The sequence below is a fragment of the Ornithorhynchus anatinus genome, chromosome 7, assembly GCF_004115215.2.
Source record: "Ornithorhynchus anatinus isolate Pmale09 chromosome 7, mOrnAna1.pri.v4, whole genome shotgun sequence".
Classification (NCBI taxonomy): domain Eukaryota; kingdom Metazoa; phylum Chordata; class Mammalia; order Monotremata; family Ornithorhynchidae; genus Ornithorhynchus; species Ornithorhynchus anatinus.
This window is the reverse complement of record NC_041734.1, coordinates 28,440,633-28,584,811: the sequence shown is the minus strand read 5'-3', so window position 1 is coordinate 28,584,811 and position 144,179 is coordinate 28,440,633. Positions and strand designations below refer to the sequence as shown.

The following is a 144,179-nucleotide window of genomic DNA, read 5'->3' as shown; positions in this document are numbered from 1 at the left end:
GAATGACCTATAGCCTGTGAAATAATTTGCATTAATAGCTTGGCAGCCCATTTCATGTTTATGTTCACTGACGGGGAATAGTGAACATCAATTATTCAGGACACCACCTGTCACAGAAATTGATCACTTTTACCTTTTAACACAGGTGCCCTTTAATTAACCCTCTGGGTGTTTAATGTTTAAGATGCATGATATAGTCAAATATTTTCCTAGAGATAACATTAAAATGACTGGAACCTGCATATGGGTATCAAGTAGAGAATATACTCTTTATCAAAAACTCATTAATTTCCTCCAGATGTGATATTCATTTCCTACTTCCACAAGAGGTTGTTCCTTATTATTATTTAAAAGTAAAAAGACCAAAAAGTTGAAAACACATTAACTGAAAAAGAAAATTGTTCTTCTCTCTCTTAAATACTGCTCAACTTCTGTTAGGTTCAGCTGTTGTTGTGTGACTTTGGGCAAGTCACTTAGCTTTTTTGTGTCTCAGTTTCCTCATCTACAAAATGGGGATTTAGTACCTAGCTCTCCTATTTAGACTGTGAGCTCTGATTATCCTCCATCTACCACAATACTTATTACAGTGCTTGTCACATAGTAAGCACTTAACAAATACTACATCTACAGCAGCAACTGATGAAGATGTTGATGATGTGATTTTTTGAAGCCCTGAACAGCCTAACAGACTATCTCCTCCAGGAATCATCAGTCATAACAACCCTTCAACCAACCCTCTTATCTACTTATTATGTTGGAACTGATTCATTTATTCCCAGTTTATTATTCTTATCTTCCCTCTCAATCAATCAGTTGTGTTTACTGAGGGTTTATTGTGTGCAGAGCACTGTACTAAAGGCTTAGGAGAGTACAATATTGATTAGTCATTTTATGTTTTCTGAACTACCCCATTCTCTTGTCAACTCCTCAAAGGCAGGAATCACATATGTTTGTCCTCAAGCACCTCTTGAAGTATAAGTCACCGTTTGGTTCAAAGACGAGGCTGCTGACATAGGGATTCTATCAATGCTCTGCACACAGTAGACTCATTATCAACCCTTCTCTCTGATCTCCCTTTCTCTCTGATCTCCCTTTCTCTCTGATCTCCCTTCCTCCTCTCTCACCCTGCTCCAGTCTATTCTTCACTCCGCTGCCCGGCTCATCTTCCTGCAGAAACGATCTGGGCATGTCACTCCCCTCCTTAAACACCTCCAGTGGTTGCCTATCAACCTCCGCTCCAAACAAAACTCCTCACTCTAGGCTTCAAGGCTCTACATCACCTTGACCCTTCCTACCTCTCCTCCCTTCTCTCTTTCTACTGCCCACCCCGCACGCTCTGCTCCTCTGCCGCCCACCTCCTCACCATCCCTCGGTCTCACCTATCCCGCCGTCGACCCCTGGGCCATGTCCTCCCGCGGTCCTGGAATGCCCTCCCTCCTCACCTCCGCCAAACTGATTCTCTTCCCCTCTTCACAACCCTACTTAAAACTCACCTCCTCCAAGAGGCCTTCCCAGACTGAGCTCCCCTTCTCCCTCTACTCCCTCTACCGCCCACCCTTCACCTTTCCGCAGCTTAACCCTCTTTTCCCCCCCATCTCCCTCTGCTTCTCCCCCCCCTTCCCATCCCCTCAGCACTGTACTCGTCTTCTCAACTGTATATATTTACATTGCCCTATTTATTTTGTTAATGAAATGTACATCATCTTGATTCTATTTAGTTGCCATTGTTTTTACGAGATGTTCTTCCCCTTGACTCTATTTATTGCCATTGTTCTTGTCTGTCTGTCTTCCCCGATTAGACTATAAGCCCATCAAACGGCAGGGATTGTCTCTATCTGTTGCCGACTTGTTCATTCCAAGCGCTTAGTACAGTGCTCTGCACATAGTAAGCGCTCAATAAATACTATTGAATGAATGAATGAACCCTGTGAGTAGATCAGGATGTTCAAACCATGTGGTAAAGCAACACTGAAAATCACATCCAGTTTTCAAAGGAAAAGCCAAATATGAAAGAATAAGACAAAGAGCAAACAGCACTTTTCTTTTCAAACATAATTACTGAGAACTTTCTGTGTGTAGAACACTGTTCTAAATGCTTGGGAGAGTACAGTGTAACAGTGAACAGTCACATTCTCTACCCGCAAACCAGCTTACATTTCTCTGTTCCTACTCTGATTTTCTATATCCCTTTTCCATCCGGTTTGAGGGTCTTCCTTACTCTCTTTATCTCTACCGCACTTCAGGCATATGCTTTCCTGTCTTTGGTATTCAGAGGAAGGTTTTGTATATTGCAGGGAACAACAGTATAAAAAACCCACCTGTGGCCAAAAATGAAGAATTTTCAGCACAGATAATCAATTAATCAGTCAGTGGTATTTATTGAGCACTAACTGTGTGCAGCACAGTACTAAGTGCTTGGAAGAGTGCACTAGAACAGGGTTGGTAGACACATTCCCTGCCCACAATGAGCTTATGATTCTAGAGGGGGCCCATTATTGGAGAAGAGAGGGTAGAAATGGGGTTTCAGATGGGAATTTTAGAATATAGGTGGATAATCTGGTGGCAACTTACTTAGCAACCATTCCAGGGAATTTCCCAGTGAGGACCCCCCAACCCCTCATCCATGGCAGCTCCAGCTCACTTCCCTTCATCAGGCAGGCGAGCAACGGCAACTAGTGTCAGCAGGTTTTTCTTTTGATATAAAGCATCTCTTATGGAGTGTGGTGTTTGTTAAGCACCTATTGTGTGACAGGCACTTTTCTACGCACTGGGGTAGATACAGAGTAATCATATTGGACACAGTCCATGTTCCAAATGAGGCTCACAGTTTTAATCTCATTTTACAGATGAAGTAACTGTGGCACAGGGAAGTTTAGTGGCTTACCCAAGGTCACACAGCAGGCAAGTGGCAGAGCTGGGATTAGAACCCAGGTCCTTCTCAGGCTGAGGCCCATGGTATAGCCACTAAGCCATGCTGCTTTTCATCTTGCTAAGTGGAGACATAGCCAGCCCATATTGTCTGCAGGGCCTAAAACCCAGGATCATTGTCATTCACCTCTCCTGGTGAGAATAACTTGGAACTGGCTACTGAGAGACCTCCTCAGTGGCAGGACAGGGCATCTCCATCATCACCATCAGCATCGTAGATCAACTATCTACTGTGTGCAGAGGACTGAGCTAGGTACTTAAGTGCAGACAATGGAAAGACTTGCAGCATTCCCTAGAGGGGCTCACCATCTCACAAGAGTCCTGTGTTTTATCAGTAATTAGAGGGTATCTCAGAAGCTTCTAGACTTTAAACTCATTGTGGGCAGGGAATGTGTCTAACAACTCTGTTATACTGTACTCACCCAAGCAATTAGTACAGTATTTATCCACTCTCCTTTCCCAGGACACTCCAGCTCCTCTCTTTTTTTTCTCTCCAGATCACCTGGGCACTGGTCCTTGTTCTTGACTCTATTACCTCCAATCCCTGGCTCATGCCATTTTTCCTGCCCAGTACTTTTGCCCATTTCCAATTTTCCAGAACTCAGCTCATTTCATTGTTTTGTTCTTTTTTCTTTATGGTATTTTTAAGCACTTACTCTCTGCCAGGCACTGTACGAGGTGCTGGGGTAGATATGGACTAGTCAGGTTGGACACTGTCCATGTCCCACATGGGACTCACAGTCTGTAGCTCAGGAGAAGCAGCGTGGCTCAGTGGAAAGAGCACGGGCTTGGGAGTCAGAGGTCATGGGTTCAAATCCAGGCTCAGCCACTAATCAGCTGTATGACTTTGGGCAAGTCACTTCACTTCTCTGTGCCTCAGTTACCTCATCTGTAAAATGGGGATTAAGATTGTGAGGCCCATGTGGGACAACCTGATCACTTGAATCCTCTCCAGTGCTTAGAACAGTGCTTAATAAATGCCATAATTATTATTATTATTATTAATAATCCCCATTTTACAGATGAGGTAACTGAAGTACAGAGCAGTTAAGTGACTTGCCCAAGGTCACACAGCAGACACGTGGCAGAACCAGGATCAGAACCCAGGTCTTCCTGACAGTCAGGCTCATGCTCTATCCACTAGGCCACACTGGCCCTTCTGATATTCCACGCCCTCTAGTTAGCCTCCCCTGATTAATTTTTCATCTTCTCAGCTCATATCCTCCCACCTACCACCTCAGTACTTTGGCCCCTTTTCACACTTATGTCCTTACAAATACCCATAGCAATTAGTACGTAGTCAATAAATACCACTGATTGGTTGAAAGTGAATCAGTAAAAGACCTCCCTTCAAGGAAAGCTGTGTTTTTGCCACTTGAAAATGAAAAACAGCTTGTATTTTTATTCAAGGAGACTAAGTGGATATTTAAGTGGAAGCAGCTTGGCCTAGTGGATAAAGCATGGGTCTGGGAGTCAAAAGGACTTGGGTTCTAATCCCATCTCCACAACTTGCCTGCTATGTGATCTTGGGCTAGTCACTTCACTTCTCCGTGCCTCAGTTACCTCACCTGGAAAATGTGGATTTATTGTGAGCCCCATAAGGGACAGGGACTGCATCCAACCTGATAACTTTATATCTACCCCTGTGCTTAGAACAGTGCCTAACACATTGTAAGCACTTATCGATTACCATCATCATTATTATTACATTCGGATATTGTTTATAGTTTTGTCTTTTTGTGTGTGTGCTTTCACTTTTGCCCTGGTCTTGACAAGAAAGTGGACAAGAGTCCTTCAGTCATTCTAAGCCACTCTGAGTATCTCAGTCAGGGATGGCTCACTAAATCGTCTCAGAGAATATTGTATTTGACCACCACAGACTGCACCTGCTCTCCCTACCAGTAGTCTCATAGTGAATACCTCTGTCTATAAGGAAAATGTGGAAGAGAGTGTGGATGGCTCAGTGCACATCATCAGCACTACTGCCAAAGTAACTCATGATCATGTTCTCCTCATGATAGGACATAGCTGTTGCCTCTTAACCATCGGCACCTGAGTGGTGCTCACCCACATGCCAGAGGGCATACTACATTTTCATGGTCATGGTATTCAAGTGCGCAAGGGGTTCTCAGAGTGACATTCCCATCCCCAGATACAATCTCATCACAACTGTGGGGAACTAGGAGAAGCAACATGGTCTAGTGGATAGAGCATGGGCCTAGAAGTCAGAGAACCAGATCCTAATGCCGGCTCTGCCACTTGTCTGCTGCGTAACCTTGGGCAAGTCACTTTACTTCCCCATGCCTCAGTTGCTTCATCTGCAAAATGAAGAATAAGACTGTGAACCCCATGTAGGATAGGGATGGTGTCCAACATGATCATCTTGTATATACCCCAGGGCTTAGTACAGTGTCCAGCACTTAATAAATGTTTAACAAATACCATTAAAAAATACCATAAAAATGTCTCCTTTTTCAATTAAAGGACAGATATGCTTTCCATCTCTTTGTGTCCCCACCCAAATATCTGTCTCCATTTATCCCATGGCAAGAAAAGGATGGAACTCTTATGTGTCAGGGGCAAAATGAAAAAAAAAAAATCAGAATGCTTCCCAACCTTTGAAAACCTATATGTCCATCCCTATCCTAGCTTGTTCACTGAGAAAACACCACTTGGAATTAGGATCTGAGCTTTTGAAATCAGGGAGGCAGAGGCAGGCGCAGCACACTGTTATTCTCAGTACCATGGTGACATGCTTTTGCCATACAATCAGTCCCTTCCTTTTTGTTCCTTTTATTTCCCTCAGAGGAGAGGTTTTTTTAATTTATCCCTCTGTTTCCTAAAAAAAAGTACCTCGTTCTTCAGTGAAGTAGCGTGGCTTAGTGCAAAGAAGTGGAGAAGATGATGATGATAATGATGGAATTTGTTAAACACTATATGCCAAGCACTGTTCTAAGTGCTGGGGTAGATATAAGGTAATTAGCTTGTCCCTCGTGGGGCTCACAGTCTTAATCCCCATTTTACAGATGAGGAAACTGAGGCACAGAGAAGTTAAATGACTTGCCCAAAGTCACATAGCTGATAAGTGACAGAGCTGGGATTAGAACCCACAACTTCTGACTCCCAAACCTGGGTTCTTTCCACTAAGCCACACTTCTTCCTGAAACAGAGTGCCTAAATGAATAGAGTACGGGCCTGGGAGTCAGAAAAACCTGGGTTCTAATTCCAGTTCTGTCACTTGTCTGCTTTGTGACACTTAACTTCTCTCTGCCTCAATTCCCTTATCTAGAAAATTGGAATTAAGACTGTGAGCCCTGTGTGGAACAGGGACTGTGCCCAACTCAATGACCTTGTATTTCCCGCAGCACTTACTACAGTGCCTGGCACATAGTAAGCACTTAACAATTACCACAATTATTATTCAGCCAGCAAGAGACACAACCCCAACCAGATTGTCAGAGTCCCACTCAGCGGCCCGAGAAACAGGCTTCATTCAACACGTTCCCACCCTCATTTTCTTTACCTCTGCAAGGATCATCTCTCATTTGTGACTGTAAATAAGTCCACATGCCCACACTCTAATGGAGCTTCTCCCATAGTGGCTTAGGGGAGGAGTTGATAAAGAGCTGACCTGAAAGAAATAGAAGAAAATGCTTAGCGATAAACTGTTAAGCTAGATAAGAGCTTCTAAGAGTTCCGGAAGACTAAGAATTTGGTTGGATGCTTGAAGATGACTAAAGCAAAGTGTTATTAGGAAATTTGATTGAGGGAAGATCTCTACCCTGAACATGTTTGAGCAACTGAAGTTTGCTGAGAAGCAGTGAAGTAGCCTCTTCAGTGAAGCCCCTGGGACTGTCTGGAAGACCTTTACGAGGAAACTGTAGTCTCTTTAGGCTTTAGAGGCTACCAAAATCCCTGCTAACAATAATAATGATAATAATTGTGGTATTTGTTAAGCACTTATTATGTGCCAAGTACTGTTCCAAGCCCTGGGGTAGTTACAAGGTAATCAGGTTGGACACAGTCCCTGTCCCATGTGGGGCTCACAGTCTTAATCCCCATTTTACAGATGAGGTAGCTGAGGCCCAAAAATGCTAAGTGACTTGCCCAAGGTCACACAGCAGACACGGCAGAGCAGGGATTAGAACCTACGTCTTCTGATTCCCAGGCCCGGGCTCTTTCAACTAGACCATGCTGCTTCCCTGTCTAAAAGGCACCCAGGATACTATGGAATGTGAATGCATTGGACTGGAAGGGTAAAGCAGTAGCAGGAGGAGGAGGAGGAGGAGGAGCATGACATAGTGGATAGAGCACGGGCTTGGGTGTCAGAAAATCATGGGTTCTAATTCCGGGTCCACCACTTGTCTGCTGTGTGACTTTGGGCAATTAACTTCACTTCTCCATGCCTTAGTTACCTCATCTGTAAAATGGAGATTGAGACTGTGAGAGCTCTATGTGGGACAGGGGCTCTTTCTAACCCAATTTACTTGTATCCACCCCAGGCCTTAGTACAGTGCCTGGTTTATATTAAGCGCTTAACAAATACCATTAGTTTTTGTTACATTTTAATTTTTCGAGTGCCTTCTGGGTGAAATGCATTATTCTAAACATTTGGGAAGCACAAAACAAGTAAGTGGCATTTCCCCTGCACACAGGAGCCAACATTGTAATGGGGGAGAAATATTTCCAAATATTTACAAATAGAATAATCAAAATCGGTAGCTGAGTGTACGAGAAAATATTCTGGATGAAAAAATGCTCAGGATGGGTATCAGTAAGGGCTTAAGTGCTGGAGATGGCTGATGGGCTTGTATGCCTTGGGAAGCTGGGAAGGAATCAGGGAAAGTGTTGTAGGAGGTGGATTTTAGCAAGGCTATGAATGTGGGGACTGAAAGCTTGCTGTGGGTAAGGAACATGTTCACCAACTCTGTTGTACTGTACTCTCCCGAGTGCTTAATATAGTGTTCTCCACTCAGTAAGTACTCAATAAATACCATTAATTGATTTTTTAAGGTATTAGTTAAGCATGTACTGTGTATCAGGCACTAAACTAAGTGCTGAAGCACTGTATTAAGCATTGATTGATCGATTGATTGGGGGCCACTGTGGCCTGCTGGATTTGTGGAGAGGGGGTTCCAGACAGGGGAGCAGCATGGGAGAGGACAAAGGTAGATAATAATAATAATTTGTTTTATAATGGTATTTGTTAAGCGCTTACTAGGTGCCAAGCACTGTTCTAAGCACTGAAGCGCTTACTGTGTGCCAGGCACTGTACTACACTGGAGTGGATACAAGATAATCGGGTTGGACACAGTCCCTGTCCTGCATAGGGCTCTCACAGTCTTAACCTCATTTTACAGATGAGGTAACTGAAGCCCAGAGAATTGATTTAACCAAAGCCACACAGCAGAGAAGTGGCAGGGTCAGGATTAGAACCCATGACCTTCTGACTCCCAGGCCCATGCCCCATCCACTAAGCCATGCTGCTTCCCCATGATTCTAGAGTGAGCAGTGTGACCTAAGAAAAGCAGCATGGCTTAATGGATAAATCACGGGCCTGGAAGTCAGGAGGATCTGGGTTCTAATCCTGACTCCACTACATGTCTGTTGTGTGATCTTGGGCAAGTCATTTCACTTTTCTATGCCTCTGTTGCCTCATCTGTACAATGGAGATTAAGATTATGAGCCCTATATGGGACAGGGAATGTGTCCAATCCAATTTGCTTGATCCTCCAGAGCTGAGACCAGTGCCTGGCACACAGTAAGCAGTTAACAAATTCCACAATTATTGTTATTATTATTATTATTATCAGACTATGAACTTGACAAGGGCAAAGAAAGTGAGCTGGAGAGTAATGGGTAAAGATGGACATCTAAATTGGGGCAAGAGACTCTCAAATCTGAGCAGGAGGAGTTTGTGTTTGATATGGAAGGGCAAGGGATGCCAGGGGTGGTTTCGAGGAGTGGAAAGATGTGGGCTGAACAAGATGCAGCAGCGGGCAGTATAGATTGGAGGGGGGGAAGCTGGAGGCAGGGAGACCAACAAGGAGGCTGATGCTAGCCATAATCTGACTAGTGTTTTGTCCAGGATGGTGGCTCTTTGGTGGTGAGGAAGGAGTGAATCTGAGAGATATAATGTAGGAAGAACTCTCTATCTGTGAGATTTTCTCTCTGTCTCTGGCTGTGTCTCTCTATTCTCCAGCTCTCCTGCCTTTCTGCCAGCCTTTCCTGACTTTTTGAGCCCTAGAGAGGCTCCATCCCTGTCTCCCCTTTGAGTTTCTCTGTAGATAGTAACCTCAGAGAAGTACCAATGCAGTCAGGTCACTTCCCCAAAACACCCTTGCACACCCTACTCCTGGGCTATTTTCCAGCCACTTTTCAGATTTGCTAAGGGAAAACTGAGTCAGTCGTGTAAAACATCGGCCAATAAATTGCTTCAGAAGCCCAGGAGCAAGTTATTGGCTTTGCTGAATATGTTCCCGTTTCTCTGTACTGTGATCCTGGGTGACTCACTCCAGCTCCCCACTCAGAATTTGTCAAACTCTAGATGACCTCACCATAATTTTTGAGAGGAAGGATTCCAGAGGTGCATACCCAAGCAATCACTATGCTGAGCCCATGAAAAGAAGGAATGTTTACCCTCTGACTATTTCTTTATGTTGATCCAACAGAAGTTTAGAAGATCTCCTCTTAAACACAAGTTAATTGAACTACTCCCTCTTGGTCATAGGATTCATTTCACCAACCCTGTTTCTGTGGTTCTATATTTCTGTCCTCAACTAGGTTGAACAGTGAAAACCTCAGTTAGGAGGGGCTGAAGGCTTTTGGAGGTAAGACCTCCAGAGAGGCTGTCCTGAGAAGCTGAGACAGAGCCTGCCGGAGCCTATGATATTTTCTTCCTTGATTCTGCTCTGCACTAGCCAAAGTCACCATTCACTGTGAAGAGCCAAAACTTGATTTCTCAGGAGCAAAGGTGATTCTTCTTCCTTTTCCTTGCCTGCTCACTTCCCTGCTTGCCTTACATTCTGCCTGCCTCCCTTCCTGTTTGCCTACCTGCCTGGTAGCTTCCCCACCCATCTGTTTGCCTTGTTTGCTTGAGCATGGCTTAGTGGACAGAGCACGGGCCTGGGAATCAGAAGGCCATGTATACTAATCCTGGCTCTGCCACTTGTCTGTTGGGTGACCTTGGTCAAGTCACTTAACTTCTCTGTGCCTCAATTCCCTCATCTCTAAAATGGGGATTAAGACTGTGAGCCCTGTGTGGACACAGAGACTTTGTCCAGCCCAAACTGCCTGTATCTACTCCAGCACATAGAAGTGTTTGGCACATGAGTAAGTGCTTAACAAATGTCATAATTATTATTATTATTATTCTTTCCTGCCTACTTCCCTGTATACCAGACAGTTTCCCTCCCTGTCTGCCTGCCCATGTGGCTATGTGCCTTTGATGCTGTCTGCCCACTTGCCTTGATGGAAATGTTGCTGCTCATCAGGGAAATTGACCAAAGAAATGGAAGGAGGAGGAGAATAAACGGGCTGGAAAATCCACATTCTGAACAATCTGTCCCATCCACAAGCCACAGACATGTGGGAGGGAGAAGATCATGGTTGAATTGGCACAACTGGGATTTGTAAATCACACCTACCAACTCCACCCACCACGTTGCAGTTAGTACAGTCATCTCTGGCAAGGTGATCTAGGTTGGAGGGCCTAGCTCAGAACTGAGGACTTTCTAAGTCATATTCAGCATCCATGTGGATCGGGGAACTCTTCCTTCCATGGTCCCGAGGTCTGGAAAAAAGTCTACATCCTTTTGAACTCATTTAAGCCATATGTCCCCCAACCCTGCTGTATTGCACTCTCTCAAGCAGTTGGTGCAGTGCACTGCACAGAGCAAGTGCCTAATAAATACTGTTGATTGATTTAAACCATCATTTGGCCATTCCTTCATAGGAACTAACTTATAGAGGAGACTCTATATCCTGTTTGTATATAATCATGCTAAATCCTACAGGCAAAATCAGGGACTACTCCAGGGAAATCCTTATCTTGGTCATTTTCAAGTGAGAAATAGTGGATATAAGTATCTCCCATCTCCCTCTGTTTTAATGAAGCAGCCTAGTGGTTAGAGCATAAGTTTGGGTGTCAGAAGAACCTGGTTCTAACCCCAGCTCTGTCGCTTGTTGGCTGTGTGGCCTTGGGCAAGTCCTTTTCCTTCTCTGTGCCTCATTCACCTCATCTGTAAAATGGAAACTGTCTGTGAGCCCCCTGTGGGTCAGGGACTGTGTCCAACCTGAATAGTTTGTATCTACCCTGCTATTTAGTACAGTGCCTGGCACATAGTAAGTGCTAAACAAATACCATTAAAAAATGGTAAATGAAACTATTTTCTCCAATTGGTTTATAAACTGGTTGGGACAATAAAAGTTAATTAAGGAAAACTGTTGTTGATTTCATTAGACCAGGCTTTGGGAATAAAAACCTAAACTGTGAATTAAGAGTAAGACACCTAGGAATTGAGATGTGTTCTGTCTCTGATGATGTTGGGGGTGGGGGTGGGGGTGAGGGGCAGTCAACCATTTTTGTTTTTCTGGATATTCTGGTTGATATCTGCCCTGTTCCCTCTCAGGGTCACACCTGGAGAGTTTCCAGTACTCTACCAGTCTCAGCTATGGGAGGGAGAGTCAAGCAGAGGCATACACATTCCATTCTTATATTGGCCAGTGGCTAGCGAGTGGAAGACAATCTGCTACAAGTCAAAACTCACCCGGGCTGGGCAATGGTAAACCACTTTGGTATTTTTACCAAGAAAACTGTATGGATACACTACCAGAACCATTGCTGATGGAGAGCAAGTCATTCTGGGACAGATGTGTCCACGTTGACGCTATGGGTTGGAAATGACTTGACGGCATAAGACAAAACAAGACAAGCTGCCCTGTCCCTGGTCTTTTCCAGTAAGGCACCAGGCACTCATAGGCCAATTTTGGGGGTGGGGGCTTTGGTGTTGAGCCTCCCTCCGCTGTGTCTTAATCCCCCAAGTTCCATAATGTGGCACTAGACTTCTCACTGGCCTGGGAGAGGAACACAACAGCTCTGGAGCAGTCTGATCTCCCTTTCTCCCCTCCCCAGGGAACATTCTAGCACTGTTCAAAAGCTGGACTCTACCAGAAAATGGCCCATTACATCATCATTAGAGAAGCAGCATGGTGGAGTGGTTACAGGTCGGGCCTGAGAGTCAGAAGGTCATGGGTTCTAATCCTGGCTCTGCCACTGGTCGACTGTGTGACCTGGGGCAAGTCACTTCACTCCTCTGAGGCTCACTCAACTTACCATAAAATGAGGATTGAAACTATGAGCCCCGCATGGGACAGGGGCTTTCTATACCCAGCGCTTAGTGCAGTGCCTGGCACATAGTAAGTGCTTAGCAAATTCCACAATCATTATTATTATCATCATAATTATTATATGTTGTATGATCAGCACAGCATATTCATTCATTCAATTGTATTTACTGAGCGCTTACTGTGTGCAGAGCACTGTACTAAGTGCTTGGAATGTACAATCCGGCAACAGATAGACAATCCATATCTGACATCATGTTTGCCTTCTGGTGTGGGACATAAGCAGACTGCCAGTAGTCACCCTACTGTCACTTGCAGCGTGGCTCAGTGGAAAGAACCTGGGCTTTGGAGTCAGAGGTCATTGGTTCGAATCCCCGTTCGGCCACTTGTCAGCTGTGTGACCGTGGGCAAGTCACTTAACTTCTCTGGGCCTCAATTACCTCATCTGTAAAATGGGGATGAAGACTGTGAGCCCCACGTGGGACAACCTGATTCCCCTGTGTCTACCCCAGTGCTTAGAACAGTGCTCTGCACATAGTAAGCGCTTAACAAATACCAACATTATTATTATTATTCTCTTTCCTGTATCTCGCCCATCCTCTAAATTGTAAATTCACTCTGGCCAGGGAACGTGTCTACCAACACTGTCATATTGGGCTCTCCCAAGTGCTAGATACAGTGCTCTGCACACAGTAAGCGCTCAATGAATACAAATGATTGATGCTGAGTAGTGCCAACTGTAAAGGTGGTTTCACCACTACTAAATGGGGAATGTCAGTAAACACTCGAAAGAGCTGCTGTTTGACAACCCTTTCTTTAAAGCATGATGTTCTGATTCCACAATCCATTTCAGTCAGGGGACCGCCACAGTTTTGTGTGGAAGAGCCAGACAAAATTGCATCACCCTCCAAAAGGAGCCACATGATGACATCATTCCATCACTCTATGCCCCCAAACCCCAACAACTCAGAGCAACAACTAATGCCTCCAGGGCAACTGGCTCTGTTATGTCCCCCTGCCCCTCCCCACCTCCCAGCCGGACCCCGATCTGTTCTGGTCTCCAGCAGCTGCAGACAGGAAAGAGATGGGGGCTTCAAGAAGAGATTGTGGGAACAGCATGACCACAGGGTCGGTCTGACATATTTACAGCCCTGAGTATATTTCCCAAACACCTACTGCCTCCACTTCAGCCTGCAGGAATGTTTGAGTGTTAAATGCTTGGGAAGCAGTGTGGCTTAGTGGATAGTGAAAGGGCCTGGGAGTCAGAAGGACCTGGGTTCTAATCCCAGGCCCACCACATGTCTGCTGGGTAACCTTGGGCAAGTCACTTCACTTCTCTGGGCCTCAGTTACCTCATCGGTAAAATGGGGATTAAGAGTGTGAGCCTCGTGTGGGACAACCTGATTATCTTGTATCTACAACAGTGCTTGGCTCATATGAACCACTTAACAATTACCATCATTATTATTATTATATTATACTCTGCTGTTCCCCGTCATATAATAATAATAATGATTCTGGTATTTTTTAAGCATTTACTATGTGCCAGGCACTGTATTAAGTGCTGGGATAGATACAAGGAAATTGGGTGGGACACAGTCTCTATCCCACGTGGTACTCACAGTCTCAATACTCATGTAACTGATGCACAGAGAAGTGAAGTCACTTGCCCAAAGCCACACAGCAGACAAACAGTGGAGCCAAAATTAGAACCCAGGTTTTTCTGACAACAGGTACTAAATAAATATGATAGACAGATAGATTGATTGATTAATCAAGACCCTGGAACCTGCAAGATCCTGCAAGTGTGCTCTATCCACTATACCATGCTGCTTCCACTTTAATGCCTCCCACATTAGAATGTTAGCTCTTTGAGGGTGGAAATTGTGTCGACCGACTCAATTCTATTCAACCATTCAATCAATAGTATTTCATTCATTCATTCAATAGTATTTATTGAGCGCTTACTATGTGCAGAGCACTGTACTAAGAGCTTGGAAAGTACAATTTGGCAACAGAATGAGACAATCCCTGCCCAATGACGGGTTCACAGTCTAAACGGGGGAGACAGATGGCAGAGCAAAGCAGTATTTATTGAGCACTTACTGTGTGCAGAGCACTGTACTAAGCACTTGGAAGAGTACAATGTAACAGAATTGGTAGACGCATTCCCGGCCCACCACGAGCTTTAACTTTCCCAAGCATTTAGTATAGTCCTCTGCACACATTAAGTACTCAATAAATGCCATTGATTGTGCCCAGCCTAATGTACGTATAGTCATATGCATCTCCAAATCCAGGATACAGGAAAGTCATCAGTGACTTCCTTACCTGTTTCAGAGCCAGGTGCTTAGAGGAGCTGAGGACCTTTCGAGGCTGGTAGTCATAGTAGTAATGGGACTTACTGAACACCCACTGGGGGCATCACACTGTAGTAAGCACTTTGGAAAGTTATAATGGTAGCGCAAGACGTCCCCTAACTACATGGAACTTGTCCTCTAATGGGCAAGGGCGACGGGAAAAAAGCACCGATCTCTGGGCATCACTGAGATAGTTTAATGTAAGATGATTAACTGTACCTTGGTCTCATCTTCCTCACCGCTGACTCCTCAACCTCGGCCTGTCTCTGGCCTGGAACTCCCTCCCCATTCACATCTGACAGACAATCACTCTCTCCACCCTAAAAGCCTTATTCAACTCCCGTCTCCTCCCAGAGGCTTTCCCCATCAAAGCCCTCATTTCTCCCTACTCTCTCTCCCTTCTACATCACCCTTGCCCTTAGATTTGTACCCTTCATTCATCCAACTCTCAACCTCACAGCTTTTAGGTACACATCTGTAATTCATTTTAATGTCTTTCTCCCACTCTAGATTCTAAATTCCTTGTGAGCAGGGAACATGTCTATCAACTCTGTTATATTGTACTCTTCCAAGCACTTAGTACAGTAAGCTCTCAATAATTATGATTGATTGATCAAAGACTATTGCTGCACTTCCATCCAATAACTAAATAGTCTTGTGCATACTCAACCTGACATGTGTCTTGTCCGGTTTGCAGCAGCCATAGGTCGAAGGAAAATTCTGGACCACAGCTAATTGGTCATCCCCCCAGAGCTTGTCTGTCCTATCTGCAGATTGGTCATCACTCTAAGATGACATTGTCTCAAGCCTTTGGAAAAATCCACAACTTTAGCAACAATGCACTTCAATATCATCATATTCCACCTAGTATTGAGATATACTCTCCCAAGAGCTTAATATAGTGCTCTGCACACAATAAGGGCTCAATAAATACTATTGATTGATTGATGAATGGAGGGAAGGCATTCTTTCTTTCCCTAAATTAATCAAATTAACTGATATGATCAAGGAGGAATAAAAATAATAATTGCGTCTATCCATTAAATACTTACTATGTGTCCAGCCCTGAGCTAGGCACTGGGGTAGACCTCAATGCAGTCGGATTAAACATTCTCCTATAAAATGTCATTCAGTATCTGACAAATGTTTCACAGATCAGAAAACACAAAGTGAGTGTCCCTGTGTAAGCTATACCAAAATTATGATTTTATATCCTGCCTTTGGCACCGTGGATAGCTTTGTCCACTGACACTGACTGGGTTGAAAACAGGTCAAATTCTAGAACAGGATTAAGTTTGACTATAAAGCAAAATGGTTTCTAAAGAAAACACAGTCTTAGAAATATTTATATTGTCATCCCTATGAGAAATCAGCTACAATTTGATGCTCTAAGCTCAAAAACCTGTTTTGACATAAACAGGTACAGAGGGAAACTATGACATGGAAGTATTGATTCTTTTGACTATTACAAAACTAGAAAAGCTGAATCCAAAGTGTCACAGTTATTATATCTATATACAGGAGGGTTCTTCTGTCAGGGGAACCCACTTTACAATGGAATGAAGGGGGGCAGGGGTGACAGTTGGGTTTGGGTTTAGGACGGAGGGGTACAGAGCAGGGCACCAGGAGGTGGGGTGGTACTGTGGTGTTATAATGAGGGGAAGGGGCTTAGAGGGGCCAAGTGTGGAGAAAAAGAGATTCTTCAATCAGAATAACCTTTGTTGGCAGATTGCATGTGTGGCCTAGTAGAAAGAGCATGGGCCTGGGAGTCAGAGTGCCTGGGTTCTAATCCCAACTCTGCAAGTTACCTGTCATGTGATGTTGGACAAATTACTTAACTGTTCTGTGCCTCAGTTTCCTCAACTGTAAAATGGGGATAAAATACCTGTTCTCCCTCCTAATTAGACTCTGAGCCCCTTGTGAGACAGGGGCTATGTTCAACCTGATTAACTTGTATCTACCCCAGCACTTAGAATAGTGTTTGACACATAACAATCACCTAACAAATACCATTTAAAAAGCCTCCTATGCTTGAGACAACCAATTTTTATTTTAATTCTGTCACTTTCTGTGGAAAATATTTCCTTCTTGGTATATAATTTTGCAGCCAAAGAGTCACAAGACACTCTCAAGTGTCTATAATTTATGTACATATCTGTAATTTTATTTATTTATAGTAATGTCTGTTTCCCCCGTAGACTGTAAGCCCAATGTGGGCAGGGAATGTGTCTATTATATTGTTATATTTTACTCTGCCAAGTGCTTAGTACAGTGCTATGCACACAATAAGTGCTCAATAAATATAAATGACTGAATCAGGTGAACCTTTTCAGATAAGTCACTTGGCCATGTAACTAATATATTTTGCTGAGTAATAAGGAAAATAGATTTATTTCCTAATCCGACACAAGAAATATTCTGAGATGCCTGAGTTTTTGATCTGTAATGTTATCCCCCTTCTTAAGTCTAAATGATTTATTTCTAAAAGTGGAAGGTAACTTCTAAAGGTTTTTATTCCAGGAGTAATTTCCCATGTGCAGTCCCTCCTGGTAAGCCATCCTCTGAAATGAGTCTCCAGAGATCAGGACTCCCAGCCTCTAGTCTAGACGATGAATTTGAGAAATTCCAGGAAGTCTGTTACTCAAACTCTCCAGTGAGGAATAAAAAAAAAAAACCTTCTTCAGGATACACAAATGTAACAAAGTCTTTGGAAGGGATCAAATAGATTGCATATTTAACCAGAATACCCAAGTCTATCATATGAATAAGGAATCCATTTCATCAGTCACTAGCAAAAGCCATTTGAGTCCCTCTTTCACTGATTTTTGTCCTGGATTGATTTTGTTCATCTCAGGCCATTGATGCTGGAAGTTCAATTAAAGGTTTTTCTTGGCCTTTTCTGCAGCAAAATCTCTCTCCAAAAACTTAATTTTAAGAAACTTCATCATTGTGCGGTCAGAGATAGTTGCTCTATTACACATCTGTAGGGAGTCATTATTAATCTAGAGCTTTTTAATATGCTTCCCACTCCCTACTATGGGTGTCTCTCAAAGCTCAGTTCTGGGTCTTCTATTATTCTCCATCCACACTCACTCCCCTGGAGAATCCATCCTCTACCGTTATTTCATCTACGATCTCTCCATGGAAGATCCCCAAATTTACATCTGTAGCCCTCACCTCTCTCCTCTGCAACCTTTCAACTCCTCCTGCCTCCAGGACATCTCTTCATGGATGTAAAGCTGATATCTCATGCTTATCATGTCCCAAACTGAGCTCTTCATCTTCACTCCCAAATTTCCTCCTCCATCTAACTTCCCTACCAGTGTTGATAACCTCACTATCCTCCCCATCTCTCAAGCTCACAACATTTGCAGTACTCTTGACTCCTCTCTCTCTTTCAATCATTGATCACCAAATCCTGCTGTTTCTTTCTTCATAACATCTCCAAAATCTTCCCCTTCCTCTCCATCCAATCTGCCGCCATGCTTGTCCAAGCATTTGTCATATCCTGACTCAACTACTGCATCAGCCTCCTCACAAACCTCCCTGCCTCCCATCTCTCCACTCTCTAGTCCAGACTTCATTCTGCTGCCTAGATTATTTTTTTAAAACAACATTTTGCACATATCTCCCCACTCTTCCAAAACCTCCACTATATCAAATAGAAACTAATGTCCACTAGTTGAAAGTACTAAATCAGCTCTCTCCCCACTAGATGACCTAAATCATCTCCCATTCCACCCCATCTAGGATGTTTCGTTACTCTCAAGTCTCTTGAGCTCCTTTTTCTCACCTCCTCACTTCTGCCTGGAATTCCTTTTCCCTTCTAATCCAGTACAGCACTGTTCACCTCATCTTCAACTCCCTTCTAAAATCATAGGGTCTCCAAGAGATCTTCTCTAATTAATGTCTCACAGAGGAGCAACATGGCATAGTATAGATCATGGGCCTGGAAGTCAGAAGGTTCTAATCCTGGCTCCACCACTTGTCTGCAGTGTGACCTTAGGCAAGTCACTTTACTTCTCTGTGCCTCAGTTATCTCATCTATAAAATGTGAGCCCCATGTGGGACAGGGACTGGGTCCAATTCGATTTGCTTGTATACACCCCAGCACTTAGTACAGTGTCTGGCATAATTATGATAGTATTTAAGTGCCTACTATGTGACAAGTACTGTTCTAAGCACTGGGCATATAGTAAGTGCTTAACAAATAGCACGATTAACTCCACACCATCCTCCTTCATCCTACTGCCACTTAAGCATTTCTGTGGCCTAAGCACTTGAAAACTCACCTCCACATCCCCCACCCTCATGTATATATCTTTAAAATCTGTAGCTCCCCCCCCTAATTTTTAGTGCCTGCGGTCACTGTTAGATTGTAAGCTTTTTGAGGGCAGAGATCAAGGAAACCAACTATATTCAACTCTCCCAAATGCTTAGCACACTGCACTGGACACAATAAGCACTTAATAAATACTGCTGATTGATTTATTGGTTGCTTTCTACAGCACACTTCATCGCATCATTTCATGAGGGAGATGACAGCTATTTCACCTGGGATGGATAAAATCCTTCTGACCAGTACAATATCTATTTCCCCAAAACATAAGACTCACTTTGCTTGATTTTGCTAGTACTCTGAAAAAAATACTTTCTAAAAGTAGAACAGATTAACTCTCAGAGAATAACAGCATGCTCATGAAACAGCGTGGCCTAGTGGAAAGAACACGGGCTTGGGAGTTAGAGGAGTTAGAGGTTCTAATCCCCGGTCCGCCACTTGTCTGCTGTGTGTGACCTTGGGCAAGTCACTACCCAGACTAAGACCCCCTGTTCCTCAGCTTCTCTTCCCCTCCCCATCACCCCAACTCCCTCCCTCTGTTCTACCCCCATCCCTGCCTCACAGTACTTGTGTATATATGCAAATCTATATTATTCTATTTATTTTATTAATAATGTGTATAAATCTATAATTCTATTTATTTATATAGATTCTACTGATGCCTGTCTACTTGTTTTGTTTTGTTGTCTGTCTCCTCCCTTCTAGACTGTGAGCCAGTTATTGGGTAGGGTTTGTCTCTATTTGTTGCTGAATTGTACTTTCCAAGCACTTAGTACAGTGCTCTGCACACATTAAGTGCTCATTAAATATGATTGAATGAATGAATGAAAGAACAGTACTTTACACATAGTAAGTGCTTAACAAATACCATTATTATTATTATCATTAATACAATTAGATTGTAAACTTGTTGAGGGCAGGGAGTGTCTCTTCAGGGTTATATCATACTTTCCCAAAGATCTTGTACAGTGCTCTGCACACAGTAAGCACTCAATAAATGCAACTGACTGACTTACTAGATTAGACACAGTCTCTGTCCCACATGGGGCTCACAATCTAAGTAAGAAAGAGAACACATATTGAATCCTCATTTGACAGAAGAGGAAACTGTGGCCCAGAGAAATCAAGATCATGTAACAGGCAAGTGGCAGAGCCCCGGATTAGAGCCCAGGTGTTCGGGCTTCCAGGCCTGTTCACTTTCCACTGTCACACTGCTTCTTCTCATCACCCTTCCCCACTCTCCCAGGGCTAAGACTTGAAGCCAGGACTCTTTTCCTTCAACCATTTGAAAGGCAGAAACAGGACTCCAGAATTGACCACCCATGTAGGTCTGTCTGAGTCAAAGCCAGGGTTAAATCATGTCATAGGAGGAGGCAGCTTTCCAACTGCAGCTCAAACTTGGCCATCAAACTGATCAATTACTTGGCGAGAATAGTGACTTGCAACTTACTTGATCCTGTAGTAAGCAGAGATGCTTGGAGAATAAAATGTTCTCTCCTATGGAAGAGAAATGACTGTTTACCAAGGAATTCCAAAAATCAACTCAATCTTTCCTCCACCCAGTAACCACAAACACTAGTGCTTTTATCTAATGTAAACAGTTCTTGATTTATTATTAGTTGTTCCCTTTGCCGAAGCATTTCTTCTCAGCAAATCGTCTTCCCATCACTGCTGGGCCAACATTACTGTCAGCTATCGCAGCTTCAGCATTAACTTAGGGGAAGACAAATAAGTCCTTCAGTCTGTGTATGCTTCATTTTCTCCATGTGTACTGCCCAAGAATAGTAATGAATAATATATCAGAATAATATACCAGGAAAACACTAATAATAATAATGGTATTTGTTAAACACTTACTTTGTGCCAAACGCTGTTCTAAGCACTACACAATCAAAGATCTTGACCGGTAATATGGAACTGAAGACTAGCACAGAAATTATGTTACCTTGGCAGAACACCGAGTAATGGCAGACCTACTAGAAAATTGGATCAAGAAAGTCAGCATATTTAGGAGGAATGATTAGGTAAAGGACAGTGGTAAGATGAACTGAAGCTTCAGACTAAACTACAGAGCCAATGGGCTGCCCTACGTCTATTAGGTGTGCTCCATGTTAAATGTTCCATCTGGATCCTTAACAGTTCCATCGGTGACATTAATGTGACAATCTCCAAATCAAGTGGCAAGCCAGATTTGAAAACAACTAAGTGCAGGAACATAATCAGACCACTACTGCCATATCTATGCTCACTTTAGCATAGCTTAACTGGGTCAGACATGTGAGGAGAATGGATGGTTTTGGCTGCCATTTGATGGTTGAGTTGTAATGGGACATCCAAAAGGGAAGGGGACAAGGATAATGCTTTAAGAATGCAGTAAATGCAAACTCAGAGCTGAATGTCAGGAGGCTACCAGAGCAAACTCTGGCTGTGGGTAAATTAGGGAGTGTTCTTCCAACAATACAAGTTTGTGGGGGAAAAGAGCTCCAGTAAACAGCTTGTATATGTGCACCCAGAGCCCGGCATGATGAAGAGCAGCATGACCTAGTGGAAAGAACATGGGTCTGGCAATCAAAGGACCTGAGTTGTAATCCCTGCTCTGCCATTACCTGCTGTGTGACCTTGGACAAGTCATTTAACTTCTTGGTGCCTCAATTTTCTCATCTGTTAAAATAAGGCTTCAGTGCCTGTTCTCCCTCCTTCTTAGACTGTGAGTCACAAATGCGACTGGGATTGTGCATGATCTGATTAACTTGTATCTACACCAGCCCTTTGAACAAGGCTTGACACATAATAAGTTATTAACAAACACAATAACAACAATATAGTGATAATAATGATACCCAAGATTTCCTAACATGGAGTTTTACAAGAAAGCAATGCCCACATTGTATGTGAATGAGGTGTATTATTTCCCTAAACTTCTCTTTGAAGAAGGAAGCATTGCATTTATTTTTAGAGAGAGATGATTGTTTCATCATTATAGCAACCCAAAGTTATAAATTAAGCACTTACTAACTGCAGAGCACATGAAAATTCATGTAAAAGTTATTCAATAGACTTGAAACAGTGTTGAATTAACCAACCTAAAGCATACTTCATTTCATTAGGCTAGGGTTTTTTTTTTTTTTTTACAAATTTGGGGTCACTCTTACTGGATTCAGGGAGACACCACAAGTCAAGAATAATTAATCAGTGACATTTACTGATAATCTACTGAGTGCTAGGCTAATGTTAGGTTAGGAAAGTATGTTTTAAGCAAGACACATGTTCCCTAAAGCTTACAGTCTAATGACCAACCAAAAGAACTAATCATAACAATAATAATAATGATGGTGATATTCATTAAGCATTTATTATGTTAGGAGGATTGGGGTAGATTCAAGAAATAGATCAATCAATGATATTTATTGAGAGCTTACTGCATGCAAAACACTGTACTAAGCACTTGGGAGAGTACAATACAATAGAGCAATCATAATCTGTGCCCTCAAGAAGCTTACAGTCTCTATTCCACAGAGTTCACCATCTAAGAAGGACTGGAAACTGGTATTTTCTCCCTATTTTATAAATGAGAAAACCAAGGCAGGGAGGTTAGGTGACTTGCCCAAGGGCACACAGCAGACAAGGTGCAGATCCAGAATTAGAACCCAAGGCTCCTGGATCCCAGCTCCTGGATCCCAGCACCCGTATTCCACTGGGGCCTTACTGTTGTCTTACAGTCTATGAAGGCCTCCACTTAATTAGTGCCAAGCAACCCGTCAAAGGGTTCTGTTACAGGTGAGCAAATAAGCACATATCAAGCCCTGGGGGTACAAGAGGCCTCTGGATGTGGTTAGGCAGGGCTGGCAGAGCAGAAAGCTGGCACTGGGCTTGCCATCACATCCTCTGATCCAGTTTGGCACAAGGTGGGTGCACCATGTGGTGGCTTGGGGCACCATTTGACTTTGGGTGTTAAATAACAAGTATGGATTCAGACAGACGGCAAATATTTGACCAGAGAGACGTGCAGGTGCAGTATCTATACCAGCAGGTAGCTGCCCAAAGTGGGTTTGGGGAGGTCCCAGGGCAGTCCACCCTTTAACTCAATGGGGCTTTTGACTCTTCCACAGCTTCAGCTTTTTTCCCTCATTAAACCCTGCAAGAGTAACAAAGTCCTGAACAAACGACAGGAAGCTTCTGTGGATAGTAAACCTTCTAAATGACCACTAAACGTGAGACAGGTGAGTTGAACCCAGAACAATTTGGGGGTTGATATTCTTAGCATCGGAAATGGCCAAGGGAACACAATTACCTATGCACCTTAGGGAATAGGGATGGGGTAAGGGATACTAAAGGTCAGAGCTTGAGTATACCACAAGCCCTTTAACAAAATTCCTTCAGTGTGCAATATTCAATCATGTTGCCTTGAAACACTCGGAAGGAATTATGCTTCCCTCAATAATAATAATCATAACTGAGGTATATGTTAAGTCCTTATTATTCATTCAATTGCATTTCTTAAGCATTTACTGTGTGCAGAGCACTCTACTAAGCGCTACGGGTGTCTCCTTGGCCAATAATAATAATAATGTTGGTATTTGTTAAGCACTTACTATGTGCAGAGCACTGTTCAATGCAATGGGGTAAATATGAGAGACGATCACTGGAAGTCACCTTACCAATCAGGGGTCAGATGCCAAGGTGGAACCAGATATACTCAGAGTTCAGGAGGCCTTCCCCCAGACTGAGCTCCCCCCTTTTCCCTATGCTCTCCCTCCACCCTCTGCTCCTCCGCCTTCACCCCCCCTCAGCTGAGCCCCCTTTCCCTCTGCTCCTTCCCCTCCCTCCTTCCCCTCCCCTCAGCTGAGCCCCCTTTCCCTCTGCTCCTCCCCCTCCCTCCTTCCCCTCCCCTCAGCTGAGCCCCCTTTCCCTCTGCTCCTCCCCCTCCCTCCTTCCCCTCTCCTTAGCACTGTGCTCATTTGTATATATTATTTAATACCCTATTTATTTTGTTAATGAGGTGTATATCCCCTTGATTCTATTTATCGTGATAATGTTGCCTTGTTTTTGTTTCGTTCTGTTTTGCTCTGCCGTCTGTCTCCCCCAATTAAACTGTGAGCCCGTCACTGGGCAGGGATTGTCTCTATCTGTTGTCAAATTGTACATTCCAAGTGCTTAGTCCAGTGTTCTGCACATAGTAAGTGCTCAATAAATACTAGTGAGTGAATGAATGAATCTGCCACTTGAGCAGTGCTGGTGTGGCATGGAGCAAAGACTCTTTTGTCCATCAGGGATCTGGAAAGCCAGGGATGGTTTCTGAAGGAGGAACAGCAAAACCTTCTGACCCTGGAGAAAATCAGAAATACCCGGGAACCAACTGAGGCCTGTCTGTTGAATCAATGGTATTTATTGAGCACTTATGACTGCAGAGCACTGTGCTAAGCCTTTGGGAGAGTACTATCCAGAAGAGTTGGTAGACATGTTCCCTGATCCCAAGGTGCTTACAGCCTGATCACCCTTCAGTCTGCCCCAGACGTGGCCTAGTGGATAGAGCATGGACCCGGGAATCAGAAGAACCTGGATTTTAAGTCAAGCTCCGCCACTTATCTCCTCTGTGACCTTGGGCAAATCACTTCAATTCTCTCTGCCTCCGTAAAATGTGGTTTAAGACTGTGAACCCCACATGGGACAGGGACTGTGCCCAACCCAAATTGTTTGTATCCACCCCAACGCTTAACAAGTACCACCAAAAAAAGTACCCTAGTGCTTAGAAACTTATAAAAGTGACTGCTACATAGTATGCACTTAACACCATAAAAAATTTTTTTAAAGGGGCTTACTACAGTACTTCACACACAATAAGCATTCACTAAATGGCACTAATTGATTGACAATTGACTGACTCCTATCACCCATATCTGGGAAGGGTTGGTATGTGTGGGGTGGGGGTGTCAGCCTGTTTATTCCCCAGCCTTTGGAAAATAGGAATGGGTTCCTGAGAATGGCCCAGAGGAGAAGAAGGCTTCTTAGCCCAGAAAGCAACTTCTTCTCCACCATCAACTCTGCTACTTAACCTCTTTGGAGTAACAGGAAACCCAGAGAGATCCTATTCACTCAGAAGATGGCCCATGGCCCGTGATCCTATGAACCGGATGTTTCTTGTCCAGTCATGCCCAGGATCCAGGGCCAATGACTTCATTTTGGCCCTCCAAAGGACCCAGCGCAACGTGCACCTGGTCAACAGACCCTGCTTTGGCCAGCTGCCTGCAGGATCCTGGGGAAGGCCACTGGCTCAAGACCGGGCCTCCACCCAGCTTGCTTCAAACGAGTCCTTGTTTGCCTGGAGCACAGAGACCCACTGAACAAATTTGTTTAAACCCTACAGGCCTGTTCCAAAGTCGAACAGCACCGTGCTTTCTGAGAAGTGCTGTCTGGAAACAAGAGGAAAACACTGGGGCACTGAAGCGGCAGCTTCAAGGAGCTGACTTGGTTGGGTGGCCTGTCCCCCACCTCCTGCCCCTTCCTCCCTTTCCTTATCCCTAGCCAGAGCAGGCGGCTGAAACTTACCACCTGGCTCTGAGCAAGCCACCGGAAGGCCCTGTTGGGCTGGCCGGTGATCTATCAGTCAGTCAGTCACTCACTCCTATTTATTGAGTGCTTACTGTGTGCAGAGTACTGTACTAAGCTCTTGGAGGAGTAGAATATAACAATAAACAGACACATTCCCTGCCCACAAAGATCTTACAGCCTAGAAGGTCAGGCTGTCTCAATCCAGATTGGAGGATGAGGGTCACACAGCTGTGCCCATGGAAAATTCCTTCCTTGCACCTGCCCTGGGGGTTGAGCCTGGAAGGAAGGGTTTGTCTGGACACTGGGGTTCAGAACCCCACAGGGAGATGTCCCGCAAACAGGGTCCTGCTCCTCTAACCGAAGCCCAGCCAGTCCTGGCCTGTGCCCCGGGTCCAGGGCTAGTCAGCCTGAGTGAGATGTCTGAGACCCGAAAGAGTACAAATCCTCTGGCCAGAATGAGGACTGTCCTGATCCCCCCTCCCCATCCCTGCCCCTGACGGGGCTGAGGCCCAGCACAGGATTGGACTGAGGGACTGAGGGGACCCTTCAGCCACCTCTGGAGGAGCTATGAGAAGGAGGGCTGGACTGTTAGGGCATTGGGGGGGCTGGGAGCTTTTCCACCCAAATTTTGGCCACCTTGGCCTTTGCTAGGTCTCCATCAAGCAAGGAGGTTAGGACTTTAGAGATCATATTTTCATGGCATAGAAGGGTCATGATTAAAGATGAAGGAAAGACCAAGATAGAGACAGAGACACAGATCGAAGGAAACACACAGAGACAGAGATATACATACAGAGAGAGGCTCACCAACAAGCATGCATGCACGCACACACACACACACACACACACATAGTTGGTTCTTTGAACTTTAAGATGCTAGTGATAGTGAAAATCAACCATGGGCATAAATAATAAATAATAATAAAGATGGCATTTGGTAAGCACTTACTATGTGCTGAGCACTGTTCTAAGCATTGGGGTAGATACAAGGTAATCAGGTTGTCCCAAGTGGGGCTCACAGTCTTAATCCCAATTTTCAGATGAGGCAACAGGCACAGAGAAGTCAGGTGACTTACTCAAAGTCACACAGCTGATCAGTGGTAAAGGCAGGATTAGAACCCACAACATCTGACTCTCAAGCCCATGCTTATGTGTTGTTGATTTAGGAAGCAGTATGGCATACTGGATAGTGCATAGGCCTGGAAATCAGAAGGACATGTGTTCTAATCCTGGCTCAGTGCCTGGCATATAGTAAGCAGTTAAAAAAAATGCCATCATCATCACTTATTTTTTGGTGTGGGGTTTGGTTATCTTATTTGTTAAGCATTATATGTCTAGCACTGTACTAAGTGCTGGGGTATATACAAGCTAATCAGGTTGAATACAGTCCATCTCCCACGTGGAGCTCACCATCTTAATCCCCATTTTACAAATGAGGAAACTGAGGCACCGAGAAGTGAAGTGATTTGCCCAAGGTCACACAGCACACATGTGGCAGAGCTGAGAAATGAACACACACACACACACACAGACACTTTCAGCCATGAACACATGCTGGTGATATGAGCCAGTCCTGGCAACAGTGGTCAGAGAGGCAGCTTGCTGGTCCCTCCCCCTGCTGCAGCCAGTAGGTATGTTACAGGTAGCAGGAGGAGCTGAACAGGAGAGGCATCTGCCAGGATTGCTGTGGTTGCTGCCATCACCACTGTCCCTGCTCTGCTCCCCTGACACTTTTCTCCAGAAGCCTCTGGCCAGCGCAGCTGCTTTGGAAGGCCCAGGAAGCAGTGTTGGGGCAGTGGCCACAGCATGAAGAGGGCAGAGTCAGCTCCATGCAGCTGTCTCTCATCCCTTTGCTGCTGCCCAGCTGCAAATACCTGGTACTAACCTGGCCCTAACCTTCTCCTTCTCCCCCTCACCTCCAATTCTCTTCACTAGCAGTGTCCCAGCCAAGTCTTTAAGTAAAGGATTTGGGCTGGAAAATGGTTAGTCTTCAGGGAATTCACCAAACAGGGGGATTTTTTTGTGTGTGTGGTATTTGTTAAGGATTTACTAAGTTCCTGGCACTGTACTAATATCTGGGGAAGAAACAAGATCATCAGTCCATGTCCCACGTGGGGCTCCCAGACTTAATTTCCATTTTATAGAGGATGGAACTGAAGCAATGAAAGGTGAAATGACTTGTTCAAGGTCATGACAGAAAAATTGTAGAGCTGAGATTAGAACTCAGGTCCTTTTGACTCCCAGGCCCTTGACTCTACCACTAAGCCACACTGCTTCTCTAAGAGAATCTGTCCTCAAATTTGGATCAACTTCATCATACTGTCAGAAAGTCATACACTGCATTGCCTCTTTCCTGCTACATTTTCATGCCACAGAAGGAGAGAACGGCAGGGCCGTGAGGAGTGGAAACAGCCAGCACCGATGCTGATCATCACTCAACCAAGCAACAATATGTAATGAGGGCTTACTACATTCAGTCCACTGTACTAAGTATTGGGGTGAGTACAATAGAGTTAGTAGCCACAATCCTCCCCATCAGGGAGTTTATAACTACTCCTCCCTCCAATTCCGCTGACCACACACCTCCCTAGCTTCCCATTAGACTCTTGTCTGTGATATGGTGGGGAGCATTTCCTTCCAGTTCTGTCTAGCTAAGACCCCTTTCAGATGAAGACCACCTTCAAACCCTGACCCCATCACCTTAGGTATTTGAGACTGACGCTGCTGCTGTAGATTTAAATCCACTCCACAAGGAAGGGAGCCTTCTGGTGCCAACTCATCCATCCATGGTAGATACTCCAGTTCCCAGCTACATGTGCAGGAGTGGGTCTTTTTGTGGTTCCAATCAAAAACATTACCCCTTCATCCTAAAGGATGGCCCAGGCCTTGGTCTTACATTGAGGGTCTGGCTGAGTGGCAGGGCTACTGCAGCTGATTGTCTGGACACCAGGTGGGTTTTGCTGATGCTCAAGTTAGGCCCAGGCTATCTCTCTGCCCCTGAAGAGCCTGAGTCCCTCACTCAGTCAATTATATTTATTGAGTGCTTACTATGTGTAGAGCACAGAACTAGGCACTGGGGAGAGTACAATACAACAATAAACAGACAAATTTCTCACCCACAACAAGCTTACAGTCTAGGGGGGAGACAGACATTAATGTAATTGAATAAATTACAGATATGTAAATAATAATAATGATAATGGCATTTGTTAAGTGCTTACTATGTGTCAAGCACTGTTCTAAGCACCGGAAGTGACTTGGGGCGAGAGGGATGAATAAAGGGAGCTAGTCAGGGCAACACAGAAGGGAGTGGGAGAAAAGGAAATGAGGGCTTAGTCACAGAAAGCCTCTTGGAGGAGATGTGCTTTCAATAAGGCTTTGAAGGTGGGGAGAGTCATTGTCGGTCAGATATGAGGAGGGAGGGTGTTCCAGGACAGAGGCAGAATGTGGGCAAGGGGTGAGCAGTGAGATAGAGGAGCTCAAGGTACAAGTGTGAAGGTTAGCTCTTAGATGAGCAAAGTGTGTGGGCTGGGTTGTAGTAGGAGAGTAGTGAGGTGAGGTAGGGCGGGACAAGATGGTGGAATGCTTTAAAGTCAATGGTGAGGAGTTTTTGCTTGATGTGGAGGTGGAAGGACAACCACTGGAGTTTTAGAACAGTGGGGAGAAATCTCCTGAATGTTTTTGTAGAAAAATGATCTGGGCAGCAGAATGAAGTATGGACTGGAGTGTGGAGAGACAGGAGTCTGGGAGGTCAGCAAGGAGGCTGATAATCAAGGGGGGATAGGATAAGTGATTGGATTAACATTCCTCCCACTCCTGAGTGAGATTAGAGAAGCAGCGTGGCTCGATGGAAAGAGCACAGGCTGGAGAGTCAGAAGATGTGGCTTCAAATGCCAGCACCACTGCTTGTCAGCTGTGTGACTTTGGGAAAGTCACTTCACTTCTCTGTGCCTCAATTACCTCATCTGTAAAATGGGCATTAAGACTATAAACCCCACGTGGGACAAGCTGATCACCTTGTATCCTCCCCAGTGCTTAGAACAGTGTTTTACACATAGTAAGCACTTAAATGCCATCATTATTATTATTATTATAGAGAAGCAGCATGGCTTAATGGAAAGAGCACAGACTTGGGAGTCAGAGGACATGAGTTCTAATCCTGGCTCTGCCACTTGTTAGCTGCTTGACCATGGGCATGCCACGTCACTTCTCTATGCCTCAGTTATCTCATCTGTAAAATGGGGATTAAGATTGTGAACACCACATGGGACAACCTGATTATCTTGTATCTACCCCAACACTTAGAACAGTGCTTGGCACATAGTAAGCACTTAACAAAAAGCATTATTTTTATTATTATAAGTGATTGGATTAACATTCCTCCCACCCCTGCATAAGATGTGATGATTGGAGATGCACAGCCAGGAAAGGAGTATCAATCAAGCACTCTGACAGGTGAGGACCCCAGAGGCAACAAGAAAGGACATTGAACTAACCCAAAACAGAACACATTCCCAGGCTAGGAATCTAGACCACATGGGGGGATTTGGGAAAGTCTCCTGGCACCTTTCTGCCTCTGGCCACTCCAGGTTTGTCGGTATAATTGGATGCAGGGATGCTTCTGAAGTCTATCTAGACTGCAAGCTTGTTGTGGGAAGGGTATGTGTCTGTTTATTGTTATATTGCACTCTCCTCAATGCTTAGTGCAGTGCTCTGCACACAGTAAGTGCTCAGTAAATACAATTTAATGAGTAAATGAGTGAATGAATAGATCCTCCCAGAAGCACTAAGGACTTGGAGGAAGGCATACACTTCAAACCTAGAGTTTGATGTAATTGATTCACCCCACAAAGTCCAGGAAACTATCAACACCAACTCCTATCACCCAGAGTAAGAGGCTGGGGCCTTCTAAGTAAGCCTCACAAAGGGCTTCTTTCCCACCACTATAGATGACACCACCATCCTTTGTTTCACAAACTGTAACAATGGCATTATCCTCGACTCATCCCTTATTCAACTAACATATTCATTCGGTCATCACAACCTATGCACATACCCATGATGTATTTTAATGTCTCCCTCATTAGACTCTAAGTTCCTTGTGGGCAAAGAACACATAATTGTACAACTACCTTGTTTTTGCAAGTGCTTATAACAGTGCTCCATACACAGTAAGCGCTCAGTAAATATGGATTGATTGATTAATATATACTGAGAGATAAATCTGTCATCAATAATCCTTCACAATCTCCCATTATTCAGATGGTCAGCCTAGGTGAGAGACAGTGCTAAGAGGTTCTATTTATAAAGTTAGGGGCACACTATTGGAGCCCAAATAAACTCTCAGAAAAAAATGAGATCTAAGCTAAATTACCCTTAGGCACTGATGGAGCTACAATGACCACCCATCACAGTAGATGCTGTTTTTCACAGCTACACAGTGCAGTAACAGGCATTTTCATGGTTCTGACACCTTGGGGAACTGAACTGCAAATGGAAAATGAATCAAGAGAACAGGCCTAGCATTCTTCCAGAAAATGGGGTTTGCACCTGGGTGCAGTCTGTCTGCCCCTCCTTCCTGCTTATAATCTTGTTCATCCAGGAAATCACCAGGGCCAGACTGACTGCTGCAGCAAAAACCCTCTTTCTTAAGGATAAAATGTCAAAAGTCAGCTCCATTGTTTCAAGTACCCTAGTGGTGTTTATTCAGTCAATCAATGTTATTTATTAAGTGCTTACTATGAGCAGAGCACTGTACTAAGTGCTTGGGAGAGTACAATACAACAGAATTAGGAGACTCATTTCCTGGCCATAAAGAGCTTAAAGTCTAGTGGAGGAGACAGACATTAATATAAACAAATAATTTAGAACAAATCATTTAAAGAAATGTATGTAAGTGCTGTGGGGGTCAGAGTAATGCAAATCTCAAATGCCCAAAGGTCACAGATCCAAGTGCATGAGTGATGCAGAAGGGAGAGAAAGCTGGGGCAAAAAGGGCTTAAATGGGAAAGGCTCTGGGTGGAAATGTGATCTTAGTAATACTTAGAAGTTGGGAAGAGTGGTGGTCTGGTGTAAATGGAGGGGGAATGACTTTCAGGATATGGAGAGGATGTGGGAAAGGGGATGGCGGCATGATAAGATTGGGGTACAGCCCTCCTCCCTTCCTTAACTTCTATTTTTAACCACTCAATCTCCAATGGCTCCTTCCCCTCTGCCTTCAAACATGCCCACATCTCCCCCTACCTAAAAAACCCCGCTCTTGACCCCACTTCCCCCTCCAGTTATCGCCCTATCTCCCTACTACCCTTCCTTTCCAAAATCCTAGAACGAGTCATCTACAATCGCTGCTTAGAATTCCTTAACTCCCATTCTCTCCTGGACCCCCTCCAATCTGGCTTCCGTCCCCTCCACTCTACCGAGACTGCTCTCTCTAAGGTCACCCTTGACCTCCTTCCTGCCAAATCCAATGGCTCCTACTCCATTCTAATCCTCCTTGACCTCTCTGCTGCCTTTGACACTGTCGACCATCCCCTCCTCCTCCATACCTTATCTCACCTTGGCTTCACGGACTCCGTCCTCTCTTAGTTCTCCTCTTACCTCTCTGGCCGGTCATTCTTGGTCTCCTTTGCTGGCGCCTCCTCCCCCTCCCATCCTTTAACTGTTGGAGTTCCTCAAGGGTCAGTTCTTGGCCCTCTTGTGTTCTCCCTTGGTGAACTCATTCGCTCTCACAGCTTTGACTACCATCTCTATGCAGATGACACGCAGATCTACATCTCCGCCCCTGTCCTCTCCCCCTCCCTTCAGGCTCGCATCTCCTCCTGCCTCCAGGATGTCTCTACCTAGATGTCGGCCCGCCACCTAAAACTCAACATGAGCAAGACTGAGCTCCTCATCTTCCCTCCCAAGCCCAGTCCTCTCCCAGACTTCCCTATCACCGTGAATGGCACGACCATCCTTCCCGTCTCTCAGGCCCGCAATCTCGGTGTCATCCTTGACTCGTCTCTCTCATTCACCCCACACATCCTATCCGTTACCAAGACCTGCCGGTTTCACCTTTACAATATCGCCAAGATCCGGCCTTTCCTCTCCACCCAAACGGCCTCTGCACCCAAACGGCTACCTTACTGCTACGGGCTCTCGTTATATCCCGTCTAGACTACTGTGTCAGCCTTCTCTCTGATCTCCTTTCCTGCTCTCTCGCCCTGCTCCAGTCTATTCTTCACTCCGCTGCCCGGCTCGTCTTCCTGCAGAAACGATCTGGGCATGTCACTCCCCTTCTTAAACAACTCCAGTGGTTGCCTATCAACCTCCGCTCCAAACAAAAACTCCTCAATCTAGGCTTCAAGGCTCTCCATCACCTTGCCCCTTCCTACCTCTCCTCCCTTCTCTCTTTCTACCGCCCACCCCGCACGCTCCGCTCCTCTGCCGCCCACCTCCTCACCGTCCCTCCCTATCCCGCCGTCGACCCCTGGGCCACGTCCTCCCGCGGTCCTGGAACGCCCTCCCTCCTCACCTCAGCCAAACTGATTCTCTTCCCCTCTTCAAAACCCTACTTAAAACTCACCTCCTCCAAGAAGCCTTCCCAGAATGAGCTCCTCTTCTCCCTCTATTCCCTCTACCACCTCCCCTTCACCTCTCCGCAGCTTAACCCTCTTTTCCCCCCATTTCCCTCTGCTCCTCCCCCTCTCCCTTCCCATCCCCTCAGCACTGTACTCGTCTGCTCAACTGTATATATTTTCATTACCCTATTTATTTTGTTAATGAAATGTACATCACCTTGATTCTATTTAGTTGCCATTGTTTTTACGAGATGTTCTTCCCCTTGACTCTATTTATTGCCATTGTTCTTGTCTGTCTGTCTCCCCCGATTAGACCGTAAGCCCGTCAAATGGCAGGGACTGTCTCTATCTGTTGCCGACTTGTTCATTCCAAGCGCTTAGTACAGTGCTCTGCACATAGTAAGCGCTCAATAAATACTATTGAATGAATGAATGAACAAACTGGAAATAGAGGAATGGTGTGTGCAGGCTGGGCTGTAATAGGAGATTAGGGACGTGAGGTAGGATGGGGAGAGGTGCTCTAGTGCTTTAAAGACAATGGTAAAGAGTACCTGTTTGATGCAGAGGTAGATGGACAGCCATTGGAGGTCCTTGAAGAGTGGGAGACAGGGACTGAATGCTTTTGCTGAAAAGCAGCAAAGTGAACTATGGTCTGGAGCGGGGAGAGACTGGAGGCCAGGAGGTCAGGGAGGAGGCAGATGCAGTAGTATAGGCGGGATAGAGTAAGTGTTTGGATCAACATGACAGCAGTTTGGATGGAGAGGAGAGGGTGGATTTCAGCAGTGATGTGAAGGTAGAACTGACTGGATTGGGTGACAGATTAAATAGGTTGGTGGAATGAGAGCAATGAGTTGAGGACAAGGTGAATGTTACAGGCTCGTGAGATAGGGAGGATAGTGGTATTGTCTTCAGTGATAGGAAAGACAGGCAGGGGATAGGGTTTGGATGGGAAGTTAAGGAGTTCAGTTTGGGACATGTTTAGTTTGTAATGTCAGTGGCACATCCAGGTAGAGATGTCCTACAGTCAGGAGGAAAAGTGAGATTGCAGAGAAGAAGAGAGGTCAAGACTGGAGATGTAGATTTGGAAATCATCTGCATAGAGATGGTAGTTGAAGCAGTAGGAGAGAATGAGTTCAAACCCTGTGGTGGTTTGCCCTAGTGGAGGTGATAATAATAATAATTATGGTATTTGAGGTGATCTTGTCTTTGCCTTCAAAATAAGCCTACATTTTCATTTCCATTATCCTATCACTCACCATGTTCTTGAGCAAAATAAAATAGCCAGAAAATGATTGCAAGACACGTAAATGTGTTTTGTCAGTCTGCTTATTCAGAGGGGAGAAAGAGTCTGCAGTTTAATTTGAATCCTGAAAATGACCACCAAGGAGACAGAAAAACACCCAATTCTCTAAACTGGGGCTAAAACATGGTCATCATCTTTGTCTTTCAGAATCTTTGCCTCTTCCCTTATGTAATTAAATTACCCATTAGGCTCAGAAAGGGCTTTCATGCCATATGAAGTAGTCTTAATGCAATCCAGAGGGGTCCTGGATTCCCAGAGCTGATGAATCATTCAAACCCAGAATTTAAATATACTGCTGGGTCCAACTGCTCTTACAAACAACCTGTTCTTGTCCAAAAGGAAGCAAAATAGGACTCCATCCATTTCTATGGAGTGAAGGAAAATCCATGGAGAAAACAGCTCTGGGCTAGGCACCTCTTTTCTGGAATAGGTTCCCCATCAATTTCAACAAACCTGTCTTCCCCACCCTCAAATTCTTCTTTAAAAAAATCTGTGTCCACAGGAGCTATTCTCAGATTAATCTGCCTCCTTCAGGATGATGCCACCCTTGCAGCCACCTCAACGTGGATGTATTTCACAGCTGATGTATTTGTTCTTTATTTGCTGGTCTGAATCATTGATACCTGTAGAAAACAAGACAGCCTGGTAGAGTAGTCAGGATTTTGGTAGTTCCCCACAAGCAAAGGTTCTGCAAATATTGGAATTACTATTATTTTTGACCAAGAGATGAGCTCAAAAGCAGAAAACAGGCTCTGTGTGGGACAGACCTATTGCTGCAGCAGTGATCTATCCTAGAGTTCAAATAATCACGGGTGCACAATTCTGGACACAATATCTCCACTCCTCACAAAACAGTGATGGTTGTCCATTCATCGCTGCATCAAGCAGAAACTTCTCACCATCCACATTTAGGCATTAGCTCTCAATCAGTCAATCAGTGGTATTTATTGAGTGCTTACTATATGCAGAGCACTATACTAAGTGCTTGGTAAAGTACATTACAACAGAGTTAGTAGACATGTTGTCTGCCCACAAGGGATTTATAGACCACAGACATTTGACAGACAATAAAATTTAAAATAATCAATGCTCACTCCTCTCCCACTACAACCAGGACGACAAGCTTTACTCCTTTAGCACCATTTTACTCGCTGTGCCTTGCTCTCATCTTTCTCACCCTCATCCCCTTGCTCAAGCCCTTCAAATCAATCTATCATATTTATTGTTTACTATGTACAGAGCAACGTACTAAGCACTTGGGAGAGTACAATCCAACAGAATTAGAAGGTATGTTCCCTGCCAGTAACAAGTTTACCCTTCATATCTGAAAAACCACCACAATCCCCAACTATTAGAAGCCTATCTCCTCCAGGAAGCCTTCCCTGACTAATCTCTCATTTCCCCACCCTATTCTCCCCCAATACTGCATTGCCTATGCACTTATTTCAACCCCTTAAGCATTTAAGTACCACCCAACTCCCACCCATGTAGCCTTCATGTACATATCCTGATAGTTGCTTCCCCTACACTTAATTTATTTTAATCTCTATCTCTCCCACTTGATTCTAAAATCCTTGCAGGTGGTAATCATGTTAGTCTATTCTTCTCTACCAAGCACTTGATACAGTACACAGTAAGCACTCAGTAAATATCCTTGATTGATGGATCGATAAATAATGTAGCAGGGTATGTCAGTCACATGCTGTTAATTTCAACCACCCTCATTTACAAATACAGAATCTTTCTATCAACAGGGACATCTTCAAAAATGAAGAGCAGCTACCTTGACATTATCCTTGACTCCACTCTCTCATTCAATCCACGTATTCAATCCATCACTAAATCTTGTCAGTCCCTTCTTTACAACATCACTAAAATCTACCCTTTCCTCTCCATCCAAACTGCTACCATGTTAATACAGTCACTCATCCTATTCCGCCTGGATTACTATATCCGCCTCCTTGCTGACCTCCCAGCCTCCTGTTTCTCCCCACTCCAGTCAAAACTTCATTCTGCTGCCTGGATCATTTTTCTACAAGAACATTCAGACCATGTTTTCCCACTCCTCAAGAACCTCCGGTGGTTATCCATCCACCTCCACATTGAACAAAAACTTCTTACCTTTGTCTTAAAAGCACTCAATCAACTTGCCCCCTCCTACCTCACTTCGCTACTCTCCTACTACAACCCAGCCGGCACACTTCGCTCCTCTAATGCTAACCTTCTCACTGTGCCTCGATCTCATCTGTCTCACCACTGACCCTTCGCCCACATCCTGCCTCTGATCTGGAATACTCTCCCTTCTCAAATCCAACAGAAAATTACTCTCTCCTCATTTAAAGCCTTACTGAAGGCATATCTACTCCAAGAGGCCTTCCCAGACTAAGGCCCCAGCCCCCTTTCCTCTTCTTCCACTCCCTTCTGAATTGCACTGACTTGCTCCTCTTGTTCATCTCCCTTCCCAGCCCCACAGCACTTATATGTTGTTGTTGTCTTATGCTGCCGAGTCGTTTCAGACCCATAGCAACGCCAAGGACACATATCTTCCAGAATGCCCAACTTCCATCCGCAATTGTTCTGGTAGTAGATCCATAGAGTTCTCCCGGTAAAAATACAGAAGTGGTTTACCATTGCCTCCTTCCATGCACTGAGCAAGTCCCTGCCCTCGACTCTCTCCATTCATTCATTCAATAGTATTTACTGAGCGCTTATTATGTGCAGAGCACTGTACTAAGCATTTGGAATGAACAAGTCGGCAACAGATAGAGACATTCCCTGTCGTTTGACGGGCTTACAGTCTAATCGGGGGAGACAGACAGACAAGAACAATGGCAATAAATAGAGTCAAGGGGAAGAACATCTCGTAAAAACAATGGCAACTAAATAGAATCAAGGCGATGTACATTTCATTAACAAAATAAATAGGGTAATGAAAATATATACAGTTGAGCGGACGAGTACAGTGCTGAGGGGATGGGAAAGTAGAGGGGGAGGAGCAGAGGGAAATGGGGGGAAAAGAGGGTTAAGCTGTGGAGAGGTGAAGGGGGGGCGGTAGAGGGAGTAGAGGGAGAAGGGGAGCTCAGTCTGGGAAGGCTTCTTGGAGGAGGTGAGTTTTAAGTAGGGTTTTGAAGAGGGGAAGAGAATCAGTTTGGCGGAGGTGAGCAGGGAGGTCATTCCAGGACCGCGGGAGGACGTGGCCCAGGGGTCAACGGCGGGATAGGCGAGACCGAGGGACGGTGAGGAGGTGGGCGGCAGAGCAGCGGAGCGTGCGGGGTGGGCAGTAGAAAGAGAGAAGGGAGGAGAGGTAGGAAGGGGCAAGGTGATGGAGAGCCTTGAAGCCTAGATTGAGGAGTTTTTGTTTGGAGCGGAGGTTGATAGGCAACCACTGGAGGTTTTTAAGAAGGGGAGTGACATGCCCAGAACGTTTCTACAGGAAGATGAGCTGGGCAGCGGAGTGAAGAATAGACTGGAGCGGGGCGAGAGAGGAGGAAGGGAGATCAGAGAGAAGGCTGACACAGCAGTCTAGCCGGGATATAACAAGAGCCTGTAGCAGTAAGGTAGCCGATGGGTGGAGAGGAAAGGGCAGATCTTGGCGATATTGTAAAGGTGAAACCGGCAGGTCTTGGTAACGGATAGGATGTGTGGGGTGAACGAGAGAGACAAGTCAAGGATGACACCGAGATTGCGGGTCTGAGAGACGGGAAGGATGGGCGTGCCATCCACGGTGAAAGGGAAGTCTGGGAGAGGACCGGGCTTGGGAGGGAAGATGAGGAGCTCAGTCTTGCTCATGTTGAGTTTTAGGTGGCAGGCTGACATCCAGGTGGAGACATCCTGGAGACAGGAGGAGATGCGAGCCTGAAGGGAGGGGGCGAGGACAGGGGCAGAGATGTAGATCTGCGTGTCATCTGTGTAGAGATGGTAGTCAAAGCCGTGAGAGCGAATGAGTTCACCAAGGGAGTGAGTGTAAATGGAGAACAGAAGAGGGCCAAGAACTGACCCTTGAGGAACTCCAACAGTTAAAGGATGGGAGGGGGAGGAAGTGCCTGCAAAGGAGACTGAGAATGACCAGCCAGAGAGATAAGAGGAGAACCAGGAGAGGACAGAGTCCATGAAGCCAAGGTGAGATAAGGTGTGGAGGAGGAGGGGATGGTCGACGGTGTCAAAGGCAGCAGAGGTCAAGGAGGATTAGAATGGAGTAGGAGCCATTGGATTTGGCAGGAAGGAGGTCATGGGTGACCTTAGAGAGAGCAGTCTCGGTAGAATGGAGGGGATGGAAGCCAGATTGGAGGGGGTCCAGGAGAGAATGGGAGTTAAGGAATTCTAAGCAGCGATTGTAGATGACCCGTTCTAGGATTTTGGAAAGGAAGGGTAGTAGGGAGATAGGGAGATAACTGGAAGGGGAAGTGGGGTCGAGAGCGGGTTTTTTTAGGATGGGGGAGACGTGGGCATGTTTGAAGGCAGAGGGGAAGGAGCCATTGGAGATTGAGTGGTTGAAAATATAAGTTAAGGAAGGGAGGAGGGCAGGGGCGATGTTTTTAATAAGGTGAGAGGGAATGGGGTCCAAGGCTCAGGTGGGGGGCATGGCACTTGCGAGGAGGGAGATCGCCTCTGAGGATACTGCAGGGAAGGATGGAAAAGTAGGGGAGAGGGTTGGTGGGGGGGAGGGAAGAGGCAAAGGGGTGACTTTGGGGAGCTCAGACCTGACTGTGTTGATTTTTGTGATGAAGTAGGTGGCCAGATGCCATACCCCTGCTGCCCAGCACAGGAAAGTTTTGACTTGTAGCAGATTGCCTTCCACTCATTAGCCACTGACCAAGCTAGGAATGGAATGGACAGGCTTCTGCTTATCTCTTCCTCCCGTAGTCAAAACTGGTAGAGTACTGGAAACTCTCCAGGTTTCACCCTAAGAGGTTATAGCACTTACATACACTTCTGTAATTAATTTATTTATATTAAAATGTCTGTCTCTCCCTTCTAGACTGGGGACAGGGAATCTGTCTATTTATTGTTGCATTGTACTCTCCCAAGTGTTTAGTACAATGCTCTGCACACAGTAAGTGCTTAATAAACACGATTCAGTGAATGAATGACTATACCCTCTCTCCCACTGTTGGCTAAGGTGTATTAACCAGTTTACATTTGCTGTCTCCACCATTGTATTATAAGTGCTTCAAGAGCAAGAATCATCTTTCAACTTCTCTTAAAATAATAATTATGGTATTTTCTAAGAACGTACTATATGCCAAGCACTGTACTAAGCGCTGGGGTAAATTCAGGATAATCTGGGGCTCGCAGTCTAAGTAGGAGGGAGCATAAACAGTGAATCCCTATTGTGCAAATGAGGGAACTGAGGCACAGAGAATTTAAGTGATTTGCCCAAGGTCACACAGCAGACAAGTGTTAGAGCTGGGATTAGAACTCAGGCCCTCTTATCCCTAGGCCTGTGTTCTTTCCACTAGGTCACGCAGCTTCCCTTACAAATTACCGGAGCTTTTATTAGAGCTCTATGCATCCAGTAGGCATACAGTAGAGCACTGTGCACCAGTACAGTGTTCTGTACACAATAAGCACTCAATAGAGTTCTGAACAGGCACTGAATACGGTACAGTAGAGTATATATATTTTTTGTGTGTGTGTGTGTGTGTGTATCTGTACTCTTGGGGAGCAGTGTGGCTCAGTTGAAAGAGCACGGGCTTGGGGGTCGGAGGTCCTGAGTTCGAATCCCAGCTCAGTCACTTATCAGCTGTGAGACTTTGGACAAGTCACTTAAATTATCTTTGCCTCACTTTCCTCATCTGTAAAATGGGGATTAAGACTGTGAGCCCCATATGGGACAACCTGATTACTATGGGACAATCTGATTACCTTGTATTTCCCCCAGCATTTAGAACAGTGTTTGGAACATACCATATCTCCCCCAGTGTTTAGAACAGTGCTTTGCGCATAGTAAGCGCTTAACACATACCATCATTATTATTCCCTCCCCATTCCCTCTGCTCTTCTCCCTTCCCCTCCCCACAGCACTTGTGCATATTTGTATATATTTATTACTCTATTTTTTTAATGATGTGTATATATCTATGATTCCATTTATCTTGAAGATATTGACGCTAGACTACTTGTTTTATTGTCTGTCTCCCCCATTTACACTATGAGACCGTTGCTGGGCACGGATTGTCTCTATCTGTTGCCAAATTGTACATTCCAAGCATTTAGTACAGAGCTCTGCACATAGTGAGCGCTCAATAAATATGATTGAATGAATGAATGAATGTGTATACGCTGAACTGTACTCTGTATACATATGTATATATATATACACATAGAAAGAGAGAGCAAGAGAGAGAGAATATGATGCCACAGGCAATGAAGCTCTAACCATGCATGTGAGGATGGCTGAAAAAATCCTTGTGTCATCAACCCACCCTCATGACATAAAAGGGCCAAAAATATAAATTAAGGACAAGGGAAACCAACTCATTCAACTCTCCACCCCACAGCCCTTAGAACTGCCTCATAGCCCACATTTCTGCCTCACAGAACATATGCACATGGCTATAAAATATATATTATAAATTATTCATTTATAGCAATGTCTGTCTCCCCCTCTAAGCTGTAAACTTACTATGGACAGGGAACGTGCCTACCAACTCTGTTGTTTTGCACTCTTCCAAGAGCTGAGTACAGTGCTCTGCACATGGTAAGTGCTCAATAAGTACCCTTGATGATGTGAACTCTCCACTTCGGAGGGGCTGGAGGGCTCAGGGTGGGGTAGGGAGGAGAAGGTGTGATTATAAACTCTCTCGAAAATCTCCCTTTTTCCCATCTTCAAAAGTTGCTATTCTTCCAAAAAAAAAGTTAAAAGCGCCCCATGAGGACTTTTAGCTTTACTTTCCTCCCCGTTTAAAATGTATATTTCATATTAGTGCAAATAACTAAATAAGGTTCCGTCTTTCCCTTCGGGCCAATTGAATTATTCAGACGCCAGGTCTGAAGAGGAATTGCCACATGGAGGATAAACAGACTGAGTCCATGAAAACCGAATTATTAACCCAAACAGCCCTCTGGCTAAAACTAGAAAAAGTTGTCCTGTTTTGATTGACTGTGGCAGGGTTGAAAAAGGTTCTAGTCAGTAGTTTGGGCCGGGTTTTCCAACGTCTCCTGGGGCGAGACCCTCTCAGAACTGTTTATTTATCCAGTGGCCGGAAGTTGTAGATATGGGCAGGCCAAGGAAGGCAACTGACAGAGATGCAACTATCTCTTACACAAGACAAAGTGTCATTCTCATGATCTGCTTAATGTAACTGTGGGTCCCGCTTTATGAGGAAAAGTCCTAAATTAGGCTACCTTGTCCCGTCCCCTGAAAAACAGCCACCAGGACCCCCAGAAACTCAGTTTCCAGGGGTAAGAAGGAGGAGCAGGGACAATAGGAGGAGCAGCGTAGCCTAGTGGAAAAAACATGGGCCTGGGAGTCAGTAGGACCTGGGTTCTAGTTCCAGCTCCACCACTTGTTTGCTGTCTGACCTTGGGCAAGTCACTTCACTTCTGTGGGCCTCAGTTACCTCATCTGTAAAATGGGAATTACGAAAAAGAGCCCCATGTGGGACATGGACTGTGTCCAACCTGATTACCCGTATACCCCAGCACTCAGAACAGTGCCTGGCACATAGTAAGAATAAATAAGAGTAAAGAATAAAAAAAAATAAGTAGCCAAGTCCAGGCTGCTGCAGGGGAGGGCATAGGAGACAGCTGCCCTTCCCTAGTACAATTCCATCATCAGTGCAGCTGCCATAACAGTGCTTTTGGGACAACAGATGCAGGCTGCTACAGGGATCAGAGCACTTAAGAGCCAAAGGAGATACCCATGATATAATGTAACACAAGCCTTCAGGGTGATGTTCAGAAGAGGGACAGCAGTGTTTTCAGAGGTACCGACTCTATTGTATTTTCCCAAGCGCTTAGTACCGTGATCTGCACACAGTATGCACTCAGTAAATACCACTGATTGGTGAAAACAGCAACCACATATTGACAAGGTGGGGACTCCATCAGTAAGTATAGCTGCCACATACCGACTATGTCTTCTCAGTCAATGCGGGGGGAGTGTTGTGTGTGTGTGTGCACCTGCACGCACGCATGCACTTTTGTTCTCTCTAAAGTAGTCAATCACCTTGCTACCTCCTACCTCAAGTCATTATTCTTCTATTACAACCAGCGAGCACACTTCACGCCTCTGGTGTCAACCCATACACCGTACCCTCCATCTCATCTACCTCACTCCCAACCTCTTTCCCACATGGTGCCTCTATCCTGGAACTGCCTGTCTCCTCAAATCCAACAGACAAGAACTCTCCCCACCTTCAAAGCCTTACTGAAGGTGCATCTCCTCCAAGAGGCCTTCCTGACTAAACCCTCATTTCCCTTGGTCCCATTCCCTTCTGCGTTGCCCTGATTAGCTCCCTTTCTTTACCATCCCTCCCCACCATATGACATTTATGTACCTATAAGTAATTTATTTATTTATATTAATGTCTGTCTTTCCCTCTAGACTGATAGCTTGTCGTGGGTAGGGAATATTATATTGTTATATATGCTATATTGTACTTTCCCAAGCACTTAGAACAGTGCTTTGCACACAGTAAGCATGCAATAAAAATGAATGATTGACTGAATCATATGTAAACTAGCCCCCACTGTCCCCTATGCCTGGGTTTTCACCTCTCTGCGTCTCTCTGTTTCTAGTTCTGTCGGTTAGTCTGTCTCTCTCCTGTCCCACCTTCCTGCCCCTCCTCATCATTCTTGGACCCTTGGTCCTTCTGCCAAAGAAATTCCACCTCTTAGAATCCCTTCCTCCTCCTCAGAGGCCTCACCCTTTAGCTCACAGAAAGTTCCCCCAAATTGGATCACTTTAATTTTCATTTTAACCCATTCAAAAAGGGTTGAATTTTCAGTCTCTACTCTCCTCTGGCTCACTCAGGCAAAAAGAGGCCACAGAAATCCTAATCACTGCACTTATCTTCCTGACTTTTAGAGTCAGACTTGAAGTTGTTAAAAGTTTCTGGCAACCCGCAACTTAATTCTGAGTCACTGAAAGATTAGCCTCTCACTCTGAATAATGGGTAATCAAACTTCAACTGAAGAAAACTAGATTTTAAACCCTCAAGTTGAGGGCATCCCATTCATTCTATTGTAACCGTCATTGTCATTACCAGGATTCTTTGAGCAGTTATTATGGGTTCGAAAATGAACTAGGCACTTAGGAGTCTAAAAGTCTTTTCATGGGTGTTTTGTTAAACCCCAAAATGCCTTTAATTTCTAATTAAAAGTCAGGTAAAGTCAGAATAATCCATTGATTTTACTCTTCAGCCTATGAGTGCTACTTTGTCTGGAAACTGGGTCATGAACAGAACAGATGAGTTCTCCAAAGCCACTTTTCCTTCTTTCCTCTTTAGACAGGGTGTGTCTTTGATTCCTTAATTCCATAAATAATGTTGGAATCACCCTCCAAGTTTATCCTTCACTCTTAGTTCATGTAATACTCTATAGCTTCTCCACATTATAATACCCCTAATTCACCCAGCCCTTTCTCTCTCTCTCTCTCTCTCTCTCACACACACACACACACACACACACACACACTCACTCTTGATCCTTGCTGCATGAATAAATATAAAACATAAGTTCATAAATGCCTACTGCCTTACCATAACTCTATCCAATGATTAACCCCATTTTCCCTTACCTTGAAGGCATAAAAATACACCAATGCTGCCATCTTCTGGATTACAGACATAATTCAGTTCATTCAATGAATGGGTTCTTCATTAGACAACTCAAAACTGTGCTGGGAGGTATTTATTGAACACTTGTGTGTACAACACTGGGAGAGTTCATAGACGTATTTCCTGCCCACGAGGAACTTAGAGTCTAGAATGAGACAGACATTGAAGTGAATATAGATAAGTATATAAGTGCTGTGGGGCTGAGGGGCCGGTGAATAAAGGGTGCAAGACCAAGTGAGAGGGTGACACAGAAGGGCGAGGGAGTAGGGGAAATGAGGACTTAGTTGGGGAAGGCCTCTTGGAGGTGATGTGATTAAGGCTTGATGGTGGGAAGAGTGGAGGTCTGTTGGATATGAAGGGGGAGGGACTTGTAGACCAAAGGCAGGATGTGAGCCGGGGTCAGTGGTGAGACAAACAAGATTGGGGTACACTGAGTCAGTTGGTGAGGATGAGCTGTTTCTGTTTTAGAATTTTCTGGTCCTTTTCAAGTGTAGGCCTAGCCCACCTCAGACTACAAAAGAGCTTAATGGGGACTACACAGTTACATGATTTCCATCAGCCTCCTAAGAACATGCTGGCCTTCTTGATTCAACTATTTCTTTGTCCATCACTGTATTGTTAGTCAGTAGGCTGTCTAGCTAACAAGACTGGGGCAAGTAAATATTGAAATTTCAGTAGTCGTTAGCTCTCCCAATGAAAACCAGGTCTTAAAGGCAGCCTTGCAAAGATGCAAAAATGTTTTATCAGCCATAAACCTGATCATAGTCTTCTGAGTTGACTATTGCCCATTGGTTAGTGAAACAACTAAAATCGGTTTGTGCTCATGAGTATAAACATTTTTTTTTCCTAGTAACATCGAAGTTCTCTATACAGTGGACATGCAGAATTATCCTCCATACTCTCCCGTGGAACTCCTACAGAACAGTGCCTCTGGACAGATGCCAGATCATCTCATTCAAGAAGAAAAATAATCAGTCAGTCAATAGAGCTTACAGCTTATCATACTAAGTATGTGGGAGAGTACAATACAATAGAATTGGTTGACATGTTTCCTGCCAAAATGATCTTGCAGTGTAGCAGGGGAGAGAGGTATTAATATGAATAAATAACAGATTTGTACATAAGTGCTGTGGGCTGAGGGTAGAGTGAATACCAAGTGCCTAAAGGATACTGATCCAGGTTTATAGATGACACAGAAGAGAGAAGGAGCTGGGAAATAGAGGGCTTAATTGTAAAAAGCCTCTTGGAGGAGATGTAACCTCAATAAGGCTCTGAAGGTGGGGAGTGTATTGGTGTGGTATATGTGGAGGAGGAGGGAGTTCCAGACCAGAGGGTGGTTGTAAGAAAAGGGGTCAGTGGCAAGATAGATGAGATTGAGGAATGGTGTGCAAGCTGGTACTAGAGGAGTGAAGTGTTTGTGGGATGGACTGTAGTTGATCAGTGAAGTAAGTTGGGAAGGGACAAGCTGATTGAGTGCTTTAAAGTTGATGGTAAGGAGTTTCTGTTTGATGCAGAGATGGATGGGCAACCACTGGATACACTTGAGGAGTGAGGAGATATGGAGTGATTTTTTTTTTTTTTTAGAAAAATGATAGGGCGGCAGAGCAAAATATGAACCTGAGTAGGAGGCAAGGAAATCAGTGAGGAGGCAGATGCAGTAGTCAAGGCCGGATAGGATCAGTTCTTGGATCAGCATACTAACAGCTTGGATGGAGAGGATAGGGCAAATTTTAGTGATGCTGTGAAGGATAACCAACAGGATTTGGTGATAGACTGAATTTGTGGGTTGTATGAGAGAGATAATGCCAAGATTACAGGCAAGTGAGGCAGGGAGGATGATGGCAAACTAAAAATCAAGAGAGAACAGAAAGTTAAAAGTAGCTAATACACAAGGATGCCAGTCTCTGCTCCACTAGACCCTAAGCTCCAGGAAGCAGAGATCACATCTACCAGCACTTCCGAGTGCTTAGACAGTAATCGCTCAATAAATACCATTGCTTTTTGTGACTTTGTCTCTGCCTCGGAAACAGACGGGTGGTAGCACCACCTAGTGCTCAGAGAGGATCTTCCTGACTTCCTGCCTACAGTCCAACAGAAAGGAAAACTGTCCTCCGGTGTTGGTGAGAAGCAAATCAGTCAAGCCCCATTGGGACATCTGCCCCCCAGTTAAGATGAACAAAGTCACGGAGGCTTTGTGACACAACATTGTGTAAGAGGTTGGAGGTCCCCACTGTTGCTACCCACTACCCAACTGTGTGGAATCTAAGTTGGGGCACTTATCCTGTATTTGCAGGTCTTGAAGCTCCTTAGTGGCTTATGGTGGATTCACAGTACCTTTCCAGACCTGTATTAGTAATAACAACAATAACACCAATTATAATAATAATTACTATTGTACCCATTAAGTGCTTAATTAATCAAATGTATTTTCTGAGCACCTAATATGTGCAGGGCCCTGTACTAAGTGCTTGGAAGAGAACAACATCACAATATAACAGACATTCCCTGCCCACAGTGAGCTAACGGTCTAGAGGGGGAAACAGATATTAATATGAATAAATTACAGATTTGTACATAAATGCTCTGGGACTTGGGGAGTGTGAATAAAGGGAGCAAGTCAGGGCGAAATGGAAGGGAGTGGGAAAAAGGGAAATTAGGGTTTAGTCGGAGAAGGCCTCTTGGAGGAGATGTGCCTTCAACAAGACTTTGAAGGTGGGGAGAATAATTGTCAGATAGGAAGAAGGAGGGTGTTCCAGGCCAGAGGCAGGACGTGGGCAAAAGGTCGGAGACAAGATAGATTAGATGTGACTAACCACTGTTTTAAACCAGAGATAAATATAAATTAATCAAATTGGACAGTCACCTACTCTACCTAATCCACATTTCTTCTCTCCTCTGTGACCCTTCCCCCCAACACCTCAAAACTCAGCAAGTCTAAAACTGAGCTCATCTTCCCTCCAAAATCCACCCCTCCTAACCCTCCTATTTATGTTGCTAACACCCCCATCCTCTTTGTCCCAGCAGCCCTGAACCTTCAGGTGACTCTCAGTGGAGCCTGCAGGGCTTCACCTTCCTCACGCCCGTCACTGGGGTGGGAAAGGGTGAAGGCTGAAAGCAAGTGGGAAGGGAAGGAGCCTAACTACTTATGATAACAGCCGAGGTGGTGATTCAGGAAGCCAGGGCCCACTAAGGAACCAGCAGTCCCCCAGAACCTGTAAATTATAGACCAGGTGGCCCTCAGTAGGGCCAGACCAACAAGACCTCACCATGGCAACCGGGAAGGTGCAGAAGCCAGTGTGACAATCGATTTTGACAACATTGAAGACTCATCTGCTTCATCATACTAATCGCATATAACATATGACCACATGCCAAGCCTGAACAGTAGCCAGGGAGCAGGAAGGGAGGTGCCTTGCATCCCTCCCTCTTCCAGACAACATTCAAGTGAACCACGGGTGACAGGAATGTGAGCTCACTCCCTGACTTGCTGCCTTTATTCACTTCCCCCACCCCAACCCCACAGCACTTATGTATCTGTAATTTATTTAGTTACATTAAGTACTACATTTATTTTTATTAATGGCTGTCACCCCCTCTAGATCGTAAGCTCATTATGGGCAGGGAATGTGCCTGTTATATTGCAGGATCATACTCCCCTGAGCACTTATGGTCCAGTGCTCTGCTCGCAGTAAGTATTCAATAAATAAGATTGATGGATTAGAGCAGTGGACTCGGACTTCATTTGCTTTCTCAGGGGAGGGTCCACTGGGGTTGGGGTAACAATTCTGGGAACGTGCCAGCAATGAGAACCAACGATTTTTTGTGTGTTTAATGGTATTTGTTAACCTATGTGGCAGGCACAGTACTAGGAGCTGGGGTAGATACAAGCCAATCAGGTCAGACACAGTCCATGCCTCACATAGGGATCACAGCTTTAATTCCCATGTTACAGATGAGGTAAGCAAGGCCCAGAAAAGTAAAGTGACTTTCCCAAGGTCATACAGCATGACAAGCCAATCAGGTTGAAAACAATCTATACCCCACATGGGGCTCAAAGTCTAAATCCCATTTTACAGCTGAGTGAGACCTAGAGAGAAGTGAAGTGATTTCCCAAGGTCACAGTTCAGACAATTTGGGGGAACCAGAATTGGAACCCATGTCTTCTGACTCCCAGGCCCCTGCTTTATCTGCTAGGCCAGGACGCTTCTCCAGTATTCACCAGGACCGCCCCCACCGCCACAAAACACAACTAGCCATCCACTCATAACCTCCTTGTCTGCCTCTCTTGCTGCCTCCCCATGCTGGTCACCCACAGCGACCCACCCAACAGCTTACTCCCATCCGACACCCTCCGACCATCCTCTCCCCCCAAAAACCCAGCTAATAACAAGAACACCTGTAGCATTTTTAAGCACTGACTTAGCGCCAAGCACCATACTAAGTGCTGAGGTAGCTACAAGTTAATCAGGTCCCACATGGTTCTCACAGTCCAAATGGAAGAGAGAACAGATACTGAATCCCCATTTTGCAGATGAGGGAACTGAGGCACAGAGAAGTCAACTGATTTGCCTAAGGTCATACAGCAGGTATGTGATGAAGCAGGGCTTAGAATCCAGGTCCTCTGACCCTCAGGCCCATATTCTTTCAACTTAGTCTTGCTGCTTCCAATGGCAGATGAAGTCTGTGGACCCCCTCCACACGGACAGCAGAATCCTTTTCACTTTCTTCTCACTCTTATTTTGGTTGAAATTGCTCAAAAAATTTATAATAACCTATTACCTTCATGTCTATTTTGACATTTTGCAATCTGTTTTCTGCCCCCTTTTTTCCACTGAAACCTTTATCTCCAGGGTCTCTGATGACCTCCTACTTGTCAAATCTAAGAAACCCTTCCCTATCCTAATACTCCTCAATCTCTTGGCTGCCTTTGACATTCTGGATCATGCCCTTCTCTTGGAAACATGATCTAACCTGGGTACCAGATGAACTTGCATCTAGCCCTGCATTTAATGCAGTGCTTGACACATATTAAGTGCTTAACAAATACCATGGTTTTCCTCCATTTTCTCTTGGTCTTCCTTTTCCTCTCACCCCTAAACTGCGGGAGTCCCTCAAGGCTCTGACTCCCCTTCTCATTTTACATTCTCTCCCTTGCATCTGGATTTGCACACTGAATTTACCCCTCCCTCAGTCCCACAGCACTTATGTACATATTCTTTATTTATATTGTATGCCTCCTCCTCTAGACTGTAAACTCCTTATGGGCAGAGAATGTGTCTACCAGCTCTGTTATACAGGACTCTCCCAAGTGCTTAGTACAGCACACCAGATTGATTGGAAAGCTCATCTACTTTCCACAGGTGCAACTACCAGATCTTTGTGTACATCTCCCAAATCTACCTCCCTTATCTCTCCTCCACCTCTACAATTTCACCTTTCCTCCTGCCTCCAGGACAGGAAGTCCTTCAGGCATCTCAAGCTAAATATATTCCAAAATGAACTCATCATCTCTTCAAAATCCTCTCCTCTATCTGCTTGGCCCCCAGAGTTAATAACACTACCTTCCTCTCCATTCCCCCCTTCAAGGCTATAAGCTCCTCATGGGCAGGGATCATGTCTACCAACTTAATTGTATTGTATTCTCCCAAGGGATTAGTATAGTGCTCTGCACACAGTAAGTGCTCAAAAAATACCATTGATTGTTCCATCAATTGACTGATTAACTGAATGCTCTCTGAAGCTTGCAACTTTGGCATTATCTTTGCCTCTTCTCTCTTATTCAACCTCATATTTACTCTGTCCTTAAAACCTGCAATTACTTCTGCACTGGCCTTCATTGTTGGTCTTCCTGCCTCCAGTCCTTCCTTCGGTTGACCGCCCAGATGATTTTTCTAAAACATCTTTCTGCCTATGTCTTCCAGATCCTCAAAAACTTCCAAGGATTACCCACTCGTCTAGCATCAAGTAGAAATTGCAAACAGAGGCTTGCTTAATGCCACATATACAGGCCTCCTGGCTCATTGAGAGAGCAGTTTGGAAAAGCAAACCTGCAAAACCTACCATAGTGGGGAGACTTCCATTTTGCACAATCTTTAAGATACTCCATCAGCTCTCTCCCTCCTACTCACCTCTCTCCCTCCTACTCATCCACTCTCTTCTCCTACCACAGCCCAGGTTCCAATCTTCATTATTCTCAAACTACCTTACTGGGCCTTGTTATCTCTCTTGCCACTGAACTCCTGTCACACTCTTTCCCCTGCCTGAAACTCCCTATACCACCCTCAAAACTCAAAAGATGACAGCTCTCCCAACTTCAAAGCCCTTCTTTAATCACATCTTCTTCAGGAGGTTCATTGTGAGCAGGGAATATGTTTACCAACTTGGTTATATTGTATTGTACTGTGTGCTCAGTATAGAGCTCTACACACAGTAAGCACTCAATAAATACCTACAGTGGATTGAGGAAGCTACCTACAGTAGATTGAAGAGGCTTTCCCCAGTGATTTGCATTAATTCCAGGTTCTGTCTCCCTCACAACATTTCCGCATTTCTATACCAGCACATTTTACTGCCACTATGTTCCAATACAAAGCTGCAAACTGAATCAACCAGAAATAAAGGCAGAGTTACAATTCTGTGTTTTCTACAAACTCAGTCTCATCTAATTGGTAGAATAAAGAAGTCAAAAGATATAAAACATGAAAGAACTTGACTTTCAGGCTTTTTATTGACAATATATAATGGACTTCTATCTTTCCTGATATTGCTAAACATCATATATTGATTTTTTCCACAATATATAAAGAAATATAGACTTATATTACATTTGCATACTAGCATCCATCATTTCAGTAGCTCTAAATAGCAGCAAATATGCTATATTCATAAATTGGGGACAAGAACTATGTCTTGAAACAATTCCTTAATAACAAAATAGCTAAAGAATATTAAAATGTTTCAGTCTGAACCATTGACAGTGCTTTCTAGATTGTATTCAACAGGTTATTTTGCCTATAAAAATGACAGACTTTAATGACTTCCATACCAAGTACAGAAAATCAAAATAGCAGAGCCTTCAACACAGAAAGCTTATAAATTAATGACACTTGGATCGAAAAATCTTCATGTCCAGACAAGACTCTTGCTGAAGCTTCAAGATTCCATCTTGAATGATTGTAGAAGAATTTCAGTCTTTGGAGGGGAGAGCTGCCTCTAAATTCCTACCACAACACTATGCACTGGAACGAATTTGGAACCAAGCACAGTAGAACTTTCTCAATCATGGGATGTTGGCTCATTTTCATCACTCTGATTCAGTCCTCGGCAACAGAGGGGAAGCCAAATTTGCATCTGATTTGTGTTACGGTCCTCCGCATGGATGACCAATTGCTTCCCAATTGCAAACAGAGGCTTGCTTAAAACCATATATACAGGCCTTCTGCCTCGCTGAGAGAGCAGTTTGGAAAAGCAAACCTGTTAAACCTACCATAGTAGGGAGCCTTCCATTTTGCACTTACCTGTTTAAGAAGGGACATACGGAAAATGGGTTGTCTTTAGAAGCTGGAAATTCAGACCGATAAACTGCAATTAAAGATATCCCAGCACAACCCAACTAAATTTAAGAAAACATAGGAGGAAACCACCACAATCATTCCAGATCAATGACTACCTTTCAAGTACCTACCCATCGGTAGGTCGAAGAATGTTTTTGGTATTTCCCCACCCCCAAACTCTTCCCTGTGGCCGGGGATGCAGCTGGATCATGGCAACACCCAACCCTGATTCACTGTTGGCCATATTCCTTGCTCATGCTGTGCTCGGGTTTTATAGAGAGGAGGCCCTGAGGAAGACACCCTTTGGGAAATTCCTCTAGGGCCCTGGAACGGAAAGGTGTTTGAGCTCTTTCTGGTGGCCATTTGTGGGGGGCACACAAGGTCTCCTTGGGTATGCATGGCTGGCTAGTCTCAAGAATTCTTCTGCGGCATCCAGAGCAATAAGGCGATCCTGCCAAAGAAGAGAAGGAGTCAAATGAGACATTGTAGTCACCTCCATTTCGAGGACAAGCCTGGGGTGTGCCAACCAGATTCCCTTTCACCAATTCTTTTCCCACAGGATCTTTCCAGAGATTCAATCAACCCATGGTATATATTAAGTGCTTATCCTGGGCAGAGCACTGTGTTATGTGCTTGGGAGGGCACAGTTCAACAGATGGGCAGAAACAATCCCTGCCCACAAGGAGCTTACAGTCTAGTGGAAACACATATTTAGTCTGTTTGCTACTTTCCCATTTGGTATTTCTCCTGAGAGTTATTTTAGAAAATAGAATCTTGGGATTTTGCCTTTTTCTCTAATTGATCCCTGAGTTTGTAAAGGGGATACATGCCCTGTGATTCTTTCCCTGAGTTTACACAAATAACTTAAAACCCAGCAAAAGATGCAGCCTATTTTAAGACTTAGAGAAAAAAATTAGAGGCAAACCCTTAAATTTACTATTCAAATCTTAATGCCTAAAACAAGCCATTAAAAATAAGCCATTTACCACCACAAAGAGATATCTCTCTGATAACCCCCAGCTGTTTGGGAAAATACTGGTTTCCTCAGCCAGCTTTAATAGCATCTCCCGGGCCTTTCTTGTATTCTGAGAATCGCTGATGGTGCTGAGATAAGTAACTGATAACAAGGAATCTGCTTCCTTCTGAAAGCCTAAAAGAGAAAACATTTGTCCCAAATTTAGATCTTCCAAACAAACAATTCTTTAGTGGTCTATACCAAACAGATTATCTGCACAACACACATCAAAATAACAAGATCTAATATGTATATAGATAATAAGATTTTAACAAATCTAACTAAGTGCCATTCACTGGGTTAAGCCTGGGGATAGATTTAGAATAATCGGAATGGACACATGGGGCTCACAATCAAAGCAGAAGGGAGAACAGGTATTCAATGCCTATTTTATGGATGAAGAAACTAAGGCACAGGGAAATCAAATAACTTGACCAAGGTCACACAGCTTGCAAGTGGTGAAGCCTAATTAGAATCCAGGTCTACTGATGCCCAATCTTATGCTCTTTCCATTTGGCAACACTGTTGACCACGATCTCCTTAATGGACAATGTTTTTTTTTTTCCTCGGGGCCAGTAAACATTAATTTATTCAATTGTTAACCCTAACTTACTTGTCCAGAGAATTGGATCTGTGAAGTGGCAACTCCAATGATTTATAGTTTGCCAAGTGCTGATTAATTTGTAACTACCCCAGCACATAGAACAGTGCTTGGCACATAGTAAGCACTTAACAAGTACCATAATTATTATTATTATGTACCAGGCACTGAACTAAGTGCTGGAGTAATTACAAGCTATTTATGGGGCTCATAATCTTAATCCCCCTTTTACAGATGAGGTAACTAAGGCCCAGAGAAGTCAAGTGACTTGCTCAAGGTAATTGAGCAGACAAGAGGCAGAGCCAGGATTAGAACTCAGGTCCTCTGACTCCCAGGCCCGTGATCTTTTCACTAGGGCACACTGTTTCAGCATGGCTCAGTGGAAAGAGCCCGGGCTTGGGAGTCAGAGATCATGGGTTCGAATCCCGGCTTTGCCACTTGTCAGCTGTATGACTGTGGGCAAGTCACTTAACTTCTCTGGGCCTCAGTTACCTCATCTGTAAAATGGGGATTAACTGCGAGCCTCACGTGGGACAACCTGATTACCCTGTATCTACCCCAGTGCTTAGAACAGTGCTCAGCACATAGTAAGCACTTAACAAATACCAACATTATTATTATTATTATATATATATATACATATATATATATATATATATATATATATATATACATATACATTCAGAATATCCTTACCAATAGTCAATAGTCAAAGAGAAGCAGTGTGCCCTAGTGGATAGAGCACAGTCCTGGAAGTCAGAAGGACCTGGGTTCTAATGCAGACTCGGTTAAGTGTCTGCTGAGTGCCCCTGCAGGCCAAATGGCTATTGAGTAAATAATTCAAAAACCAGATTACTGAGGCTGCCATGACCTGGGAAGCAGAGGCATCAACTTGGCCTCTAGTTCCAGAACCACCCAACTGTATACAAGGCAACAGTGCTGTTCAGTTGACTATTATAAAAGCTTTGTTACAAAGCATACTAGGGGAAAAGGAAGTGAGTGATGGTCCAGGAAACAGTACTCAATATGTACGATTTAATGAATGAATGAATGAATACCAAAGGGATGAGTCACTGCTGACTGGTAAGGAGGACTAAATAAATGTACAAATGCTTCAGGTAAAATCTCTCCAGGGAAGGATTCAAACAGCATGGACTAGTGGATAGAGCATGGGTTGGGGAGTCAGAGGATCTGGGTTCTAATTCCTGCTCTGCAACTTGTCTGCTGTATGACCTTGGGCAAGTGACATGGCCTAGTGGATACAGCGCCAATCTAGGAGTCAGAAAGACCTGGGTTCTAATCATAGCTCCCCCATTTGTCTGTTGCATGACCTTGGGCAAGCCACTTCACTTCTCTGCACCTCAATTACCTCAACTGGAAAATGGAGATTAAGAGTGTAAGCCCCATGTGGGACAGGGACTGTGTTTAACCTGATTACCCCAGAGCTTAGAACAGTGTTTGGCACACAGTAAGTACTTAACAAATAATATTACTATTAATGAAAATAGTTTCTTCACTTCTCCGTGCTTCAATTATCTCATCTGTAAATCATGGATTAAGAAAAGCAGTGTGGTTCAATGGAAAGAACACAGGCTTGGGAGTCAGAGGTCATGGGTTCTAATACCAGCTCTGCCATTTCTCAGCTGTGTGACTTTGGGCAAGTAACTTAACTTCTCTGTGCCTCATTTACTTCATCTGTAAAATGGGGATTAAGGCTGTGAGCCCCACATGGGACAACCTGATTATCTTGTATCTACCCCAGTGCTTAGAACGGTGCCTGGCACATAGTAAGTGCTTAACAAATGCCAATACTATGATTGAGACTGTGAGCCCCATGTGGGACAGGGACTGTGTCCAACCTGATCTGCTTGTATCCACCCCAGTGTTTAATTCACTGCATGGCACATAGTTAAGCACTTAACAAAAATAGAGAACCAGCGAGGCTTAGTGGAAAGATCACAGGGTTGGAAGTCAAAGGTCGTGGGTTTTAATCTCAGCTCTGCCACCTGTTGGCTGTGTGACTTTGGGCAAGTCACTTAACATCTCTGGGCTTCAGTTATCTCCTCTGTAAAATGGGGATTGAGACTGTAAGCCCCACCTAGGACAACCTGATAACCTTATATCTCCTCCAGCACTTAGAAAAGTGCTTGGCACATAGTAAGCGCTTTACAAATATCATCATAATAATAATTATGATTATTATTAAGACTGTGAGCCCCATGTGGGATGTGGACTGGGCCCAACCTCATTGCTTGTATCTATCTCAACAGTTAATATAGTGCCTGGCACATGGTAAATGCTTAAGAAATACCATTAAGAAACAAATAAAAAAAACTATAAACTTCTTCTCTACAAAGGTATCAGGCAACCAAGTTTGCCCACCTATAGGAATCCTACGAGATACCTGTGTCTATGACCTTCCAGTTATGATGCCAGATAGCAAACCCAACTCATCCTATATAGCTGTGCTCAAAGACATCTACAGGAACCTGGAAGTTTGGGTCAGAATGCATTTCTGATCTCTGGAAAACTCTTCCCACTCGAAAGTCAGGGAGCATCATCAAAAGTCCTTGAATTCAGTAGGGCACTGGCAAAATACATTAACCCAGGGCTCATCCACCTCCACTCAGAATATTTTCAAACTCACCTAAATCCTCCAAAATACGTTTCCATCGGTTTTGCACTTCCCTTCTAATTTGCCTCAAGGCGTAGATATCATAGTTGAGTTTTTGCCACTTCTGCCAAATTGGGAAAGTAAAAACAATCAACTTTGTTAGAATCTTCTTCACATTTTGTTCCCAGGAATTTTCACACCATTTATCACTGATTTATGAGGTCACAGACGTGATTCAGCTAAGAGTAGCAGCACACACCACAGCAATAGACTCACATCCCTGACACAATCTGTTGCCCAAATCAGCAGCTTTCTCACACACACACACACACACACACACACACACACACACACCTTTTTCTTCCTCCTCCCTCACCCCCCATTCCCTAATCAATCAATCATATTTATTGAACACATTGTACGCAGAGTACTGTTCTAAGAGCTTGGGGGAGTAGAATAGAACTACATAACAGACACATTCCTTGCCCATAATGAGCTTACAGTCTAGAAGGGGAGACAGACATTAATATAAACAAATAAATTGTGGATAGGTACATAAATGCTTTGGGGCTGGGAGAGGGCATGAGTAAAGGAAGCAAATCAGGGCAATGCAGAAGCATAGAAAGGAGTAGAACAAAAGGAAAAGAGGGTTTATTCAGGAAAAGGTCTCTTAGAGGAGATATGTTTTCAATAAGGCTTTGAAAGGGATGAGAGTAACTGTCTGTCAGATATAAAGAGAAAGGGACTTCCAGGCCAGAGGCTGGACTTGGGTGAGAGATTGGTGGTGAGGTGGTGAGGTAGACGAGACGGAGGTACAGTGAGCAGGTTGGCATTAGAGGAATGAAGTTTGAGGGCTGGGATATAGTAGGAAAGCAGCCAGGTGACGTAGGAGGGGGCAAGGCGTAAGGGCCAAGGAGCTGACCCCAATAAGTTCCTCATGAGGAACAGATCAAGGAAACACTTCCTGTGCCCTCAGCTGGTGATACTCTCTGGATGGTGAGCAATAGGTTGGAGGATCGCTCCATCAATGGTATTTATTGAGAATTTACTGTGTGCGGAGCACTATACTAAGCTCTTGGGAGAGTACAATTCAACCTTCCCTGCCCACAACGAGTTCACAGTCTAGAAGGTGCAGAATTACTTGATGTCAAGGAATAAAAACCACTGAGGGGATTTCTGGTCAATCAGTCAAGCATATTTATCAAACTCTTACCGTGTGCAGAACACTGTACTAAGTGCTTGGGAGAGTATAATTTATTAGAGTTGATAGACACATTCCAGACCACACAAGGTGGACTTGGGCTACTGCACAAGAGAGGTAGAAATGGGACTTGCCTAGGTCACACAGCAGACATGGCAGAGCCAGAATTAGAACACAGGTCTTTCTGACTCCCAGGCCCTTGCTCTATCCACAAAGCCATGCTGCTTCTCCGTACAGTGTTCTGCACTCAGTAAGTGCTCAATAAATACCACTGATTGATTACTGATGTAGGAAACTGTGGGTCTGATTGGGCAACTTCCCTCTGCTTAGGGCTTTGATTTACAGCTCAGAACACCATCTCAGGCCTCAAGGCCTCACACCTTGAACTGGAAATTCAATTAGCCACAAAGCAGGTCAAAAGTTTGAAACCCCTTGGTGCTTCAACAGGATTCGGGAAAAGGGCCCCTTAGAGTGTCTGGATCCTTTTAGAAGGCTTGACCAAACTGATATGGCCATGGCATAAATGATAAATTTCCCCTTTAACTGACCACACACAAAAGTGTACTCTTTGTCATTATCCCACTAATCTATAAGTTTCTGTTGGGCAGGGATTGTGATTGACAACTTTCAAGGCCTTAGTACTTTCTCTACACCCAGCAAGCGCTCAATAAATACCACTGACTGATTAAACCAAAAAAACCTCTTCCAAATGCTTGGCTTAAGCCATTTTATGATTTTCCATCTCCTCTGATTCAACAGAAACTGTTAATCAATTGTATACCCTGAGGACTTACTGAGTACTTTGGAAAGGACACTAATAGTAATTGCAAGTTCTGCCCTTGGAGGACTTACAATCTAATGGATTCTGATCATTCTGATGAAAGTAATTTTCTTCTGGCAGGTCTGGACTTAAGGAGAGTCCAGATTCCCCCCTCCTCCCTCTACCAAGCCCTGATGACATCCTCTGGGTCTTAAAACCTATCTTTTTTTTCTCTTCCAGGGATGAGGAAGATTGAGGCTCCATGCCAAGCAAACCCTTTGAATGTTACCCACATCATGTTTCTCAAATAAGCCCTTTCAGAACAGCAAAGAGATCATTCGGGGTCCAGCTAGTCAACCTCCCTCCCGAAGTTGGCTGCAAGAACTTCAGAGGGCAGTGGGGGGTGGGAGGGAAAGGAATGGTCTTTTCTCCCTCCCTCATCTTCCCAGACAAACATGTGTCCCTGTGGCTCCCCAGAGGTACCCAAGCCCATGATGCAGGCAGAAACAGAGGTTAGATGGCTCAGTGGGTTTCTAATGGACAAACCAAAAGGATTCTGAACAAGTTAACTAGGAAACAAAGCCTAAAACACTTTCCCATGACCCTATCTACTTTCCATACTGAGACACAAAACCTTCTAGTTCACTTCCTTCTCCCTTTCCGCCCCATCCTCCTCCTCCTCCTCTTTCTCCCCTTTCTTTCCCCCTACCCTCTTCTCCTCTTCCTCCTCCTGCCTCAAAGTTCCTAGTTTCAGGTTCACTCTCTCCAGATCTGTTTTCTTTTTATGATATTTGTTAAACACTTACTATGTGCCACCCACTGAACTAAGCACTGAGGTAGATACAAGCTAATCAGGTTGGACCCAGTTCCTGTTCCCATTTTACAGATGAGGAAACCAAGGCCCAGAGAAGTTAAATGACTTGCCCTAAGTCACACAGCAGACACGTGGCAAAACCAGAATTAGAACCCAGGTCCTCTGACTCCCAGGCCTGTGCTCTTTCCACTAGGCCACAATTCTTCCTTCAAGATTTTCAGGTGCTGGGATAGAACTGCTACCAAACGACAAGATGGAGAGTTTCCCAGTTTAGGGTAAGGAGCCTCACTCCTCTGGGATCTTAAACATTGAATTCCAATATGGAGAAGCCTTCTTCCTAGGTCAGCTTCTCAAGGATTGCTCCCCAAATCTCCACTCAAACTGAGGGGCTCCTTCATCAACCCCTACCTCCTTTCCCAATCCCCACTTCCCGGTGACTGACTGGCTATATCCCACATGAAGGTACCAGATAGGCACCTGGTAATTAAATCCTGTTAGCCTTCCTTCAGGAAAGAGGTCAGTAGGACTGAGTGTCCTCCAAGCAATTTTTCACATTTCTCCTCTGCCCTCCTCTCCCCTGACTTCTTCTATGCGTATGGCCAGTATGAGTGTGGCCATCAGACAAGTAGACAAGTCCTTTCAATGCTTCTTTTCCCTTCCCCTGTATGTTACTGCTCACCCAGATTTGGTACTAGGTAAAGAGAAACAACATGGTCTAGACTGTCAGATCGCTGTGGGCACCAATGGCTACCAATTGTCTACCAATTGTCTACCAATGTCTACCAATATGTCTACCAATTCTGTTGCACTGTACTCACGCAAGCTTTTAGTACAGTGCTCTGCACATAGGTAGGGCTCAATAAATGCCATTGATGATGATGATGATGATGATGATAGTGGAAACTACTCAGTCCTGGGAGTCAGAGGGCTTTGCTTGCTGTGTGACTTTGGGCAAATCACATAACTTCTCTGTCACCTTAGTCACCTTATGTGTAAAATGAGGATTAACTCCTCCTCCCTTCAACTCAAACTGTCCCTTACGGGATAAGGATTGCATCCATCCTGATAAAGCTTGTATCTACTCCAGCTCTTAGAACAGTGCTCAACACATAGTAAGCACTTAACACACTGTGATTTTTTTAAAAAAATACATGTCATCTGCATTCTTAGCTCATTTCAGGGGGCACAGCCAGAAAAGTTACCTTCCAAATGGCCTGTTGCCTATAATCCCTGATTGTTATGGGTAATGTCTGGAGCTGGTAAGGTTTGTGCCCCTTGCAAGGAGCTGCACAGAGGGTTAGGATGAGCAGGGATTGTGTATTTCTCGGTCTTGCTCTAAAGCAGAAATTATACCACTAGGTGGCTTCGAGAGCCACCAGCGTATGGTTTGTGTTAAGCAGCTGCCTACAAGCAGATAACCTCTTCTGCCCCGCTCTTCCATCTCCAAGATCTGGATGGTCAACTCTGTACTTAAATGCATGGATTTCCCTGGCCCTGCCTTCTTCTCCTTAGCCTTCCTGAAACCGGCAGATTGCTCATCTGTGAACTCTTGGGAAGACGAAAGAAGACATAAAATAGAAAGTTAGGCCACGGGGATGTGTTTTATGACGCCAGGAAAAAGGCTGTGAGGAAGGAGGTTGAAACAGCTAAAAGAATCAATCAACCAATCGTACTTTTTGACTGCTTACTGTGTGCAGAGCACTGTACTCAGCGCTTCATCTCTAACAACCAGACTGCCCCAATGGGAAGTGAAAGGTGGGTTCAGAAAGGCAGGGGTTCTTCCAGGGGGCGGGGAGGTCTCTGAAGAGGCTGGGGTATAGTGCTCTGCCACTTGCCTGCTGTATAAGCTGGTTCAAGTCAATTCACTTCACTGAGCCTCAGTTTCTTCAGCTGTAAAATGGCAACTCAAAGTCTAGCCTCACTCCTACTTAGACTGCAAGCCTCCCGTGGGACAGGGACTTGGGTCTTCACTGATTATTGAATATCTACCCCAGCTTGTAGTACAAAGTTTGGCAATCAATCAACACTGTTATTGAGTGTTTACTGTGTGCACAGTAGCACAGAGAAGCAGTGTGACTGGAAAGAGCACGGGCTTGGGAGCCAGTGGTCATGGGTTTTAATCCCAGCTCTACTACTCAACTGTGTGACTTTGGGCAACTCACTTAACTTCTCTGTGTCTCAGTTAGCTCATCTGTAAAATGGGGATTAAGACTGTAAGCCCCTCATGGGACAAGCTGAATGCCTTGTATCTACCTCAGAGCTTAGAACAATGATTGGCACATAGTAAGCAGTTAACAAATACCATTATTATTATTACACTACTGCATTAAACACTTGGGAGAGACTACAGAGAATACTACAGAGTTGGGAGGCACAGTCCCTCCCCAGAGTGCAATTACAGTCTAGAGGGAGAGAAGACATTGATATAAATAAATAAGTTATGGAGATGTACATAAGTGTTGTGGGGCTGAAGGTGGGGCGAATAGCAAGTGCCCAAAGGGTACCGATCCAAGTATACAGATGGTGCAGAAGGGAGTGGGAGTTGGAGAAAAAAGGGCCTAATCAGGGAAGGAAGCAGCATGGCCTGATAGAAAAAGAATGGGCCTGGGTGGCAGAGGATCTGGGTTCTAATTCTGGCTCTGCCACTTGCTTGCTGTGTGACCTTGGGCAAGTCACTCTAACTCTCTGTTCACTCATTTTAACTTATTGAGCACTTACCATGTGCGAAGAACTCTGCCTCAGTTTTCTCAACTGTAAAAACTGGGATTCAGTATCTGTTCTCCCTCCTACTTAGACTATGAGCCCCGTTTCATTCAATAGTATTTATTGAGCGCTTACTAAGTGCAGAGCACTGTACTAAGCACTTGGAATGTACAATTTGGCAACAGAGAGAGACAATTCCTGCCCAATGACAGGCTCACAGTCTAATAGGGGGAGAGAGACAGACCAAAACAAGACAACATAATCACGATAAATAGAATTAAGGGGATGTACACCTCATTAGCAAAATAAATAGGGTAATAAAATATATACAAATGAGCACAGTGCTGAGGGGAGGGGAAAAAGGAGGGGAAGGAGCAGAGGGCAGAGGGGGAACAGAGGGAGCAGAGGGAAAAGGGGTAGCTCAGTCTGGGAAGGCCTCTTAGAGGAGGTGAGCTCTCAGTAGGGCTTTGAAGAGGGGAAGAGAGTTAGTTTGGCAGAGGTGAGGAGGGTACCAGGATAGCAGTAGGACGTGGGCCAGAGTGGGATAGGTGTGAACAGGGGACAGTGAGGAGGTGAACGGCAGAGGAGCGGAGCGTGCGGGGTGGGCAGTAGAAAGAAAGAAGGGAGGTGAGGTAGGAGGGGGCAAGGTGATGGAGAACTTTGAAGCCAAGAGTGAGGAGTTTTTGTTTCATGCGGAGGTTGAAAGGCAACCACTGGAGGTTTTTAAAGAGGGGAGTGACATGCCCAGAGCATTTCTGCAGAAAGGTGATCCGGGCAGGGGAATGAAGAATAGACTGGAGTGGGGAGAGATGGGGGAAGGGAGATCAGAGAGAAGGCTGACACAGTAATCCAGCTGGACAGGGACTGTGTCCAATCTAATTAAACTGTATCTAACCCAATGCTTAGAATAGTGTTTGACACACAGTAAACACTTATCAAATACCATAATCACTTAAGTTATCTTGGAGGCTGTGTGATCTTAATAAGGCACATAGAAAGCACTTAACAGATACCATTATTATTATTATTAGATACAAGACTCAACAATGTCCATCTATGAGACTTATAATAATAAGAATAATGATGGTATTGGCTAAGCAATTACTACGTGCCAAGCACTGTTCTAAGTGCTGGGGTAGATACAAGGTTATCAGGTTGTGCCATGTAGGGCTCACAGTCTGAATCCCCATTTTACAGATGAGGTAACTGAGGCACAAAGAAGTTAAGTGACTTGCCCAAAGTCACACAGCTGACAAGTCACAGAGCTGAGATTAGAACCCACAACCTCTGACTCCCAAGCCCATGCTCTTTCCACAATGCCACACCATCCCAATCAAGGCATCAATTGTAGTTATCGATTGCCTCCTGTGGGCAGAGAGAGCACTCTATTAAACACCTGGGAGCATGCAATAGAGGTGAAAGGCACAATTGTGACCTCAATAAACTGACACAGACAGAAGATAAATGACAGATAGAAGGAAGCTAAAAATGGAAAGATGGATAAGTACTTAAAAATTGAAGTATGTACATCTATGTGAACAAAGGCGTTAAAGGTGATGGTGTAAACGTGCTGAGGTGACAATTGGAAAAATAAAACTTGAGGAAAAGAAAGGAAAAGAAAAATGCAATCCGGGATAGCTTCCTGGAGGAAAAAAAGGATTTTGGGAATGCTTTGAAGATGGAGAGAGCTGTGGAGAAGAAGAAAAAGGGGAAAGTTCCAGGCAGGAAGGAGAGCATTCAGGCTTCCAACCCTCAGAGGCTCGAGACAAAATGAAGCTAATACAAGAGGAATGATCACACAATGCCCAAGTCGCAAAGCAGGAGATCACTTAGGAGAAGAAAAACAGTGCAGAGGGAAGATAAACTGTGACTAGGAGAACTGAAAAACAGAAACAGGTATATTTGCAAGAGGCAGATTGAGTGGGCCTAGCCAGACTGGCCTGGCTTGGCCGACATCAGGGTGAGGGAAAGAGTTGTAACCTATAGGCTCAGGTCCTGACTGGCCCCAACCCAGTCGATGACCTTGAAAAGAACCAGTGCATTTGGGATATTAGTTCCCTTACTGTGTCCCCAACATCTTAAATATTGTGAAGTTCATTCAACAGTATTTATTGAGCGCTTACTATGTGTAGAGCACTGTAGTTGTGAGCCCCTTGGCAGAAAAGGACTGTGGAAACTGCAATTATCATGATCCAGAAAAACTCAAAGGAGCTGATCTGTGACTTGTAGATAGCTGCTGACTGCTTTGATTTAAAACTGTAAGCTCATTATGGATAGGGAACATGCCTGCCAGCTCTGTAGTACTGTAGTAATAATAATAATTGTGGTATTTGTAAAGCGCTTACTATGTGCCAGGCACTATACTAAGCGCTGAGATGGATACAAGCAGATCGGGTTGGACACAGTCCTTGTCCCACACGGGGCTCACAGTCTAAATACTATTGAATGAATGAATTAATTAATCCCCATTTCACAGATGAGGTAACTGAGGCACAGAGAAGTGAAGTGACTCACCCAAGGTCACAGAGCAGACAAGTAATAATAATAATAATGTTGGTATTTGTTAAGTGCTTACTATGTGCCAAGCACCGTTCTAAGCACTGGGGTAGATACAGGGGAATTAGGTTGTCCCACATGGGGCTCACTGTCTTCATACCCATTTTACAGATGAGGCACAGAGAAGTTAAGTGACTTGCCCAAGGTTACACTGCTGACAAGTGGCAGAGCCAGGATTAGAACCCATGATCTTCTGACTCCCAAGCCTGAGCTCAATCCACTGCGCCATGCTGATTCTCCAAGCACTCTCCCAAGCGCTTAGTACATTGCTCAATAACTGCCATGGATCAAGAATGCCTGCTCCTGGTTGACTATTCTGCATCTGTGCTAGTGAAGGTCGAGGCAAAGAACAGCCAACCACTTGTTAATGGAGACCTAAAGAACAGGAGACCTTCAGCAATGCCATTATCACATGGGACCATAGGTCTTTTTCAGATGATTTGGGAAGTAGTGTGGCCTAGTGAATAGAACATGGGCCTGGGAGTCGGAAGGACTTGGGTTCTAATCCTGGCTCCGTCACTTGTCTGCTGTATGACCTGGGGCAAGACACAAATTCTGGGCCTCAGTTACCTCATCTGTAAAGTGGGGATTAAGCTTGAGCCCCATGTGGGACAGGGATTGTGTCCAACCTGATAATTTTGTATCTACCACAGTGCTTGGCACATAGTCAGCACTTAAATACCACCATTATCATTATTATTATTATTTTCAGTCTCTGACAGCAACAACAAAACCTGTACTCCCTTCTCCTTAGACTGTGATCCCCAAGTGGGACAGGGACTCTGTCTGACCCGATTAAATTGTATCCACCCCAGCTCTTAGAACAGTGCTTAACACTTGGCAAGCGTTTAACAAATACCTCAACTACTATAAAGGAACCTTGTGTCTGGCCCCCACCCTCCTGGAACATCCAAGACTCCAAGGTTTCCCCTCTCCATCCCCAGATTTCCCTCTAATACCCCAGCATGGACAGCTCAATCATGAGTATCCAACCCCTTTAGAATCTGCTGGTATTTTAGAACCGCCCTATCTGAGAGGTTGAAGGTCAGTCATATGTTCCTCCCCACCCCTCTCCACCAGCCTGTGGGGGGGGGGGAGGGAGAAGCAGTGTTTCTTTCTCCTTCACACCTCTAAAAGAATCTGGCAATCCATCCCCCCCCTACATCCCTGAAACAACAAAGCAGACATCTGACTGCTTTTTCCACCCTGGGGAAATGATCCAGTTCCAGGAAGGGTCATCTGAGCTTCCTCTTGAAACAGTCGGGCATACACCCTAGCTGGCTGCTCTTCAAACCACAGTTTCACTCATATGACTCTCTGTTCCCTTCTCCAAACTCTCAGAAACCCTTGGGCTCAAACACTCCTCCTTGCACATTTGCCTCTAAGTGGAATGTGGGTTTGGCTACTTCACTAAATCCCAAAAGGAAACTGTTCCACACATCCTGTCTTGGACAAACTCAGTATCCAGGGCTTAGAGTGGCTGGAAAAGTCAATATGGCAAACATTTAACCTCAGCAACAGGCTTTCCCCTTGAGTATAGGCAGTTCTTTGGGTACGGGGTGATCTGAAGGAACTACTGTTCCTCTTTTATCTCTTTTCAGGAAAATCTTGATCAACATTGACTCAGTCTTCCATTTGAATAAAACTAAGGAAATCCATTGGGAAGCAGTGTGGCCTAGTTGAAAGAGCACAAGCCTGGAAGTCACAGAACCTGGGTTCTAATCCTGACTTTGCCACTTGTCTGCTATGTGACTATGGCCATGTCATTTAGCTTTCTGTGCCTCAGTTCCTCCAGCTCCAAAATGGGGATTCAGTATCTGTTCTCTTTCCTACTTAGATTGAGAGTCCCGTGTGGGACTGGAACTGTGTCTAATCTGATTGACTTAATAATGATAATAACAATGGTACTATTTAAGCACTTACTATATGCCATGGGCTTTGGAGTCAGAGATCATGGGTTCGAATCCCAGCTCTGCCACTTGTGAGCTGTGTGACTATGGGCAAGTCACTTAACTTCTCTGTGCCTCAGTTACCTCATCTGTAAAATGGGTATTAAGACTGTGAGCCCCACGTGGGACAACCTGATTCCCCTGTGTCTACCCCAGTGCTTAGAACAGTGCTCTGCACATAGTTAGCGCTTAACAAATACCAACATTATTATTATTATTATTATGCCAGGCACTGTACTAAGGGCTGGGGTGGATACAAACAAATCGAGTTGGACACAATCCCTGGCCCATGTGGTGCTCACAGTTTCAATCCCCACTTTCCAGGTGAGGCAACTGAGGTACAGTGGAATGAAGTGACTCGCCCAGGGTCACACAGCAGACAAGTGGCAGAGCCGGAATTAGAACCCATGACTTTCTGACTCCCAGGCCTGTGCTCTATCCACTATACTATGCTGTTTCTCTAACCCAGCACTCAGTACAATGCTTGACACATAATAAGCACTTAGCAAATACCACAATTCTTATTACTGCTAGAATTATTATTTGTTCTTTAGGATTAGAGCTTCCAGGCAAACTGATTCAGTTAGACTCATTTCCCAGATGTGGAAATGGAGGCTTGGAGACCACCACAGCAGTTTACTAATGGCAGAGGCAGGGTTAGAATTCATCTCCACACGGTTGCTTCATCCACCACTGCAGCATATTCCATCCCTGACCCTTAGTCCACAAAAATACCTTTGAAGAAACAAACACACTTAGAAGAGTTGAGTAGTTCCCAGAGATTGAGATAGAATTGATGAGAGGGTAGGTTGGGAAATGCCTAGGCAACCCTCCCCTTTTCACTCAAACTTGAAAGAGCACAGGTCAAATGCTAAGGTAACGTCATGATCACCCTGTCAACTCTATGCTGTCTTTTCTGTGCCTGGTCACTTTGTCCTTTCTGTGTCCCATTCATCCCATCCTCTCTGTCTCCTGGTCAGAACTTCGCTGGAGTCTGGACCCAGGACATTACACAGACTGAGGCTCTGGCCTAATTTTTTCTCTAGACTGAGCAGGCTAAGCCAGAGACCGGGGTGCAGTTACCTGCAGGCAGGGAAAGAGGGAATGTGAGGTTGGACGCATTGGTTCGGTAGTGGATAGAGCACAGGTCTGGGAGTCAAAAAGTAATTGGTTCTAATCTCGGTTCTGCCACTTGTCTGCTGTGTGACTATGGTAAAGTCACTTCACTTCTCTATGCCTCAGTTACCTCATCTGGAAAATGAGGATTGAGACTGTGAGCCCCCATGTGGGACAGGGGACTGTGTCCAACACAATTCACTTGTATCTGCCCCAACGCTTAGTACAGTGCCTGCCAGTACAGTTGTACTATGATAACTAACATAGTAAGTGCTTAAGAAATACCATTATTATTATTATCATCACTATTTATCATTGTTTTGTGATTTCCCAAGTGCTTAGTATAGTGCTCTGCACAAAATAAACGCTTAATAAAAATGAATGAGTGACTGAATTATTTTTATTATTACTTCCAGAGCTTTAGGATTTCAACTTTAAAAACAAACAGTGGTATTTGTGAAGTGCTTACTATGTGTCAAGGACTGTTCTAAGCACGAGGTAGATACAAGATAATCAGGTTGGACACAGCCCCCGACCCAAATGGGACTCACAGTCTTAATCCCCATTTCACAGAAGAGGCAACTGAGACATAGAGAAGTGAAGTGACTTGCCCACAGTCACACAACAGACAAGTGGTGGAGCCAGGATTAAAACTGCAGTCCTTCTGACTCCCAGGCTTGTGCTCTATCCACTAGACCACACTGCTTCTTAATTATAGAATCCGATCTGATGGCCATCACCCTGGGATTTAGGGGTGATGGTCCAGAAATTAAGGTGGGGGGAGGGGGTTACTGCACATACAGCACATATGGCTCCCCTTCTAGTCTGTAAAATCCTTGTGGGCTTTGTGTCCTACTGTTTTGTACTGTGCTCTAGCAACCGCTGAGTACAGTGCTCTGCACACATTAAGTGCTCAATAAAAAACCACTGACAGACCTTAGGCAAGTCACTTAACCTCTCTGGGCCTCCTCTTCCTCATGCGTAAAATGGAGATATCTGTTCCCTCTATCACTGCGATTGTTAGCCTAGGAGGGAAAGAAAATGTGTCTGATCTGATTGTCTTGTCTAACGCTGTCAAGTTGTCTTGTCTAACGCTGTCAAGTTGTCTTGTCTAACACTGTCGAGTTGTCTTGTCTAACGCTGTCGAGTTGTCCCCAAGCCATAGTGACTCCATGGACACATCTCTCCCAGAACGCCCCAGTTCCATCTGTAACCTGTAGTGTATCCATAGAGCTTTCTTGGTGAAAATATGGAAGTGGTTTAACATTGTCTCCTTCCACGCACTAAACCTGTGCCTCCGCCCTCAACTCTCTTCCATGCCGCTGCTGCCCAGCACGGGTGAGTTTTGACTTACAGCAGATTGCCTTCCACTCGCTAGTCACTGCTCAAGCTAGGAATGGAATGGATATGCCTCTGCTTGAACCTCCTTTCCGTCATCGAGATTGGTAGATTACTGGAAACTCTCCAGGTATGATCCTGGGAGAGGCTGATCTGATTACCTTGTGCTTAATTAATACCCTATCTAGTTAATATCAATCAATCAATTATATTTATTGAGAACTTGCTATTTGCAGAACACTGTACTAAGTGTTTGGGAGAGTACAATATAACAGAGTTGGCAGATACATTCCTTTCCCGCAAAAAGCTTACATTGTAGAGATAACTATCATAACTAACCTTGAGGATGATCCTGTCTGGATACAAATTTCAATCTTATTAGGATTGCAATTCAAGCAAACTTTAATTTAATTTCAGATTCCCATTGACAGAACAAAATTCCACCAAGTTTAATCGTTGACTCTTCTTTTCTTCACCAGAAAAGCCAATTTATTGAGTGCTTACTATGCACAGAACACTGTACTAAGTGCTTGGGAGAGCACAGTACAACAGAACTAGCAGATTTATTCTCTGCCCATAACAAGTTTACAGTTTAGAGGGGGAGATAGGCATAAATATGAATAAATAATTGTTAATATATAATTTAAAGGTACGTACAAAGTGCTATGGGGTTAAGAGTGGAGCAAATATCGAAAGTCCAAAGGTCACAGATCCAAGTGCTTGGACAATGCAGGAGGGAGAGCGAGCTGGGGAAAAGAGGGCTTAATCAAACTTAAGCCAAAAAGCTCCCAAAGTATATTTGGCCTTTTCCACCTTCACCCATTACCCACAGTTTTCTTCTGACCTGAAGCCACCTTCATGACCTGCTTCACCATACCATGTCCATCCTTTCCTTTAAAATCAATCTATGGTATTTAATGAGAGCTTACTTTGTGCAGAATATACTATACAAGAACTTGGGAGAGTGCTGTACAACTGAATCGGTAGACGCTTTCCCTGCCCACAATGTATAGCCTCCTCCCGATGACTTTTCCCGATGACTCTCCCACTGTCTTACATCCCTCAGCCAGCAATTTGTAAGCTTGCTGTGGGCAAGGAATGTGTCTACCAACTCTATTGTACTGTACTCTCCCAAGTGCTTAGTACAGAGCTCTGCACACAGTAAGTGCTCAGTAAATAGCACTGATTGATGTAATACCAATTCCTTTATATTATTTTCAACTTACAGTTTTTGACCCGTTGTGTGTTCAATTTGTGTCCGCCTGTCTTCCCCATTAGATTATAAGCTCCTCAAGGGGAGGAATGGCAGCTAAACTTCTTTTTTGTACGTTCTCAAGAACCTAGTTCATTATCATTACCTATATGAAAACTTCTCCTGTACTAGTATTTTCTCCTGGATTCATTCATGCAGTCATATTTATCGAGCACTTACTGTGTGGAAAGCACTGTTCTAAGCACTTGGGAGAGTACAGTATAAAAGAGTTGATAGACATGTTCCCTGCCCACAACAATAGCATTTCATCCTCTTCCAACCCCACTGTATGGTTCATTTATTCATCCATTCATTCATTCACTCTCATTTATTGGGCACTTACGTGTACAGAACACTGTACTAAGTGCTTGAGAGAGTACAATACAACAACAGACACATTCCCCGCTCACAACGAGCTTACAGTCCTGTTGCCCCCCAAACCGTAGCTGCTGTGCAATCCTGGTGACAATGACTGACAGCCTGAAACACGAAGTTCAGGGCACAACCCTAAATTAGAGGAACTCAATCACTTTCTGGAAATACACTGGCTAACAAGTTTTATGATGATCACACCATGCATTTACTCAGCATTTGAAATCTAAGCATGGCTCCAGGGAAGGGGTTGGAAAGCTACCACATGTGTCCAGAATTCGAGTTATTTTCGTTTTTCAAGGCCAACATGTTATTTTCCCCCATAAATCAGCCCATCTAGTCCATTAACATTCCAGCTTGTGCTTCACCAACCTTTACACAATCCTAGCCTGAGGAGAACATGGGGGTGAAACACGGCAGGGCAGTGGGACCCCGTTGCTCAATGGGTTATGGGTGCATACGACAAGGCTCATCTCGGCACACCCACAGTAGATATTTCTCCTGATTACCCAAGCCACTTCTGAGATCAGCTCCTTGTTTTTCGCCTCTGGCCAACATCGCACAACACGTACAAAAGTAATCCTTCTCAGAATTCATTCATTCATTCGCATTTTATTGAGTGTTTGCTGGGTGCAGAGCACTATACTAAGAGCTTGAGAGAGTACAGAACAACAATAAAGAGACATATCATATTCCCTGCCTGTAATGAGCCTACAGAATTCCATCGCTGAACCATAAAATATAGTTTTATCAATGATTGGGCAAATTCCATCCAACTGCGTGTTTCAACAATGGCAAACACCATTTTTAGCTCCTGATTTTCAAAAGGGCCCAGGAGTTTCAATTGTAGTATCTGTTAGGCGTTTTACTAAGTGTCAAACACTGTTCTAAGTGCTCGGGTAGATATAAGATAATCACGTTGGGCAGAGTCCCTGCCCTGCAAGGGCCTCCTGGTCTAAGTAGGAAGGGGAACAGGTATTGAATCCCCATTCTACAGATGAGGAAACGGAGGCACAGAGAAGTTAGGTGAAAGGGCAAGGTCACGTAGCAGGCAAGTGGCAAAGCCAGGATTAGAACCCTGGACCTCTGATTCCCAGGGCCGTGTTCTTTCCACTAGGTCATGTGGCTCCTTATATTGCACCCATTAATTGTTTCAAAGTGAAACGACTGTCATCGTCACCAGACAGTGCACAGCAGCGAGGGTTTGGGGGGCAACAGGACTGTAAGCCCATTGTGGGCAGGGAATGTGTCTCTTTATTGTTGTACTGTACTCTCTCAAGCACTTAGTACAGTGCTCTATACACATAAATGCCCAATAAATGTGACTGAATGAATGAATGAATGGATGAATAAATGAACCATACAGTGGGGTTTGAAAAGGATGAAATGCTACTGCTGTGGGCAAGGGAACGTGTCTACCAACTCTTTTATATTGTACTCTCCCAAGTGCTTAGTACAGTGCTTTGCACACAGTAAGTGCTCAGTAAATATGACTGAATGAATGAATCCAAGCAAAAATAGTAGTACAGGAGAAGTTTTCATTCTAACAACAAAATGTTCCATTCGTTTGTGCTCTTAGGTTCATGGAGGTTGGGAATGGGATGGGAGAAGGGAGCAGTGGAACAGAAGGTGTTGGATCAAGATTCAGCCAGACTTGTCAACTAACATAAAACCCACCACTTGCCAGTTCCAACCTAACCCTGAACCCTCTCTGGCTCTTTCCCACCCATCCAAGCCCACTGTCCTGAAAAGGCTACCTCTTCCATCCACAAATGGTTGAGACCCAACAATGACAGTCATTCAGTCAATTGTATTTATTGAGCACCTACTATATGCAGACCACTGTACTAAGCACCTGGGACAGTAATGATAATAATAATGGCATTTGCCAAGCGTTTACTATGTGCCAAGCACTGTTCTCAGCAGTGGGGGGATACAAGGTAATCAGGTTGTCCCACATGAGCCTCACAGTCTTAATCCCCATTTTACAGATGAGGTAACTGAGGCACAGAGAAATTAAGTGACTTGCCCAAAGTCACACAGCTGACAAGTGGCAAGGCCGGGTTTAGAACTCATGACCTCTGATTCCCAAGCCCGTGCTTTTTCCACTGAGCCATGCTGCTTCTGACAACAATAAACAGACACATTCCATGCCCACAACAAGCTTACAGTCTAGGGGTTAGGCACTCTGCCCATCACATGACTAGCCCATAGCCCATGCCATTCAGGGTGGAGAAACAGGGTCCTGACCCACCCCCTCCCCAACCAACTCACCCCATATTGACCGCTCCTTAATGATCACCCACCCTGGTCCTCCCAGATCACCCAGTTTGAACTTCCCACCCAACTGCTAACCCAACATATGGCAGCCTTCTTCAATCAAGCCCCATCCGTTCACCCTGCCCCATCATGACCCATTGAGCACTGCTCCTGCTCAATCTCTGGTTGTGACCATTCTCTGTCAGGATAAAGCCAGGGGTATTGATGCCTGACTACTTGTTTTGTTTTGCTGTCTGGACCCCCTTTTTAGACTGTGAGCCCATTGTTGGGCAGGAATTTTCTCTGTCTGTTGCCGAATTGTACATTCCAAGCACTTAATACAGTGATCTGCACACAGTAAGGGCTAAATAAATATGATTGAATGAATGGATGACAGGGAAAAGAGGGGAAGGATGAGGAGTGGGAATGGGAGAGATCTCGCTTCTGATGGAGTTTCACTGCTTAGAGAGGATCTCTCTTGGGTGACAGCTCTAGAGGGCAAATCACTTTACCCTTTAATAAGAAGCAGCGTGGCCTAGTGGACAGTCACTTAATCGTATTTATGGGGTATTTACTCTGTGCACAGTACTGTACTACGCTCTTGGAAGACAGACACATTCCCTGCCCACAATGACCTTACATCTAGAGGGGGAGACAGACATTAATATAAATAAATGAATAAATTACAGATACGTACATAAGTGCTGTGGGGCTGGGAAGAGAATAAAGGGAGCAAGTCAGGGTGACTCAGAAAGGAGTGGGAAAGGAGGAAAGGAGGGCTTCATGAAGGAAGGCCCCTTGGAGGAGAAATGTCTTCGATAAGGCTTTGAAGCTGGGGAGAGCAATTGTTGGATAAGAGGGAGGGCATTACAGGCCAGAAGCAGGATGTGGGCTAGAGCTTGGTGGCAACATAGATGAGACTGAGGTACAGTGAGAAGGTTGGTATTAAAAGAGTGAAACATGCGGGCTGAGCACAGGCCTAGGAGTCAGAAGGACCTGGGTTCTAATTCCAGCTATGCCACTTGTCTTCTGTGTGACCCTGGGCATATCACTTCACTTCACTGTGTCTCAGTTACCTCATATGTAAAATGATGATTAAGACTGGGAGCCCCATGTGGGACAGGGACTGTGTCCAACCTGATTAACGTATATCTACCCCATCGCTTAGCACAGCGCTTGGTACATAGCAGCCACTTAAAAAATACCATAAAAAAAACTTGAACTTTACCAAAAGCAGTACGAATCGACACCTCCCCTGCCCTCCACCCTCCCAACTTCACCCACATCCCATGGACAGCACAGACCAAATGGCCAGTTCTTCCCAAATGACACACCATCAGCCAGAGCTCAAAGGGTTAAAGGCAGTTGGTTTCTGGGGCTGTGATCATCATCAGCTTCTTGAGCTTCAGAGAGTTGCTGCTCTTGAGCTCTCAAGAGGTCAATTTTTACAAACACCACTATTGTAGCCACCAATGGCTACCTTCATTTTCTTTCTAGACTGTACGCTCCTTGAGAACAGGGAACATGTCTCTTTACTGTATTCTCCCAGATGATTCGCGCATTGATCTGCCCCAGTAAGTGCTCGATAAATACCAATGATTGACTGATTGATTGATTTCTCCCCTCTCATTGCTCCGTTAGGGCTCCACTTTTCCCCTGTGGCCACGTGATTTAGGGGAATGGTAGGGGGCTAAAGAATAATAAAAATAATCATAATGATAATTGTTAAGCATTACTATGTTCCAAGCACTGTATGAAGTGCTGGGGTAGATCCACGATATTCAGGTTGGACACAGTCCCTGTCCTATCTGAAGCTCACAGTCTTAGTAGGAGGGTGTAGGATTTAATCTCCATGTTACAAATGAGGAAACTGAGGCTTAGAGAAGTTAAATGACTTGCCCAAGGTCATCCAGCAGACAAGTGGTGGAGCCGGGATAAGACGGCAGGTCCACTGAATCCCAGATGAGGTAACTGAGGCACAGAGAAGTGAAGTGACTTGCCCACAGTCACACAGCTGACAAGTGGCAGAGCCGGGATTCGAACCCATAACCTCTGACTCCCAAGCCCGGGCTCTTTCCACTGAGCCACGCTATGCTAAGCACTCTGATTAATTGATAATGTTTCAGGGGCCATAAGCTACAGGGCCTCCTCACTTCCGGGAGCTGTCTTTGATGAGAGCTCTCTGACAAATTCGCTCCAGCTGGCCTGGACACCGGAATCACGACTGACCAGTCACATCACATTCTTTCCATTTTCCTCAAAGGGAGAAGCGAAGCCAAGTCTTGTCTATGGCCTGCTCCAGGACTTCCCTGGACCCTCCCATTCTTGGGCAGGGTTAACTATTGTATTGTACTCTCCAGAGTGTTTAGTACCGGGCTCTGGACACAGGGCTCAATAAATACCACTGACTGATTGACTCCCCTCAGTTCCACCCAAACCTACCCTATCTCAGGACCTATCATCTGGCCAGCAGAGGCTTACAACCCCAGAAGTCAATACACTGAACTGGTTTCCCAACCACAAGATAGTACCTCACTCTGACCCAAAGGATTGGGTGATTTTAATGGGATGACGATCAAGCTGTCCATCACCTTGCCCCCTTCTAATTCACCTCCCTTCTCTCTTTCTACTTCCCACCCCGTACACTCCGCTTCTCTGCCACTCACCTCCTCATGGTCCCCTGTTCACACCTATCTCGACATCGACCCCTGGCCCAGGTCATACCCCTGTCCTGGAATGCCCTCCCTCCTCATATCCACCAAACTAACTCTCTTCCCCTCTTCAAAGCCCTGCTGAGAGCTCCCCTCCTCCAAGAGGTCTTCCCAGACTGAGCCCCCCTTTTCCTCTGCTGCCCCTCCCCTCCCCCTTCCCACCCTCTGCTCTTCCCCCTTCTCCTCCCCTCAGCACTGTGCTCATTTGTATATATTATTTATTACCCTATTTATTTTGTTAATGAGGTGCATATCTCCTTGATTCTATTTATCTTGATGATGCTTTGTTTTATTCTGTTTTGCTTTGTTGTCTGTCTCCCCCATTTAGACTGTGAGCCTGTCATTGGTGAGGGATTGTCTTTAACTGTTGACGAACTGTACATTCCAAGCACTTAGTATAGTGTTCTGCACATAGTAAGCATTCCTTAAATACTATTGAATGAATGAAAGCTCTGTGAATGAAGCTCTGTGAATCCAGTCTTTATGAATTGCTGCCTCTCCTACCTTGTAAAATTCCAAAGAGCAGAATGCCTTTGCTCCCTTGTAGTATTCCAAAAAGCAGAATGGAATTCCATCCATAAAACAGAATGTTTGTCGATACTACTCTATTGCCTTCCTGTGCTTCCTGTTCAGGAACCATCATGGGCTAGTGGAAAGAGCTCAAGCCTGGGAGTCGAAGGATCTGGGTTTGAATACCGTCTCCACCTCCAGGGTTACTCTGTGCAAATCACTTCAATTCTCTGTGACTCAGTTTCCTCCTCAGTATAATGGGGATAAAATACCTGTTCTCCTCCACCCTTAGACTGTGACCTGATTATCTTGTACCTGCCTCGAAGCTGACTACAATGCTTGGCACCCAGTAAGTGTTTAACAAATACTACCTTCTTACTGCTGGAGCTTTTTCAAAACACTGAAGCAATATAATCCCCACTCAGCGTCACTAAACCCAAATTGGAGACTTTCGACAAGAATAACTACCTTATTTGCTCGCTGCTCTCCATGTCACAAGAGGACTGTATCCCCACCTTCAAAGCCTTACTAAATTCACATCTCCTCCAAGAAGCCTTCCCTGGCTAAACCCTCCTTCCCCTCCTCTATTCTGCATTATCCAGACCTTTGAATCTGTACCCTTCTAGCACTTGGTAATCACCCCACTCTCAGCCCCAACAGCTTTTATGTACACATCTGTAATTAATTTTAATGTCAGTCTCCCAGTCTTGACTGTAAGCTACTCGTGGGTGGGAAACACGCCTATTATCTCTGTTGTAATGTACTCTCCCAAGTGTTTAATACAGTGCTCTGCACACAGTAAGTGCTCGATAAATACCATTAATTGATAGCCTGACAGGAAAGAGAGAATGACAGTGGCTGTACAAGCCACCATCACTATAATCAATCAATCGATCACAGTTATTGAGCATTTACTGTGTGCAGAGTACTGTACTAAGCACTTGGGAGAGTACAATACCACAGAATTGGTAGACAGTACCCGCAACAAGCTTACAGTCTAGAGGCAGCATGGCTTAGTGGATAGAGCATGGGCCTGGAAGTCAGAAGGACCTGGGTTCTAAACTTAGCTCCGCAACTTGCCTGCTGTTGATCTTGGGCAAGTCACTTTTCTGCTCTGAGCCTCAGTTACCTCATCTGTAAAATGGAGATGAAGACTATGAACCCCATGTTGGACAGGGACTGTGTCCAACCTGACCACCTTGCATCCATGCCAACGCTTAGTATACAGCTGACACATAGTAAGTGCTTAACAAATACCATTTTTAAAAAGTAGTTTTTTAACAAAAACCCCAAAGGTCTGTGGGATGGATCAATCAACTAATCGTAAATACGGAGCGCCTATCCCGTGCAGAGCACTGTATTAAGCGCTTGGGAAAATACAACAGAGTTGGTAGATACATTCCCTGCTGGCCACATTCAACCACAGTGCAAAGAGCAGATGGAAGCCCAGCAGGGTTAGCTACTATGGAGAAGGGATGGAGTACTTGTCTGCTGTGTGACCTTGGCAAGTCACTTAACTTCTCTGTGCCTCAGTTACCTCATCTGCAAAATGGGGATTAAAAGTATGAGCCCCATATGGGACAATCTGATTACCCTGTATCTACCCCAGTGCTTCGAACAGTGCACGTAGTAAGCGCTTAACAAATACCATAATAATAATAATAAATCTGTGCCAAGGCCTTGAAGCAGTCACACAGGATGTGCTCTTACTCACAGGACTAGGTGAGACAGTGGGGATGGCTCAACATGAATCATCATCACTACTGGAAAAACAACTCAATAACTCAAGTGTGTTTCCTCCTGATAATGATGATAATAATGAACACTTACTAGGAGCCAACTGCTGGGATAGATACAAGAATTAGAGACTAGAAGGTAGAGTTTACCATGGAGAGGGCTATAGACCCTTTCCCACATGGAGCTCACAAGCCTTCTGAGCAGCAAAGACTTCTTTTAGTTTGTTTGCTTTTTGATGGCATTTGCTAAGTGCTTACTATGTACCCAGGATTTTATTATGCCCTGGGGTAAATAAATACAAGCTAAACTGGATGGTCACAGTCACTGTCTAATACGAGGCTCACAGTCTTCATCCCCATTTTACAGAGGCACGGAGAAGTGAAGTGTCTTGCCCAAGGTCACAGAGCAGAGCCAGAATTAGAAGCCAGGCCCTTCTGACTCCAAGGCCTGTACTCTATCTAGTAGGCACACTGCTTCTAATCGGAGCTGCCAGCGATCTGAGCCAGGACATATGATAATTCGCTGATCGTAACCCGGGAAAAAGGTGCTTATTCCTGTCAGGAAGGAATCACTCTGATTTGGGGTGATCTCACTTGAGTTTTACCAGGTCCATAGCGCCACCAATTAGCTGCCCCGTCTCTGCACTGATCTCTTCCAAACTGGACAGTGAAGTGCTTTTGGTCACCTATGGATCGTGTCTACCTCCTCCCAAGAACCTAGTACAGTAACTGATTGTTTGATTGACCTATGGCAGTCAGTCAATGGCATTTATTGAGTGCTTATTGGGTGCCGAGCACTGTACTAAGGGCTTGGGAGAGTACAATATACCAATATAACAGACACAGTCCCTGCCTACAACCAGCTTACAGTCCAGAGGGGGAAACAGATGTTAATATAAATTACAGGTATATACATGAGGGCATGGGGCTAGGAGGGGAGATAAATGAAAGGAGCAAGTCAGGGAGACTCAGAAGGGAGTGGGAGAAGAGGAAAAGAGGGCTTAGTAAGGGAAGACCTCTTGGATGAGATATGTCTTCAATAGGGCTTTGGAGGACTCCCTCACTCTAACAATAATAACAATAATAATAATAATAACAGTATTTGTTTAGCGCTTACTATGTGCCAGGCTCTGCAACTCAGTTACCTCATCTGTAAAATGGGGATTGAGACTGTGAGCTCCACATGGGACAGGGACTGTGTCCAATTCAATTTGCTTGTATCCACCTCAGTGCTTAGTATAGTGTCTGTCAAATAGTAAGCGCTTAACAAACACCATCATTATGATTATTATTACTCCTCATGACCCCAAAGCAGTAAAAAGAAGAAAGTTATTTTTAAAAGTCTTTGAAAAGGAAAAGAGGTGGGAGTGGGTGGGGAAAGCAGGAAGGGAAACATGAAATTATGTATCAATATTGGAATTTGTAAGTGCACAATATATACCAGTTGACTGATCGATTGATTGATTTCTCCCTTCTCAGTGCTCCAGTTGGGTTCCATTTCTCCCCTGGGGGCCCAAGAATTAGGGGAATGGTGGGGGTTAAGGAATGATAATCATAATAACAATAATGATATTTGTGACATGCTATTATATGGCAAACAATGTACTAAGCCCTGGGATAGAAACAAGATATTCAGGTTTCAGATACAGTACCTTTCCACATAGCCTCATAGTCTAAGTGGGAGGGAGAAGAGGCATTGAATCCCCATTTCACAGAAGAAGAAGTTGAGGACAGAGAAATTAAGTGACTTGCCCAAAGTCACTCACCAGGCAAATGAAGCAGCAAGGCCTAGTGGGAAAAGGATGGGTCTGGGAGTCAAGGACCAAGGTTCTAATCCTGATTTTGTCACTTACCTGCTCTGTGATCTTGGGCAAATCACTCAACTTCTCTATGCCTCAGTTCCCTCATCTGCAAAATGGATTTCATACCTATTCTCCCTCTTAGAGTAGGATCTCCAAGTGGGGCCTGATTGTTTTGTATCTACCCTAGTGCTTAGTACAGTGCTTGGTACAGAGGAAGCACATAACAAATACCATAATAATAACAATTATTATATGTTATTACTAATAGTAAAAGTAGTCAGAGTAGGATTAAACTACTATTGGTCAAGTGGATAGAGCACAGGCCTGAGAGTCAGACAGACCTGGGTTCTAATCCCTACTCCACCACTTGTCTGCTCTGTGACCTTGGGCAAGTTACTTCACTTCTTGTGCCTCAGTTACCTCATCTGTAAAATGGGGATTAAGACTGTGAGCCCTAGGTGGGACATGGACTACCTTGTATCTACCCCGGTGGTTACTACAATGTCTGGCACATAGTAAGCACTTAACAATTACCACAGTTATTATTAGTATTATTTTTATATGGCAGAGTTGGAATTAGAACCCAGGTCCCCTGACACCCAGACCCATGCTTTTCCACACTAGGCCGTGCTGCTTCGCACTGTCTTAGAAAAACACTTCTTCAGTTAGCAAAACACTGAATCTCTGAACCTATTGACTGTCCCACTGGAGGAACTCTGTTACATAACAAATGTCCTCCTGCCAGCCATTTGGGTGTTTGCTTTGCTTCAGGATAAAAAGCCATCACAAATAACTACCTCCTTTGACTGTGGAGAAAGAAGACACTGATTTTGCAGCTCTCAATTCCCACCTGGAGCCAGAAACTCTGCTATATCACCTCTGCCTCAGATTAGTTTCCCGGGGACCATCTGTTTCTTCCACTTATACCGAAGCAGCACGAAGCATAAATGTCATTAAGAGAAGCCCAGCGCCTCATTTAGCAGTGGTTGAGCGACACCAGACTGACAGATCGGGAAGCCGAAGCCTGGTTCCGTTCTCGTGTTACTGCCAAGATCTGAGGGCTCTGCCCAGGCAGATGACAAGGCCCTAGACGAATGAATGGTGACTTTCACTCACTAGTGTGGCATGCCTACAGTGCACCAGCATGGTGTAGTGGCTAGAGCACAGGCCTGGGAGTCAGAAGGTCATGTGTTCTAATCCCAGCTCCACCACTTGCCTGCTGTTGGCCTTGGGCAAGTCATTTCACTTTTGTATGCTTCATTTGTAACATTATTATTATTATTATTTGCCTCATCTGTAAAATGGGGATTGAGATTTTGAGCCTCATGCGGAAAAGGGACTGTGTCCAATCCAATTTGCTTGTATCCACCCCAGTGCTTAGTACGGTGTCTGGCACATAGTAAGCGCTTAACAAATACCCCAATTATTTTTATTATTGTTACATTGTACTGAAGGAGAAGAAGAAGAAAGAACCACCACCGTTGTGGTACTTTGATCAAATCAATAAATGGCATTTATTTAATAATAAGAACAAGCACCGTTGTGGTACTTTGATCAAATCAATAAATAGTATTTATTTATTAATAATAATAATAATGTTGGTATTTGTTAAGCACTTACTAATAATAATAATGTTGGTATTTGTTAAGCGCTTACTATGTGCCGAGCACTGTTCTAAGCGCTGGGGTAGACATAGGGGAATCAGGTTGTCCCACATGGGGCTCACAGTCTTAATCCCCATTTTACAGATGAGGGAACTGAGGCACAGAGAAGTTAAGTGACTTGCTTCTCTACTACATGCCGAGCACTGTTCTAAGCGCTGGGGTAGATACAGGTTAATCAGGTTGTCCCATGTGAGGCTCACAGTCTTAATCCCCATTTTACAGATGAGGTAACTGAGGCACAGAGAAGTGAAGTGACTTGCCCAAAGTCACACAGCTGACAAGTGGCAGAGCCAGGATTAGAACCCCTGACCTCTGACTCCTAAAGCCGTGCTCTTTCCACTGAGCTACGCTGCTTCAAGCAGTCACGCTGCTTTATTTGGTGCTTACTGTGTGCGGAGCACTGTACTAAGTGCTTGAGAGAGCACAGAAACGTTCCCTGTCCATAACAAATTTACAGTCTCGAGGATGAGTTTACAGTTGTTACTTGTTAGGCACTTACTATGTTCCAGGCACTGGATAAGCACTAGGGTAATAATAATAATAATAACTGTGATATTTGTTAAGCATTCACTATGTGCCAGGCACTATACTAAGTGCTAGGGTGGATGCAATGCAAGCAAATCGGGTTGGCCACAGTCCCTGTCCCATGTGGGTCTCACAGTCTTAATCCCCATTTTAGAGATGAACTAACTGATGCACAGAGAAGTGAAGTGACTTGCCCAAGGTCACAGAGCGGACAAGTGATAGAACTAGGATTGGAACCCAGGTCCATCTGACACCCAGGTCCATGCTCTATCCATTAGGCCATGGCACTTCTTTGATAATTAGTTCGAACAAAGTCCTTGCACCAGTTGAGGAGCCTGCTGAGGGAAGAGCACTGCACTGAACCTAGTTCTCGTCACTATACTAAGTGAGAAGCAGCATGGCCTAGTGGGTGACCTAGGGCCTGAGAGTCTGAAGGACCTGGGTTGTAATCCCAGTTCTGTCGCTTGGCTCCTGGGTGATCTTGGGCAAATCATTTCACTTCTCTGTGCCTCAGTTACCTCATCTGGAAAGACTGTGAGCCCCATGTGGGATAGGGACTGTGTCCAACTTGATAAGCTTGTAGGTAACGCAGAGTTTAGTACAGTTTCTGGCACACAGTAAGCATTTAACAAACCAAATTACGAAAGAGACAGAAAAAACTACAAACTTCTCTACAATGGAATCAAACATCCAAGTTTGCCCACTTAGAGCAGGTTCTGTCCACTAGGCCACACTGCTTCTCTATAATAATCATGGAATTTGTTAAGTACTTACTATGTGCCAAGTACCGTACTAAGTGCCGGAGTAGATACAAGATAATCATGGGGCTTGAAGACTAAAGGAGAGGGAGATAAGGTTTTGAATGCCCATTTTGAAGATGAGGGAACTGAGGTACAGAGAAAGGTCACACAGCAGACTAGTTGTATTAGCAAGAATTAGAACCCAGGTCTTTCTGACTCCCAGGCCTGTGCTCTACCCACTAGACTAAGCTACTTCTCTATAATAATTGTGTTTTTTGTTAAGTGCTTACTATGTGTCAGGCATTGTACTTAGAGCTTAGTACATAGTAAGCACTTAACAAATAGCTCAAGGTTTTTTTTGTTCGTTTTTTTGTGGTATTTGTTAAGTCCTTACTATGTGCTAAGTGCGGGAGAAGATACAAGATAATCAGACCAACACAATCCACATTCCACATGGGAGTTCACAGTCGTAAACCGGGATTAGAACACAGGTCTTTCTGACTCCCAGGCCCGTGCTATATCTACTACCCCATGCTGCATCTCATTATTATTATATAGTCCAGTGACAGATGATTCCTGTGCCAGGAACAGAATATAAGATTGTTGGGTTTTCAGATCAAAATCTTCTCAAAAGTGAGTGAAATCAAAAGTAGGGCTCTCACACATACACCTGAGCTCCTTCCTCTGCTGCTAGGGAGAGAAGAGGCATATGTGTTCCAGCCCAGTCATGAACTGTCACCTCTCTGCCACAGCTAAGGTACTGTGCTCCTGGTAATGATGAAAATAATAATAAAAAATGACAAGAATTGTGTCTTTTAACAATGTGCCAAGCACTGTGCTAAACTCAAATAGAAACAACATGGCATAGTGGATAAAGCACAGGCCTAGGAGTCAAAAGGTCATGAGTTCTAATGTCAGCTCCACCTCTCGTCCGCTGTGTGACTTCGGGCAAGTCACTTCAATTCTCAGTTGAAGCCTCAGTTACCCATCTGTAAAATGGGGATTGAGACTCTGAGCCCCACATGGGACAGGGACTGTGTCCAACCTGATTTGCTGGTATCTGCTGGTGTGTATATTTAAATAAAATTACAGATAAATACATAAGTGCTATGGGGCAGGGAGTTGGGGGAAGAGCAAAGGGTACAAGTCAGAGTAAAGCAAAAGGGAGTGGGAGATGAGGAAAAGTAGGGCTTAGTCTGGGAAGGCCTCTTGGAGGAGATGTGCCTTAAGTAAGGTTTTGAAGTGGGGAAGAGTACTTGTCTGGAGGATTTGAGGAGGGAGGGCGTTCCAGGTCAGAGGTAGGACGTGGGCCAGGAGTTGGCGGCAAGTCAGGCTAGATCGTAGCACAGTGAGAACGATAGCAACAGAGAAGTGAAATGTGCGGGCTGGGTTGTAGAAGGAGAGAAACGAGGTGAGGTAGGAGGCGGCGAGGTGATGGACTGCTTTAAAGCCAATGGTGAGGAGCTTTCGTTTGATACGGAGATGGATAGGCAACTACTGGAGATTTCTGAGGAGGGGGATGACGTCCTGATCGTTTCTGTAGAAAGATGATTCGGGCAGCAGAGTGAAGTATGGACTGGCAGGAGGTTGGGAGGTCAGCAAGGAGGCTGATGCAGCAATCTTGGCGGGATAGGATGAGAGACTTTATTAACTTGGTAGCAGGTTGGATGGAGAGGAAAGAGCATCACATCAACTCCCCATTTTCGTAGTGGATAGAATACGGGCCTGGGAGTCAGAAGACCATGGATTCTAATCCCAGCTCTACCACTTGTCTGCTATGGGACCTTGGGCAAATCACTTGACTTCTCTGGGCCTCAGTTACCTCATTTGTAAAACGAGGATTAGAACTGTGAGCCCTAGGTGGAACAGGGACTGTGCCTAGGTCAATTTGCTTGTATCCATCCCAGCGCTTAGTACAGTGCCTGGCACACAATAAGCGTTTAACAAATATCACAATTACTATTATTATTTATTATTATTAAAATAATAGCTCCACTTGAATATCCCTAAGCCCTCATTTCCTCTCCTCCTTCTCCCGTGTCTCCCTTGCACTTGAATTTGCACCCTTTATCACCCCACCCTCAGCCCGAGGGCTTAGTAAATATCTATAATTTATTTTAGTGTCTGTCCTCCGCCTAGACTGTAAACACCTTGTGGACAGGGAACATGTTTACCAACTCCATTGTATTTTATTCTCCTAAGCACTTAGTATATTGCTCTGCACACAGTATGCACTCAATAAATATGTTTGATTGATTTAAGGAGGCTGAGGATCCACAGGGAGGAATTTACCTCACCTCAGACCAACATGTTCCTATCCATGAACTCCAGTTCAACAAACCCAGTCCCCCTTCTCTCAGAAATGCCCCCAAATTATTCTTGTGCCTGAGCAAACCAGCAAGCAAGGTTAACTAGAGTCAGCAATTCTTTGCAGTGTATTTTAAGGACCTGGCACACACTCATAAACACACAAGGCAATCTTAGGCCATCTCTGCTCTTTCCTCTCCAGATTCTTCTCCCTACCAGCAATCTTAGTTTGCCAGTAACTTCTGGGATGAGTAACTATTGGAAGTTATTCCAGACAGTCTCATCAAACTCCTCTCCCCACATAATGAACTGAAGATATGCATGCCAGCATGGGTCCTAAGGGGGTAGCCAGTTTTATTAATGACATTAATTGTGGTATGTGTAAAGCACTTAACATATGTCAAGCGCTAGGATCGAAAAATGAAATCAGATCAGAAACAGTCCCAATACATGAGGCTCACAGTCTAAGAGGGAGGGGAAACAGATATTGAATCCCCAGTTTACAGGTGAGGAAACTGAAACAAAGTGAAGTGCCTTGTCTGAGACAAGGTGAGGAGCCAGGATTAGAACCCAGGTATCCTGACTACCAGGCCTGTGTTCTTTCCCTGTCCCTCCATTTAGTTTCCCATCACTATAGCCGGCACTACCATCTCCTTGTTTTACAAGCTCATAATCTTGGTGTTATCCTTGACTCATCTCTCTCATTCAAACCATATAGTCAATCTGTCACCAGATTCAGTCAGTTCAACCTTCACAAAATCACTTTCCTCTCCATCCAAACTGTGACCAGGTTAATCCAATCACTTATCCTATCCCGCCTTAATTGTTGTATCAGTCTCCTTGCTGACCTCCCTACCTCCTGTCTCTCCCAACTCCACTCCATACTACATTCTGCTGCCCGGATCATTATTCTACAGAAACGTTCAGTCCACATTTCCCCACTCCTCAAGAACCTCCAGTAGTTGCCCCTCTATCTCCACAACAAACAGAAACTCCTGACCATCTGCTTTAAAGCAGTCAGTCACCTTGTGCCCTCCTACCTTACCTCGCTGCTCTCCTACTAAATCCAGCCCACACACTTCACTCCCCTAGTGCTAACCTTCTCACTGTGCCTCTGTCTCACCTGTCTGGCCCCCAAAACCTGGCCCACGTCCTGTCTCTGACCTGGAACGCCCTCCCTCTTCATATCCAACAATCACTCTTCCCACCCTCAAAGCCTCATTGAAAACACAACTCCACCAAGAGGCCTTCCCCGACTAAGCCCTCATTTCCTCTTCTCCCACTCCTCATTTTGTTAGCTTTGCACTTGGATTTGCACCCTGCATTCACCCCTCCTTCAGCCCCATGGCACTTATATACATATCTGTAATTTATTAACTCCTTTTAATGTCTGCCTCCCTGCTAGACTGTAAGCTTGCTGTGGACAGGGAATGAATCTACCAACTCTGTTTTACTGTACACTCCCAAGTGCTTAGTACAGTGCACTGTGCAAGGCACGCACTCAATAAATATGATTGATTGATACCAACTCTTGTCATTTTGTACTCTCCCAAGCACTTTAGTACAGTGGGCTGCACACAAGCGCTCAGAAAATATGATTGATACCAACTCTGTCATAATGTAATCTCCCAAGAGCTTAACACAGTGTGATGCATGCAGTAAGCGCTCAATAAATATGACATTGATTTCTGGGGTTTTGAATGAGTCTTAAAAGGGCACATCACATCCTAGCACCCAGTGGGTGCTCAACTTGATGCTCAACATGATGACTATCTGACAATTTAACTGACTCACTGGGCCACACTGACTCACCTCAGAATCTCTGGCCTGCTGGTTGCGAATGACGATGAGGTTGTACAGAATCCTGTCGTCGTCTGCCTCTGTATGGGACACATCATGGGGGATGCTCCATAAATTCTTCTCATCGTCCCTCACTACAGTGACTCCAAAGCTGGTATAAGGGTTGGTCTCTCTGGAATTGGGAAAGGGGAGAGAGAAGAAGTCAGCCCCATGGCCAGACCCAGCATTGTCCTAAATGCTTATTCTGTATTGAGGAAATACTGAATTTGGTAGCAAAAATCCACATTTGGTCAACAACAGTGTGTGTTGACCCCTTCCTCACTCAATCACTTAAAGCAGTCAATCACCTTGCCCCCTTCTACCTTACCTCGCTACTTTCTTACTACAACCCTGGCCACACACTTACCTCCTCTAATGCCAACCTTCTCACTGTACTTTGATTTCGTCTATCTTGCCAACATCCTGTCTCTGGCCTGGATTGCCCTCCATCCACAAATCCAACAGATAATTACTCTCTCCCTACTTTCAAAGCCTTATAAAGGCACATCTCCTCTAAGAGGCCTTCCTTGAATAAGCCCTCTTTTTCTTTTCTTCTACTTCTTTCTGTATCACTTTGGCTTGCTCCCTTTATTCATTCCTCTCTCAGCTCCACAGCACTTATGTACATATCTGCAATTTTATTTACTTATATTAATGTTTGTCTCCCCTTCTAGACTGTAAACTCATTGTGGCAGGGAATATGTCTGTTATATTGTATATTGTACTCTCCCAAGTGCTTAGTACAGTGCCCTGCACTCAGTAAGCACTTAGTAAATATGACTGACAAACTGCTCACATCCTCCCAACTGCTCAGAACTCCCTCCCCCATCATAGCCAACAGATCCCCACTCTCCCTATCTATAAAGCTCTACTGAAATCATGTCTTATCATATTCCCTCCCAGAAGCATTGCCTAACTTTCATTCATTCATTCAATTATATTTATGGAGTGTTTATTGTGTGCATTGCACTTTACTAAGTGCTTGGTAGAGTGAGAAGCAGCGTGGCTCAGTGGAAAAGAGCACGGGCTTTGGACTCAGAGGTCATGGGTTCGAACCCCGGCTCTGCCACTTGTCAGGTGTGTGACTTGGGGCAAGTCACTTCACTTCTCGGTGCCTCAGTTACCTCATCTGGAAAATGGGGATTAAGACTGTGAGCCCCACGTGGGACAACCTGATTCCCCTTTGTCTACCCCAGCGTTTAGAACAGTGCTCGGCACATAGTAAGCGCTTAACAAATACCAAAATTATTATTATTATTATTACAATATAACCATAAACAGACACATTCTCCATCAATCAATCAATCATTCATAAATGGTATTTACTTACTGTGTGCAGACACTGTACTAAGTGCTTGGGAGAGTAGAATACAACAGAATTTGTATACATGTTCCCTGTCCACAAGGAACTTACAATCAAGAGGGCGAGACAGACATTAAAATAAATTAGGGAGCTTAGTTCAGTGAATGGCACATAGTAAGCACTTAAAAATACCATAAAAATAATACATAAGTGCTGTGCGGCTGAGGGTGGTGTGAATGACTGGTACAAATTGATGTGCAAGAATGAAGCAGAAGGGACAGGGAGTACAGGAAATGGGGCTTAGTCTGGTAAGGCCTCTGGGAGGAGTTGTGCCTTTAATAAGGCTTTGAAGGGGAGGAGAGTGGTAGTTTCATCTTCCCAGTCTATTTGTCCTCCCTTCTCTATCTCCTACACTCTTGGGTCTTCACCATCTAAGCACCTGATATTCACCCTACTCCTACTCGTATTCTTACTGAAGGCACATCTCCTCCAAGGGCCTTCCCTGACTAAGCCTGCCTTCCTTTTCTCCCACTTCTTTCTGCATCACCCTGACTTGCTCCCTTTATTCATCTCCTCTGCCCTTCCCAGCCCCACAGCATTTATGCACCCATCTGTAATTTATTTTTATTTGTGTCTGTCTCCCCCAAAAGAGTTGTAAGGTCCTTAAAGGGCAGGGACTGCGTCTACTAATTCTTTGGTACTCTCCCAAGCACTAGTACAGTGTTCTGCACGCACTAAGTGCTCAATAAATACCATTAATCGATTGATTGATGGGGTCAAGTCAGAGGCCTATTTTGTAGGCTTGCACTCCGGCATGTGCTTTTGGATGTCAAAGACTCTAGTCAGTCACTCAATGGTATTTACTAAGTGCTTACTGTGTGCAGAGCACTGTACTAAGCCCTTGGGAGAGTAGACTATAATAGACACATTCCCTACCCACCATGAGCTTACAGTCTAGAGGGGGAGACAGACGTTAATATAAATAAGTAAATTACAGATATGTACATAAGTGCTGTGGGGCTGGAAAGGGGGATAACTAAAGGAAGCAAGTTAGGGTGACACAAAAGCAAGTGGAAGAAAAGGAAAAGATGGCTTAGCCAGGGAAGGCCTCTGGGAGATAGATAAGACTGAAGTACAGTGAGGTTAGTATTAGAGGAGCGAAATGTGAGGTTTGGGTTGTAATAGGAGAGTAGCAAGGTGACTTAGGAGGGGCAAGGTGGTGGAGTGCTTTAAAGGCGATGGTAAGGAGTTTCTGTTTTATGCGGAGGTAGATGGGCAACCACTGGAGGTTTTTGAGAAGTGGGGACATATGGCCTGAACATTTAAAAAAAAATGATCTGGACATCAGAGTGAAGTATGGACTGGAGTGGGGAGAGACAAGAGGCAATGAGGTCAGCAAGGAGGCTACTACAGGATTCAAGGCAGGATAGGACAAGTGAATTAACGTGGTAACAGTTTGGATGGAGAGGAAAGGGCAGATTTTAGTGACATCATGAAGCACGAACCAACAGGATTTAGTGATAGATTGAATAAGAGAGAGGAGTCAAGGTTAATGCCAAGGTTAGGGGCTTGTGAGGCAGAAAGGATGGTGGTGCCATCTGCAGTGATGGGAAAGTCAGGGGAAGGACAGGGTTTGTGTGGAAAGATAAGGAGCTCTGTTTAAATATGCTAAGTTAGAGGTGACAGGAAGACATCCAAGTAGAGATGTCTTGAAGGCAGGAGGAAACACGAGACTACAGAGAGGGAGAGATCAAGGCTGGAGATGTAGATTTGGGAATCATCCGATTTGGGAGTGGGTGTAGATGGAGAATAGTGGCAGGATGGAGACTACCTCTGATGCTCTCCATGTTTCACTCACTGACTTTTGCCAAGGGAAACAAAGACCTGTGTTTCCTTTTAACAAAGGTCAGGGAACTGTTGCTTCCATGGCTGAATCTGGTTGAGAGAGTGCGATATGGGGGAGAGAAGAGATCAGTGATGGAGAGAAGAGGGTTGAGAAAGTGATAGCCAATGAGGAGGGAGAAAAAAAGATTCCAGTGTTTCTCGGATGGGAACAGAGGCGGGGGATAATTATAATTGTAGCATTTGTCAAGCACTTTTTTATGGTATTTGTTAAGCACTTACTATTTGTCAAACAGTGTACTAGGTGCTAGGATAGATAAAAGATAATCAGGTCCCACGTGGGACTCACAATCTAAGTAAGAAGGAGAGCATGTATGGAACCCCATTTTGCAGATGAGTGAACTGAGGCACAGAGAAGTGAAGTGACTTGCCAAAATATACACAGCATGTAAGTGGCAGAGGTGGGATTAGAACCCAAATCCTCTAACTTCTAGGCCTGTCCTCTTTCCACTAGTGCAGATGCTTTAAAATGCCTTGCTCTAGCCAAGGTGCTGTCCCTCCCTTGTGTAGAACAACAAACAAGCTACTAGAAGCTGTTTTCTTTCTCCATTACTAGCAGAATGAGGTCAACTATCCACAGCATTCCAACAGGGTTAAAACCCCAAATGCATTTTATATATGAAATATATGCATGGACAAGAAGCAGCGTGGTCTAGTGGATACAGCACAGGCCTGGGAGTCAGAAGGACATGAGTTCTAATCCCAGCTCCAACACTTGTCGGTTGTGTGACCTGGGGCAAATCATTTCACTTCAATATGCCTCAGTTACCTCATCTCTAAAATGGGAATTAAGACTGTGGAGCCCCACTTGGGACAGGGACTGTGTCCAACCAAGTTAGTTTGTACCTACCCCAGAGCTTAGTAGAGTGCCCGACATACAGTAAGCACTTAACAAGACGGTAAGCTCAGCTGTGGGGAGGGAATGTGTCTGTTATATGGTACTCTCCCAAGCACTTAGTACAATGCACATAGTAAGCAGTCAATAAACTCGCTTGAGTAACAAGAATCACAGTTATTATTTACTATTATTATTATTTAAAAAAACATACAGGAATGTATGTAATATGCTCCTCTAAAATGTGGATGTATTGTGAACCATCGTACTGTGGGATATATTTTCCCAAAGATTTAAAAGTTGTTAACATCCATTCCAGAAACAACCCTGATTTGCTGACCAAGCTCTTCCAGTCAATCAATCATTCAATCAGTCAGTAACTTTAAGTCAATCCTCACCGGGCTATTCCCCTCATCCTTTCCCTTCCAATCTTCTGAAGGACCTTCTTGATTCCTGTGGTCAGGACAGTCACTGGGGGAACACAACCCTAAGCTGATGCAGCTCAATTGAAGAATGCCACTTGGAAGAGGTGAATTTTCAGGAGGGATTTGAAGATGAGGAGAGCTGTGATCTGGTTGATCGAAGGGAGAGGGAATTCCAGGCAGGAGGAAGGGTGAGCGAGCAAAGGGGATGGAGGTCAGAGAGTCCAGAACGAGGCAAGGTGAGAGGTTCACCTGGGAGGAACAAAGAGTGCGAGCTGGGGTGCATGGGAGAAGAGAGCTGAGAAGTAAGAGGGAGGGTGCAGATGAAGTTGTCTTAAAGCCTATAAATGAGCAGAAGTTTCTGCTAGACGGGGAGAGGAGCCGTCAATGCTTGCAGAGATGTGTGCTGCACAGTGATGTCACAAAAACAAACCTATATTTGAAAATGAAGCTCTCTGCAGTGCGATTCAGAGGCGTGAGGTGGATTTTAAAGTCAGTCCCAATAGTATAACTAGACGAGCAGCGTGGCTCAGTGGAAAGAGCCTGGGCTTGGGAGTCAGAGGTCATGGGTTCAAATCCCGGCTCTGCCACTTGTCAGCTGTGTGACTGTGGGCAAGTCACTTCACTTCTCTGTGCCTGAGTTACCTCATCTGTAAAATGGGGATTAACTGTGAGCCTCACATGGGACAACCTGATTACCCTATATCTACCCCAGCGCTTAGAACAGGGCTCTGCACATAATAAGCGCTTAACAAATTCCAACATTATTATTATTATTATTATATAACATTGTGATCTTTAAAAGAACCAAATCTCCCTTACATCATGGATTTCCCAGCCTTCCAGTACACTCCATTAGCTGGGAGCCAAAACAGGATGTCAACAGCAACGGTCACCATGTTTGTTGTTGAAGTACAGAAAGCGGCTGCTGAAGCCGGGATCCTGTTTGAACACTGACCTTTCTCTCACCCACCAGCGACTTGGGAAGAAACTTGAACAAAGGCATAGTGGATGGAATAGGGGCCTGGGTATCAGAAGGTCATGGGTTCCTACCCCAGCTCTGCCACTTGTCTGCTGTGTGAACTTGGGCAAGTCACTTCACTTCTCTGGGCCTCGGTTCCCTCACCTGCAAAATGGGGATTGAGACTGTGAACAGCATAGAAACATGTAATCGGTCAATGGTATTTATTGAGCGCTTACTATGTGAAAGAAGAGCACTGCATTAAGTGCTTGAGAGAGTACAATACAATAGGTTTGATACACTCATTGCCTGCCCACAAGAAGAAGCAAAGTCAGAGGAGATGGGCTCTAATCTCAGCTCCGCCACTTGTCTGCGGTGTGACCTTGGGCAAGCCACTTAACTTCTCTGTGCCTCAGTTACCTCATCTACAAAATGAGGATTACGACTGTGAGCCCCATGAGGGACAACCTCATTACCTTGTATTTTTTTTGTTTGTATTTGTTAAGTGCTTACTATGTGCAGAGCACTGTTCTAAGCACTGGGGTAGATATAGGGTAATCAGGTTGTCCCACGTGAGGCTCACAGTTAATCCCCATTTTACACATGAGGTAACTGAGGCACAGAGAAGTGAAGTGACTTGCCCACAGTCACACAGCAGACAAGTGGCAGAGCCGGGAGTCGAACCCATGACCTCTGACTCCGAAGCCCGGGCTCTTTCCACTGAGCCACGCTGCTTCCCCCAGTGCTTAGAAGAGTGCTTGGCACATAGTAAGCGCTTAACAAATACCATCATCATCATCAATGAGCTTACAGTCTAAAGTGGAAGAGTGAGAGGGAGTCAGGGAGCCGAAGGAAGTTTGGGAAGGTCATGTCTAATGATCTTAATTTTGGCAACAGAGTAGTTTGTGAGGTCGCTGTGCTTAAAGGAAGAGTTAAAGGTCTGGAATCACTGGGGCCAATGGGTATGGAAGTCGACGAAGAAGTAATGTTGCTGAGAAGTAGAAAGGGCAGAGTTCTAACAAACAAGAATGGATCTGAAGAGACAGAATTCAACCGGGTGTCTGGATCTCCTCCAACTGCGCTCTACAGCATGAGCCCAAGAGTAGAGGAAGTGCACTCTGGAGGTGATCTAGGCCTGGAGTGGCTAAGACGAGATCAAAGGTGGGACAGGCCTCGACTGGAATCAGTGGCAGAGGCATTATATCCACGGGGCGTAGAACAATTCTCTGCACAAAGGTGATTCTGGAGAAACAGGCTTTGATAATGATGATGAATACTTAGTATTACCAGACTTGAGAAATGGCCATCAGCTTTTTATGTACAATTTCTCCATGCAAGTCAAAAAGAAAAGCAACATGGGTCTAGTTCATTCATTCAATCATACTTATTTACTAAGTGCTTACTGTGTGCAGAGCACTGTACTAAGCTCTTGGGAGAGAATAATATGAGAAACAAGTTCCATGCCCACAACAAACTTACAGTACGGGCCTCAGTGTCCGAAGGACCTGGGTTCTAACCCCCATTCTGCCACTTGTCTTCTGGATAACCTTGGGCAAGTCACTTTACTTCTCTGAGATTCAGTTCCTTCATCTGAGGGGATTGAGAAGTGGGAAAAGGACAGTGTCCAACCCGATTTGATTGTATCCACATGAGCACTTAGTAGAGTGCTTGGCTCATAGTGAGTACTTAACAAATGCTATGATGATTATTATTATCATTATCATCATTATTACTATTAAAACAGTTTCTCCTGGTCTGCAGCAGTGCAGTCTTATCCCTCAATCTCGTCTTTGCCAAATAAAGGAAACAGATTCACCTCAGCTGAGCACAGGGGTTCCTATGCTTCCACACAAAGGGCACACCACCATCTGCCTATGTACTGTCTCTATGGAGACATCAGCCTGTCACAACAGTCCCCCTCTCCTTTCAGAGCCATGGAGAGGAGGCCATCGTCTCTGTTCCGGCTGAGACACAAGGGCAGCAAGAAGAAGTTGGCCAAAAAGACATTGGCAAATGGTAGCCAAAGTCCGTTAAAGAGTTGCTCTCCAAAAGAACAATTCTCTTGCCCAACCCCTCCGAACTCTGCCAATATTCTCCGCATGTGCTCGAAGCAGACTGAGCCACTCACAGATTTCCTCACCGTGACCAGGCACTGAGTGGATTGAAGTATAAACACCCAACACCTTCTTCTACCTTTACAAGAAACACTCCTCAACGAATCTGTCGAACTAACACCTTCCCTCCCTCTATCTTCCTTCCCGGGACTGTGGGTTGCATAACCTCTAGTGGAGCTGAGGGGTGGGGGTGGGAGAGGAGAAAGATAGAGATCAGGATGGATGGAGAAGCAGCATGGTCTAGTGAAAAGATCACTGGCCTGGAACAGGACCTGGGTTCTAATCCCAGCTCTGCCACATAACAATAATTATAATAATGTTGGTATTTGTTAAGCGCTTACTATGTGCCGAGCACTGTTCTAAGCGCTGGGGTAAACACAGGGGAATCAGGTTGTCCCACGTGGGGCTCACAGTCTTAATCCCCATTTTACAGATGAGGGAACTGAGGCCCAGAGAAGTGAAGTGACTTGCCCACAGTCACACAGCTGACAAGTGGCAGAGCTGGGATTCGAACTCATGAGCCCTGACTCCAAAGCCCGTGCTCTTTCCACTGCACCACGCTGCTTCTCAATTATGGTATTTGTGGTAATATATGGTATAATTATGGTATTTGTTAAGCGCTAACTATGTGCTAGGCAATGTACTAAGCGCTGGGATGGATACAAGCAAATTGGGTTGGACACAGTCCCTGTCCCACGTGAGACTCACAATCTCAATCCCCCTTTTGCATATGAGGTAACTGATGCACACAGAAGTGAAGTGACTTACTTGACCAAGGTCACACAGCAGATGATTGTGTCTCTTTATTGCTGTGTTGTACTGTCCCAAGTTTTTAGTACAATGTTCTGCACACAGTAAGCGCTCAATAAATATGACTGAATGAATGAAGTGGCAGAACCAGGATTAGAACCCATGACCTTCTGGCTCCCAGGCCTGTATTCTATCCACTATGCCATGTTGGTTCTCCATCTTTCTTGGTCTCTTTCGTTCTCCTCTGCTGTGTGACCCTGGGCAAGTCACTTCACTTTCCTGTGCCTCAGTTACCTCATCTGTAAAATGGGGATTAAGGCTGTGAGCTCTCTGGGGGACATTCCCAAGTGCTTAATATAGTGCTCTGCAGACAGTAAATGCTCAATAAATATGACTGAATGAAGGACTGTGTCCAAAATGATGATTTAGTATCTGACCCAGTGCTTGTACAGTGTCTAGCACATAAGTGCTTAACGAATACTATATAAAAAAAAAGATATCCGGAAAGAGGAAAAGGAGAAGAGGAGAAAATCATTGGAACAATGATGCTGTCTTCCTACTTACCAGGAGGGAAAGGCAAGTGAAGTGGGCATGATCCTCTCCTCAGAGGCACTGGGGCTATGAGCTTTCTCAGGGGATTCACAGCCCACCCATCCACCCCAGGTTGCTTTGCCTCTGCCACTAGCTCCAGTCCAGGCCAGAACTCCAGACCTCCACACCCATCCCTTGAGCAACACCCCTTTCTCGAGGTTGTGAACAGGGAGAGTCAGTCAATCATATTTATAGAGCACTTACTGTGTGCAGAGCACTGTACTAAGCATTTGGGAGAGTCCAATAAAACAGACACATTTCCTGCCAACAGCAAGTTTATAGTCTGGGTGGGGGGGAGGTAGACATTAATATAAATAAATAAATTACAGATATGTACATAAGTGCTGTGGGGCTGGGAAGGGGGATGAATAAAGGGAACAAGTCAGGGAGAGGAAGAAGAGGAAAGGGGAAAGAGCACTGGCTTGGGAGTCAGAGAACGTGGGTTCTAATCCCGGCTCCACCACTTGTCTGTTGTATTACCTCGGGCAAGCCACTTAACTTCTCTGCACTTGAATTACCTCATCTGTAAAATGGGGATTAAAATTGTGAGCCCCATGTGAGACAGCCTAATGACGTTGTAATAATAATAATAATAATGTTGGTATTTGTTAAGCGCTTACTATGTGCAGGGCACTGTTCTAAGCGCTGGGGTAGATACAGGGAAATCAGGTTGTCCCACGTGAGGCCCACAGTTAATCCCCATTTTATAGATGAGGTCACTGAGGCACAGAGAAGTTAAGTGACTTGCCCACAGTCACACAGCTGCCAAGTGGCAGAGCCAGGATTCGAACCCATGACCGCTGACTCCCAAGCCCGGGCTTTTTCCACTGAGTCACACTGCTTCTCAAAATAAACGGTGGTATTTGTTAAGCGTTTACTATGTGCAAAGCACTGTTCTAAGCGCTGGGGGATACAAGGTGATCAGGTTGTCCCTCGTGGGGCTCACAGTTTTAATCCCCATTTTAAAGATGAGGCAACTGAGGCACAGAGAAGTGAAGCGACTTGCCCAAAGTCACACAGCTGGCAAGCAGCGGAGCCAGGATTAGAACCCATAACCTCTGACTCCCAAGCCTGGGCTCTTTCCACCGAGCCACGCTGCTTCTCTTGTATCTACCCCAGTGCTTAGAAAAGTGCTTGGCACTTAATAAGCACTTAACAGATACCATCATCAAAAAAGGGTTTAGTCAGGGAAGGTTCTTGGGAGGAGAGATGCCTTCAATAAGGCTTCTGTAGTGGGAGAGATTCACCATCTGTCAGATATGAGGAAGGAGGGCATTCCAGGCCAGAGGCAGGATGTGGGCAAGAGGCCAGAGAGATGAGATCGAGGTACAGTGAGATGGTTAGCATTAGAAGAGTGAAGTGTGCGGGCTGGGTTGTAGTAGGAGAGTAGCGAGGTGCAGTAGGAGGGGACAAGGTAATTGGGTGCTTTAAAGCCGATGGTGAGGAGGTTGTGTTTGAGGTGGAGGTGAACAGGCAACCAGTGAAGCTTCCTGAGGGGAAACATGGCCTGAAAGTTTTTGTAGAAAAATGATCCGGGCAGCACAAGGAAGTATGAACTGGAGTGGGGACAGACAGGAGGCTGGGAGGTCAGCAAGGAGGCTGATAGAGTAATCAAGGGGGGAGAGGATGAGTGACTGGACTAACTAATTGGTAGGTGTATGGATGAAGAAAGGGTGGATTTTGCGATGGGTAAAGTTCATACCGACAGGATTTAGTGATGGGTACAGCATGGCCTTGAAGAAAGAACGTGGGTCTGGGAGTCAATGGACCTTGGTTCTAATCCTGGCTCCATCGCCGGCCTGCTGTGTGATGACTTCTCTGTGCCTCAATTTCCTCATCTGTAAAATGGGGACTAAAATACCTGTTTTCCCTCCACTTTAAGATTGTGAGCCCCACTTGGAATTGGGATAGGGATAGGGTAGGGAAGCAGCGTGGCGCAGTGGAAAGAGCACGGGCTTTGGAGTCAGGGCTCATGAGTTCGAATCCCAGCTCTGCCACTTGTCAGCTGTGTGACTGTGGGCAAGTCACTTAACTTCTCTGTGCCTCAGTTCCCTCATCTGTAAAATGGGGATTAAGACTGTGAGCCCCACATGGGACAACCTGATTCCCCTGTGTCTAACCCAGAGCTTAGAACAGTGCTCTGCACATAGTAAGCGCTTAACAAATACCAACATTACCAACATTATTAGGGATGTGCCTCTCCCAAGTAACTTGTATCTCCCAGTGTTTTGCACAGAGTAGGTGTTTAACGAATATCACAGTTACTCTATTATTAGTCTTTATTATCTTTACTAGTCTTTACTATTATTGGCCTTAGCCTGCCAGGGCAGCAAGCACTCAACAAACACCACTGATAGACTGATCAGTGTCCCTTGTGTCACGCAAACCCCATTCACCAATGGGAAATCAGACTCCACTTTTAGAAATTTTCGAGCTACATACCTCAGAAATGCAGACAAGTAGAACACTGACTAGCTCCTGTATTATCCTGTCAAAAATAGGCGGCCACGTAATAAAACTGTGCTGATGTTTTTCAATATAATCACTTTACTGGGGGCAAAATATAGGCAAAAGTACCCAAAGAACACAGACGCCAGTTTAGGAAAATCTATCTGCACCCTATCCTTCAGTTAGCATCTGCCAACGATAAATATTTCATCAGCATTATCCAGCCAGTCCCACTGCACGGACGCCATACGGCAGCTCCTGTCATTTTCAAATCTCTCGGGGTACAATTGTGGAAGGATATCAAACTGATGGTATGGCACTTTCAGGGATGGTTTGAGAATAAAAAGCTCTGTGATCAATTAAGATCAAAAGCAGCCTATTGAATTACACTGCCAGTCATTGGCAGATCGGGATCTATTCAGAGGAAACATGTTCCTGTGGGATTATCAGATGAGAGTCACTCATCAATGCCGTTTTTAGGTCAGCAGAGTTACCTTATCTGTAAGATGGGGATTGAGATGGTGAGCCCCACTTGGGACAAGACTGTGTCCAACCTGATTTGCTTGTATCCACCCCAATGCTTAGTATAGAGAAGCAGCGTGGCTCAGTGGAAAGAGCACGGGCTTAGGAGTCAGAGGTCATGGGTTCTAATCCTGGCTCCGCCACTTAGCTGTGTGACTTTGGGCAAGTCACTTCACTTCTCGGTGCCTCAGTTACCCCATCTGTAAAATGGAGATTAAGACTGTAAGCCTCATGTGGGACAACCTAATTACCTTGTATCTACCCCAGCGCTTAGAACAGTGCTCGGTATATAGTAAGCGTTTAACAAATACCAACATTATTATTATTATTATTTCAGTGCCTGGCACATAGCAAGTGCTTAACAAATACCACTTGGGAAAGTACAACATAACAACAGACACGTTTCCTGCCCAGAGTATAGAGTTGATCCCAGTCTTGAGGCTAATCAGTAGTAAAAACTGAGCGGCTAATATTTAACGAGCTTAGTGCAATGGAATTAAAGGATATGAACACTTCCCTCAAGGAGGAATTTCAATCTAGCATGGGAGAACCAACCTAGTATAAATTACAGATAGAAGGAAGGCAGAAAAGAGATTACGGACAAGAGTTGCATTTAAGAAATGGGATATATATGATATAAACAAAAAAGCAGAGTGTCTTAGTGGAAAGATAAGGAGCCTGGGAGTCAGGGGACGTGGGTTCTAATCCTGGGTCTGCCACATATCTGTTGTGTGACCTTAGGTGAGTCACTTCATTTCTCTGGGTCTTACCTGTAAAATGGGGATTACGACTCTAAGGCCCATATGGGACCTGATTACCTGGTAATTACCCCAGCACTAACAATGCTTGGTACACAGAAAAGCATAACAAATACCATTATCATTATTATTATGTTTCGCGAGGCTGTGAGTAATTAATGCTTAAGCAGCACAAAGGTCCTTGAACAGGCAGCAGGAGGGATAGAAGCAGGGGAGATTAGAAATAAATTGGGGAAGCCCTCCTGAAGGAAATGTGATTTCCAAAGGGCTTGTCAAGTGGGGAGAGCTGTGGAACCAGCCCCATCTCCCTGGTCAGGTTGGTGTTCTAATCATTTTCCAGGAAAAACAGCAGCATGTCCTAGGAGAGAGAGCACAGGCCTGGGAGTCAGAACACCAGGGTTCTAATCCCGACCCTGCCACTTGCCTATGTGACCTTGGGTAAGTCATTTCACTTCTCTGGGCCTCAGTTACCCCAACTGTAAACTGGGGATAGAATACCTGTTCTCCCTCCTCCTTGGACTGTGATCCCCATGGGGGATTAGGGACTGGTGTCTGACCGGATTGTACTGTATCTACCCCATTTTATAGCACAGTGCTTGGTACACAGTAAGTACTTAATAAAAAATTCAGTTATTTTTGTGCAGTCCTCCTTATCATGGGAATGAATGAATGAAGGTGACCCCCCTATCCTCTAGCCTGGGCTGGGCCTGCTTGTGGGCTACAAGAAGTGAGGCTGGATAGTGACAGCCACAGCTCTGGGCAAGGATGGCCGCTGCTGGGCCACTCTGTTGGAAGGACCAGTCCCAGCAGCTCCCGGCACTGGTAGGTGTGTTTGTGTTTGTGTGTGTCTCCTGACTCCCAATCCTACATTCTTTCCAATTGGGCATGCTTTACCTCCAGACTGCACCAATAATTACGGTATTGGTTAAGTGCTTACTGTGTTTAACCAACCATCTCTCAAGGTGGACTGTTAGCTCCTGAGAGCTCATTATTATTATTATTATTATCATTAGATTTGTTAAGTACTTGTTATTTGTCAAACATTGTTCTAAGTACTGGGGTAGATATAAATTGATCCGAGAGCGTGGATGGTTCATTGCAAACCATCATCACTAATGAAAAAAACCAATTCAAGTAAAATTCCTGCTTTATACTGTAAATTCCTCGAGGGTGGGGAATGTGTTTACCAAGCCTTTTGTAATGTCTGTTCTGCACTGTACACAGTAAGGACTCAATGAATACCAGTGATCAAGTACCGAACCAACTAGGTGTTACGGGTTGGCTACAAGTCTACAAAAAATAATAATGTTGGTATTTGTTAAGCACTTAGTCTGTGCAGAGCACTGTTCTGCTGGGGGAGATACAAAGTGATCAGGTTGTTCCATGTGAGGCTCACAGTCTTAATCCTCATTTGACAGATGAGGTAACTGAGGCACAGAGAAGTTAAGTGACTTGCCCAGAGTCACACAGCTGACAAGTGGCAGAGCTGGGATTCGAACCCATGACCTCTGACTTCCAAGCCCGGGCTCTTTCCACTGAGCCACGCTGGTGATTTACCAGCCTGGACTATGGAAGCCATATACAAAACAAAAAAATGTACATTAGCAACACAGAGCTCACTGTTGTGACAGAATTCTCTTACCAAGGCAGGACTCAGACCAACATGTAATGGTAGACAATCGATCGATCAATCAATCAATCAATTAGCACTGGACTAAGCCCTTAGGAGAGTACAATACAACAGAGTTGGTAGACACGTTCCCTGACAAAACAAGCTTACAATCTAGAGGGGGAAACAGGCATTAATACAACTACATTACAATATGTATATAAATGCCGTGGGGCTGAGGGTGGAGTGAATAAAGGGTACAAACCAAAGTTTAAGGGGGACGCAGAAGGGAGAGGGAGGAGGGGAGAAGAGGGCTAAGTCGGAGAAGTGAATCAAAGCACTCAATCACCTTGCTTCCCTCCTCCTACCTCACTTCACTACTCTCCCACTACAACTGAGGCCTCACATTTCACTCCTCTAATGCTAACCTTCTCACTGTGCCTCGATTTTGTCTATCTCACTGCCAACCCCTCACCCACGTCCTGCCTTTGGCCTGGAATGTCCTCCCTACTCAAATCTGAAAGACAAGGACTCTCCCCATCCTTCAAAGCCTTATTGAAAGCACATCTCCTCCAAGAGACCTTCCCTGACTAAGCACCTCCCACCCCACTTCCCTCTTCTCCCGTTCCCTTCTGCACCGCCCTGACTTGCACCCTTTGTACGTTACCCCCCCAACTACAACCCAGCCCAACAGCACTTATGTACATATCTGTCATTTATTTATATATTAATGTTTGCCTCCTCCCCTCTAGACTGTAAGCTCATTGTGGGCAGGAAATGTGTTTGTTTATTATTGTATTGTAGTCTCCCAAGTACAGTTCTCTGCAAACAGTGAGCACTCAATAAATACGACTGAATGAACGAATGAATGAATGGACAGCCTCTAGGAGGAGAAATTATTTTAATAAGGCTTTGAAGGTGGGGAAAGTGGTGGTTTATCAGATATGAATGGGGAGAGAGTTCTGGGCCAGAGGCAGGACATGGGCAAGGGGTCAGCAGCGAGGTAGTCAAGATTTAGATACAGTGAGCAGGTTGGCATTAGAGGAGCAAAGTAAGATGGGATGAGTTGACTGACAGCTGTAAAGCTGCTGGTAAAGAGATTCTGTTTGATGCAGAGGTGGATGGACAATCAATAACACCTAAAACATAAAAACCAAATCCCGAAGGTTTGCACATCCTTAGGGAGACTGCCAGTGTGTGGAGGGAGTGTGGCACCCGCAGGCTCCAGACCAAAGTGAAGGGCTTCAGAGCTGGAGTTCTGTCCAATCTCCCCTATAGCTATGGAATCTGGACCCCATCTTGGTCCTTATGAGAAGCAGCATGGCCTAGTGGAAAAAGCATGGGCCTGGGAGCCAGAAGCCCTGGGTTCTAAATCCACCTGCTGTGTGATCTTGGGCAAGCCACTTCACTTCTCTGTGCCTCAGGTTCTTCATCTGTAAACCCTACTCCTTCCTACATGAGTCCCATGTGGGATAGGGACTATGTCCAACCTGATAACCTTGTAACTACCCCAGCACTTGAAACAGTGCTTGGCACATAGTAAGCACTTAAATACCATTAACAAACAAACAACAAATACCTGGCTGCCTCATCGGATTCCTTGAGCTGTTTCACCAGCACCATCTACAAGTTACACTTAACACCGAATAACAAGGCAGAGTCACTGACAATGAAGTCCTAGAATGGCGTAGACTCCTAGTTTTGCAGCTCTGCTTCCTTCGACCCAGGCCTGTTGGGTGAGACACAGGAAGGGAAATGTCCCCCAGCAGGATTCAATCAATTAATCAATTGTATTTATTGAGCACTTACTATGTGCAGAGCACTGTACTGAGATCTTAGGAGAGTAAATACAACCGAATTAGCAGACACATTCCCTGCCCATAACAAGACAAGAGTCTAGAGATTCCCTAATAAATGTTGAATACAGAAAACTTAGGTTGAGAAACCGAAAGCAAGGAGGGCAGAGGAAATGTTTTAAGGATATGATAAAATGAAGCCTCAGAAGATGCCTGGGTCTCAGCTGAAACTGGAAGACCAGTTAATTCCAATACTAATAATTGTGGCACTTGCTAAGTGCTATGTGCCAAGCACTGTACTAAGAGCTGGGGTAGATACAAGATAATCAAGTCCCACATGAGGCTCACAGTTTAAGTAGGAGGCAGAACAGGTATTAAGTCCCCATTTTGCAGATGAGGGAACTGAGGTGCAAAGAAGTTGAGTGACTTGTCCAAGATCACAAGGCAGACAAGTAAGTGGTGGAACCAGATTTAGAACCCGGCTCCTCTGACTCTCAGGGCCGGGCTCTTGCCACTAGGTTACACTGCTTTCCTGCTGAGGCTAAACCAGCCTGACAAGAAAGGAGTGGCTCTTTCTGACCAAAACCTTCAAAGCTTTTCTTTGACCAAAGTGAAAACAACATCCAGCCCTTCAATCATCATGCAAGAAGGCTTTTTCTAGCTCTGGATTCTACTGCTGGGTCTATTATTGTCTACTGTACTCACCCCAACACTTCATTTGGCAATCTGCACATAGTAGGTGCTCATAAATACTACTGATTGATCCAAGCTGATGATACTTTTTTTTAAAGTGTTTACTATATGCCAAGGACTGTACTGGGTACAGTGCTGGCTAGATATAAGATAATCAGGTTGAACACTTTTCCTGTCTACCACAAGAGCTATAACAGTCTAAGAGGGAGGGAGAAGAGATATCTTATTCCCATTTTTACAGATGAGGAAACAAAAGAGCCAGAGAAGCATCATTGTCTAGTGGATAGAGCAAAGATCTGGGAGTCAGAAGACCCTGGGTTCTAATCCCAGCTCCGCCACTTGCCCGCTGTGTGATGGCCTTGGGCAAATCACTTCAATTCTCTGTGCCTCAGTTACCTCACCAAGCAACCAGTCAATCATTCGTATTTATTGAGCGTTTTCTATGTGCAGAGCACTGTACTAACCACTTGGGAGAGCACAATGTAACAGAATTAGCAGACATTCCCTGCCTGTAAAGAGTTTACCTCATCTGTAAAATGGGGATTACGAATGTAAGCCCCATGTGAGACAGAAGCAGCGTGGCTCAGTGAAAAGAGCCCGGACTTGGGAGTCAGAGGTCATGGTTTGAATCTCGGCTCTGCTGCTTGTCAGCTGTGTGACTGTGGGCAAGTCACTTAACTTCTCTGTGCCTCAGTGACCTCATCTGTCAAATGGGGATTAAGAGTGTGAGCCTCATGTGGGACAATCTGATTACCCTGTATCTACCACAGCACTTAGAACAGTGCTCTGCACATAGTAAGCACTTAACAAATACCAACATTATTATTATCCAACCTGATTAGTATATGTTTGCCCTAGCGCTTAACAAATGCCAAAAAAAAGAAAAAAACAGTGGAGTTAAGTGACTTGCTCCATAACACATAGTGGGCAAGTGGTGAAGTTTGGATTAGAACCTAGGTCCAGGTCCTCTGACTTCCAGCCCCATGCTCTTCCCATTAGGCCATGCTGCCTCCCAACTGAATGAGTGAGAATGAATTGCAGTGAGAAATAGCAATTCTTTAAAATTTGTAAATAAATTTGGTTTGTAGCATAGTGTATAGTGTCAACTGGCAGGGGCCAGGGGTTCCTCATCCAAACGTATCAAAATCAAGTCACATCCATAAAGAAAATCCCTGCAAAATGCCAAATGTCCACTCCCAACCCTTGGCTAACTTTGGGCTGATTGATTCATTCAATAGTATTTATTGAGCGCTTACTATATGCAGAGCACTGTACTAAGCACTTGGAATGTACAAATTGGTAACAGATAGAGACAGTCCCTGCCCTTTGATGGGTTTACAGTCTAAATGGGGGAGACAGACAGACAAGAACAATGGCAATAAATAGAATCAAGGGGAAATAAATAAAATCAAGGGGAAAATCAAGGGCTGATGGCTGTCACTCAGCGGGTGTTCAGTGCACTGCAGTTGGCTTCAATCCTTCGAGTTGGTTCCCAGATTACTAGATTTCATGCTGTAATTATGACGATCACACCCTTCTCTCAACCCAAATTCTGTGAGTAGCTGCTGTTTCTAAACCCACTGTATGAAAAGCAGGACCGCACTGGGCTGGCACCCTGAAACAAATCAACACCCCATAGATGCTAGCTGAAAACACATCCAAGGGTCCCCCGGGCCAGGTTTTCCCTGCCCTGCGACCTCTGTGACCCTTTCTTCAGACCAGGAGCCGTGATGCCCAAGGAGCTTGGCGAGAAAGGCACAAGGCCAAGGAAGAACGCAAAGAAGGGAAGATGAAAGCATTTTCAAGATGCACACAAACACATAGAAGATGCACACAAATATACAAGAGATACCCAAATACACAATACACAAATACTTCGGATGCCCACACTCAGGACCCACATATACAGTCCCAGAGATCTACATGTACATAAATGCTGCTGTACACATCAATCGGGTACAAAACAGTCAATCCGTGGTATCTAGTGATACCATACAGCCGGTTTTTGGGTAGGGACTGTTCTCTCATTTGCTGAATTGTACTTTCCAAGCGCTAAGTACAGTGCGCTGCACACAGTAAATGCTCAATAAATACGATTGAATGAATGAACACTGTACTAAGCGCTTGAGAAAAATACTACAGGATCCTGTCCACAAGGAACTTATAGTTCAGTGGAGGAGACAGACATTAAAATAAATTACAGAGAGGGGAAGGAACAGAGTATAAGGATATGAGTATAAGGGACCTAAGTGCATTAGGAGAAGAGTGAATGTCAAAGCGCAGGGGGGTATAATAATAATAATGTTATTTATTAAGCGCTTACTATGTGCAGAGCACTGTTCTAAGCGCTGGGGGAGATACAGGGTAATCAGGTTGTTCCACATGGGGCTCACAGTCTTCATACCCATTTTACAGATGAGGTAACTGAGGCACAGAGAAGTTAAGTGACTTGCCCACAGTCACACAGCTGACAAGTGGCAGAGCTGGGATTCGAACCCATGACATCTGACTCCCAAGCCCGGGCTCTTTCCACTGAGCGACGCTGCTTCTTCTCTTGGGTATGAACACAAGGCATATGCAGATATTCTGATATCCACCTAATAATAATGTTGGTATTTGTTAAGCGCTTACTATGTGCAGAGCATTGTTCTAAGCGCTGGGGTAGACACAAGGGAATCAGGTTGTCCCACGTGGGGCTCACAGTCTTAATCCCCCTTTTACAGATGAGGTAACTGAGGCACAGAGAAGTTAAATGACTTGCCCAAAGTCACTTCCCCAGGGTGGCATCATTTTAAACCCCCAGGACACAGTCATACCAATAGGCTGTAAACTGCAAAAGGCCGAAGACGTAGATAACTATGATTTTATTTATCTTGATGGTATCGACGCCTGACCTGTTTTGTTTCGTTGTCTGTCCTCCGCTTCTAGACTGCGAGCCCGTTGTTGGGCAGGGATTGTCTCTGTTGCCGAACTGTCCATTCCAAGCGCTTAGTACAGTGTTCCGCACACAGTAAGCATTCCATCAATACGACCGAATGAACAAATGAATGACAACAACTATGACTGAGAGTCACAGAGGAGGAGACAGCAAGATGATAAACTCGAGACACACATTCGCCCAAAGGACACAAACACAGACATACAAGCAAGTCACATCCACAGCCAGGACAAAAGCACGTGACACGCAGATGCATTCATTCATCCAGCCGTATTGATCGAGCGATGTGTTAATGAGATGTTCATCCCCTTGATTCTATTTATTGCTATTGTTTTTGTCTGTCTCCCCCGATTAGACTGTAAGCCCGTCAGTGGGCAGGGATTGTCTCTATCTGTTGCCGAATTGTCCATTCCAAGCGCTTAGTACAGTGCTCTGCACATCGTAAGCGCTCATTAATACCATCGAATAATAATAATGGCATTTGTTAAGCACTTACGATGTGCACTGTTCTAAGTGCTGGGGGAGATCCAAGATCATCAGGTTGTCCCACGGGGGGCTCACGGTCTTTGTCCCCATTTTACAGATGAGGAAACTGAGGCACGGAGAAGTTAAGTGACTTACCCAAGGTCACCCAGCTGACAAGTGGCAGAGCTGGAATGAATGGTGCCGAATTGTACATTCCAAGCGCTCAGGGCAGTGCGCTGCACATAGTAAGGGCTCGATCAATACTATTGAATGAATGAATGTGTGCAGGGCATTCATGCATTCATTCATTCAGTCGTATTGATCGAGCGCTTACTGTGTGCAGCGCACTGTCCTGAGCGCTTGGGAGGGTGCAATTCAGCAGATGTGGCAGAAGAGTAAGCCTGTCCGTGGGCAGGGATTGTCTCTATCTGTTGCCGATTTGTCCATTCCCAGCGCTTAGGACAGCGCTCTGCACATAGTAAATGCTCAATCAATACTAGTGAATGAATAAATGTGCCAAATTGTCCATTCGGAGCGCTTAGTCCAGTGCTCTGCACATAGTAAGAGCTCAATCAATACTAGTGAATGAATAAGTGTGCCAAATTGTCCATTCCGAGCGCTTAGTCCAGTGCTCTGCACATAGTACGAGCTCAATCAATACCTATTGAATGAATAAATGTGCCGAACTGTCCATTCCGAGCGCTTAGAACAGCGCTCTGCACATAGTAAACGCTGAGTCGGTACTATTGAATGAATAAATGTGCCGAGTTGTCCATTCGGAGCGCTTAGTCCAGTGCGCTCGCTGCCCATAGTAAACGCTCAATCAATACTATTGAACGAAGAGAAGATGCTCGTGCGAGGCGGGACGGAGGGACGGGGGGACGGAGGGACGGAGGGACGGAGGGACGGAGGGACGGAGGGACGGAGGGACGGAGGGACGGGCCCCGCCCCCTCCCCCCCTTACCGCACCAGCGGCTCCTTCTCGGCGTCGGCGTTGGGCGCTGCGGGTCCGGGGCAGAGGCTGTCGCAGTCGCAGCGTGGATCGCAGTGTGTGTCGCAGCAGCGGCGGCAGCAGGAGCGGAGGGCGCCCAGCCAGGCCCGGAGCCCCATGGGGAGGCGCGCCGGGTCCCGCTGCCCGCTGCCCGCTCCCCGCTCCCCGCTCCCCGCCCGGCCGCGGGACCGGGAGGGCTCCGACGGGGGAGCGGAGGGAAGGGAAGGGAAGGGAAGGGGAGGGGAGGGGAGGGGAGGGGGCGGGGCCGGGACGATCCGGCGGGGGCGGGGCAAGCGGGAGCCGACCAATCGGAGGGCGGGACAGTCTGTCGGGGGCGGGGCAAGCGGGGGCCGACCAATCGGGGGGCAAGACGATCCGCTGGGGGCGGGGCTCGAGGGGGGCGGGCTATCCGTGGGCGGGACTATGGGGGGGGCGGGGCGATCGGGAGATGAAGGCGGGACCCGCAGGGGGCGGGGCTAATAGTGGTGGTAGGTGTTAAACGCTCACTAGGTGCGGAGCACTGTTCTAAGCGCTGGGGGAGACAGAGGGGAAGGAGGTTGTCCCACGTGAGGCTCACAGTCTGCACCCCCATTTTAATAATAATAACGTTGGTATTTGTTAAGCGCTTACTGGGGGCAGAGCGCTGGTTCTAAGCGCTGGGGGGAGAGACGGGGTCATCAGGTGGTCCCACGGGAGGCTCCCAGTGGCAAGAGCCCGGGCTTGGGAGTCAGAGGTCAAGGGTTCGAATCCCGGCTCTGCCACCTGGCAGCCGTGTGACTGTGGGCAAGTCACTTCACTTCTCTGGGCCTCAGTGACCTCATCTGGAAAATGGGGCTGAAGACTGCGAACCTCACGTGGGACCACCTGATGACCCTGTCTCTCCCCCAGCGCTTAGAACAGGGCTCTGCACAGAGTAAGCGCTTAACCCGTACCCACGTTATTATTCATCCCCATTTTCCAGATGAGGCCACCGAGGCCCAGAGAAATGAAGTGACTTGCCCACAGTCACACAGCTGACAAGTGGCAGAGGCAGGATTCGAACCCATGACACTGGGACTATGAGGGAGGGGCGGGGGCAGCGGGGGGCGGGGCGGGGAGGCCCAACACAACAACCCAACACATCAGCACACCCCCAACCTAGACTTCGAGCTCGCTGTAGGTGGGGAACACGTCCGATGTTGTATTGTACTCTCCCAAGTGCTCAGTACAGTGCCATGCATAGAGTAAGCGCTCAGTAAATAACAAATAAATAAATAAATAATAATAGAAATTGAGGTATTTGTTAAGCGCTTACTCTGTGCCAAGCACTGTCCTAAGCGCCAGGGTGGATACAGAGCGTGACTTAGTGGAAAGAGCACGGGCTTGGCAGTCAGAGGACGTGGGTTCTAATATCTGATTATTACACACTTATCGGCTATGTGACTTTAGGCGAGTCACAACTTCTCTGTGCTTCAGTTCCCTCATCTGTAAAATGGGGATAAGACAGTGAGCCCCATGTGGGACAACATGATTACCTTGTTTCTACAGAGAAGCAGCTTGGCTCAGTGGAAAGAGCCCGGGCTTGGGAGTCAGAAGTCATGGGTTCGAATCCCGGCTCTGCCGCTTGTCAGCTGTGTGACCTCGGGCAAGTCACTTAACTTCTCTGGGCCTCAGTTACCTCACCTGTAAAATGGGATGAAGACTGTGAGCCCCACGTGGGACAACCCGATTCCCTTGTATCTAGCCCAGCGCTTACAACAGTGCTTGGCACATATTAAGCGCTTAACAAATACCAACATTATTATTATTGTTACCCCAGTGCTTAGAACAGTGCTGGGCACGTAGTAAGCGCTTAACAAATACCATCATTATTATTATTATTATTACAGGGTAATCAGGTCGTCCCATGTGGGGCTCGTACTTTTAATCCCCATTTTACAGATGAGGGAACTGAGTCACCGAGAATAATAATAATAATAATAAAAATGATAACAATAATAATAATAATGGTGGTATTTGTTAAGCTCCTACTATGTGCCAAGTACTGTTTTAAGCGCTGGGGTAAATACAAGGTAATCAGGTTGTCCCACGTGGGGCTCACAGGCTTAATCCCCGTTTTACAGATGTGGTAACCGAGGCACAGAGAAGTGCAGTGACTTGCCCAAGATTACACAGCTGACAAGTGGCGGAGGTGGGATCCAGCCCAACGCTCCGGTGTGGGTGTGTGGTGGGAACTCGATAAATAACAATAATTGTGGTACTCATTAAGTGCTACTATGTCCCAAACACTGTTCTAAATGCTGGGATAGATACAAATTAATCCACAGTTTTAAAACCCATTTTCCAGGAGTGGTAACTGAGGCCCAGAGAAGTGAAGTGCCTTGCCCCCAGTCACCCAGCAGACCCGTGGAGGAGGTGGGATTAGAACCCAGACCTTTTTGACTCCCAGCTCCGGAGTGCCTCCAGTGAGCCATCCTGCTTCTGCATATTGTCAGTCGCTTGTGTGCGTGCCCGTGGCAGGGAGAGGACTGTGTAGAGAAGCAGCGTGGCTCAGTGGAAAGAGCCCGGGCTAGGGAGTCAGAGCTCATGGATTCGAATTCTGGCTCTGCCATTCATCAGCTGTGTGACTGTGGGCAAGTCACTTCACTTCTCTGTGCCTCAGTTACCTCATCTGGAAAATGGGGATTAACTGTGAGCCTCACGTGGGACAAACTGATGACGCTGTATCTACCCCAGCACTTAGAATAGTGCTCTGCACGTAGTAAGCGCTTAACAAATACCAACATTATTGCAGCATGGTTCAGTGGAAAGAGCCTGGGCTTGGGAGTCAGAGGTCATGGGTTCGAATCCTGGACTCTGCCACTTGTCAGCTGTGTGACTGTGGGCAAGTCACTTAACTTCTCTGTGCCTCAGTGACCTCATCTGTAAAATGGGATTAAGACCGTGAGCCCCACCTGGGACAACCTGATTCCCCTGTGTCTACCCCAGCGCTTAGAACAGTACTCTGCACATAGTAAGAGCTTAACAAATACCGACATTATTATTATTGCCAGTCTACCTGGAAGGAAGAGAAAGGCAGGCTTAGGCCTGGGAATGGCTTTAAATCTTGGTCAGGAGCACCAGGCTGTATTTATTCTGATCATACATTTTTATTGGCTTCGTTCCCTGAGGAAACTCAAGGCGTCCTCGCCTTCCGCCCCGCGCCCCCTGTTTGTCAAAGAGTTCCAGGGTGTGTGGGTGGAAACTGGGTGCCCAGGCTCCTTCCGAGGGCACGGGCTGCAGACCTACCACCCCTGAGTGGGCATGTGGGCATCGGCTGCAGGAAGAGGGAAGCGGCATATTTATGCTTGGTTGTGAGTCTTCCGCCTCATGTGTTGCCTCCTCTACACTGTGGGTCCCTGGGGCACCCCCCGCCCCCGCCCCCCCCAGTCCTCCTCCTCTCATCTGTAAAGCAGCGTGGCCTAGTGGCAAGTGCCCGGGCTTGGGACTCAGAGGTCTTGGGTCCTAATCGCAGCTCTGCCACTTGTCTGCTGTGTGACCATGGGCAAGTCCTTGTGCCTCAGTTCCCTCACCTGTAAAATGGGGATTAAGGCTGTGAGCCCCAACGTAGGACAACCTGATGACCTTGTATCTACCCTAGTACTTAGAACAGTGCTAGGCATATAGTAAACGCTTAACAAATGGCATCATCATCATCTAAAAAGAGTTTTTTTGATTTTATTTTTGGATGTGAAGAAGTGATTTCTCCTACCCTGTAGAGAGATAGTATCACCTAGTGACTAAACTACAAGTCTGGGAGCCAGAGGACCTGGGTATTAATCCAGGTACCTCCTCCACTGCCCACTGTGTCACTTGGGGCTAGTCACTAAATTTCTCTATGCCTCAGTTCCCTCAGTTGCAGAGTGGGGATTCAATGCATGTTCTCCCTCCTTTTCAGACTGTGAGCCCCGCTGTATCTATCCTGTGCTTAGTACAGTGTTTAGCCCATAGCAAGTGCTTAAAAGATATTAACAATGTCTGGTACATCCCCAATTGTACATAATAATAATTATTATTACTATTATGATTACTACTACTATGTCCATGAGACTCTGTACCCACCCTCTTTCCCAGAGCTTTTCCTGGTCTTTGGTGTTACTATAATTCAATAGCAGAGGCTATTGGTACCCCCTCCTGATTGCCCAGTAAATTTAGTGGGAGGAAATGGAACTGGAAAACTGATTTCACTCAGAAATATTTTTGGAAAAGATCCTGGAAAGACATGGAGCAGGCCCTCTTCAAGACAGAGAAGCAGCATGGCCTAGTGGCTAGAGCATGGGCCTACGACTCAGAAGGTAATGGGTTCTAATCCTAGCTCCACCACTTGTCAGCTGTGTGACCTTGGGCAAGTCACTTCACTTCTCTGTGTCTCAGTTATCTCATCTGTAAAAATGGGAATAAAGACTTTTGAGCTCTATTGGGACAGGGACTATGTCCAACCTGATTATCTTGTATCTACACATATTATCTTGTATTATCTTGTATCTTTTGGGCAGAGAAGCAGCGTGGCCTAGGGGCAAGAGCCCGGGCTTGGGAGTCAGAGCTCATGGGTTCGAATCCCGGTTCCGCCACTTGTCAGCTGGGTGACTGTGCGCAAGTCACTTCACTTCTCTGTGCCTCAGTTACCTCATCTGTAAAATGAGGATCAACTGTGAGCCTCACATGGGACAACCTGATTACCCTGTATCTCCCCCAGCGCTTAGAACAGTGCTTGGCACATAGTAAGCGCTTAACAAATACCAACGTTATTATTATTATTATCATTACACCAGTGCTTAGAACAGTGCCTGGCACATAGTAAGCGCTTAACAAATAACACTATTACTATTATTATCACCTGTAAAATGAGGATTCAGACTCTGAGCCTTGTGTGGGACAGGGTCTATGTCCAATCCATTCATTCATTCAATCGTATTTATTGAGCACTTACTGTGTGCAGAACACAGCCCAATTATCCTGTCTCTACTCCAGCACTTAGAACAGTGCCTGGGACATAGTAAATGCTCTCCTGGTTCTCCTCTTACCTCTCTGGCCGGTCATTCTCGGTCTCCTTCGCAGGCGCCTCCTCCCCCTCCCATCCTTTACTAACTGTTGGAGTTCCTCAAGGGTCAGTTCTTGGCCCTCTTCTGTTCTCCATGTACACTCACTCCCTTGGTGAACTCATTCGCTCTCACGGCTTTGACTACCATCTCTACGCAGATGACACGCAGATCTACATCTCCGCCCCGTCCTCTCCCCCTCCCTTCAGGCTCGCATCTCCTCCTGTCTCCAGGATGTCTCCACCTGGATGTCGGCCTGCCACCTAAAACTCAACATGAGCAAGACTGAGCTCCTCATCTTCCCTCCCAAACCCGGTCCTCTCCCAGACTTCCCTATCACTGTGGATGGCACGACCATCCTTCCCGTCTCTCGGGCCCGCAATCTCGGTGTCATCCTTGACTCGTCTCTCTCGTTCACCCCACACATCCTATCCGTTACCAAGACCTGCCGGTTTCACCTTTACAATATCGCCAAGATCCGCCCTTTCCTCTCCACCCAAACGGCTACCTTACTGTTACGGGCTCTCGTTATTTCCCGGCTAGACTACTGTGTCAGCCTTCTCTCTGATCTCCCTTCCTCCTCTCTCGCCCCGCTCCAGTCTATTCTTCACTCCGCTGCCCAGCTCATCTTTCTGCAGAAACGATCTGGGCATGTCATTACCCTTCTTGAACAACTCCAGTGGTTGCCTATCAACCTCCGCTCCAAACAAAAACTCCTCACTCTAGGCTTCAAGGCTCTCCATCACCTTGCCCCTTCCTACCTCTCCTCCCTTCTCTCTTTCTACCGCCCACCCCGCACGCTCTGCTCCTCTGCCGCCCACCTCCTCACCGTCCCTCGGTCTCGCCTATCCCGCCGTCGACCCCAGGGTCACGTCCTCCCACGGTCCTGGAACTCCCTCCCTCCTCACCTCCGCCAAACCGATTTTCTTCCCCTCTTCAAAACCCTACTTAAAACTCACCTCCTCCAAGAGGCCTTCCCAGACTGAGCTCCTCTTCTCCCTCTACTCCCTCTACCACCCCCCCTTCACCTCTCCGCAGCTTAACCCTCTTTTCCCCCCATTTCCCTCTGCTCCTCCCCCTCTCCCTTCCCATCCCCTCAGCACTGTACTCGTCCGCTCAACTGTATATATTTTCATTACCCTATTTATTTTGTTAATGAAATGTACATCGCCTCGATTCTATTTAGTTGCCATTGTTTTTACGAGATGTTCTTCCCCTCGACTCTATTTATTGCCATTGTTCTTGTCTGTCTGTCTCCCCCGATTAGACTGTCAGCCCGTCAAATGGCAGGGACTGTCTCTATCTGTTGCCGACTTGTTCATTCCAAGCGCTTAGTACAGTGCTCTGCACATAGTAAGCGCTCAATAAATACTATTGAATGAATGAATAAATGCTTAATAAATAACAAAACTATTATTATTATTGTCAAAGGCCAGACTTCCCCCATAGACAAAAGTTTCAATGGTGGAAACTGCCCAGTAGTGCAAACCAAGACCTGAGGCTGACCAGCTGCCCCTTAACTGAAATCATGGCATCATCAATCCTGTGTGAACCTTCAGTGACCATCAAAAGCAAGGAAGGAGGTGTATAAGGTAACAAGGGCCTGGCCATCCATCAGTCAATGCTATTTACTGAGGCCATCTAGGTTTTAGTTTGCCAGTGTGTTTTCCTTCCTGCTGAGACATTTATTCATTCAATAGTATTTATTGAGCACTCACTATGTGCAGAGCACTGTACTAAGCGCTTGGAAGACTCTGCAGAGCTCAGGGGAAGCCCAGCCAGAGAGGAATCCTCAGACTCATGGGTTCAACAATCACTCTACATACTGGATTCTCACGTTTTCCTCTCTATCATCACCTACTGCTTCTCTGGGGAAGACAGGAAGAAAAACCACCTGATTTCGAATCCATAAACCCTGGGAAGAGATAGGTTCCAGGATGCCACGTTTCCTGATTTCCCATCTGAATGGTTAACATTCCTGTCAACTCACCACTGCCAAGGTCGGTGCTAAGCTCACTGGAGAATGAGGGTTGGTTCAGATTTAGAGGAAGGGGTCACACCTGGCGTCTCTGGATATTTTAGCCTGCAGACTGATGAATCTAGTAGAGAGGCAAGCATTTTAGCCTTTCTAAAGAGGCTGATGCCAGCATCAACCTCCCTGGGCTGGGCGGCCATTTTGTGGCAGCAGAGGGCTGGGGGTTCGGGGGGTCCGGGAGCCGGGATACCCGGGGCCCACCGAGGCCCACCGAATGTGGGGATGAGAGCTGAGGCGGCCGACCAGGAGGCAGCCATGTCCAGCCGGCCATGCACCCGCCACAGACCTGCTAGTTCGAGCTCCTGCTGGACGAGTCCCTGCTCGACAAGCATCTCAGAAAGCCCTGCCCTGATCCTGCACCGGTTCAACTGATAGTTCAGTTTTTGGAACAGGCATCCAAACCGTCCGTCAGTGAACAAAACCAGGTCCCGCCTCCAGTCGATAACAAGGGAAATCGTATTTTAAAACTTCTTGCACTTAAGGTTGCGACGTATTTGAAGTGGGACTTGGACATACTAGAAGAAAGGCCCGCAACCTTGGTGTCATCCTTGACTCAGCTCTCTCATTCACCCCAAACAACCAATCCGTCACCAACACCTGCCGGTCTCATCTTTACAATATCACCAAGATCCACCCTTTCCTCTCCATCTAAACGTATAGTACTGATACAAGCTGTCTAAATATCCCGACTGTATTATTGTGCCAGCCTTCTCTCTGATCTCCCTTCCTCCTGTCTCTCCCCACTCCAGTCTATTCTTCATTCCACTGCCCGGATCATCTTCCTACAGAAACGCTCTGGGCATGTCAATCCTCTCCTCAAAAAACCTCCAGTGGTTGCCTATCAGCCTCCGCATGAAACAATAACTCCTCACTCTTGGCTTCAAAGCTCTCCATCACCTTGCCCCCTCCTACCTCTCCTCTCTTCTCTCTTTCTACTGCCCACCCCCTTCACTCCGCTCCTCTGCCACTCACCTCCTCACTGTCCCCTGTTCACGCCTCTCCCGCCGTCGACCCCTGGCCCAAATCCTACCGCTATCTTGGAATGCCCTCCCTCCTCATGTCCTCCAAACTAACTCTCTTCCCCTCTTCAAAGCCCTACTGAGAGCTCACCTCTTCCAGAAGGCCTTTCCAGACTGAACCCCCCCCTTTCCCTCTGCTCCCCCCATTAACACAAATAAATTCTAGATATTTACATATGTACTGTGGAGCTGAGGGTAGGATGGATAAAACGTACAAATCCAGTTGCTAGGGGGATGCGGAAGGGAGTAGGAGAAGAGGAAATGAGGGCTTTAGTTGGGGAAGATATCTTGGAGGAGGTTGTGCCTCTGTTCCTCCCCATTCCCCTCCCCTCAGCTGAGCCCCCTTTCCCTTTGCTATCCCTCCCCCCCCCCTGCTCCTCCCCCTTAGCACTTTGCTTATTTGTATATATTATTTATTAGCCTATTTATTTTGTTAATGAGATGTACATCCCCTTGATTCTATTTATCTTCATAATGTTGTCTTGTTTTTGTTTTGTTCTGTTTTGCTCTGCTGTCTGTCTCCCCCGATTAGACTGTGAGCCCGTCGTTGGGCAGGGATTGTCTATCTGTTGCTGAATTGTATATTCCAAGCGCTTAGTACAGTGCTCTGCACATAGTAAGCACTCAATAATTACTATTGAATGAATCAGCAGAAATAAGGACCAGCTTGACTATCAGAAAAGACTTTGCTCTTCTTCCATCTCTCATTCCCTAACTGGATGTGGCCCTAAAGGGTCTGTTCTGAGTCCCCTTTTTCTTCTCACTTCTCTAGAGAGAATGTAAAGTGAAAAGAAATGCGGTGAACTCGGGCTTATGGTTGCTTGGCAAATAGTAAACGCTTAACAAATACCATCATTATCATTATTACTACCTCTTTGCAGATGACTATCCTCGACCTCTCACTTCCCCTGCAATCTAGCATTTTCCTCCTGCCTTCAGTTCATCTCTACATGGATGTGCCACTGACACCTTAAGCTCAAAATGTCTAAAGATGGACCTCCCATCTTCCCTCACAAATCCTTTCCTCCATCTAACTTTAAGACTTTTTATAGTATGTGTCAAGCAACAAGGTGCATTCAGAAGAATCAGATTGAACACACTATGCCTATCTCAGATGGGGCTCACAATATCAGAGGTAGGGAACATAGTTATCTTATAGATGAGGAAACTCAAGCTCATAGAGGTCAAGTGACTTGCCCAGTGTCACACATTAGGCCAATGGTAGAGCTGGGACTAGAACCTGTTTTCTGACTTCCAAGTCTTCTGCTTTCCACTACACCACACTACCTCTAAACTTGTAAACTATTTTACATCTACCTCCCTAGCTAAACTGCAAACTAGGTAGAGAAGCAATGTGGCTTAGTGGAAAGAGCATGGGCCTGGAGTCAGAGAGGACCTGGGTTCTAATGCTGGTTCTGCCACTTGCTTGATGTGTAATCTTGGGCAAGTCACTTAACTTCTGTTACCTCACTTGTAAAATGGGGATTAAGAATGTGAGCCCTATGTGGGACATGAACTGTGTCCAACCTGATTAGCTTGTACCTACCCCAGGGTTTAGTACAGTGCCTGACATAGTAAGTGCTTAACAAAAATCATTTAAAAAAAAAAAAACTATTTGAAGGCAGGAATTGACCCTTCCATTTTACAATCCCAAGTGTTTAGAACAGTGCTCTGCACACCGTAGCCACTCAATAAATGCTATTCATTCTTTGATTTTACTTGTATTTACCCAAGTACTTGATATGCATTTTTCATATTTGGTGATAATGAAAGCAGATGATGACCATGTGTGACCTTGGGCAAATCACTTCACTTCTCTGTGCCTCAGTTAACTCATCTGTAAAATGGAAAGACTGTGAGCCCCATGTGGGACAGGGACTGTGTCCATCTTGATTCGCTTGTATCCAACCTCAGCGCTTAGTACTGTGCCTGTACATAATAAGCACTTAACAAATAACATTAAAAAATATGGAATTTGTTACCACTGGAAATCAAATGAGGAAGTTGGATAAATTAATGGGCAAGAGATCCAAGCATGTTATTACTAGGAGATTTATGATGTAGAGATGAAGGTTACGAATGAAAAGGAGGGTGATAGGGATATTGGATGGTCCATCCCTAACCATGAGGATGGGTGTCTGGGAGGCAAACATCATACACGGTTCCTCAAAGGGTCCTGATGTCATGATTGGAATCTGAGACCTGGGCTGGAGAGACCATTAGCCCAGCCTACCTTTAGGCAAGGAACAGCCCTTGGAAGAGGAAGTAGGTGTGCAGGAGAAATGTGTCCTTAGCAAATATGGAGGAACACACATTTATTTCACCAATCCTTTACAAATTTGAGCCCTTCTTCAAGATTACAGCAGATTTTCATGATCCTGGCTTTTAAATGAAACCATTCAGAAAGAATGTTTGCACCCTGTTCAAACAAGTTCTTATGCAAAGAAATGGGCCATGTTAGACCAGGCAGTAGGAAATCAGGTGAATGATTAAAACCTTAGGGACTGGTTGCCACTGATGCTGGGAGAAGGCATTGACTATGTCAGCCTTGACCCTTCCCCTTAGTGACATCACTCAGGAACCCCAGCCCCCACCCCCTGCACATCCTGGAAGCCATTCTGGTCTGGAATCGTGAGCAGTCAATTGATGGTAGCGTCCCCAAAATAGTGAGACAGGAGTCTTGGAGGATCAGGTCTTCCATTTTGTCAGGTGACAAGTAGAGGACATTTCCTTCTCTGGGATGGTTCCTTCAGCTGTGGGCATTTCCCTTGGTCCTCCCTTTCAAATGAGAGACACCTAGTTGATGTTCAGTCATAGAGCTCTCATCCTATTGTCTATTAATGTGCCCTTCTCAGGATCCCCAAAACCTCTTATCTGCCTCCACGGCCTTCCTTCAGGGAAGTGAGTCAGTCAGGGCCTTGGGTCAGTGGGGGCCTTCATCTCCACGATTGCTATGGCCTCCGGGGACAGGGCAGCATCTGGAGACCCAAGCTGTCCCCTTCTCCTCTGAGGTGACACAGAGGGGGAATCCAGAGCAGGGACTCCCCCTCCGCTCCTTTGCCTCAGGGCGGCCAGCCGGGCCCTGTTCCTTTCATTGCTCCTCAGGCCCTGGTCCCTACTGCTCCTCACTGCTCACCCACCCTCCTGCCTGGATGTCTGCCTGATGGTCGGGGTCAACCTCTCTCTTCCTTCCCCAACAACACGTGCTGCTTCTCAAACCTCAACCCCAACGTTGCCAAGTAGAAGCAGGATGGCTCAGTAGAAAGAGCCCGGGCTTGGGAGTCAGAGGACATGGGTTCTAATCCCAGCTCTGCCACTTGTCTGCTGTGTGATTTTGGGCAAGTCACTTAACTTCTCTGTGCCTCAATTACCTCATCTGTAAAATGGGAATTAGGATGATGAGGGCCATGTGGAACAACCTGATTACCTTATATCCCCCCCAGCGCTTAGAACAGTGCAAGGCACATAGTAAGTGCTGTACAAATGTGTTTATTATTATATTAACTGGGGGGTCCCAGAGTGAACTGGCTCAGAGGAAGGGAAACAGTGGCAGCTATCTCCCTGAGCCTCACCCCATCCTTTTCCCTCCCTCCTTCCTTCTCCCCTGCCTTAACCCAGTCCTCCAGCTGACCAACTAGCAAACAGCAAGGAAGGAAAGCCCTGATTTAAGTGTTCATCGCCTTTGAAAGATTTTAAGATGGATTTTAAAGCAGAGCGGGGAGTTGGTCAAAGTATGAAAATTAGCCTTTCACGCTGATCAGACAAAAGATGGTCGTGTGGAGGCGATCCACATACCTGCTCCAGTGGCATTCCTATGACATCTTGTAGCCTAGAATGCAAACATAATTCATCCAGACCTCTATTTGAGTTTCATTGGAATGAACTCCCATGGTCTCTAAGATGCTGTTGTAAAAAACAAGGAAAGTGAAGTTTGATTAATACTTAGCACAAAAATTGCTTGCCGTTTAATTCTCATACCTCGGTCAGATTGACACCAAGACAGTACTAAATGGAAAGCGATTTTCTAGTATACATTCAGAGTGGTCACTGTTCTAAGACACATTTGACTGTGAGGGAATTTTCTAAAACCTCTGAGGTGAACACCATTCAGTTATCTATCAATGATTGGCTGTCAATAATCAATCGTATATATTGAGCTCTTACTGTATGCAGAGCACTATGTGCAGAGCTTTGGAGAGTACAATATGATAGAGTTGATAGATATGGTCCGTGCCCGTAAGGAGCTTATAGTCTAGAGGGTATAATGTACCCCTCCCTCGCAACCCCTGCCACCACCACTTGGTTTTGGGTGATTGAGATGGGCTGATTTTGATTTTTGGAACCCTCAGTAACTGATTACTAGAGCTACTTTTTAAGGAAATTGGTCACCTATCCTGCCACCTCAGACATTAGAATTCATTTTTTCTTCACAAACTGACACTAAGCCTTTTATTTCCCCTCTCCACTTTTCCCTCTGCAATGACTGGCTTTAAGCCTTGGGAAACAGGATGTCTCCTGAAAGGGAAAAGACTGTAAGCCCGTCAATGGACAGGGATTGTCTCTATCTGTTGCCGAACTGTATATTCCAAGCGCTTAGTACAGTGCTCTGCACATAGTAAGCACTCAAATACTATTGAATGAAAAGAGGGAGGGAAACTAAGGCAGAAAGAAATGACACCTGAAGTTGGAGGTGGGTGCCCTGTCTCCCTTTGCTAATCTTTCTTTGGTATAACTCCTGTTTCCTTCTTCCTTTGTTCTCCCCCTCTAGAGTACAAGCTCATTATGGGCAGGGAATGTCTTTTACATACTGCTCTCTTCCAAGTGCTTAGTACAGTGCTCTGCACATAGTAAGTGCTCAATAAATACTATTGAATGAATGAATGAATGAATAGTAAGCACTCAGTAAATATGATTGACTGATCATGAACTTGGCTGTGTTGATACTCATCCCAGCCTCACAATACTTGAGTTAATATTCTTTTACTCTACTATTTCTCCTATCCATAATCTATTTTAATGACTGTCTCCCCCTGGAGATTATCAGCTCCTTGCTGGCAGGGTCTGCATCTACCAAATCTGTTTATTGTATTTTCCCAAGTGTTTAGTACAGTGCTCTGCAAAATGGAAGCATTCAATAAATACTGGAGATTGATTGATCTTGTCTTGCCATTTCAGTTCTTGTTGACTGAAGGAATTGTATCTGGTGGGTGTAGAGGAATTAAATCCCCTCCAGCTTGTCCTTAGTCCCACTTGCTGGCCTGGAACACCCTCTCTCTTCATATCCGCCAGACAATTACACTCCCCACCTTCAAAGTCTTACTGAAGGCAATGAAGGCACATCTCCACGAGATCCATCTCCCTAACTAAACTCTCATTTCCTTTTTTCCCCACTCTCTTCTGCAAGACCCTGATTTGCTCCCTTTTTCCCACTTCCTCAGCACCACAGGGCTTATGTACATATTCATAATTTATTTGTGTCCAACCCAATTAGCATTTATTGACCCTAGTGCTTAGTAGAGTGCCTGGCAAATAGTAAATGCTTAACAAACGCCACAGTTATTATTAATACTATTTTTACAGTGCTTAGCACACAGCAAGCTCGTTGTGGGCAGGGAATGTCTGTTACATTGTTATATTGTACTCTCCCAAGCACTTAGTACAGTAAGTACTCAATAAATATGTTTGATTGACTGATTGATAGATTGATTTCCTATTTAATGTGCAGTAGAAGCTTTAACCACTGCAGAAATGGGGATTTGGAAGGGTTGTGCGGGGGACCAGCAGATGTAAAATAATCTGTGTCTTTAGGGCCATAATTCACATTTTACCTCTCTTCAGTTGTTTTCAGAGAGTCCTTTGCTGCCTCGGGGTTGATATTCAAGAAGTTCTGGTACATGGCAAGGGACTGTATGTACCCAATCAAGCCACCAACCGTCATGTGCATTTTACCATGTAGATTTCTAATTCTGCAAAAGAGAAAAGGAAGCAATAATACCTTGAATTTGTAGAGTTCTCTGGATTTTTCCAAAGTGCTTTTATGACAGTTATCTCTTATTTCTCTTCCCAGTATCCCTTTGGGGTGTGGAAGGCAGCTGTTATTCTTACTGACCTGAGTTTAAAGCTAAGGAAGCTGAGTCTCAATAAAGGTTAAATCACTTGCCCGAGGTCAAACAGCAGCCCACTGACCATAAGGGATTAGAATTCAGACCTCCTGATCACCAACTCACGATAGTCTTTCCACTGGACCTATCCATTACAGCTGAGAAAAGCTTCTGCAGGTAAATTCTACCTCCCCTCCTTCCACCAACGGACTCTGTTCCTAGTGGATAAAGCACAATCCAGGGAATCAGAAGGCTTTGGGTTCTAATTCTAACTCCACCACTTGTCTGCTGTATTACCTTGGGCAAGTCACTTCTTTACCTCATCTGTAAAATGGGGATTAAGACTGTGAGTCCCAGGTGGGACATGGACTGTGTTCAAATTAATTAGCTTATATCTACTGCAGCACTTGGAACAGTGCCTGTCATGTAGTAAACACTTAACAAATACCATAAATTAAATAAAAATAAAATAAATAATAAATAACATGCACCAAGTTAGGGTTAAAAGCTGCCTCAGCTTCTCCCCAGATGGACAGCCAGCTACTCTTCCTTCCTGGGAACCAGTGCTGACGATCCTCCATGCCACTGAGGAGACTTCATCCCGTCCTGCCTTACACCACCCAGATGGGAAAGAGAACACCACCTGCAGCATGAGGCTTCCACAAAGCCCCAGAAAGACTGGTGGCTGCTGTAGTGGCCACTGTGGCTACGAATGCGCCTTGAGTTCTTGAGATATAAAGAGCCTGAATTTCTGCTCCTCTAGCTACTGAATTTGTTTTTATTTTGTGTATTTGTGTTGTGTTTTAATGTTTCATCATTCCTGAGACTTCTATTTCCAGTTCCTTTTCCCCACTTATGCTCTTAGTTTGGGAGCCTTGAAGGGACAAGGACAGTGTGGCTTAGTGGAAAGAGCACGGGCTTTGGAGTCAGAGGTCATGGGTTCAAATCCCGGCTCGGCCATTTGTCAGCTGTGTGACTTTGGGCAAGTCACTTAACTTCTCGGTGCCTCAGTTACCTCATCTGTAAAATGGGGATTAAGACTGTGAGCCCCACGTGGGACAACCTGATTCCCTTGTGTCTACCCCAGTGCTTAGAACAGTGCTCGGCACATAGTAAGCGCTTAACAAATACCAACATTATTAGGAGTCAGAGGTCATGGGTTCTAATCGCTGCTTATCACACAGTTATCAGTTGTATGACTTTGGGCAAGTCACTTAACTTCTCTGTGCCTCAGTTACCTCATCTGTAAAATGGGGATTAAGACCGTGAGCCCCATGTGGGTCAACCTGATTACCTTGTATCTACCCCAGTGCTTAGAACAGTGCTCAGCACATAGTAAGTACTTAACAAATACCGTAATTATTAGAGAAGCAGTGTGGCTTCTGTTTGGACAAATGTGGCTTAGTGGAAAGAGCACAAGCTTAGGAGTCAGAGGTCGTGGGTTCTAATTCCAACTCCGCCACTTGTCAGCTGTGTGACTTTGAGCAAGTCACTTAACTTCTCTGTGCCTGTTACCTCAAGTGTAAAATGGGGATCAAGACTTGTGAGCCCCAAGTGGGACAACCTGACAACCTTGTATCTATCCCAGTGCTTAGAACAGTGCTTGGCACATAATAAGCATTTAACAAATATCATCAGTATTATTATTATTGTCTAATTCCCACCTGTGATTTCTCTCCCAGCATTCAGTATAGTGCTCTGCACATAGTAAGTGCTTAATAAATACTGCTATTACTACTACTACCCCAGTACCTCATGGATCTACTCTCTGTTATTAACTATTATTATTTCCGTTCCCTTTCAATCAATTGTAGGGTCTGCCCCGCAGAAGAACTCCCTCTAGAGGATGCATCGGTGGACCTGGTCACCGCATTTGCAGCCGCTCACTGGTTTGACACTGCTCCCCCGATTAGACTGTAAGCCCATCAATGGGCAGGGACTGTCTCTATCTGTTTGCGATTTGTACATTCCAAGCGCTAAGTACAGTGCTCAGCACATAGTAAGTGCTCAATAAATACTATTGAATGAATTAATGAATGATTAGTTACAGAGTGGGAGGTTCTGACCAATCAGCGCCCAGGAAACCGAGTGAGAGTCAGCCCCTGTTAGCTACAGAAGACTAGGGCCAACTGGAGGATGTCAGAGATGCCTTGGACTTCATCCAAGAGTCCTGAAGTGAACTGGTACTCCCTGAAGATACACTGCCCAGATTCGGAGGAGAAGCAGAGTGGCCTAGTAGATAGAGCCTGGGACTGGCTAGGGGATCTGAGTTCTAATCCCAGTTCTGCCAATTACTTATCTGGTGTCCCTGGATGTGTCACTTAATTTCTCTGTACCTCAGTTACCTCATCATCTGTAAAATGGTGATTTAATAATCCTCCTTCCTCCAATTTAGACTGTGAGTCCCAGGTGGGACAGGGACTCTGCCCAAGCTGATAAGCTTGTACCTACTCCAGGGCTTAGAACAGTGCTTGATACACAGTAAATGCTGAACATAAACCATAAAAAAAACATGCAGGCAAACTAACTGTCATTCTCTGCCAAAACAAAATTGCTTAGGTCCCTAATTCCAACTCGGGCTGATACCTAGAGCAGTCATTCCCTTTGCCAGTCTTTCTCCTTCATTATTTAAAGGCATTTACAGATCAAGTCCACTGAATTGGTCTTTATTTGGGGTCTTCCTTAGACTGATCCAGCATTTCTTGTCATAGCTTTCATCAAGATAATATGACTTTAAATTTTCAGAAACTTCAGAACTCTTTAACAAGCCACAGTCCCCAAACTATTATCTCAGCACCATAGTGAAAGCAGTTCCTCACCTTTGCTTGCCTGGGAAAGTCATAGCATCAAGTATCTCTTTGTATTCCGACAACACAAACTTGATGCCGTTGCTAGCATAATTATTCACAAGCAACTGCATCTGCTAAAACAGAAAAATGTACAAGAAGGGACAGAAGCTGAGTGCATAATTTTTCAGTAATGCAAGGTCAGATTTATGAATCTATTATCACTTCTCTAATGTTAAGTTTTCCATCCCCTGTGTCAGTGAAACATTCAATATAAAGGTAACTAAACCCACCACCCTGATCAAATGACTAAACTCCATCAGCTCCACTTGGCAAGTTCTGTGAATCAAGTGATTTTAGTAGAGTAATAGCATGGGATAATGGGTAGAGCACAGGCCTGGGAGTCCAAAGGACATAGGTTTTAATCCTGGCTCTGCCACTTGTCTGCTGTGTGACCTTGGGCAAGTCACTTCACTTCTCTGTGCCTCAGTTACCACATCTGTAAAATTGGGATTGAGACTGTGAGTCCCATGTGGGACAGGGACTGTGTCCAACCCGATTTCCTTGTATCTTCCCCAGAGCTTAGTACAGAGCCTGGAACATAGTAAGCACCTAAAAAGTATCACAATTATGATTACAATTATATCAGTTTATTCCCATTTACTTACTTTTGTTGTTTCTAGTAGTGTCTGTTTTTCCCCTCCATCTCCACTGTGCATATTTATCTTTGTCTGCCTGATACTCTCATTAAATTGTAAGATCCTTGTACCGTCTGTACCGTCTACCTTTTTTTTTGGTATGCTCCTATAGTATATCGTCTGAAAACGGTACAAATGTTCAAATCCAGGGATCATGAAGGTGAGAATTATATCTACTAATTCGATCATACTCTCCCAAGCTCTTAATATAGCGTTTGGTACACAATAGACTCTCAGAAATGCTACATTGATTGATAGAAATATCGGCCCTTACAACTATCAGAATATTTGAGGGAATCTATGTTGTTTTCATCAACTAGGACTGTGGACTGGAACTCTCTAAAAGAACCTGGGACTACCCCTTTCAAGTACTGATTATGAGAAGCAGCGGAGCCTAGTGGATAGCAGCATGGTGGCTTAGTGACTCCGCGGGCTTTGGAGTCAGAGGTCGTGGGTTTTAATCCCAGCTTCTCCACTTGTCAGCTACGTGACTTTGGGCAAGTCACTTCACTTCTCTGTGCCTCAGTTACCTCATCTGTAAAATGTGGATTAAGACTGGGAGCCCTATGTGGGACAACCTGACTACCCCAGCACTGAGAACAGTGCATGGCACATAGTAAGGGCTTAACAAATATCATGATCATCATAGAGCATGGGCCTGGAAGTCAGGAGGACCTACGTTCTAATCCCAGCTCCACCACATGTCTGTTGTGTGACCTTGGGCAAGTCTATTCACTTCTCTGAACCTCAGTTCCCCCCTCCATAAAATGGGGATTAAGATGACAGGGACTGTGTCTAACCTCATTAGCTTGTGTCTACCCCAGTACTTAGAAGAGTGCTTGACACATAGTAAGTGCTTAACAAATACTATCATTATTAACAACAGGAGACATACAGTCCCCTAGACTGTAAACTCATTGTGGGTAGGGAACGTGTCTACTAACTCAGAGTATACTCTCCCAAGCACTTAGTACAAAGCTTTGCACAGAGTAAGCACTCAGTAAATTTGACTGATCAGTTCTCCTGACTCCAAATTGTTGCTCAGTTGGCTACCTTTCACCCTGGACCATTTGACCACTACTGGTCAAGAGGATCCCCTAAAACATTTTGTTGATTCTTTTTGCTCTAAACCTGACTGTTGCTGTTGGCCTGGATGCTCTCACCTTCTCCACGATCTGGGTGAGCTGCTCGGAGCAGTCCCCGAAGTGCAAGCTCATCCTGGGGAGGTAGGTGCTCAGGGCTACACAGCCCTGAGGCTTGAGGACACGCTTCACCTCCTGCAGGAAGCGCTCCGTGTCAAACCAGTGAGCGGCCGCAAACGCGGTGACCAGGTCCACCGATGCATCCTCTAGAGGGAGTTCTTCTGCGGGGCAGACCCTACAATTGATTGAAAAGGAACAGAAATAATAATAGTTAATAACAGTAATAATAATGACTGTGGTATTTGTTCAGCACTTACTGAGGGCCAGGCACTATACTAAGCCTGGGGTTGATACAAGCAACAGGGCCTAATGGATAGAGCACGGGCCTGGGAGTCAGAAGGATGTGGGTTCTAATCCTGGCTCCACTACTTGTCTGCTGTGAGACCTTGGACAAGTCACTGCTCTTCTCTGTGCCTCAGTTACCTCATCTGTAAAATGAGGATTAAGAGTGTGAACCCAGTGTGGAACAGGGATTGTGTCCTACCTGATTATCTTGTATCTACTCCAGGGCTTAGAAAAGCCACCAAACTCCACTCTTCCCCACCCCAATTCTCTATCTGAAGCAGACACTCCTAAATCTCACCCTTCCAAGATCACCTTCTAACTGTGCCTCACTCGACTCCCACCTCCCACCCACTGTTTGTGCTGTTCCCCCTCCTATCCACCCCACCCCCTCCTCAAATCTGGCAGACCCCAGCTTTCTCCATCTTCAAAGCCCTACTAAAAACCTAACTTCCCAGAAACCCTTCCCCATTTAATTCCCAACACCTCAGTTACATCAGCTCAAAACCCACCGTGAACACTTGTGGTCATAAGTATGGTATTAACTTATGCATTTATTGGCTCACTCAGTTATTTGTTCAACTGTTTCATCCTAAAGTGTTTGTCCTGTGTCCTGTTTTATCCTTGTTGTTCCTCCTGCTTTCACTATTTGTAAAACTTTTTTTTGTCTGTCTCTCTCATTAAATTATGAGCTATTTGAGGACAGGGGTCATGTATCTTAGAGCCTCGCAAGCAGAACCTAGCATTCAGTTTAGTTTTCAAACAATTCCAATACTTAACTTGATCAAAGTGGAGAATCACTCCCTGGGCATGGCCACATACTGTTTCCTTCCTCCAGGACTCTGAGAAAGGCCGTTTTTTATTATTGGTAGTATTTGTTAAGCACTTATTAGGTGCCAGACATTGTATTAAGCACTGGGATAGAGACAAGCTAATCAGGTTGGACACAGTCCCTGTCCCACAGGAGGCTCACAAGCTTAATCCTCATTATACAGATGAGGTAACTGAGGCACAGAGAAGTGAAGTGACTCAACCAGGAAATTATCTGGGGAGCAGAGCAGCTGCCATCAAACTGACTGCAAAATTACCTCAGGGAAAATGGCACTCACTTCCCACCCCTGGATCCCCACCCAAGATGTGACTTGACTTGATGCCACCTCTCGGCATCTTGACACTTCTCTCCCTACATGGCTGAGAGTGTGTCCCAGATAATGTGGACAGCCCACTGCTTCTACATGCTTATTAAAATGCTCTGCAAGAAAACCACACCAATTGTTGGGCATTTTCAACCAATCAATCAATTAATCAATCGTAGTCTTTGAGCTCTTGCTCAAATACAGGCAGAGCACTGTATTAAGCTCTTGGGGGACTACCATACAACAGAATTTGCAGATATGTTCCCTGTCTATAATGACTTTACAGTCTAGAGGGAGATAGGTCTTAATACAAATGAATCATTTATAATATATAATTGAAAAATATGTACATAAGGACTGTGGGGTTAGAGGTGGGGAAAATGTTCAAAGGTCACAGATTGAAGTGCATAAACAATACAAAAGGGAATTTTATGTCCAAAAGACACCATGATTGGCAAGAAACTGGAATAGCAAGAAGCCAGAGACTCTGTTCCTACTCAAATGGAGGAGACCCGCCATCCAACAGCATGGTAGGTAAAACTAATCTTCTGTTTATTTTGTTTGTTTTTAATAGTCTGCTTTTGTTTGTTTCTAATAGTCTCTGTTAAACACTTACTGTGTGCTAGACAGTGTATTGAGTGCTGGGGTAGATATAAGCTAATCAGTTTGGACTCAGTCCATGTCCCACATGGGGCTCATAGTCTTAATCCCCATTTTAAAAATGAGGTAGCAGGCACATAGAAGTTAAGTGCTTGCCCCAGATCAAACAGCAGGTAGATGGTGGAGCTGCGATTAGAACTTAAAGCTCACCTACTCCAAGAGACCTTCCCAGACTGAGCTCCCTCCTTTTTCCCTCTGCCCCCTCTACCTTCCCCCTTCACCTCTCCGCAGCTAAACCCTCTTCTCCCCCCTTTCCCTCTCCTCCCCCTCTCCCGTCCCACCCCCTCAGCACTGTACTCGTCTGCTCAACTGTATATATCTTCATCACTCTATTTTGTTTATTTTGTTTAATGAGATGTACATCACCCTGATTCTATTTATTTGCCATTGTTTTTATGAGATGTTCTTCCCCTTGACTCTATTTATTGCCATTGTTCTTGTCTGCCTGTCTCCCCCGATTAGACTGTAAGGCCGACAAAGGGCAGCGACTGTCTCTATCTGTTGCCGATTTGCACATTCCAAGCGCTTAGTACAGTGCTCTGCACATAGTAAGCTCTCAATAAATACTATTGAATGAATTGAATGAATGAACACAGGTTCTCTGATACCCAAGTCCGTGCTCTTTTCACTAGGCCAAAGTGATTGGAAGCTAAATCCCCTATGGATGATTTAGTAAGCTCTCCTTGAGCTCTAAGGATTGGGAAATCAAGTCCTAAAAAATGTGTGTTTTTTGTTCCCATTAGCCATGATGCTTACTATTAAAATGCAAATGATTCTTACCAAAAACATAGCGTTTCCTCCTAAAATATCTGAGCTTAAAATCAGCTAAAAAATGAGTCTATTTGTTTTTCACTGTTAGCAAAGGCAAAATGACTTTCATGCTAGAACTATACTATACTGCACTATACTATACTGCATGATCCTGGGCAAGTCATTTAACTGCTCGGTGCCTCAGTTTCCTCATCTATAAAATGAAGAAAAGATACCTGTTGGAACCTCATGTGGGATAAGGAATCTGAACTGCTTAGAATGTATCTTCCCCAGCACACTTGTCACAGTGCTTGGTACTTGGCACATAAGTGCTTAACATATCCCACAGTGATATTCATCATTGTTATTATCATTATTATTACTGTGGAAGCACAGTGCTTTTGTCCACCTTTCTCTCTGACCTTTCCCTCTACCTAAGGCCTACTTGACCACTTTGGGTGTGCCTGATGGGTCGATTGACTCAATTTGAGTAGCTAAACTCAATCTCAGTCAAGCACAATACAACCTGATAAAACCACGCCCTTGAACCAATCAAGCCCCTGGCCCTACTTATCACCTTTTCAAAGGAGGTGCACAATGCAGAGTTTTTCTTCCACATTATTAAATATAAAATTAGTTTTTATGGTATTTGTGTTAAACCCTTTTCTAAGCACTGGGGTAGGTACAAGTTAATTAGGTTGGACACAATCCCTATTCATTCATTCACTCATTTGTATTTATTGAGCACTTACTGTGTGCAAAGCACTATACTAAGCGCTTAGAATGTACAATTTGGCAAGAGACAATACCTGCCCAACCCAGGCTCACAGTCTAAACAGAGGAGACAGACAACAAAACAAAACAAGTATTCAGGCATCAATACCATCAAAATTGATAAATAGAATCATAGATATATACACATCATTAATAAAATAGAGTAATAAATAATGTATACAAATATGCACAAGTGCTGTATGGAAGGGAAGGAAGAAGAACAGAGGTAGGGAGTATGGGGAATGGGGAGGGGCAGAGGGAAAGGGAGGGCTCAGTCAGGGAAGGCCTCCTGGAGGAGGTAAGCTCTCAGTAGGACTTTGAAGAGGGGAACAGAGTTAAGTTTGGCGGATGTGAGGAGGAAGGGTATTCCAGAGCAGTGGTAGGAAATGGGCCAGGGGTCGACAGAGGGAGAGGTGAGAACGAGGCACCGTGAGGAGGTGAACGGCAGAGGAGCAGAGTGTATGGGGTGGGCTGTAGAAGGAGAGAAGGGAGGTGAGGTAGGAGGTGGCAAGGTGATGGAGAGCTTTGAAGCCACTAGTGAGGAGTTTTTGTTTCATGCAAAGGTTGATAAGCAACCACTGGAGAATTTTAAGGAGGGGAGTGACATGCCCAGAGCATTTCTGTAGAAAGATAATCCGGGCAGCGGAATGAAGCATAGACTGGAGCGGGGAGAGGCAGGAGGATGGGAGATCAGAGAGGAGGCTGATGCAATAATCCAGTCAGGATATTATGAGAGCTTGTACCAGCAAGGTAGCAGTTTGGATGGAGAGGAAAAGGAGGATCTTGGCGATGTTGTGAAGGTGAGACCGGCAGGTTTTGGTGACAGATTGGAAGTGTGTGGTGAATGAGAGAGCAGAGTCAAGGATGACACCCAGGATGTGGGCCTGTGAGACAGGAAGGATGGTAGTGCCATCCACAGTGACAGGGAAGTCAGGGAGAGGACAGAGTTTGGAAGGGAAGGGAATGAGCTCAGTCTTAGACATGTTGACTCCCTAACCCTCATGGAGTTCACAAGTCTAAGTAGGATGGAGAACAGGTATTTAATCCCCATTTAGAGTTGAGGAAACTGAGGCACAGAGAAGTTAAGTGACCTTTCCAAGGTCACACAGCAAGCAATTGGCAGAGCAAGGATTAGAACCCAGCTTTTCTGATTACCAGGCCCCTGCTCTTTCCACTAGGTCATGCTGCTTCTCTAATTCTATCTGGTCCCTTGTTGCTGAGTAAATTATGCTGTGCTCCATCCACCCAGTTCTAGGGTTGGGATTTTAACCACCTCCCGGAGAGAGATCCAGCTCACCTGTAGGAGATGTTGTTGGGGCCGGGGGCTTGTCGGGCCTTTTGGATCTGGGCCTCGCTGATGTCCATCCCCAAGACCCACTCAAAATGAGGAGCCAGGACTCGTGTGCCCTGGCCTGATCCACAGCCCACATCCACGGCCAGTCTGTGAGGTTTTCCTTTCTAAAGAAAATGAGACAGAGAGAGAAAGAGAATGAGACAGAAAGAGATAGAGGTAGAGAGCCTCGTTCTCACCTGTCGCACCGTTGAGCCCTGGCCCATGCCCTCCCTCCTCACATCTGCTACACTAGCACAGTTCCCCCCTTCAAAGCCCTACTGAAAGCTCACCTTCTCCAGGAGGCCTTCCCAAACTAACCCCTCTTTTCTTCTGCTCCTCCTCCCCTCCCCATTGCCCCAACTCCCTCCCTCTGCTCTACCCCCACCCCGCCTCATAGCACTTGTGTTTACATGTACATATTTATTATTCTATTTTATTAATGATATGTATATATTTATAATTCTATTTATTTATATTGATGCTATTAATGCCTGTTTATTTGTTTTGATGTCTATCTCCCCCCTTCTAGACTGGGAGCCCCTTGTTGGGTAGGGATTATCTCTATTTGTTGCTGAATTGTACTTTCCAAGCACTTAGTACAGTGTTCTGCCCACAGTAAGTGCTCAATAAATACAATTGAATGAATGAATGAAAAAAGAATCCCAATAACTCCCGGAACTCAAAACATGCAGCAGTGTGAACTTTCCCTTGCTTTGCCTCTGTAAATTGCTTCTGAGCAGTGATAATAATAATATATAATTCATTCATTCATTCAAAGTATTTATTGAGCGCTTACTATGTGCAGAGCACTGTACTAAGCGCTTGGGATGAACAAGTCGGCAACAGATAGAGACAGTCCCTGCCGTTTGACGGGCTTACAGTCTAATCGGGGGAGACGGACAGACAAGAACAATGGCACTAAACAGCGTCAAGGGGAAGAACATCTCGTAAAAACAATGGCAAATAAATAGAATCAAGGCGATGTACAATTCATTAACAAAATAAATAGGGTAATGAAAATATATACAGTTGAGCGGACAAGTACAGTGCTGTGGGGATGGGAAGGGAGAGGTGGAGGAGCAGAGGGAAAAGGGGAAAATGAGGCTTTAGCTGTGGAGAGGTAAAGGGGGGATGGCAGAGGGAGTAGAGGGGGAAGAGGAGCTCAGTCTGGGAACGTCTCTTGGAGGAGGTGATTTTTAAGTAAGGTTTTGAAGAGGGAAAGAGAATCAGTTTGGCGGAGGTGAGGAGGGAGGGCGTTCCAGGACCGCGGGAGGACGTGACCCAGGGGTCGACGGCGGGATAGGCGAGACCGAGGGACGGTGAGGAGGTGGGCGGCAGAGGAGCGCAGCGTGCGGGGTGGGCGCTAGAAAGAGAGAAGGGAGGAGAGGTAGGAAGGGGCAAGGTGATGGAGAGCCTTGAAGCCTAGAGTGAGGAGTTTTTGTTTGTAGCGGAGGTCGATAGGCAACCACTGGAGTTGTTTAAGAAGGGGAGTGACATGCCCAGATCGTTTCTGCAGGAAGATGAGCCGGGCAGCGGAGTGAAGAATAGACCGGAGCGGGGCGAGAGAGGAGGAAGGGAGGTCAGAGAGAAGGCTGACACAGTAGTCTAGCCGGGATATAACGAGAGCCCGTAATAATAAGGTAGCCGTTTGGGTGGAGAGGAAAGGGCGGATCTTGGCGATATTGTAAAGGTGAAACCGGCAGGTCTTGGTAACGGATAGGAAGTGTGGGGTGAACGAGAGGGACGAGTCAAGGATGACACCGAGATTGCGGGCCTGCGGGACGGGAAGGATGGTCGTGCCATCCACGGTGACGGAGAAGTCTGGGAGCGGACCGGGCTTGGGAGGGAAGATGAGGAGCTCAGTCTTGCTCATGTTGAGTTTTAGGTGGTGGGCCGACATCCAGGTGGAGACGTCCCGGAGGCAGGAGGAGATGCGAGCCTGAAGGGAGGGGGAGAGGACAGGGGCGGAGATGTAGATCTGCGTGTCATCTGCGTAGAGATGGTAGTCAAAGCCGTGAGAGCGGATGAGTTCACCGAGGGAGTGAGTGTAAATGGAGAACAGAAGAGGGCCAAGAACTGACCCTTGAGGAACTCCAACAGTTAAAGGATGGGAGGGGGAGGAGGCTCCAGCGTAGGAGACCGAGAATGATCGGCCAGAGAGGTAAGAGGAGAACCAGGAGAGGACAGAGTCCGTGAAGCCAAGGTGAGATAAGGTATGGAGGAGGAGGGGATGGTCGACAGTGTCAAAGGCAGCAGAGAGGTCAAGGAGGATCAGAATGGAGTAGGAGCCATTGGATTTGGCAAGAAGGAGGTCATGGGTGACCTTAGAGAGAGCAGTCTCGGTAGAGTGGAGGGGACGGAAGCCAGATTGGAGGGGGTCTAGGAGAGAATGGGAGTTAAGGAATTCTAGGCATCGATTGTAGATGACTCGTTCTAGGATTTTGGAAAGGAAGGGTAGTAGGGAGATAGGACGATAACTGGAGGGGGAAGTGGGGTCAGGAGCGGGTTTTTTTAGGATGGGGGAGACGTGAGCATGTTTGAAGGCAGAGGGGAAAGAGCCCTTGGAGATTGAGTGGTTAAAAATAGAAGTTAAGGAAGGGAGGAGGGCAGGGGCGATGGTTTTAAGAAGGTGAGAGGGAATGGGGTCCGAGGCGCAGGTGGAGGGGGTGGCACTTGCGAGGAGGGAGGAGATCTCCTCTGAGGATACTGCAGGGAAGGATGGGAAAGTAGGGGAGGGGGTCGGTGGGGGGGAGGGGAGAGGCGGAGGGGTGACTTTGGGGAGCTCAGACCTGATCGTGTTGATTTTCGTGAGGAAATAGGTGGCCAGATCATTGGGGGTGAGAGATGGGGGAGGGGGAGGAACAGGGGGCCTAAGGAGAGAGTTAAAGGTCCGGAACAATCGGCGGGGGTGACGGGCATGGGTGTCGATGAGGGAGGAGAAGAAGCTTTGCCTGGCGGAGGAGAGGGCAGATGATGATTATAATAATTCTTAGGGTATTTGTTAAACAATTGCTGTGTGCTAAGCATTATACTAAGCACTGGGATAGATACAAGTTAATCAGGTCAGATACAGTCCCTATCCCACACGGGGTCCACAGTCCAAGTAGGAGGGAGAACAGGCATTGAATCCCTATTTGGCAGATGAGGAAACTGAGAATTTAAGTGACTTGCCCAAGGTCAAACAGCAGATAAGTGGCAAAGTCCAAGCCCATGCTCTTCCCAGTAGGCCACTCTGCTTTCCTCTAGGCCAAGTTATGACCCTCCATTAGATTGGAAGCTCCTCAAGGGCAGGGTCTGTATATTTTATTTTTATTGCTTTCTCCCCCAGGGCCTACTGCATACAGTATGTTCATTAAAATCAATCAATTGATAGCATTTAATGAGCATTCCACTAAAGACTTGAGAAAGCACAGCACAGTAGTTAGTAGTCACTGCCCTGCCCTCAAGGAATTTACAATCTAGAGGATGCTACTGAATGAGAAGGCGGTGGTCAGGCTCTTCCTCCAAACACAATGACAAAAGATCAGCCTTACATCTTGCTTTCTTTTTGAGCCATATTCTCCACATGAGTTTCCCATCTTACCTTCTCTTCCAAATAGGAGAAGATCACATTTTGGAGTTCCTCAGGAGGAGGGAACCTATACTTTTCATAGAGTTCTACGTGATCTTTTGCCTGAAATGGTTGTGCAGCCATGACACCTTGGATGGAATGACAAGAATGATGATTAAGTTCACGTGGGGTGGAAATTGGAAGGGGTAAAGGGCACCGAGACAAATGGTTAGAACCCAGCTGATATCTTGGATATCAAAAGTCCCTTAGCCTGCAAGATACCTGGATTGTGTTTATTGCCCCCCTGTGCAATTTTTCCCAGCACTTAGTACAGTGCTCTCTCTGCACTTAATACCATCACTATTACTGCTACTTTGCTGCTCCCATGAGGGATGACAGAATGGTCGGGAAAGGAGAGAAAGCATGGGGAATTCAGGGAAGGAGTGGCAGGAAAGCCTACAGAAAGATCAAGCCATGGGATCCAAAATCAGAGCCCCTCCCAAGTCAAAAGGAGATCTTCTGGCTGCCCAACCCCTTAACAGCTGTTTCTTATCTCATGGTGACAAAGACTCCATACTCTGTCCTCTCCTCCAAATGCTGCCTCAGGGCCAGAGTCTAGGATGGAAAAGACCCCTGCTCTCCCCCTTTCTTTCCCATCAACTCTGACCAGTTGCCTTCCATAGTTTTCTGTCCCTTCCGTCCACCTACCTTTCCCCAATCTACATCTCTAGCCTTGATAATAATAATAATAATGTTGGTATTTGTTAAGTGCTTACTATGTGCCGAGCACTGTTCTAAGCGCTGGGGTAGACATAGGGGAATCAGGTTGTCCCACGTGGGGCTCACAGTCTTAATCCCCATTTTACAGATGAGGGAACTGAGGCACAGAGAAGTTAATCTCTCTCCCTCTCTGCAGTCTCACACTTCCTCCTGCCTTCAAGATGGCTCACAAGCCCATAATTCATTCATTCATTCAATAGTATTTATTGAGCGCTTACTATTTGCAAAGCACTGTACTAAGCGCTTGGAATGTACAATTCGGCAACAGATAGAGACAATCCCTGCCCATCGATGGGCTTAATAATAATAATAATAATGTTGGTATTTCTTAAGCGCTTACTATGTGCCAAGCACAGTTCTAAGCGCTGGGGTAGACACAGGGGAATCAGGTTGTCCCACGTGGGGCTCACAGTCTTAATCCCCATTTTACAGATGAGGTAACTGAGGCACCGAGAAGTTAAGTGACTTGCCCAAAGTCACACAGCTGACAAGTGGCCGAGCTGGGATTTGAACCCATGACCTCTGACTCCAAAGCCCGTGCTCTTTCCACTGAGCCACGCTGTTTCTCTAATCGGGGGAAACAGACGGACAAAAACAAGACAACTTAATCACAATAAATAGAATCAAGGGGAAGTACACCTTATTAACAAAATAAATGGGGTAATAAGATCAAATAAATAAGGTAATAAAATAATATACAAATGAGCACAGTGCTGAGGGGAGGGGAAGGGAGAGGGGAGAAGCAGAGGGAACGGGGGGGGGTGTGGGGGGGGAAGGAGGCTTAGGGGAGGGGAGGTGAAGGGGGGCAGAGAGGGAGCAGAGGGAGCAGACGGAAAAGGGGAAGCTCAGTCTGGGAAGGCCTCTTGGAGGAGGTAATCTTGGTGTTACCCTTGACTCCCCTCTCATTCAACCCACACATTCAATCCATTACTAAATCTTGTTGGTTCCACCTTCACAACATTGCTAAAATTCATCCTTTCCTCTCCATCCAAACTGTCACATTAGTCCAAGCACTTATCCTACCCCGCCTTGATTACTGAATCAGCCTGCTTCTTGTCTCTACCTACTCCAGTCCATAAATCACTCTGCTTCCCAGAGCATTATTCTACAAAAGGCCATGTTTTCCGATTCCTCTAGAAATTCCAGTGGTTGCCCATCCACCTCCACATCAAACAATAATCTTCTTACCTACAGCTTTAAATCACTCAGTCACCTTGCCCCCTCATTCATTCATTCATTCATTCATTCATTCAATCGTAGTTATTGAGTGCTTACTGTGTGCAAAGCTCTGTACAAAGAGCTTGGGAAGAGTACAATATAACAATAGACATATTCTCTGCCCACAATGAGCTTACTTCACTACTCTGCTACTACAAACCAGTTCACACGCTTTGCTCCTCGAATGCTAACCTTTTCACTGTACCTCAATCTCAACTCACCTCTGACCTCTCTCCCACATCCTGCCTTCGCCTGGAATGCCCTCCCTCTTCATAAGCAGCGTGGTGCTGTGGAAAGAGCATGGGCTTGGGAGTCTGAGGTCATGGGTTCGAAACCTGGCTCTGCCACTTGTCAGCTGTGTGACTACGGGCAAGTAACTTAACTTCTCTGTGCCTCAGTTACCTCATCTGTAAAATGGGGATTAAGACTGTGAGCCTCATGAAGGACAACCTGATTACCCTGTATCTACCCCAGCGCTTAGAACAGCGCTCTGCACATAGTAAGCATTTAACAAATACCAACATTATTTTTATTATATCTGACAATTACTCTCCCACCTTTCAAAGGCTTATTGAAGGCACATCTCCTCCAATAGGTCTTCCCTGACTAAGTCCTCCTTTCCTCTTCTCCCATTCCATTCTGCATCATCCTCATTCACTCCCTTTATTCATCCCCCTTCTCAGCCTAAAGCACTTATGTGCATATCTGTAATTTCTTTTATTTATATTAATGTCTGGTCCCCCTCTAGGCTGTGAGCTCACTGTGGTCAGAAAATATGTCTGTTATATTGTTACACTGTACTCTCTCCCAAATGCTTAGTACAGTGGTCTGAGCATAGTAAGCACTCAGTAAATACGATTGACTGACTGACTGATCCTGACCCTGTGACAAATTCTTTCTGCTCTTTCTCCATGAGCCCCCACCCCATCCCACGCCCCACCCCCACGACACCCTCACTCACAGACCAACTTCCTCAGAGAATGTCACTGGCAACAGTCCTGTCTTCCCCTGCACCGGGCCTTCGGCTCCTGGTTGGAAAGACCAAGGGATTTGCCACACACCGTGACCCCTAGGTTCCCCTCCGAAGTCGGGATTGGATCAGTCTCCCTAGGGAGGCTAGCTTTTATCCTTTTGAACGTTTCCAGTCACATGATTCCCATGTAAGTCCATTTTATGGTTGGCTCATCCATTGAGCCCCATTCCCCCCCCACCCCCAGAGCAGCCAATCAAAGGGTCAGTTCTCAGAGGATGGCACCAGCTCACTGTAGCCTTATACTCCCTCCCACCCTTCCACCTGACCAACCCAACAGTCCCCTGAAGGATCTTTCCTATGATCGATGTCACCCTTCCCTCCCCAGCTCCCCACCCCTTAAACCCCACCTCCAACAGCCAAGGCCAGCACTTCAGAGCTACCTACACCCTAAGGCTACACACCTCCCCCCAGCCTCTCCCCTGTAGAACCTGTTCACGTATCTTCCTGCTACCTCCAGTTCACTTTAGCTACTGTCTCCCCTGCTAGATTATTAAACTCCTAGAGGGCACAGTTAGGTCAACTAATTCTAACACTCCCAGACAGTTAGCATAGCACACAGAAGACACCTGAATAGTACGGATTGACTGATCGATTGATTAATGGAGTAGGTAATCATGGAGTACATAAATTCCAGCACCACCCAAACTTCATGGGTGTGGAATGATAGTGTTGCCTAAATTTGCTGTAGGCTAGGACCACGTGACCCTGCAGTAGCAAGAACATCCAGAAAGGGAACACACCCCTCACACCCCTTTCTGAATCTGAAAGAGGACACAGCTGAAATCCGAATTGAGCTCCTTTGTACTGGGACCTAGAGCCCTCGGGAGAGCTAGCAGAGGAGAGGGTGGGGAGAAGGACACTTAGTTACTATTAATTTTAGAAAGTAAACTTCCCTGTCAATTTTCTAGCTGAGCAAGATTTATGGATCATTTGCAGAACATATGAAACAGAGCCAAACAACTCAGCCTGATTTCACCAATTGTTCCAATTTGATTTCTCCGCTGATACAGAGAAATCCAAGCTAGGAAATGGAAGAGGCCTTCCCCGACTAAGCCTTCGTTTCCTCTTTCTCTCACTCCCTTTTGTGTCATGTTAAGCACGTACTATGTGCCAGGGGGTAAATACAAGCTCATCAGGTTGGACACAGTCCATGCCCCACCCACATGGGGCTCTCTCACAGTCTTCGTTCCCATTTCACAGATCAGGGAACTGAAGCACAGAGAAGTTAAGTGACTTGCCCAAGGTCACACAGCAGATGAGTGGTGAAGTCAGAATTAGAATCCATGTCCTTCCCAGACCCATGTTTTAACCACTAGGTCACGCTGCTTCTAGCACCCTTTATTCAAACACCACAACACCTTAGCCCCACAGCACTTATATACATATCCATAATTCATTTATTTTTATTAATGTCTCACTCCCTTTCTAGACTGTATGCTGTTTGTGGACTGGGAACAGGTCTGCCAACTCTGTTATATCTCTGATATACTGTACTTTCCCACCACTTTGTAAAATGTTGTGCACACAGTAAGTGCTCAATAAATATGATTATTTGATTGACTCAAAGCTTCTGATTTGTCCCTGAGGAGTAAATAATAGCTGGTAAATGAACTACAAAAGCTTCATCTCCTGCAATCAGGTTGGCTTTAAATCACTCTAGGTCAACTGTGGTATTTGTTAAGTGCTTACTATGTGTCAGGCACTGTTCTAAATGCTGGGGTAGATGCAAGCTAATCAGGTTGGACACAGTCCACATCCCACATGGGGCTCACAATCTTAATAATAATAATAATAATAATAATAATAATGACAGTATTTGTTAAGCACTTACTATATGCCAAGCACTGTTGGAAGCGCTGGGGTAGATGATACCAGGTAATCAGGTTGTCCCACGTGGGGTTCACAGTATTAATCCCCATTTTACAAATGAGGGAACTGAGGCATAGAGAAGTCAAGTGACTTACCCAAGGTCACACAGCAGACAAGTGAAAGAGCCAAGATTAGAACACATGGCCTTCTGACTCCCAGGCTTGTGTTCTATCCTCTAAACCATGCTGCTTCTACCAAGCTATGCAGATTAGAAGGATAAATAGATAAATAGGTTTACATCAATATGCAAAACATTCAGTCATTCAATAGTATTTGTTGAGTGCCTACTATGTGCAGAGCACTGTACTAAGCGCTTGAAATGTACAATTCAGCAACAGATAGAGACATCCCTGCCCATTGACGGGCTTACAGTTTAATCGGAGGAGACAGACAGACAGACAGACAGACAGACAAAAACAAGACAATTTAATCACGATAAATAGAATCAAGGGGATGTACACCTCATTAACAAAATAAATAGGATAATAAAAATATATACAAATGAACACAATGCTGAGGGGATGGGAAGGGAGAGGGGGAGGAGCAGAGGGAAAAGGGGAAGCTCAGTCTGGGAAGGCCTCTTGAAGGAGGTGAGCTCTCAGTAGGGCTTTGAAGAGGGGAAGGGAGTTAGTTTGGCGGAGGTGAGGAAAGAGGGCATTCCAAGACACCGATAGGACATGGGCCAGAGGTCGACAGCAGGATAGGTGTGAACGGGGGACAGTGAGGAGGTGAGCAGCAGAGGAGCAGAGTGTGTGGGTTGGGCGGTAGAAAGAGAGAAGGGAGGAGGGGTAGGAGGGGGCAAGGTGATGGAGAGCCTTGAAGCCCAGAGTGAGGAATTTTTGTTTCGTGCGGAGGTTGATAATGTTGGTATTTGTTAAGCGCTTACTATGTGCAGAGCACTGTTCTAAGCACTGGAGTAGATACAGGGTAATCAGGTTGTCCCACGTGAGGCTCACAGTTAATCCCCATTTTACAGATGAGGTCACTGAGGCACAGAGAAGTTAAGTGACTTGCCCACAGTCACACAGCTGACAAGTGGCAGAGACGGGAGTCGAACCCATGACCCCTGACTCCAAAGCCCAGGCTCTTTCCACTGAGCCACGCTGATTCCCCACTGGAGAATTTTCAGGAAGGGAGTGACATGCCCAGAGCGTTTCTGCAGGAAGATGATCTGGGCAGCAGAATGAAGAATAGACTGGAGCGGGGAGAGAGAGGAGGAAGGGAGATCAGAGAAAAGGTTGACACAATAATCCAGCCAGAATCTTATGAGAGCCTGTACCAGTAAGATAGTCATTTGGATAGAGAGGAAAGGGCGGATCTTGGGGATATTGTAAAGGTGAGACTGGCAGGCATTGGTGACAGATTGGATGTGAATGAGAGAGCTGAGTCAAGGATGACACCAAGGTTGTGGACTTGAGAGACGGGAAGGATTGTGGGATGGTCATACCATCCACAGTAACATGGAAGTCAGGAAGAGGACAAGACTTGGGAGGGAAGAGAAGGAGCTCAGTTTTGGACATGTTGACTTTTAGGTGGCGGGCAGACATCCAGGTGGAGATGTTCTGGAGGCAGGAGGAGATACGAGCCTGAAGGGACGGGGAGAGAACAGGGGAGGAGATGTAGATTTGGGTGTCATCTACATAGAGATGATAGTTGAAGCCGTGGGAGCGAATGAGTTGACCAAGGGAGTGAGTGTAGATGGAGAACAGAAGAGGGCCAAGAACTGACCCTTGAGGAACCCCTACAGTTAGAGGATGGGAGGGGGAGGAGGAGCCCACGAAGGAGACCAAAAACGAACCGCCAGAAAGATAAGAGAACCAGGAGAGAATGGAGTAGGTGAAGCCAAGGTGAGATAAGGTGTGGAGGAGAAGGGGGTGGTTGACAGTGTCAAAGGCAGCTGAGAGGTCGAGGAGGATTAGGATAGAGTAGGAGCCATTGGATTTGGCAAGAAGGAGGTCAAGGGTGACCTTCGAGAGAGCAGTCTCAATAGAGTGGAGGGGATGGAAGCCAGATTGGAGAGGGTCCAGGAGAGAGTTGGAGTTGAGGAATTCAAGGCAGCGAGTGCAGATGACTCGTTCTAGGAGTTTGGAAAGGAAGGGTAGGAGGGAGATAGGGCAATAACTGGAAGGGGAAGTGGGGTCGAGAGAGGGTTCTTTTAGGATGGAGGAGACATGGGCATGTTTGAAGGCAGAAGGGAAAAAGCTGTTGGAGAGTGAGTGGTTAAAGATATTCATTCATTCATTCATTCAATAGTATTTATTGAGCGCTTACTATGTGCAGAGCACTGTACTAAGCGCTTGGAATGAACAAGTCGGCAACAGATAGAGACGGTCCCTGCCGTTTGACGGGCTTACAGTCTAATCGGGGGAGACGGACAGACAAGAACAATGGCAATAAACAGCGTCAAGGGGAAGAACATCTCGTAAAAACAATGGTAACTAAATAGAATCGAGGCGATGTACAATTCATTAACAAAATAAATAGGGTAATGAAAATATATACAGTTGAGCGGACAAGTACAGTGCTGTGGGGATGGGAAGGGAGAGGTGGAGGAGCAGAGGGAAAAGGGGAAAATGAGGCTTTAGCTGTGGAGAGGTAAAGGGGGGATGGCAGAGGGAGTAGAGGGGGAAGAGGAGCTCAGTCTGGGAACGCCTCTTGGAGGAGGTGAGTTTTAAGTAGGGTTTTGAAGAGGGAAAGAGAATCGGTTTGGCGGAGGTGAGGAGGGAGGGCGTTCCAGGACCGCGGGAGGACGTGACCCAGGGGTCGACGGCGGGATAGGCGAGACCGAGGGACGGTGAGGAGGTGGGCGGCAGAGGAGCGCAGCGTGCGGGGTGGGCGGTAGAAAGAGAGAAGGGAGGAGAGGTAGGAAGGGGCAAGGTGATGGAGAGCCTCGAAGCCTAGAGTGAGGAGTTTTTGTTTGGAGCGGAGGTCGATAGGCAACCACTGGAGTTGTTTAAGAAGGGGAGTGACATGCCCAGATCGTTTCTGCAGGAAGATGAGCCGGGCAGCGGAGTGAAGAATAGACCGGAGCGGGGCGAGAGAGGAGGAAGGGAGGTCAGAGAGAAGGCTGACACAGTAGTCTAGCCGGGATATAACGAGAGCCCGTAATAGTAAGGTAGCCGTTTGGGGGGAGAGGAAAGGGCGGATCTTGGCGATATTGTAGAGGTGAAATCGGCAGGTCTTGGTAACGGATAGGATGTGTGGGGTGAACGAGAGGGACGAGTCAAGGATGACACCGAGATTGCGGGCCTGCGGGACGGGAAGGATGGTCGTGCCATCCACGGTAATAGAGAAGTCTGGGAGAGGACCGGGTTTGGGAGGGAAGATGAGGAGTTCAGTCTTGCTCATGTTGAGTTTTAGGTGGCGGGCCGACATCCAGGTGGAGACGTCCCGGAGGCAGGAGGAGATGCGAGCCCGAAGGGAGGGGGAGAGGACAGGGGCGGAGATGTAGATCTGCGTGTCATCTGCGTAGAGATGGTAGTCAAAGCCGTGAGAGCGGATGAGTTCACCGAGGGAGTGAGTGTAAATGGAGAACAGAAGAGGGCCAAGAACTGACCCTTGAGGAACTCCAACAGTTAAAGGATGGGAGGGGGAGGAGGCTCCAGCGTAGGAGACCGAGAATGATCGGCCAGAGAGGTAAGAGGAGAACCAGGAGAGGACAGAGTCCGTGAAGCCAAGGTGAGATAAGGTATGGAGGAGGAGGGGATGGTCGACAGTGTCAAAGGCAGCAGAGAGGTCAAGGAGGATCAGAATGGAGTAGGAGCCATTGGATTTGGCAAGAAGGAGGTCATGGGTGACCTTAGAGAGAGCAGTCTCGGTAGAGCGGAGGGGACGGAAGCCAGATTGGAGGGGGTCTAGGAGAGAATGGGAGTTAAGGAATTCTAGGCATCGATTGTAGACGACTCGTTCTAGGATTTTGGAAAGGAAGGGTAGTAGGGAGATAGGGCGATAACTGGAGGGGGAAGTGGGGTCAAGAGCGGGTTTTTTTAGGATGGGGGAGACGTGGGCATGTTTGAAGGCAGAGGGGAAGGAGCCCTTGGAGATTGAGTGGTTAAAAATAGAAGTTAAGGAAGGGAGGAGGGCAGGGGCGATGGTTTTAAGAAGGTGAGAGGGAATGGGGTCCGAGGCGCAGGTGGAGGGGGTGGCACTTGCGAGGAGGGAGGAGATCTCCTCTGAGGATACTGCAGGGAAGGATGGGAAAGTAGGGGAGGGGGTCGGTGGGGGGGAGGGGAGAGGCGGAGGGGTGACTTTGGGGAGCTCAGACCTGATCGTGTTGATTTTCGTGAGGAAATAGGTGGCCAGATCATTGGGGGTGAGAGATGGGGGAGGGGGAGGAACAGGGGGCCTAAGGAGAGAGTTAAAGGTCCGGAACAATCGGCGGGGGTGACGGGCATGGGTGTCGATGAGGGAGGAGAAGAAGCTTTGCCTGGCGGAGGAGAGGGCAGAGTTAAGGCAGGAAAGGATAAATTTGAAGTGTGTGAGGTCGGCTTGGTGCTTGGACTTTCGCCAGCAGCGCTCGGCAGCTCGAGCATAGGAGCGTAGGAGGCGGACGGAGGAGGTGATCCATGGCTGTGGGTTAGTGGAGCGAGAGCGGCGGAGGGAAAGGGGGACGAGAGAGTCGAGATGAGTAGAGAGGGTGGAGTTGAGAGCGGAGACCTGATCGTCGAGAGTGGGAAGAGAGGACAGGGCGGCAAGG

The 144,179-nt window shown here is 45.6% G+C and overlaps 2 protein-coding genes and 2 non-coding genes across 4 annotated transcripts; 1 reads left to right on the top strand and 3 right to left on the bottom strand.

Annotated features, from left to right (window-relative positions):
• Positions 1–11,548: 11,548 nt before the first annotated feature.
• LOC114813489 lies at positions 11,549–11,686 on the top strand. The gene has a single exon (XR_003761206.1). It is a non-coding gene; the product is annotated as a small nucleolar RNA SNORA7 (small nucleolar RNA).
• A 27,472-nt stretch (positions 11,687–39,158) lies between these two features.
• LOC114813379 lies at positions 39,159–39,296 on the bottom strand. The gene has a single exon (XR_003761101.1). It is a non-coding gene; the product is annotated as a small nucleolar RNA SNORA7 (small nucleolar RNA).
• An 11,577-nt stretch (positions 39,297–50,873) lies between these two features.
• Positions 50,874–107,395, bottom strand: MREG (melanoregulin). The gene is made up of 5 exons (XM_029068216.1): positions 107,174–107,395; positions 86,076–86,235; positions 55,982–56,072; positions 52,705–52,868; positions 50,874–52,169 (listed from the first exon to the last, which is right to left on the bottom strand). Exons 1-5 carry the CDS (start codon positions 107,317–107,319, stop codon positions 52,035–52,037), a joined length of 696 nt encoding a protein of 231 aa, XP_028924049.1. The 5' UTR covers positions 107,320–107,395; the 3' UTR covers positions 50,874–52,034.
• Positions 107,396–117,609: 10,214 nt separating this feature from the next.
• Positions 117,610–134,728, bottom strand: LOC107546991 (putative methyltransferase DDB_G0268948). Its single transcript, XM_029069786.2, has 7 exons — positions 134,617–134,728; positions 130,998–131,158; positions 126,060–126,273; positions 124,232–124,335; positions 121,140–121,277; positions 119,107–119,214; positions 117,610–118,089 (listed from the first exon to the last, which is right to left on the bottom strand). Exons 1-6 carry the CDS (start codon positions 134,725–134,727, stop codon positions 119,124–119,126), a joined length of 819 nt encoding a protein of 272 aa, XP_028925619.1. The 5' UTR covers position 134,728; the 3' UTR covers positions 117,610–118,089; positions 119,107–119,123.
• Between the last annotated feature and the right edge of the window lie 9,451 nt (positions 134,729–144,179).

Coding starts and splice junctions, on each gene's coding strand:
- MREG (XM_029068216.1), bottom strand. CDS start 107,319: ATGGGGCTCCGGGCCTGGCTGGGCGCCCTCCGCTCCTGCTGCCGCCGC. Junction 56,073..86,075: donor AGCAGGCCAGAGATTCTGAG/GTGAGTCAGTGT, acceptor CCAATTTGGCAG/AAGTGGCAAAAACTCAACTA. Junction 52,869..55,981: donor ACGTATTTTGGAGGATTTAG/GTGAGTTTGAAA, acceptor TTTCTCTTTTAG/GCTTTCAGAAGGAAGCAGAT.
- LOC107546991 (XM_029069786.2), bottom strand. CDS start 134,727: ATGGCTGCACAACCATTTCAGGCAAAAGATCACGTAGAACTCTATGAA. Junction 124,336..126,059: donor TCACCCAGATCGTGGAGAAG/GTGAGAGCATCC, acceptor TTTCTGTTTTAG/CAGATGCAGTTGCTTGTGAA. Junction 121,278..124,231: donor ACTTTCCCAGGCAAGCAAAG/GTGAGGAACTGC, acceptor TCTCTTTTGCAG/AATTAGAAATCTACATGGTA.